The sequence below is a fragment of the Hibiscus syriacus genome, unplaced genomic scaffold (genome assembly GCF_006381635.1).
Source record: "Hibiscus syriacus cultivar Baekdansim isolate YM2019G1 unplaced genomic scaffold, ASM638163v2 tig00000340_pilon, whole genome shotgun sequence".
NCBI lineage: Eukaryota > Viridiplantae > Streptophyta > Magnoliopsida > Malvales > Malvaceae > Hibiscus > Hibiscus syriacus.
In genome coordinates, this window is record NW_024061783.1 from 13,224,375 (window position 1) to 13,368,553 (window position 144,179).

The following is a 144,179-nucleotide window of genomic DNA, read 5'->3' on the forward strand; positions in this document are numbered from 1 at the left end:
CCTGGAAAGTTTTTAAATTGAATCCGTCCTTGCTTCCCTGGTGAAGAACTCAACAATTGGACTGTAGAAGACCTCCCTGTAGTTTTTAGGGCTAATTCAAAGTAATGCTCAATGATAACTTTTGTTAATACTTAAAAGTATCAAAGAGTGACTTTTTGTAGAAATCAATGTTACCATAACTGATTAATGAAAGATGTTTTTCTTATTTTTCAAATGGAAATCATTTTTATTCTTCGTGTTTTTAAATCATGTTCTTTACACCATATTTTTTATTCCATATTCTTTTTCGTATTCCAATACATCCGGGCTAAATTTTATGCAGATGTCACAATGACACTAGTATGAGTGTTCATGAATTTAGTCACAATATAGATTTTGAGCGACCTGTGTCTAGAAGAAGTCAATGAGTACGAAGATGAGTCAGATTGTGATGTTCCTAACGAATTATTAAGACTGGTGGAAAAGGAAGAGAAACATATTCTACCCCACAAGGAAGAAACTGAGCTGGTGAATTAAGGAACATCATAAATAAAAAGAGAGATAAAAATTGGCACTACTCTGTCTACAGGAATAAGGCAAGAATTGATAAGTTTTCTTCAAGAGTTCCAAGATGTCTTTGCATGGTCGTACCATAATATACCTGGGTTAAGCACTGATATAGTAGTCGACTAGTTGCCAATTAAACCATAATGCAAGCCAATTCAGCAGAAAACACTGGATAATGAGGCCAGATATGCTATTAAAGATCAAAGAAGAAGTGACGAAACAGATTGACACATGTTTCCTTCAAGAGGAAAAGTATCTTGAATGGGTGGCCAATATCGTCCATGTACCTAAGAAAGATGGAAAGGTATGTATGTACGTGGATTATCGAGACCTCAATAGAGCTAACCCGAAAAATAATTTTCCCCTACATCATATAGATACTCTAGTGGACAACACTATGGGGCATTCATGGTTTTCCTTTATTGATGGTTTCTCGGGATATAATCAGATTAGAATGAATCATGAAGACATGGAAAAAATGACATTTATAACCATATGAGGTACTTTCTACTATAAAAAGTGTCGTTCTGGTTGAAAAATGCTGGGTGACCTATCAAAGAACCATGGTGACTCTCTTCCATGATATGATGCATAAGGAAATCAAAGTATACAAGGATAACATGATTTCCAAATCCTGAACCAAAGAAGAACATATACAGAGCCTAAAAAAACTCTTCCAAAAGATGACAAAATACCAATTAAAGCTTAATTCAACCAAATTCACATTCAGGGTAAAATCAAGGAAATTATAAGGCTTTGTGGTGAGTCAGAAAAGAATTAGATCGATCCAGATAAAGTCAAGGAGATTCAAGATGTTTCCACACCTCACCAATAGAAAGAAGTTCGAGGGTTCCTTGGAAGACTTAACTATATATCTCGGTTCATGTCCTAACTGACCGATAAATGTGATTTTGGTATTCAGATTGCTCAGAGAGAATAACCCTGAGGTTTGGAATGATGAATGCTAAGAGACTTTGGAGAATATCAAGAAATACATGTCCAATGCTCCAATCCTAGTAGGACCAGTGCCTGACAGGCTGTTAATTCTCTACTTAACAGTTTTTGAGAATTTAGTAGGATACGCTTTGGGGCAACATGATGAGTCAGGAAGAAATGAGATAGCCATTTATTATCTGAGCAAGAAATTTACTGATTGTGAGACTCATTACCCACCGATTCAAAAGTTGTGTTATGCTTTAGTTTGGGCAACCCGAAGGTTTAGGTTGTACATGTTATACCATACCATACCACGTGGTTGATATCGATGATGGATCTAATAAAATTTTTGATGGAATCTCCTACTCTTACTGGCAGAATGGCTAGGTGGAAGATTTTGTTATTTGAGTTTGATATTGTGTATGTGAGCCAAAAGGTAATAAATGGGAGTGCCATATCCGACTTTCTTGTGAGTCGTGCCTTGAAAGATTACGAGTCTTTAAACTTAAATTTCTCAGACGAGGATTTGATTTGCATCTCAACTGAAGAAGAAAGTGCCATGGACAAAAAATCTTGGAAATTATACTTTGATGGAGCCTCTAACGCTTTGGGGAAATGAATTGTAGCAGTGCTGATTTCCCCAGAAGAAATCTATTATCCTTTCACAAGTAGATTGGAATTCTTTTGCACCAACAACATGATAGAATATGAAGCATGTGTTATGGGATTAAAAGAAGCCATTGAGAGAAAAGGTAAAACACTTAAAGTATATGGAGATTCTTCATTAGTAGTGTATCAATTAAGGGGAGAATGGGAGACAAAGGACCCAAAATTAATTGAATATCAAAATTTGGTCCTCGAACTGTTGAAAGAATTTGAAGATGTTACATTCAACTATCTTCCCCAAGAGGACAATCAAATGGCTGATGTTCTGGCTACATTAGCCGCGATGGTTAAGGAAAATAGGAAAACAAACATGATTCCAATCAAGATGCAAGTGTATGAAATCCCGACACATTGCTATCTTCTAGAAGAAGAGACGAATGACCATCCATGGTACTATGATATCTTACAGTATTTGAGATACCAAACATATCCTCCATGTGCATATGAATTTGACAAGAAAACAATCAGAAGAATGACATATGGATATTTCCTTAATAAATAAATCTTATATAGAAGGGGTAGTGATCAAGTCTTGTTAAGGTGTATGGTCGCTAAATACACAAAGAGCGTTACGAAAGAGGTGCATAGTGGAACATATGGAACACATGCAAATGGTTTATCTATAGCTAGAAAAATAATGAGATATGGGTACTATTAGGCCACGATGCATACAAATTATGTCGATTATGTAAGAATATGCCATAAATGCCAGATATATACCGATAAAATTCAGTTACCGTCTTTACCTCTACATGTTATGATCTCACCTTGGTCATTTTCTATGTGGGGTATGGACGTCATTAGCGCAAACACACTAAAGGCTTTAAATGGGCATCGCTTCATCTTAGGGGCAATTGATTATTTTTCTAAATGGTTAGAGGTTGCTTCCTATTCCAGTATCACGAGATCAATAGTTTGCAAGTTCATAAAGAGAGAGAGAGAGACAATCTGTCAGTATGGGTTGCCAGAGAGGATCATCACAAATAATGCTACAAATTTCAATAACAAGATAATAGATGAACTCTATACCCAGTTCAAGATAAAGCATGTCAACTCTGTAACCTACCACCCAAAAATGAATGGGGCAGTGGAAGCGGTAAACAAAAACATCAAAAGGATCATTATGAAGACTACTGAAACCTACAGAGATTGGCATGAGAAATTACCCTTAGGTAAGGACGCATATTTTCGGTTGCTCTCGGGCAGAAACACGCATATAATCTTAAGATATCAATCTTTATTTTAGAAGTGAAAAAAACTAGGATCACGGATTAGGTAAGGACGAGGACTCGAAAAAGGTAAAAAAAACAAAGATTTACAAGACAATAGAGCTCAAAACATGAAAATCACATTATGCATGCATAATTAGGCATTTCCAAAAGTATGAGCATACACATTCATTTTTCATCAAATTTTGAATTTCTTATAGGAATTAAAAATCAAAAAATATTTCATTTCATTTTTACATGAAAAAAAGACGAGTTTCATCAAAGATTCGGTCTGCATTTTTACTTTTGAAAAAGTAAAATTCTTCAAAGAGATGATAGACCACATTTCTGAAGAAAAAGTTCATAATGAGAAGAACTTGTTCAACCTAAGCTCGATTCATCACATATGGAGTTGGATTAGTAACATCTCACTTGAGATTGATCAACATTTCTAATGAAGAAGTTCATAATGAAAAGAACTTGATCAACATTTTGCTCGATTCTATCACATAAGGAGTTAGATCAACACTGGCACTCTGTTTGATTCCATCAGATAAGAAGTTGGGTCAATGTTTCCAAGAGAATAAGTTCATAATGAGAAGAACTTTTTTAGCCGAATCTCATCCATCATAGGAAGATGTGGAACAACATTTCCAATTGAAGGGTTTGTAATGAGAAAAACTCTTCCGATGAGATAGAAAAAGTTCATAATGGGAATACCATATTCAACCTTAGCATGATTCCATCACATAAGGAGTTGGAACAAGATTGACCTTAGCTCGTCCATCATATAAAGAGTTTGATCAGCGTCACCTTTGGTAAACCATTGTAAAAGGAGTTGGGTCAACATTTTTGAAAGAAGAAGTTCCTAATGAGAAGAACTTTTTCATCTTACCCATCGTAGAAGGAGGTGGATTGACATCCCCAATGAAGAGTTCATAACGAGAAGAACTCGCAACTCGACAAGCAGCAATCACATTGAAAATGGTGCTTTGTGTCTTTACTCTATTCCAGTTCCACTGCAATGAGTAAAGAGGGGAAGTTGTAGTCATAATTTTCAACTATTATTATTATATTATTATAAAATATTATTATTATTTACATACAAAATCGGGCCCAATATTCAGACCACATTGCCACCGATTTCGGGTTTTCTTGGTGGAGAGAGATATTTTTCTTAGTTTGAATTTCAAATGGGGACAAAGGTATTTAATGGTTTCTACTTTTGAGGAGGCTACATCATCAGTCTATGTAAAAAAACACAAATCTATCTCTTTCATTGATAAGGCTCGATCTAAGGGTCCTTATTCTATGTATCCTTGTCAAACAAGAGCAAAGTGACATGGGCCCTTAATTAAAAATTAGATCCAATGGCTCCCATGATGTCACGTCATCGATCCATACAAACAAGCACAAATCCAAGTGAACCATTGGATGTAGATTTGATCTAATGGCCAAGGATTGATCCACCAAATATGACATTGGTGTTCCCTCCACCAGCGTATCATCGGTCGTTTACCAATGCATCACCGACACATGTTATATACATGCCAATCTCTTCATCGTCCTCATCGCCCGCCGCCATTTAGCCTAGTAAACCAAATCCATTAAAGATCTCAACAAAACCCGAAAAATCTGAGGCATTAGAAATAAAATCCATCATGCACAATGAATGTCAGAGAAGCCAAGTATAGATTAGGCTTTTTTTGTATATATAAAATATTGGGTATAAAACCCGGAAAAAGAAAGATGTAAAGCGATCTCCTCTCATTTTTTGGAGGAATACAACAAAAAAATAGAAAACTTCAAGGTAAAAAACATTTTCTTTTCTTATTTTTTGCAAGTTTTCGAATATAAAAAATAGAGAAAAATGAGGGATGTCGAAGAGTTTATAGGGGAGGGTAGTCAAAACCGAGGGTCAATTTGCCTTCGTGGTTTAGGGATTGTTCTTAGTGGTTAAAGGCTTGGATTTTGGCTTAGATGAATATATCGGTGGTGTTTTGGGTTTGGGTGGTGGTCATCCGACCATCGTTGAGGGTAGCTGACGGCGATGAAGGCCATGTTTAGGGGGTTGTTCGAGAGAGAGTGAAGGAGAGTTGAGAGAGTTTGAAGATTTTTTAGGGCTAAAGATAGAAATGAATAAAAAACGATACGTGTTTTATAATATAAGCTTAGGGTTATTCGTACTTAAATCCCCCTAAAGTTGTCGCAGTTTTTCATATTGGTCACCTGCAAGGACAATTTTGATTTTAGTCTTAATTTATTTGGTCTGATCCTGTAATTTTTGTATTTTTTTATTAGTGCATATTTGTCTTACAAAAATGGAAAATCATAATTTAGTCCCCCTACATTAACCATGTTTTTACAAAATAGTCACATGTTATCCTTTTTTTTGATACATTCGAATATATGTCCTTAACATGCCATTTCACATTTTATATGTTTCATTAAATATCTAGAACTAAAATTTGGGATAATATTGTTTGAGTCCTTCTACTTTTAACGCGTTTTTATATCTTAATCTTCTGATTTACTTTTATTTCATTTATTTTAGAATTAGGATATTATGTTTTGATTTTTTATTATACGTTGACACTATTATTATTATTATTATTATTTATTTTGTGCAAGCTAATACAAAACCCAAAATTGGGCCTAAATTACAATCAAACCCGAAGCCCAATAGAGCCAAACCCAGAACCCACACCCAAAGACAAGAAGCAACCCGTGCCCAGCTACAAAACAACCCAACCAACCCAATACCTAAAGACAAAACCCGAGCCTAATACTAACCCTAATTAGTTAGGGTTTCTAAACCCTAGCCACCATCGCCACTGGAGCCAAGAATCCCATCGCTGCCTCTACCGCCACTCTAGTCACCTGACAGTCGTCGTTTCAACCGCCAATGTCATCATCTCTCTTCCAAGATCCAAATAAATACACAATTAGTCAAAAAAGGATAAAAAAAACCCAGAAAACAACAAAAATGAATAATACCCCTACCACCGCCGTTTCCACTAACCATAGAAGCTTTGCTGCTCCAAGACACTACCTCCACTCCTCTGATAACATCACCAAACATGAAAAGATATCAAGAAAGCCAACTTCGAATTAGTTCTGAAAGGGAGAGGGATTCGGGTTCAAAAGGGAGAGGAAACCGAAGAGAAAAAAATAAAAGGGGAAAAATAGTAGGGGAGTATTCGGGGTTTTTGAAAAAATAGAGAGCAAGGCACCATATTCAAATAAAAAAGAAAGGAAATTGAAACTAAAAAAGGGCTTACCTTTTTTCTTCCAAACCTATACCACACCCGTTTCATCGAAGACGGAGTAACATAACCGAAGGTAAAAGAAAGCCTTTATCCTTTTTGGGGTTTGTGTTCTTAATCCTCCAGAGAGGGCCTTTGTTTTTGATCGCTGGGTTTCACGGAGGGTTTTGAACGGTGAATTCTTAGGGAGACAAGAGAGAATGAGAGGGGCAACAACCTTTCAGACTCATTTTCCCCATCACGACGACCGTGAGGTTTTCTTTTTTTAGCGACAAAAGGTGAGTGGAGGAAAAATGAGAGAAAGTTGAGGGGGTGAGAGTGATTTCGGCCGAGTGAATGAGAATGTAAGCTAGGGTTCATTTTTTTTATAATTGTATATATATCGTTGCCAAAATGTAGTATTTAGGGGTTAGGGTAACCATCCCATCGGCGCATGGGATATCTCGAGTAGGGCTACATCCACTTTTGATTTATTTTATTTTATTCCCCCAATCTGGTTGTTCTAGTTTCTACATTTGACTTTTTATTTTGAATATTATTCATATTGGTCCTATATATTAGCTTATTTTAAGTTACGTTGTTTTCGTACATTTTGATTATAATTTGGACATTGTTTTATTTTGGTCCCCATGGTTATATGTTTTCACATTTTATATATGTTTTTCAAAACTTTCATTTTAATCACAAGCTTGTTTATGGATAAATCATGATTCCAGTTGTCGAAATGATAAAAGTTTGTGTTTTAGGCTTAGTTGTGGATTGGTTTAATTTGTTGTTATAAGCTGGAATTTGCTTTTGTTTTAAATTTAGTCAACAATGCATGTTGATTTTATATGTATTTATATATTAATTTGCAATTTGATAATGATGAATATTTTGCATTAAATATTTAATTCACAATACATGTTTGGTACTTTCCTAATGCATTAATTTTGTAAATACTTATTTTTCCTTAGTTCTCTTTCATTAAGTTTATCATAATAGATTATTTAAATCATTAATATGAGATATACCCTTTTTTAAGGATATTTGTAGATACGTATATTAATTTTATTAGATTAATATAAATTATTAATGTATTGCTTAAAGTATGTTTTAAAGTATTTATTTATGTAGAATCCTTTAGTTAAATGGAATATTAAATTGCATGAAACCTCACAAGCATTACTTGACTTGAATCAGAATAATTTGACTAAGGGTAACATTCGTTCATTTTTAGATCGTCGTAAAGTAATTGTCTTAAAGTATAAGAAAGTTACTTTCGATGGTTTTAAAATGAAAGTTTGGCCCATTCAGTGAAACAAATTAAATTGATTATGTTTCTAAAATTTGGGACCAAGAAAAAGATCATGTTATTTTATTTAAATTCACCGAGAAAAGATTGTTAGATCGAATCTAAGGTCTCATGTCGGTGTATTTAAATAATTGAACATCCTTATTCTCATTAAATATTGGTAAAATAAATAAATAATTATACTTGCTTGATGTATGCTTTTAACTTGTTTTATTTTTGCATATGTTTTTCAATAGGATTTCAAAATTGTAACACTCGAATTGATATTGAGAATAGTAATATCTTCTCATTTTGGTTGGAGTAATAAGTGATTGCTTTAAGACATGAGAGGTCATTTATTATCGATTGGAAATTATTAGATATTATTGTTTTCACTCGAATCAATATTGAATTTTAAGATATAGTAGTGATATCTCTTCATTTCGATTAGAGTAATAAAAGATTGCTTTAAGGCATGAGATGTCATTTATTCTCAATTGGAAATAATTATATATTCTCATTTTCTCTCTTAAAATTATTTTTGTGTTGTTATTTTGAATTAATAATGAACTTTAGAATAAAATTTTAATATTTCTTTATTTCGATTGGAGTAAGCATCGATTAGTTTATTGCATGAGATGTTGATTCTTCTTGATAGGAAAAAATCAAATATTATTGTGCTTTGTGCTAAAATTCAAAGAATATTATTTATATGGGATCTTGAAGTAAATTATCCTCGAATACTTAAATTTCATTGCAAAGAAAACTAATCAATATACTAGGTACCAATTTAGGGTGTTGTGGGGGTTCTAATCCTTCCCCTCACGTAACCGACTCCCGAACTCAAATTTTGGTAACGCAGACTTTAAATTTGTTGTTTTAATTAAAATGAATGTTTTTTTAATGACAAATACTTTTTGGGTACCCAATCACACCCTAATAAAAAGATTGGTGGTGACTCCTCAAACCACATTTTATCGTTAATCATTCAACAAATTATTTAGAAACAAGACCTTTTTTCTTTTCAAAAACCGTTTCGACAGCTTGACGACTCCACTGGGGACTTTTTTTAGGGAGTCAAGCCTATAGTCAATTAATTAATTGTCTTTGCAAAAGAAAATTACAAGTTCGTTCTAATTTGGTTTTTGATCCCTTGTTTGGTTTTAAATATTTTTTTTGTAATTTGATTAACCACTAAATAGTTGTACTGATTTGTTTGCTAATATTTTCATATTAAATAAATGTGCAAGATTTTTTAGATTTCTGTTTCTTGTTGTTTTGTTCTTACTTTTCCTCACACACTGCAGAGCTGCATTTACATAACATGAGCTCTATATGGGATAGTGAATCGCTATATGGGCTCATTTTCTATGGTCCACGTGATGCTTTTCACCTCTGTATGGATATAAGGAGGTGTGTCTCCTCGAATTGAACTCGATCCAAAAGTATGTGATGGGTCATGATTGAGGATTCGGTAGCCCATGGGGCATCAAAAAGCATAATTTGAGGACCTCTTACTTTAGAGCCGAACCAAACATATAGTGAACTTAGAACCCAGATAGAGCCTTACCCAGATCTTAAGAATCACGTAAGGAGAGTACACAAGGAAAAGCCTTTTTCATCCTTTTAATTTTGTAGTGTAATTGTTTTTCCGAATAAGCATGTGAACTAGATGGCATAAAGTTAGGATTTTTATTCTAAACAAATCATGTGGGCAGAAATCATGTTTGGTAGGATTTATTATACCATGTATGGGTACTCAACCTGTGAAGGTAGGTTTTATTTGATGTTTGTAGTACTTACTACCTTTTTGTTTATCTTATGTGTACTAACCCGATTTTGTTCTATGTTTATTTTATTTTCTTGTATTTGCATATTCATGTCATCCAAAAGTGTTAATTCGAAAGTGATTGACTAAGTAGAAGGTCGTTCATAATAAGACAAGAAATTATTAGCCATGTAATATCCCAAAAAGCCATACTAGTGACTAAAACATAAGTTTTTAAAACTTTGTGTCTGGTTTCAAAAAATTGAAATGTTCAGGGACCTAATTGGAATTTCTTTGGGTATGACTGATTAGAAAAGAAAGAAAGAAGGGCAAAATGATCTTTTAGCACAAATGAATTAAAAATTCATATGGTTGTTTTATATATATCCACATGGATGAGGGGAGGAAAATCAGTGAATTGTAGATCATCTTCATCCTTTCTTTCTTCTCTCCCGTAAGCTCCATAGAAAAGGTAAAGATTACTCTAATGGGTTATTTCTTGCACTTTATGAATGATTTTGATTCTTGAGGTGTTATAAAAGCTTAAGGAAAGCTTAAGGTTGCTTAAAACTCAAAGATGGATGAGTTATGAGAGATTGAATATAAGAAGTCTTCAAGAGAATTTGTGAAAAAGAACGAGTAGATAGATTTTTAAGTTGGATTTTACTTGTCATCAGTTAGAATAAGAAATTTAAAGTGTTAGAAATGAATTTGGAACATGTTGATTAATTGGCATGATTATTGAATTCAAGTGTAATAATTAGATATGGGATGTTAAGATGTGTTAAAGTGTTATAAGATGGTTTGAGTGAGTATAGTTGAGTTTAAAGTAATAAGAGAAGTTCAAGGTATGGAGTTTATATAAGTTTTGGTAAATTTTTCGGGTTTACAGAGTGCATTCTGGGCAAGGGGTATCGGTACTGGATGAACAATACCGATACTTCAAGGCAAAATATGTTAACATTTGGTCTAGGTATCAATATTGGATGAACATTATTGATACCATAAGGTAAAAGTGGATTAGATCTTCAAGAAGTATCGATACAGAAGGATGTAGTATCAATACTAGGGGTATCGATACCAAGGGTCTAGTACCGATACCATTATCAAGTTAAAATTCCATAATGTCAAAATGGTATCAGTACCGAAGGGGGTATCGATACCATAAAAGAGTAGTATCGGTACTGTATTGGGAGTACCAAAACTATTGAGTCTGAAATGTTAAATTAAGAGTTTATTTCAACTTAAGTTATGTTGATTGAATATAAGCGATTTGAACTCTAATATTTATTTTCGATTGTTCTTGTGTAGAAATTGAACGAAGTCGATTTCCGGAAGAGTTAACAAGATAAGAGTTATAAGTGTTGCTTTGACTAGTGAGGCCAATGTTAGTGCATACTAGTTGGTATATGATGTTTTATGAAAATAAGACACGCGATGAGTCTAATTCCAATATTAGAATCCATAAATATAAATATGTGTTTGATATGATTATTATGTGCGATTGAATACTTGAAAATGAGTCTGTGTGTTATATGTTATGATATATGTTACATGATCTATATGAATACATGTTGAATGATAAAACATGTGAAATGATATAAATGATCTAAGCGACCATATGATAATATTACATGAACTATGAGATTATATTCCTACGTGACATAAGTTATATGATACGATATAAGTGATTATATTCACATGTGATATATTCTATGAGATATAACCCATGTGACTACATGTGAAATGATATAAGTTATGTGATGATTTATGTGACAATGTGATTATGTGACAAATATAAATGATAATGCCCATGTTATGTAATATGAGAGCTAAGGGTATAGTCGGCATGCCAAGAGTCGAGGGTTCTATGTGGTCATTCTAGACATATATGTGATCCTTTGGAATATGTATGCGGTCTTTCGGGACATATATTTGGTCCTTTGGAACATATATGTGGTTCGTAGGGACAATTTTATGTTGTCATTCGGGACATTTATGTGGTCCTTCGGGACATATATGTGGTCATTCGGGAAAATTCTACTAGGTCCTTCGAAACAATTTTATATGTCACTCAGTGCAAATTATGAGCTGTGGTGACAACATTTGTGTACAACCTCAATGTACTCACATACCTTAAGTTATCATAAGTGTACATGGGCTATTAAAAGAGATAACATAAATAAATTGTATGTGATGATATGTGTATTGCTTTGCGAAATATCTTATAAGATGTGTATGAATGATAAGTGCAAGTTATATGCTTAGAGGATTTAATGATAATAGTATGGATAATGATAATAATGTTGATGATTATATATGTGTATGTATGTATTGGTTATATGAAATATTATATGGTTTTGTATGATAATATTGAATGGAATGTTTATAAATTGTTAGGTAGTTAAGTTTCCATTATAAGTTTATATGACTCACTAAGTCAATGACTTAGCGTGTCAGTGTTTATGTTGAACTATATTTTGATATAAAAATTTAAGGCAAAATGTTTTTGGACTAGGCTTGAATTTATTCAAAGTTTTTCAAAGTTTTTCGAAGTTTTCAAAAATAATTTAAAGTCCTTAAAACTTGGAATTGAACACAAACAATTTTCTGGACAAGTAGTACCGATAATATTCTTAGAGTATCAATACCAATTGAACAAGTACTGATATTGTTCATATTGTACCGATACCAAGGTAAGGGAAGTATAGATACTTACTGGGTAGTACTGATACTACTAGCTTTGCTCAAATTCCAGAATGAAAAAATGGTACCGATACCCAAAGGGGTACCGATACTACTCTGTATAGTAGTATCGATACCATAAGTCCCCAACGGATAGTAACAACTAGTTGAATTTAAATATAAAAAAGGTAGTACCGATACTCCCTTTAGGAGTACTGATACCCCTTGGTTTGGGCAACTTTATTTTGCACAAAAATTGATCCCCAACGGCTCCAAACCACCTCCAACGGCTAGAAACAACTACAACAATATTCCAACATATAAATACAAGTTGAGGACACTTGAAGAAAAGTAAGAAACACCTATCCAAGTAATCAAACACAAGAGAAGAGTTTTTCATTCTTATTTTCATCTCTCTTGTAAATATTTGTGTTTTTAGGTAGCTTAATTCTTTGTAAACACTTACCTTTGAGAGGTTTATCTATTTACTTCTTTTATCCTTTTGTAAAGGGGTTTTGGTTTTATCTTAGCCAATTCAAAAGATAGGGAGTTGTAAAGGTTACTCTTGATCTTTGAAAAAGAAATAACAAATTAGTGGATTTGTTAGAAAATCCTTACCGAGGAGCTAAGGTAATGGATGTAGACTTAGTTGAGAAGTTGAACCAATATAAATCCTTGTATTCATTATCTTATCTTTTTCTCTTCTTACTCCCAAAACAATTTTTTTATCTTTTCACCCTCTTTGAGCATTTTTCGATTGTTTGATTTGAGCCTCTTCAATCCTAATAATTGGTATCAGAGCTTGACTCATTAGAATGTTTAACCACCTTAAGATTATCCTTGAAGGAGCTCTACATATTCTCGACTCAACCGAAAAAGAAATGGCTTCAACCTCTGGTGCCTACTATATTGAAGATTCACAACCGGTCAACAAGTCACATTTCTTCAATAGATCAAATTATGCCTATTGGAAGAATAAGATGAAGCTCTTCATTCACGCCAACGATCTAAGAGCTTGGAACTCTATCATGAAAGGCTACACTATTCCAACCGGTGAGATCGACGATTGGAATGATGGAGAGAAGAAGAGGTTCCAACTCAATGCTAAGGCTATGCATTTTTTCTTTTGTGTATTAGGCCCTGATGAATATAGAAGAGTCTCCTCTTGATCCAATCCCAATGAGATATGGGATAAGCTCAAAGTCACTCATGAAATAACCGATGAAGTGAGGGAAACCAAGATAAGTCTTCTCAACTATAGCTACGAGAATTTCAAGATGAAATTCGATGAAGACATCAAAGCTATAACAGATAGATTTTCTGTGATTGTGAATGGTCTTAAGGGATTTGGAGAAGTAATCTCCAATGATAAACTGTGAGGAAGATGATCTACCCTCTTCCAAAGTCTTGGGAATCGAATAAGGTGACGATTATCGAAGCTAGGGACCTAAAGTCTCTCACTCTCAACGAGTTTATTGGTTCTCTTCTCACTCATGAGTTGATGGTAAAGGAAGAGGAAAATGATGAAGAAAAGAAGGACAAGAAGAAGGAAGAAAAGAAGAAGAAGTAGGCAATGCCCTAAAGTCCACCAATGAAAGCGATCAAGATTCAAGTGAAGAGATGTATGAAGACAATGAAGAAGAAGAGATGTCCAAGCTCTTCAAAAAGTTCAAGAGATTCATGTCTTCCCAGGAAGTGAAGCATGAATCAACTAAGAAGAAGGGTCCCCCGGTGTGCTTCAATTGTCAAAAAAAAGGGGCATGTCAAGTATGAATGTTCTCTACTAAAGAAAAAGGGATCATCCAAGAAAAATGCATTTGTGGCAGCTTGGAGTGATGAAGATGATTCCAATAATGAAGATGAATTAGCCAACCTATGCTCATGGCCATCGAAGAAGATTCCAATGTATCTTCTAACTTAAATTATTTAAATTCATATTCTTTTAATTAGTTACAAGATGCTTATAATGAGTTGTATTTGGAATTTGAGACCATGAATTTCAAATATAAGAAATTAATTTCAAAATTTAAAGTTGCAAATGATTTGATTTTGAAAGCCAAAGTTGATTTTGAATATCAAAATGAAATTTTCAAAAATTATTTAGATCTTTCAAAAGTTTAAATCAATGATTTTGAAAAAGAAAATTTTGATTTGAAAGTTAAGCTTGATAGCTTAACAAAAGAAAAAGAATTAATTTCTCAAAACAACTCATTATGTTTAAAAATGGAAAAATGCTCACATTGTCATTTTTATGGTCATATGGAACATGCTTGTCCCATAAAGAAAAGAAAATCTTTTAAAATTAGACAAGTATGGGTTACTAAGGGAACAAGGGGCATTGAAACTAACGTTCAAGGATCCAAAGCAATTTGGATACCAAAATCTACTTAAATGTCTCTTGTAGGTGTGTAGGAGCAATGGTGATGAATATGAAGAAATTGAGATATTGTAGCCACGCTTTAAAAGGAATGGGTAACCTCTAAGCTTAATGTTTTTTATTTTGATTATTTGGTTGCTTATTTAGTTTTAAGCATGCATGAGTTTTAATCTTAAATGACTATGTTTTTTTCATCTCATGTATGTTGAAAAAGTTTTATGATGAACATTTTAAATTTTTAATAATTTTTCATAATTTTTAAGTTCATCATAATGAATTTTGGTCAAAATTAATTTTTCAATGCAAATGATATCTCTCTAACAATTGATATCAACTTTTCAAATGTTTTTTTTGTTTAGAAATTTTATATTTTTGACCTAAATTTAAATGTTTATGCATGTGTTTTAAATGTTAAAGATATATCTCTAACAATTGATATCAAATTCTTCAAATGCATAACATTTTTTGAAAGCTTTATGCACATGCACTTAATTTCAAATATTGGTATTGCATAAAGTATTTTAGACTTGTATATATTGAATTTTATGTGCTACTAACATATTTGTTGTTCTTTGATTGAAATTCAATTTTGTTTAAGTGTCAAGATTTTAAAGCCAATTTTGTTTGGAATGCACTTTTTGAGGGGGAGCTTTGATTTTTCAAATGCTTTTAATGTAAATTTTACAACTGACTCCCCAAAGTTATTTTTGAACTTTAAAGTTGAATTATTTTTTATCTAAAAAAAGGGGGAGAAGTATGGTTTGAAAAAATTAAATTTCTTAATGAAAAAGGGGGAGCTGAACATTTTCATAAATTTTCTAACAATTGGTATATTTTTCATTAAATATTTTACTAAGGTGGAGTTTTGCCAAAAATAATTTTTCAAATGTTTTGTTATATCAAAAAGGGGGAGATTATTGAATTATATTTTGATATAACAATTTAAGGCAAAATGTTTTTGGACTTAAATTGAATTTATTCAAAAAATTTCAAAGTCCTTAAAACTTGGAATTGAGCATAAAACAATTTTATGAACAAGTAGTACCGATATTATTCTTACAGTATCGATACCAATTGAACAAGTACCGATATTGTTAATATGGTACCGATACCAAGATAAGGGAAGTATCGATACACACTAGGTAGAACCGATACTACCAGCTTTGCTCAAATTGCAGAATGGAAAACTGATACCAATACCCAAAGGGGTATCGATTCTACTCTGTATAGTAGTATCGATACCATAGGCATAATATCGATACCATAAGGCCCCAACGGCTAGTAACGGCTAGTCAAATTTAAATATAACAAAGGTAGTACCGGTACTCCCTTTAGGAGTACCGATACCCCTTGGTCTGGGTAACTTTATTTTGCACAAAAATTGATTCCCAACGGCTCCAAACCACCTCCAACTGCTAGAAACGAAAACAACAACATTCCAACACATAAATACAAGTTGAGGACACTTGAAGAAAAGTAAGAAACACCTGTCCAACCAATCAAACATAAGAGAAGAGTTTTTCATTCTTATTTTCATATTTCTTGTAAATATTTGTGTTTTTAGTGAGCTTAATTCTTTGTAAACACCTTCCTTTGAGAGGTTTATTTGTTTTACTTCTTTTATCCTTTTGTAAAGGGGTTTTGGTTCTATCTTAGCCAATTCAAAAGATAGGGAGTTGTAAAGGCTACTCTTTATCCTTGAAAAAGAAATAACAAATTAGTGGATTTGTTAGAAAATCCTTAGTGAGGAGCTAAGGTAGTGAATGTAGACTTAGTTGAGAAATCGAACCACTATAAATCCTTGTGTTCGTTATCTTATTTTTCTCTCTCCTTAATCCCTAAACAAATTTTTATCTTTTCACCCCCTTTGAACTCGTAGGTTCTGAGAAGAAAGAGGAGCAAAGATAGGTGAGACATGTCAGCTTCTCCTTTCCAAAGATCAGACCAGAAAATAATGTAATTATACGTATTTTGTTATAGTAAATGTAGTTAGCATGTAATTAACTATTTGAATAAGATATGCTCTGATCGGTTTAGTAAAATAATAGGATTATAATTAATGTAAAATATTTAGTTTTCTTGAAATGTCAATTTGAATTTTCAACTATCTTATAAGAGTAAATGTTTTGAAAAGTCAATGTGATACATCAGATTCATATCCGGGTCGGGTACTTGTTGGGGGTGTTACATTTAATGGTATCAAAGCTAAGGTTTAGCTGATTATATTCTTAAACCAAAGACAAATGAGTTTTAAAATGTGTACATGCCAACGAAAAGGAAAATTTTCTGATATGATAGTGTAATGAGCGTGTTGTCTTGTTATTAGAATAAAATGGTTATGTTATATTAGAAGGATGTTCATGAGAGTTTCGAAATGAAGTGAGAGGCGATATACCTGAAGGTAATAGCAATTCACTTGCCCTGGCCAGGTAGGATGAAGAGCGAACACCTCAGGAAGTGCCTTTACAAGATTAAGGGTTGGTTCGAAGAGTTTGAAAGCGTATTAGAATAGTGTTAGAGGGTCTCTATTGCTCTGAAGTGGAGTAATTTCTTTTCTACACGAGTAAATTAGAGTATAGTGAATAAATTTTGTCATAATAATGTTAAACGATTAAGTGATGAGGTTATTGTTTTTAGAAGAATTCAAGAATGAATACATCAGTGATCAGTTTATAAGACAAAGGGAGTTAGAATGTTTGAATCCGAATCAAGGGAATTGCATTGTGTGTGAGTAAGAGTGTAGGGTGATAAGTTGAGTAACTTACACTAAGTTAATTATGACTACAAATGATGTATATGATTGGTTTGATTAGGGCTTACGCCCTAGATTGAAAAGTTGCTTCTGACTAACTGTGATAGTAAGGGTAAGAGAGTTGAAAGATGTGAAGAAAATATCAGGTTAAGCTAATCAAGTATGACGTGGATTTGGATATGGTTGTGTATCTTAATCATGTAAATGTAATGTAGTCAAGGAGGTAAGGATTTGTATATTTGAAGGAAGCTAAGGATATAGTAGAAATGTTTGAGATGATAAAAATAATATGTGTATTATAATTCGAATAAGGATTTTATAAGAATAATTTTTTATGCAAGTAGTGTTGACTGTCAAGATTATTAAGATGTGATAAAGATTGGTAATCAGAGATGAATATAAGTGATAGTAAAAGAGTATTGAAGCAAAAAGAAAAGATATGACCTATGTTATAAGAAGAAGAATTTGAGGTATGAAGGAGTATATAAATAAGTAAATTAAAGATGTAGTTTAAAAGATCAAGTATGACAAGGGTTACATGGAGGTGTAGATTTTAAGTTTGATATCGAGATAGGAAAATTTTAAATCCTTAGTGAACGAGAAAAAAGTTGTTATAAATTATGTATCAGAATTTCTTTGGAGACTAATTTGGATTTTTACGAGGAAATGGATTAAGTTAGCACCCTTTATGATAAATAGGTGAATATTCTTTGGATAAGTACGTAAGGTTATATGAAAAGATTATCTATATCGTAATTTAGATAAGGATTATATAAGAGTAAAGGTTTGGTTTATGTTTCAAAGTTAATAGAGAAGAATGAAAGAAAGAAATTGACTCATGATCTTGAGTGGTAAGGATAAAGGTTATTATCTACATGATGAGTGACATTATATGGATTTATGGAAGTTGTAAGTAGGTGAAAAATTGAAGGAGTGAAAAGACAAGTCTATTATAGGTAAACATGAAAGATTAAGTAAAGGAAATAATATGAGAACACTAGAATTTATGTGTATACAATATTCTCATCCAGTTGTGCAGTGAAAAATCGAGGAAAAATTTTCTTAAAAGGGGGGAGATTTATGACATCCCCAGAAAACCAGACTAGCGACTAAAACGTAAGTTTTTAAACTTTTTGTCTGATTTTGAAAAATTGAAAAGTTCAGGGACCTAATTGGAATTTATTTAGGTAGGGCTGATTAGAAAAGAAAGAAAGAAGGAATGGAAAAAAGGTCTTTTAGCAAGAATGAATTAAAAATTCATATGGTTGTTTTATATATATCCACATGGATGAGGGGAGGAAAAATCAATGAATTCTATATCATCTTCATCATTTATTTCTTCTCTCCCGTAGGCTCCATAGAAAATGTAAAGATTACTCTAATGGGTTATTTCTTGCACTTTATGAATGATTTTGATTCTTGAGGTGTTATAAAAGCTTAAGGAAAGATTAAGGCTGCTTAAAACTCAAAGATGGATGAATTATGAGAGATTCAATATAAGAAGTCTTCCAGAGAATTTGTGAAAAAGAATGAGTAGATGGATTTTTAAGTTGGATTTGACTTGTCATCAGTTAGAATAAGAAATTTAAAGTGTTAGAAATGAATTTGGAACAAGTTGATTAATTGGCATGATTATTGAATTCAAGTGTAATAATTAGATATGGGATGTTGAGATGTGTTAAAGTGTTATAAGATGGTTTGAGTGAGTATAGTTGAGTTTAAAGTAATAAGAGAAGTTCAAGGTATGGAGTTTATATAAGTTTTGGTAAATTTTTGGGTTTACAGAGTGCATTCTGGGCAAGGGGTATCGGTACTGGATGAACAATACCGATACTTTAAGGCAAAATATGTGAACATTTGGTCTAGGTATCGATACTGGATGAGCAGTATCGATACTGGATGAGCAGTATCGATAATGGATGAGCAGTATCGATACCATAAGGTAAAAGTGGATTAGATCTTCAAGAAGTATCGATATAGAAGGATGTAGTATCAATACTATGGGTATCAATGCCATTATCAAGTTAAAATTCCAGAATGTCAAAATGGTATCGGTACCGAATGGGGGTATCGATACCACATAAGAGTAGTATCGGTATTGTATTAGGAGTACCGATACTATTAAGCCTAAAATTTTAAATTAAGAGTTTATTTTAACTTAAGTTTTGTTGATTGGATATAAGCGATTTGAACTCTGATATTTATATTCGATTGTTCTTATGTAGACATTGAACGAAGTCGATTTTCGGATGAGTCAGCAAGATAAGAGTTATAAGTATTGCTTTGACTAGTGAGGCCAAGGTGAGTGCATACTAGTTGGTATATGATGTTTTATGGAAATAAGACTTGCGATGAGTCTAATTCCAATATTAGAATCCATGAATATAAGTATGTGTTTGATATGATTATTATGTGTACTTGATTACTTGAAAATGAGTCTATGTGTTACATGTTATGATATATGTTACATGGTCAATATGAATACATGTTGTGTGATAAACCATGTGAAATGATATAAATGATCTAAGTGACCATATGAGAATGTTACATGAACTATTAGATTATATGCCTACGTGACATAAGTTATATGATACGATATAAGTGATTATATTTACATGTCATATATGCTATGAGATATGACCCATGTGACTACATGTGAAATGATATAAGTAATGTGATGATTTGTGTGACAATGTGATTATGTGACAAACATAAATGATAATGCCCATGTTATGTGATATGAGAGCTAGGGTTATAATTGGCATGCCAAGAGTCGAGGATTCTACGTGGTCTTTTGGGACATATATGTGATCCTTTGGAACATATATGTGGCCCTTTAGGAAATATATTTGGTCATTCGGAACATATATGTGGTTCATAGGGACAATTCTATTTGGTCCTTTGGAACAATTTTATATGACACTCAGTGCAAATTATATGAGTTGTGGTGACAACATTTTTACACAACCTCAATGCACTCACATACCTTAAGTTCTCAGAAGTGTACATGGTCTATTAAAAGAGATAACATAAATAAATTATATATGATGATATGTGTATTGTTTTGTGAAATATCTTATAAGATGTGTATGAATGATAAGTATAAGATTATATGCTTAAAGGAATTAATGATAATAATATGGATAATGATAATAATGTTGATGATGATATATGTGTATATATGTATTGGTTATATGAAATGTTATATGGTTTTGTATGATAATATTGTATGGAATGTTTATAAATTGTTAGGTAGTTAAGTTTCCATTATATGTTTATATGCCTCACTAAGTCAATAACTTAGCGTGTGAGTGTTTCACATGTAGGTTCCGAGAAGAAAGAGGAGCAAAGATAGGTGAGATAGGTCATCTTCTCCTTTCCAAAGATTATGTTAGAAAAGAATTTAATTATATGTATTTTGTTATAGTAAATGTTGTTGGCATGAAATTAAAGATTTGAATAAGATATGCTCTGATCAGTTTTGTAAAATCATAAGATTGTAATTAATGTAAAATATTCAGTTTTCTTGAAATGTGAATTTGAATTTTCAACTATCTTGTAAGAGTAAACGTTTTGAAAAGTCAATGTAACACCTCGGACTCGTATCCGGGTCGGGTACGGGTTGTGGGTGTTACAAGTAGTGTAGTCAAAACTAGGAAATCCAAGATGTTTTAATGATTTGTGAAAAAAGACAACCGATAAATGAAGAAATTTGAAGATGGATGAAGACTTTCTTTAAAGGGACCAAAGCTAAGATGTTTTCTCAGGAGATGCAGTCATATCAAGGACGAGAATACCCTTCACAAAGGCATGAAGACCACATCTATTTGGAAGTAAGAATAGAGAAAACTTTTCAACAACAATCAATTTAAGGACACCAAGCGTCATCGAATGTGTTAAAGTACACCAGCAACTTTGGGTGCAATGTTGGACTCCATGAAGAGCAAGACTCAAGGAAATGAAGAAATAAAGAATCACACTTTTATTTTGACTACCTGGTGTAATGAAACGTTGTTTTCTAAATAAAGGTTGTTCTATGGTGATCACTTAGAGAATTAACACCTTTTACAATTGCATTTTGCATCTGTATTTGCATTTGCATTGTATTAATTTAAGCATTTTTACATGCATCAATCATGAAAATGTAAAAGTAACTCGTGAAGGATACTATGACAGAATTTTTGAAAGCCAATTGAAGTTACTTGAAGCATGCCTATACAAAGATCGAAAGCAATGAATGAGATATTAACACGTGTTAGTAGGATGGAGAGAATCCAATAAAAACTTGTAAAGACCTAACAAGAAATGATTGATGAAGCAAGGAAGTCCCAAGTTGAATACAGGGAACATATGTCCAAGTTGATGAGCATGATGGTTATAGTGATAAATGGGGAGAAATCATTAGAGGACCTCATTATGCAATAAAGGATTAAGATTTCGAGTAAAAATCTGAGTGTTAGTTGTGTAGCCAATGCGATGATAGTAAAAGATAAAGAACCTGTTGAAGAATGTGGTAATACAAGTCAACTCCAAAAATCGAGTATGATTCCAGAAAATGTGACAGAGATCATGCTGGGAAAAGCAAAAATTGAGGATGAAACTTATAACACGAAAGTTAAGTCTGACTCAAATAAGAGAGTCGTAAAGGAAGTTTAAATGCCAGTAAAGAAGGCTAAAAAGCATAAGAATAAAAAGAAGAGGATACATCTCGTTCCGATTCCAAGCTCATATTCAGATTTGTTACCGTTTCTCTTCGAAAGTGGCCTTGTAGCACCTATTCCTCCAAGGCCTAATACTTATTTACGTTCAGATTGCCAAGGTGTCAAAAATTCATGAAGTTATTATTCTGGATATTTTAGCCACTTTACTAAAAGTTGTGCTGTTATGAGATTAAAAGTTCAAAACCTTATCACGAAATTGTTGTTATGCTTTGAAGATGGGAAACCTAATCTCCTTGGAGTCTCAAAACTTGTCGATAAAGGGTGATATGTAAACCAATGTCTCTCGCAAGACGTTAGTTAAAAATTGAACCTTCAAAACGAACATCTCAATGACCAATCACAAGGTCTTCAATATGGTCATAATAGTGGCAAAGAGAAAGTGAGGTGCAAAAAAGCTTCTACTCGATTTTCCATTATTTTCATACATCAAATTATATCCCAAGTTGCTCAAAGCCCAACTGATTACTCCACGTCTGACTAAGCCTTAGCTACCCCCTTATCTGAGTTGGTATAATGAGAAATTTTCTTGTAAATATCACGTCGGAGCCTGAGGACACTCCATCAAGAATTGTGGCAACTTCAAGTGACAAATCCAAGATCTTTTGGCTCGTGGAGTTATAGAGGTGGATGTTAAAAATCAATCAGTTTTGGTCAGATAGTTGGGAGTCAATCCCCAAAATAGAGTTGATGAGGTCGCGTGAAGAAAAAAAAGAGCAAAATCAAGGAAAGTGAGATATGTGAGGAAAAGTTAAAGGATTCAACTCTCGAGACTTCTCTGACACTAAAAAAGGAGAAAGAAATGGGAAATGACAAGAAGGAAAAAAGAGAAGTAATTCAAGACTGGCAGCAAAAGATGTCTTGGAAAAATCGACCCTCAAGGTTTTTCAAGTGTCCATTTATGACTTTCTATCCCCTTTAATCAAGAGTCAGTAACTCACTCCAAGGCTTTTGAGAATGAGGACTAGAATATCTCTTATGGCTATGACCCAAATAGTGCTTGTGATTTTCATCTGAGGGAATTGGAGTATCACACTGATAAGTGCATACCACTGATGAAAGAGATAGAAAAGCTCATTGACAAGGGAGTCCTAACATTAGAAATGATCGAGAGATGGGGAGAAAGTGAGGGTAAAGACTCTAATCCAATTGGACATCTAACAGTCAAGGAGAAATGGGCCATTTTGGCTTAACAAGTGAATGGCGTTATCCACCATAATTGCACCTTACGTTTATAGCATCTTGTTTGAATTTATTTTTTGTACTTTCTCAACTTTTTTTGTGAGGATATTTAAATGAAGTTATGCTACATTAAATATGGTGAACATTGAATCAAATTTGCAAATATTGCAGTTTGAATATCAACTGAATTAAAAACTCTTTAAAAGATTAAATTATGGATCTTTGACCAAGTGACAAGATTGAAAACTGATAAAACAATGAGCCTTAACCTTACACTAGAACATCATACCCTTCTCTTGTAGGGACCAATATAGCCTTATCCTCTCATGAGGAAATGATCAAGAGGCTTGATATTCATATATGCGTATGAGCAAACAACATGGGGCATCTTTTGTGTATAACATTGAAAAATTGACTAGACTACACTTCTGTTGAGGACGTTCAGGGATGATCCTAATCTTCACAAATGGAATGGTAGAGTGGATGAATTTAGTATAGGTCAGTTGTCTGGGAACTGAACTCTAAATATGGGATTTTATTACCATCAAGGACACATAAACTATAACAGGTTATTCTCGATGAACTTAAGAAATTCTAAATATGAATACCCAAAATGATAATAAATTATTATTATTATAGATTATACAATAAAGTTAAGTTGTTTCGCTAAAGAAATTGGTTACAGAGAAAACTCAAAAGCTCTGGCTTTATGAATAGATTGAATTCAAACCATGAAATTGCTAGGATATAAGGCAATTCAGTGTTTTCTCTATCGCAATTTTCAAGTTAAAGACTTTGTGATGAGATGAACCCTTCAGCTTGCCCGATAAAGGCGATTATAATATATATACAATAAAATTGAAATAAACTAGCCAGAACAATGTCGAATTAAATCAAATGTAACTAATTATGAATTTTAGTAAAATGAACTAAGGGAGTTGAGGAACATCTGTTATAGTCGACCTCACACAAGCACTCAAGAATTTTATATTTAGACTGATGTCTTTGCACTACCTCTACTATGGAAGTCTATGAAGATTGAACAAATGGAAGATTTCAGAGAACCGAAATAGAAGTGTTCTAGAAAGTCTAGTAATTTAATATTCTAGTTACGTCATTTTGTCTGCATCCAATTAAAATACCAAGCCAAGAAAGGGTTGTAGACACTAATTTTTTCATTTTGATTATTTTATTATTTTATTATTATAAATATTATTATTATTACTACTATTATTATTACTATTATTAATATTACTATTATTATTTTTTTATTATTAAATTATAAATAATTACATATTACAAGCCCAACTCGGTTACATCATGCCCAACAGTGACCCAAACACGGTAGCCCAGATCCAGAAGCCCAAAGGAAACCTTAAACCATATTAGGGTTTATTTCTCATTCCAACTACCGCCGCTTCTATCAACCGTTGGATCTGATTAGATCCAACGGTCCCCAGTTGCACCAGAAATAACCCTAGGGTTATGATACCCTAGGGCCACGACGTCGCCCGCCTCTCTAACATCTCCACCAGCCACTGCCACGCTTTAACAGGATCCTCCAGAAGACTTGAAGAGGACCGTCCACGTTGAAACTTTAGGGTGAGTCACCACCCTAGTTTGGTGACTCACCGGAAAATCTCCCTATTAACCGGTCCAAGGCGAGCCTCGGTGGTGGCTATAAAGCCACCGAACCTGCGAAATGAAGAGGACAGACAGAAACAAGAAGGCAACCCAGCAACCAAATACCGCCAAATATTTGAAAAAAACGAGAGAAGCTTACCGACAAAGACCTTACAGTCATCAGAGACTCCACGCTACTCCACGCGCCACTGACATATTCGAAATACACGAAGGTATTATCGTAGATCTATTCCGATTAGGAGCTTTTTAGGGGAAACTAAATTTGGATTCGGTCTTGGAGTGTTTAGAGCTTCATTTTGGTGTAAGGTCATATTTTTCGACAACCGGCGGCGGAGTTAACGGTGGCGTATAGCTGCCGGCCGGTGACCGGATTCCCTCCGGTGAGCGAATCCTAAAGAGTGGGGAGAGAATTCTCATCTCTCTCAGTTAGAGAGAGAGTGAGAAGAGAATAAATGAGAGAGTCGGCCTTACGGCCGAGTATATTAGGGTATTTATATCATCCCTTAAACGACGTCGTTTAAGGGAGAGACCTCTTTGTAATTTATTAAATGTAAAACCCCATCTGTAGTCCCTCTGTTTTGTATATTTTTATTTTAGTCATTAAAATCAATTTATGATCATTTTAACTCGGTCTTTAAATTTTATTTCTTTATAATTTAGTCCCTACCATAAAATATATATATTTTAGGTAAAATAAACGATTTAGTCACTGCAAATTTAATAATTAATATTTTAATCCTGAAAAGCATGTTTTAATTTATTTTAATTTGATGTTCGAATTTTATATATGTTTATTTTAGTCACTAAATTAATAATATTTATATATATAAGGTAAAATAGCATGTTTAGCCCCTATAATTTTAAATAATTAGTTATGAATTAGTGCATTTAATTTTAATATGTTATAATTTAATCACTAATTTTGATACTTTCATTTATTTTTAACTACAAGTTTTATTACTTTTTATATTTTAATATTATAGTTTTAAATTTTATTTATTTTAGTTACAATTTTGTTATATTTTAATTTAATTTTATCCTTTAAATTTTAATATGTTCAATATTTTAATTATTATTTTATTTTAGTCATATTAATATATATTATTTGATTAATTTTATAAATTCTTAATATTTATTTATTTTTAAATATTAAGAAAAGATAGTCTTAAAATAACTAGATGTCATATTCTGGTATTTTAAAAATAATAAATATCATGCTTATAAAAAATATATATATCATGCTTAAAAGATAGTCTTAAGATAGTCTTAAAATAACTAGATGTCCTTTTATGATATTTCTAAGTAAATAAATATCTTATAAAAACCTTATATATATATATATATATATATATATATATATATATATATATATATATATATATATATATATATATATATATATATATATATATATATATATATATATATATTAAAATTTATATTAAAGATATAACTTTTAATATATTTTCTTAAAATTATAGTAATAAATTTGAAATAACAGAATTATGAATTAAATATATTTTTGAATTCTTAAATTTTCAATAATAGAGACAATTTATAATTAATAGGTACCAATTTTTGGGCATTATAAGGGTGCTAATCCTTCCCTAAACGTAACCGACCACAAATCCCTTTTTTACTAAATTTTTTTGGTTATACGCAGATCAGTTTATCTTTTAAATTATGTTTTCTTAAAAACTATTTTAAAAGACTGTTTTTAGGTATTTGACCTACCTAACCCAAAAAAGTCGATGGCGACTCCAATTTTTTTTTTAAAATAAAAACCATTTATTTATTCACTTTACTTTCCTGCCAAGTAAAAATTCGAACCCGGGCAAAAACTGGTTACGACAGCTTGTCTACTCCGCTGGGGACCTGGTCAAATCTAAATTAATTATAAATTGTCTCTATCAATTAGAAATTGAGGATTCAGATCTATTTAATTTATAATTATTTTCTTTCAAATTATTTATTATTTATTATTTTTTAATTCTTTTTTATATATCCTGATATACTAATATTTTTATTTTTATTTAGTTTCATATATTAATTTCATTTTTAGTTGTTTGTTAAAGGCTTGAAAATTTCTCCTCACACACAACTTGCATTGCATAAACATAAGCTCTGTACTCGAGCTCTTTTCCCTTTTAAGTGGGAGTGAAAGCGACGTTTTCATGAGAATTTATTCTCTGTGTCAGACCTAGCAAGTAGCTTTCGGGGTTCATATATCCTATGTCTTCGTGAGAATTTATTCTCCGTGTCAGGCACAGGGAAATATGTCCCATTGAATTGAACTCGATCTGCTTAAGTCTGTAATGGACCAAGATTGAGGGTTTGATAGCCCGAGGGGGCACCAAAAAGGACAATTCGAGTACCTTTACTCCTAGAACCGAAACCTTGCATATAATAAACCTTAGAAAATTCACCCAATTTAAGACAATGCAGAAACCCTGTCCGTAGGTGTACACAAAGGAGAAATAAGCTCTAGCTTTTAATTTATTTGATTTTATTTTCTTTTTTCTAAATAAATGCATGCGAACTAGTAATCATGAGTTTATGTTAATTTTTCCAAACAAAGCATGGAACTACAAATCATGAGGTTAGGATTTATACCTTGATAGATAGAATTTTTTCTTTCCATTAGTTGGTACTAATCATTTTATTTTTTTCATATTGTTATCTATTTTGTAGATATATTGTATTTTGCTCTAATTTGTTTATATTGATTTCTTTTGCTTGCATACATGATCATGGCATAATCAGAAAGGTGTTAATTCGAAAGTGGGCATCAAATTGGAAAGTTTTCATAAATGGAAAAAAAAAATTATGATCAAACAAATATGACGCAGTCAAGGAATGGCATCCTAAGGGAACTCTGAAGATAGAGGAGAGTTATATACCCAAAGAGCGTATGCCCATTGAAGAGCAAAAGGAGATACGAGAAATAAGAGAGCAAATGTCCAAGATGATGGGTAGAATATCTGTTTTGGCCAAAGGAAAAGAGACTAATGCACAAAAAGAGAGAGAGGTCAATGAATATAACCCTGCAATCTCAGATATACAAGGAACTTCGGATCTTAACCAATTTGAGAAATTACAGATAGTCATCATTCGTATTCACAAATTGTTTGGAGATACCAAAGAAATGGTGACAACTAAGAAGAAATCATGTAATCTGAAATCGTCGAAGTTTAGTCTACTCCCGACGTCTAAAACTCAGGTTAAATCCAAGAAAAAAATGCGGTTCTCATTTTGATGTTATCCCTATTTCATATAAAGAGTTGTATAAAAAGCTACTTGAAGTGCGAGAAGTGGTTCCATACTACATAAAATGTTCCAACCTCCGTATCCGAATTGGTATGACATCAACATTTATTGTGAATATCATGCCGGAGCTCAAGGACATATCATTGAGAATTGTCTTGCCTTCAAACATCGAGTCCATAGTCTTTTGGATCATGGAATCTTACAGTTTATGATAAATGATGAACCTAGTTTGGTAATTGAAGGTTCTTCTAGATTAATACCAAAAGTATTCAAAGGTAAGAGAATCAATAGGGGCATCCATAAGGAAGAAGATTTGATGAGGTTTGAGACTCAAATACGTCATTTAAAGATTGAAATGATAAATTGAGCACCAAAATGGAAACCATGCATGAAGATTTCCAGAAGGTCAGTCAAGCCTTTCAAAATGCTGGCATAGGAAATACTCCAGAAGAATGGATAACAGGGGTCGCCAAATTGAAAAAGAACTGCAACATACATGAAGGACGAGCCAATAAGTTTTCTCATGATTTACGAATTGTAAAAGAAAGGCGCAATAAAATTGTCATTGAATTGGGAAATTGTCAAGCCAAAAATCAAATGTTGAATAGTTCTATGATCAACATGGAAGAATCATATCATATCCATCAACATGAGATCGATACTGTATTAAAAGCCACTAGAGCCAAGAACAAGACATTGAAGAAATGTTTAGATGATTATGGAGATCTTGTACGATAACTTCTTGAACATAAAAATTTTCTCACAAGAAAAAATGAACAACATTGTTTAGAACTCCAAGAATTGACACAGAAGTTGAAGGAAAAACCAATATCATGAAGGAAGTTGTTGCTCAAGCAAACAATGTAGCTAGTAGATTTAGTTGACTTCACGAGAGAATTAAGACAGATTGATAACTCCACACCTGAGCATGAGTGGAAGTTAATTTGGCTTTTAAGGGAAATAGAGAAATTAGGAGTGAAAGCTATCCCCTACATGTAAAATTTTTGTTTGTTGTACCGAAACTTTTGTGTTCAATGAAATTTATTTTAAGATGATCACTCTTGATTAACATCTTTGTTTCATTTGCATTTTGCATTCGTATTTTTTCATTACATTTGCATTTTTATGTTTGCATTTGCATTTTTATATTTTCATTTTCGTTTTATATTTGCATCTTTTCATTGCACAGTTTGCATTCTTATTTTTGCATTTATGCATTTTCGCATTTACATTACATTTTTAGTTAAGTATTGTTATTACATTAATTATAAAAATATGTAAATAATTCATGAAAGGCTTCTGTAACAGTAAAACCGAGATCATTCACTCTTATTACTGTATCATTATCATGAAAACAATGGAGTAATCTTGTGAGGGATTACAAGATCAGTGGCCAGAACAATTGACAGAGTTACCTCAAGATACAAGGAAAGAAGCATCGAATTCAGTACCAGATGGATCAAATCAAATTATTCAGGGAATGTCATCTGATAAAGAAGAGATAACTGATAAAGAGCAACCATGCTATCAGATTGAAGAGTCGAGAATGATAACAAACCCTGGGGCATCCCAATCAAACCCAAAGAATAACCTCATTAATTATTCACAATATGAGGAGAGATGAAACAATCAGAAATATGAAAAGTGTTAATGCCTCCCATAAAGAATTATAAGCAAGAGAGCTCAGCTTGGTTCCAGATTTGGTTATTCCCCATGAATTCAAAATGCCTGATTTTGAGAAATACGATGGCACCAGTTGTCCCCTAATTCATCTGAAAATATTTTGTAGAAAAATGAAAGGATATTTAAATTCTGATGATTTGTTAATTCACTCTTTTCATGATAGCCTCGTTGGCCCATCAGTAGTATGGTACAATCATTTGAATCAAGAATAGATCAAGAGATGGGTTGATTTAGCTGATGCATTTTTGGGACAATATCGGTATATTAAAGGCTTAGCTCCAACACGTGTGGATCTTCAAGGAGTAAAGATGAAAGCCAATGAAGGATTTCAGAAGTATGCCTTAAGATTAGAGGAGTGACAACACAAGTTCAACCTCCCATGTTAGAAGAAGAGATATCACATATGTTTTGTGATTCCCTTCATGCTTCTTTCTTTGAGTTAATGTTGGCAAATCCGACGAAGAAATTCGAGAATCTTATGACAAATGGAGAATTAATTGAAAATGTAATCAACAAAGGAAACTTAAAAGTCACATCCAAAAGCCTGACGGATCGTAAAGCGAAAGCTGATGATGTGAATGAATGTCGCATCCAAAGTCCCCGCAATTGCAAAAGAAAAAGAGCAAGTAGTTGTTCGGATTTACCAAAGAAAATCACACGATCAAGAAAAACTTTGGAAGTGTTCCAAACTTCCATTTCAGACTTGTACTCTCATTTGGTTAAAGGCCAATATATTACACCAAGATTGGTAAAGGCGTCACCAAAACCTTATGCCCATTGCTATGAACAAAATAGCTTCTGTAATTTTCACTTGGGGGTAAAGGGGCATTCAACAGGGAGTTGTTGGCCACTATTAAAAGAAATAGAGACGCTCGTTGACAATGGAGTCTTGACACAAGAAATGATCAAGAAATGGGGGGCAAATAAAGATGAAAATCCTGGGCCAAGTACATACCCAACATTCAAGGAATGATAAAGCAAGATAAATAAACAAGTGAAGTTGTTATCTACCACTATAGTACCTTTCTATTTTCAGAATCTTGTTTGAACTTGTTTTTTGTTATTTTCCATGCCTTGTTGTGATAAATAAATTTTTGTTGCTTTTATAGTTATGAGCAAGGAATTAAATTTTAATCTTGAAATTTTTTAGTATCAAGTAGATTAAATATTCTTTTTCAAGAATTATAGATCTTTGGCAAGTGATAAAATTATATCTTCCATATCCCATCCAATGCCAATTACTTGACCCTTACCAAAACCAAATCTTAACCATACATTTATCTGAGACTCAGAAATAATGTCTTTACCTGTTTTTGAGACACCAAATCCAAATGTTTACCTTCTTGGGTAGATTTGATTTGTTTATAACACTACCTTCCACCATATACACGACTTCAAAAGTCGCACATTTTTCCTTCTAGATACAAAACCAACATACTGGTAAAACCAAAAGACCTCCAAAAAACCAAACTTTCAATTATCCGTGAATCTTCCTATAAGAAGAAATGAGATGAGGCATCATAGACCAACTTATCGAAGATAATTTCGAGTGATTAGGGCATACTCAAAGCAAGAAGGAGAAAGAAGAAAAAAGGGATTGATTTAGATAAATATATCATGCATTAATTATATTGTTTTCATGTAAATAAAGATTAATCTTGAATATTCATCCCCCTGGGGATACCTCTTTTTACAAAAACTTATGTGTATGAGATGACAAACGAAATTGTTTCATTTATCCTTTCAAATATATATATATATAAATATATCCTTTGTTGTCCCCATTTGAGTCTGAATTATTTTTTCTGATTCAACCCTAACCAAGGATCACCCTCCACATTAGGGGGCAAGATGAAAGATATCTGCTCACAGGAATAAAGATTGTCAATCTAGTTTTATTACGAAGGTAAATATTCATGAAATAAAGAGAGTTTTGAACTACAAGGTAGGTCAAATACAAAGTGCTTGAAGATCAAATCCAGACAAGATGAAAGAATTTCTAAAATACAAGAGGAAAAGGAGGTTCTCAAAGCAATTGAAGTCCTATAGTCATTCATAAGGAAAAAGAGAAAAAAAAAGAGAAAACAATTGAATCAAGATGGGTGACTCATTGAGCCTCAAGCTACAAGGTTGATCAAGTGCAATTAGTTTAAAGATTCATATTTAACAAGAAGAGCAAGAAATGATGAAGATATGAGAAAATGGAAATGAACTCAAAAAATTGATAGTCTAGAAGGATCCCAAAGAATAATGACAAATAGCAAAGCAAATACAAGTCAAGCAATGCAAGATTAAAGGCATCAGAATGAATTGATCCTTGGTTCAATTACCCTTAAACACTTGTTTGATCCTTTTTATCTATTTCTTTCATAACCATGAGCCCTGGCCTACGTTACGTACTTGAAAAGTCCATTCTAATCATACATGAATTTCTATGTGAAAGAGACTATCTTCAGATTTCATTCTGCCTCTCAGGATTGATTTTTATTTGCAAAAATTGGTTTTTTAAAATCTTTAATGCATGATATGAAAAATGATAAAAGGAGGGTTCAAGATGTAGAATTTCTAAATAGCGTCTTGAAACCAAAGGAGGATTCGAGTTGAAAACCTGAAAAGGTAGCTCGAATATTGGAATGGTACAACAATAACATAAGAGACGATCTTTAACTCTTGATGAAGCACCGCACATCCCAAAGACATTCATAAGAGTCTGGAACCAATAAATATCTTTATGAGATGAGCATAACAAACATTTCTTCAAATTAGTGGACGCTCAAAGAGACATATATGTTGGACCAACCTGAGACACCTTACCTTACCTACACCTTAAATCAGTCAATAATTTTGACACTTTCCATATGACTATGATTTTTTTATTTACAAGTATAGTTGATTTATTTGATATTCATTAAACTCATGTTTTATGATTTGATTCCATTGTGAGCCTAAGGGGCAATATTTTACAAAATTCTTTCATTCTTCAATAAAGAAAGGAGGAAAAACATTTTCAAACAGGACAGTCTCAAATGAGGAAGGTCCTTGAAGTAAGTTGTTGTCTATTCTACTTCTATTGTAGACAAAGAATAAACAAGGCCATAATGATGAAGCCTTTCACATTCTTGAAAACAAAAATCCTCGAGTCCATTCAGATGATGTTTATTTGTTCCAGTAAGGTTGTTATATGTGATGCCACCGACAACAAGGTCGAATCCTCCAAAGCTACTCATCAATTGCTCCAACCGATCATCATTCAGTTCTTGCACATCTGCTTTCAAAGGTATGCTGAGCCGGTAGAGGGCAATCTCTGCACCACCGATCCCAAAGAAAAGATGATAGAATGGATTACCAAGCGATTTATACCACTATGTCTGACTAGATCCTTCCAGATCTGAAAACTCACTTCATTCAGAAGAGGCACATATCTCAGGTATTTCCGTCAGAATGATTGATTACTTCTTAAGTTTGTGAAAACATGAGGAGAATCCTTCAAGTTACTTAACAACATTGTTGTTTGTAGGTACCTAAATGACAGTATTCAAGATAAACAGATTTGGGGCATGAATAAAGCCACAAGTATCCATAACAGTGCATTGCCAAAATTAGACCTCGTGGGGATCATGATATTCAAGTCAAACAGACATTGAGAGTGAACTAGAAGTAAAATGTTGGGGCATCTAGAAGGCCCATTTCAGATAGAAATGATTCATGTGAGGCATTTTGAAAGTTTATTTTGAGGGTTCACATCATCAAAGAACAATTTTGAATGCATTTTGAACTTTAATATCAACAAATGTTGGGGCATGCTGAAGGCCCACATTATCCTGTGTTAAGATCATTGATTTGAGCAAATATTTCCAATGAGACAGAAAGGTATGAAGAATGAAAATGGTAAAACAGTGACAGTGGAGCTGACTATACATAATTGCTTTGTTCATCAGGCAGTTGCATTAGGGTCCTATTGTTGAACAAATATTTACTCAGTAAGTATGGTTTCAAATACCCAATCTTCTTAACCATGTGTCACATGACAACATGTTCTTTATTAATCTACATCACAATTGCATGGATAAAGATGTTCACCATGCAGACCATTCGATCCAGGGTTCATTTCCTCAAGATCTCGGCTTTGAATTTGGTCTTTTGTGTGTCAGTAATGATTGGACATATTTCTTTGAGGTTTCTGGCAGTTAGTTTCAACCATACTGTTGAGGTTACAAAACTAATTTTCACATCAGCTTTCGCTTACTTAATGATATTAAAGAGAGAAGTTTAGCTTGCGTATATTACCCTTATTCCCGTTGTTACTGGGGTTATCATTCCCAAACTGAGTTTTCATCTATTTGGTCTAATCATGTGCGTTTCATCTACAGTAACAAGAATTTCATGAATCTCCTTCTGTATATGGCTCCTATAGCTTATGTGTTTCTACTTCCTATAACACTCATTATGGAAGAAAACGAGATCGGTATCACCCTTGCCCTTGCCCGAGATGATATCAAGATCAGTTGGTATCTTTTATTCAATTTGACATTAGCATATTTTGTGAAGTTTACCAACTTTTTGGTCATGAAACATACCAGCATCCCATTTGTATTCCCACTGAGTTTTGTTCTCAAGTGGTCTTGTGACATCATACAAAAGCTTTGAACACTGTGCAAAGAGATTTATTAATGAGAAACCTGGGCAAAAGCCACAGGAAAGAATGAATGTGTTGTCAAATGTTTTACAAACATCTGTGCTGAAGCCACAACTGGATGAATGTGTTGTCAAATATTTTACGAACCAGTGATTATGGTGCTAAACCTATGTTGTGATCATATGGTTTTCATTTATTGATGCAAGATAAAGTTTTTCTTCAACCCCAAGGTTAGAAGTGAGATATAATGAAGATTTTGTCCACAGAAGGAGAGCTGAAATTTTAACAATAAGAAACTAGTGGAGCCAACTAAGATTGAACAATATGATGTTGTTAAACATCTCGACATGATATGGTCTAAATGGATTTATTAGAGATCCAATTAGATGTGGAGACATAAAAAGAATTAGGACAAATCCTCCTTGTGATGTGTTTCAAGATTCGAATCAGAACAGACACTGCTCTCCTAATTAATCCCTACTAAGTTGGGCATATCTATATCTACATTCTTCAAAGATGATATATTCTCTTTAAAGATGATAGATTCTCTCTTCAAAGATGAAAGCTTTATTGGATTTCTACACAAGTCCAGACGAAGAAAGTCGATGTTATCAAAGACAAAAATGGGGGACATCAAGGTCATAATTCTAATTACGGCAAGAGTTCCATAAATGAAACATTTCTTCTGAGAATCTAATGAAACAAAGAAGACACAAAGATACAAGTTGATCAAATGGTTCTTTAGAAATGAAAGCTTGATAGCGTAAGTGGCTACACTGATATCCGAAGGTAACCTTAGAAATAAATGATCAAGCGAAGGAAGACCGAGATTACCACTTTGAATTCAAGTGAAGATTGCATCAACATTCATGCATTCATAAGAACATCATTTGCACAATAGACAATGCATTACATTGATACATTTGATTGCACTTAAATATGAAGTTTTATGGATCTTCGTATGAAAAAAGAAGATTCATGATGGAAAATACTTTACAAAGGTAAGGTAGAATTCAAAACTCAAATCCAGAAATCACTTCAGGAGAAGCAAACATCTGACAAATAGATGGTCGCAATCCACAAATGAAACATTATTTTAAAATGCGGCATGTTACCCAATTAACAAGTTATTTTAAAAAATGAGAAAACTATTTCCAAAGTTTCTCATTTAATCTTTTCTGAAAATGAAATTGTTGAATATTAAGAAAATGATTTCCAAAGTTTCTTACTTAGTAAACTATTTCCCACATCTGTAAGACCTTCAGTGCAGGATGTTTTCAAATCCTTCGGGTTATCTGTAAGCCCTTCAGTGCATGATGTTTTCAAAGCCTTCGGGTCATCTGTAAGCCCTTCAGTGCATGATGTTTTCAAAAACTTCGGGTCATCTGTAAGACCTTCAGTGCAGGATGTTTTCAAAACCTTTGGGTCATCTGTAAGACCTTCAGTGCATGATGTTTTCAAAGCCTTCGGGTCATCTGTAAGCCCTTCAGTGCATGATGTTTTCAAAACCTTTGGGTCATCTGTAAGCCCTTCAGTGCATGGTGTTTTCAAAACCTTCGGGTCATCTATAAGACCTTCAGTATAGGATGTTTTCAAAACCTTTGGGTTATCTGTAAGCCCTTCAGTTCAGGATGTTTTCAAAACCTTCGGGTCATATGTAAGCCCTTCAGTGCATGATGTTTTCAAAACCTTCGGGTCATCTGTAAGAGCTTCAGTGCATGATGTTTTTAAAACCTTCGGGTCATCTGTAAGCCCTTCAGTGCATGATGTTTTCAAAGCCTTCGGGTCATTTGTAGGCCCTTCAGTGCACGATGTTTTCAAAACCTTCGGGTCATCTGTAAGACCTTCAGTGCATGATGTTTTCAAAACCTTCGGGTCATCTGTAAGACCTTTAGTGCATGATGTTTAAAATCCTTCGGGTCATCTGTAAGACCTGCATGCCAAGATGTTAAATCCTCCAGGCCATCCATAAAACCTCCAGTGCAAGATGTTAAATCCTTCGGGCCATTCTTAAGACCTCTGGACAGAATGTTTTCATTATTTCCATCATAATCAATAGGAGTCAAATGAAAAAAATATTGTCTTTTCGTCTTTGCTCTATTTTTGTTAACACAAGAATAAGCAAAGAAGGATAGCTGTAGACACTAATTTTTTTCATTTTGATTATTATTTTTTATTATTATAAATATTATTATTATTACTATTATTATTATTATTATTATTATTATTATTATTATTATTATTATTATTATTATTATTATTTATTATTATTAAATTATAAATAATTATATATTACAAGCCCAACCCGGTTACATCATGCCCAACAATGACCCAAACATGATGGCCCAGATTCAAAAGCCTAAAGGAAACCCTAAACCAAATTAGAGTTTGTGTCTCATTCCAGCAGCCGTCGCTTCTATCAACCGTTGGGTCTAATCAGATCCAACGGTCCCTATATATATAGAAAATAACCCTAGGATTATGATACCCTAGGGCCCCTACGTTGGCTGCCTCTCTGACATCTCCACCAGCCGTTGCCACGCTTCAACAGGAGCCTCCAGACGACTTGAAGAGGACCGTCCACGTTGAAACTCTAGGGTGAGTCACCACCCTAGTTTGGTGACTCATCGAAAAATCACCCTATTAACCGATCCAAGGCGAGCCTCGGTGGTGGCTACAAAGCTACCGAACCTGCGAAATGAAGAGGACAGAGAGAAACAAGAAGGCCACCCAGCAACCAAATACCACCAAATATTTGAAAAAAAATGAGAGAAGCTTACCGACGAAGACCTTACAGTTATCAGAGACTCCACGCTCCTCCACGCGCCACCGACAGATTCGAAATACTGAAGGTATTATCGTAGATCTACTCCGATTAGGAGCCTTTTAGGGGAAACTAAAGTTGGATTCGGTCTTAAGGTGTTTAGAGCTTTATTTTGGTGTAAGGTTGTGTTTTCCGACCACCGGCGACGGTGGCCGGCGGCGGAGTTGACGACGACGTATGACTGCCGGTCGGCGACCGGATTCCCTCCGGTGAGTGAATCCTAGAGAGTGGGGAGAGAATTCTCATCTCTCTCAGTTAGAGAGAGAGTGAGAAGAGAAGAAATGAGAGAGTCGGCCTTAAGGCCGGGTATATTAGGGTATTTATACCCTCCCTTAAACGACGTCGTTTAAAGGAATAACCTCTGTGTAATTTATTAAATGTAAAACCTCGTCTGTAGTCCCTTTATTTTGTATATTTTTTATTTTAGTCATTAAAATCAATTTATGATCATTTTAATTCGGTCTTTAAATTTTATTTCTTTATAATTTAGTCCTTGTCATAAAATATATATATTTTAGGTAAAATAAACGATTTAGCCACTGCAAATTTAATAATTAATATTTTAATCCTGAAAAACATGTTTTAATTTATTTTAATTTGATGTTCGAATTTTATATATGTTTATTTTAGTCACTAAATTAATAATATTTATATATATAAGGTAAAATAGCATGTCTAGCTCCTATAATTTTAAATAATTAGTTAGGAATTAGGGCATTTAATTTTAATATGTTATAATTTAATCACTAACTTTAATACTTTCATTTATTTTTAACTGCAAGTTTTATTACTTTTTATATTTTAATACTATAGTTTTAAATTTTATTTATTTTAGTTACTATTTAGTTATATTTTAATTTAATTTTATCCTTTAAATTTCAATATGTTCAATATTTTAATTATTATTTTATTTTAGTCATATTAATATATATTATTTGATTAATTTTATAAATTCATAATATTTATTTATTTTTAAATATTAAGAAAGGGCAGTCTTAAAATAACTAGATGTCATATTCTGGTATTTTAAAAATAATAAATATCATGCTTATAAAAACTATATATATTTGCTTTAATTTTATTATTTTAATCATGTTTTTAATATTTATTTATTTTTTAATATTAAGAAAGGGGTTGTCTTAAAGCAACTAGATGTCATTTTCTGATATTTCTAAGTAAATAAATATCTTATAAAAACCTAATATATATATATATATATATATATATATATATATTAAAGATATAAATATTAATATATTTTCTTAAAATTATAGTAATAAATTTGAAATAACAGAATTCTGAATTAAATATATTTTTTAATTCTTAAATTTTCAATAATAGAGACAATTTATAATTAATAGGTACCAACTTTTGGGCATTATAGGGGTACTAATCATTCCCTAAACGTAACCGACCATAAATCCCTTTTTTACTAAACGTTTTTTGTTATACGTATATCATTTTATCTTTTAAATTATGTTTTCTTAAAAACTATTTTAAAAGATTGTTTTTAGGTATTTGACCTACCTAACCCAAAAAGGTCGATGGCGACTCCAATTTTTTTTTAAATAAAAACCATTTATTTATTCACTTTACTTTCCCGCCAAGTAAAAATTTGTACCCGGGTAAAAACCGGTTACGACAAGGGACATGTTATAATGTTCATAATGATCGAGAAAGAAATGACATCTTTGATGACTGAAACCTTGGGAAATAGGAAGTCAACCTGAAGTCAACCCATAAATTTTGACACTTGTCAAATAACTATAACATTGAAAATATTAAAAGATTTATTAATTGTTTAGATATCATGTGAACTCATGTTTATGATTTGCTTCAATTGTGAGCCTAAATTAAGGGGTAATACTTTAAAAATTCTTTCGTTCTTTTATTTCTAAAATAAAAGAAAGGAGAAAAACATTTTCAAATAGGACAATCTCAAGTGAAAAGGGTTTTGAAGCTGTTTAGGCTTATTTTGCCTTTATTGGAGAAAAAGAATTAATGATTCCAGAATAATGAAGCATTACACAATCTTAAAAGAAAATAGTCCGAGAGATCATAAGGACTGGAGGATAGAACTTGTGACATTTCCATGTGACGTTGTCAGTAACCCGTCAAGAAGCAGATGATCACCTTATTTGAAAGGGGCACATATCCCAACGCATAGAAAAAATGTAAGAGTACGACTAGTCAAGGATGAATTTAAGTAGAGCATACCATGAAAATACCCACCTTGAGGTATGACCAAAAACCCAGATCATGTTAAGTAACAAGGTTCAGACCAAGAAGACATTGAGAATGAGTCTCATAACTTGGAGTGTGAGGGTAAACCATGAATCTAAGTAGAGCATACATTGTAAAGCAAATAAGTAGAGCATCAATTAATGGTAAAGTCATGTAAAAACAACTCTGATAGTGTAATTGAGTCAAGGACATAAGGGGGAGTCAAGGTTATATTCATGACCGTAGTAAGAATTCAAGAAACATTTCTTCTGAGACTTTAATGAAGATGAGAGGAAAAGAAGATGAAAAGATATAAGATGATCAGATGGTTCTTCAAAGTTGCAAGCTTAAAATTATAAGTTTCTACACTGATATCTGAGTAAACTCTAGACAGGAGTAATCAAGTGGAAGAAGACCTAGTTCTCTACTTTGGAGTCAAAGGAAAATTGAATCAACATTTATGCATGCATAAAAACATCATTTGCATAAAAGAAAATGCATTACATTGCATTCGTATTTCACACATAAACGTATGGTTTTTACAGATCTTAGAATATTCATGATATCAAAATCCCAACAAGTGGAAGCTAGAATTGAAACCTCAAATATATAAAATCATGTTTAGGGAGGCAGAATCCCATATTCGGTGGTTGTAATAAAAATTTTCACAAGAAAAATTGATTTTCAAAGACTATCTTGAAATCCAAATCTTCAAGTACGAATTTTCAAACTTTCAAACATATACTAACAGGTGGTAATGTTTAATTTTCAGATTTGATATTCTCGAAGACAAGAGAAGCGAATCAAACTTGATTCAATCTTCCCTAAAGAATAGTGGAATTAATAAATATTTCTAGATCTAATTTTCCCTCAATAAGCATTGGAACGTATCCCTCTTTTTCCAGATTTGATCTTTCTTGAGAAACAGTGGAACTAGTCTTCCTCCATTCAATCTTTCCTGAAGAACAGTGGAATTAATCAACATTTCCAGATATGATTTCCCTTAAGAAGCAGCGGAACATATCCCTCTTTTTCCATATTTGATATTTTCTGAGGAACAGTGGAATAAGTCTGCCTCGATTCAATCTTCCCTGAAGAATAGTGGAATGAATCAAAATTTTCCTATCTGATTTTTCCATAAGAAGTAGCAGAACATATCCCTCTTTTTTCCAGATTTGATCTTCCCTGAGGAACAGTGGAACAAGTCTGCCTCGATTCAATCTTCCCTGAAGAATAGTGGAATGAATCAACATTTCTAGATCTCTTTTCAGACTCTATCTTAAAATCTCTTTTGAGATGCTCATTTCCAGTCTCATTTGAGACAATATCATATTGTCAAGTACATATTTGACAAGACGAAAACTCATTGTCTCTTCGTCTTTTCCCTATTCTTGTTAACACAAGAATGGACAAAGAGGGGCAGATGTCGACACTCGTTTTTGTCCTGACACTATTAGTATTATTATTATTATTATTATTATTATTATTAATTTGTGCATGCTTATAAAAAAAACCTGAAATTGGGCCTAAATTACAATCAAACTTGAAGCCCAACAGAGCCAAACCCATAACCTATTACACCCAAGGCCCAGAAGAAACCCGGGCCCAACTACCAAGCAACCCAATCAGCCCTGTACCTGAAGCCTGGCACTCGATCCCAATATTAACCCTAATTAGTTAGGGTTTCGAAACTCTAGCCGCTACCGCCAATAGAGCCAAGAACCTCCACTGTTGTCGTCTCTATCGCTGCTTAGGCTACCTGACAATTATCGTTTCAACTACCAATGTCATCATCACTCTACCAAGATCCAAATCAACATACAATTAGGACAAAATGATAAAAACAACCCACAAAACAAAAAAAAAACGAATCATGCCCTTGCCACTACCGTTTCCACTAACCACAGAAGCTCTGCTGGTCCAACACGCTACCTCCACTCCTCTGATAACATCACCAAACACGTAAAGCTGTCAGAAAATCCAGTTTCAAACCATATATAAAAGAGGAGAGGGATTCGGGTTTGAAAGGGAGAGGAAACCGAAGAGAAAAAAAATAAATTGGGGAAAAATAGTGTGGGAGCATTCAAAATTTTTGAAAAAAAAGATAGCAAGGCACCATATTCAAATAAAAAACAAAAATAAAGAAAACCAAAACTAAAAAATTGCTCACCTTTTTTCCTCTAAACTGAGACCAGGCTTGTTTCATCGGAGACTAAGTAACATCATCGAAGGTCAAAGAAGGCCTTCATCCTTTTTATGGGTTTTTGGGTTTTTTGTCCTCCAGATAGGGACCTTGTTTTGGGTCATTGGGTTTTGTGGAGGGTTTCGAACGGTGAGTTCTTAGGGAGACAAGAAAGAAGGGGAGAGGGAACGACGTTTTAGAATCATTTTCCCCATCAGCATCGTCGATCTATGACAGTCGTGGGGTTTTCTTTTTCTTGCGGCGAAGGGTGAGGAGAGGAGAAAAAAGAGAAAGTTGAGGGGATGAGAGTGATTTCGGCCGAGTAAAAGGGAATGAAAGCTAAGGTTAATTTTTTTTATAATGGTATATATATATCGTTGCCAAAATGGTAACATTTAGGGGTTAGGGCAACCATCCCATCGGCGCATGGGATATCACGGGTAAGGGTACATCCACTTTTGATTTATTTTGTTTTGGTCCCCAATCTAGTTATTCTGGTTTCTACGTTTGACTCTTTATTTTGAATAATGTTTATTTTAGTCCTATGTATTAGCTTATTTTAAGTTATGTTGTTTTCGTACATTTCGCTTGTAATTTGGACATTGTTTTATTTTGGTATCCAGGTTTATATGTTTTAAGTTCTTCCCTGTTCGCACATTTGATATGTTTTTTTTGAAACTTTCATTTTAATCACAAGCTTGTTTATGGATAAATCATTATTACAGTGCTCGAAATGATGAAATTTTGTGTCTTAGGCTTAGATGTGGATTGGTTTATTTTGTTGCTATAAGTTGGAATTTGCTTTTCTTTTAAATTTGGTCACCAGTGCATGTTGATTTGATATGTATTTATATATTAATTTGTAATTTAATAATGATGAATATTTTGCATTTAATATATAATATACATGTAACACCCCCAACCCATATCCGACCCGGATACGAGTACGAGGTGTCACATTGACTTTTTAAATCATTTACTTTGAAAAAAATAAAATAATTAAATAAATATTCAGTTCGACATTTTCAATAAACCAAATAATTGATATTGTGTAAAATATATTGATTTACAAAACATATCACAGCGTATCCGACACCAATCTTTTATCTTACATGCCAATTACATTTCATAAAATGCATATAATTCAAGATTTTTTCTGATCTGAACTTCAGGAATGAGATGCTGACCTGATGAGCTCATCTTCGATCCCTTCTTCCTCTTCTCGAAACCTATGTGTGAAACATTCAAACGCTAAGTCGATGACTTAGTGAGGCATTAAATTATGAAAGAACTCTAACTATTTACACATGCATGAACATATCATCTTATAATGCCACATCAAAACCATATAACATTATATATATCATATACATATAACACATTATTTTAAATCTCTAACCTTAGTCCACTATCAATATTCTTATCATTTATATCTTATAATTATATCTTCTTATATCTATTCTTTTACTCAACATATTATTCAATTAACCAAGTAATACATACATCATCATATAAATCATATCAGATTATCTAATAAGAAATACATGCATGCATATAAATCATCATTAGTCACTTATCATTTAATCACATAGCACATATACTTAACCTTCTTAATCATATACTATACCTATACCTCATCATGTTCTTGCTATAAAATTTATCATATCACAACATATATTTGTTATTATCTTTTGATTAGCCCATGTACATATGTGAGAACTATTTGATATGTGAGTCCCTGGAGGTTGTGACTAATGCTGTCACCACAGCTCGTATAGATGCACCGAAGTGCCACGTAGAATTGCACCGAAGTGCCACGTAGAATTGCACCGAAGTGCCATATAAAATGTTCCTAAGGACCACGTAGAAAATTCCTTAAGAATCATATACATATGCAAAGGATCAAGTATGTGTCTCAAAAGACATCACACATGTTCCAAGGAATACATATATGTCCCGAAGGATCTCGTAGACCCTCGACTCTTGGCATGCCAACTATACCTCTAGCTCTCAGGACACATAACATGGGCATTAATATTTATGTTATCACCCATTCACATATTTACCTGGTCACATAGTTCTTTCATGTAGATCATTGTCATATAAATCACATATGACATATACATATAAACAAATGGTTCACTTACGCGTAGAACATTTTTATATGATTCACATTTTATACCGTATACTATGTACATATAATAACTTATCTCATATCATATAACTTATGGTTTATACTTTTATATTCACATAAATTATGTAATATATTATAACCTATAAAACATATATCACTTATGCATGTATTCATGTACACATTTTCATATAGTCTATATATGTATATAACTCCATGTTTTACATAATTACTTATCTCCCATCATTTATTTACTAATTTCATATATTTACCTAGTTCAGTTTCACATAGCTTATCACATATACAAGTCATATAATAAATTATCATCAAAAGCTCCTATAATATCTCTCTATGGATTCATAGATTTTATTACTATATATCTTATTCATTATAAATTCATTTAAGCCTATAAATCTTTCCCATATAATTTATATTACATGTTTATATAGTTATTTCCTCTTGTTATCACATAAGTCATTGGTATTTTACATAGTTCGTGATCCTATAATTTATATCTCAGGTTCATATAACTCATATAACATTTTCCTATAATACATAAATCATTGCCATATAACACATATCATATAAATTCATACCACATAACATGTAATACGAACTAAGCATATTCACGTAATATCAAACATAATCATACTTCTAATCATACAATCATATATTCAACATATTGGAAACAGACTTGTCGCAAGTCCAATTTCCATATACAATACGTATATTCTAATAATACGCACTCACCTGGCCTTACTAGTCAATACTGATCTGTTATCTTTTCCTTGATCGATCTTACTTGCCAAGTTCTGGAACTTTTATATAGGCTTTGTATCTACATAGTAATATATTGATACTTATCAGTATACTAATTAATATATTCTAAACTATCATTTCTTAGGCTAAAAGAAAAACTATTTTAATCTCTTAATAAACGTATGCATCGATGCACTACACCGTGTTTCGATGCATCCCTTTACGGGTTCATCGATGCACTATCTATGCATCGGTACATAAATCCCATTCGATGTTTGTATTTTAAGGGGGTGCATCGATGCACTACTTGTGCATCGATACACTGATGGCATTCGATGTTTCTTCTTTAAAGAGTGCATTGGTACACATTGAATGTGTATCGATACACTTTGCCCAGAATTCATATTTTACGCCCGAAAATATCAACTTTTCATTCAATTCTTCTATTTAATCCCCTATCATGTTATTAAACTCAACTACCATTACTTAAACCAACTTGTATTCATATAAATCATCTCTATCTTCCATATTTCATCATGATTCTTAATTTTAAGAATCGTACTAAACTTTCAACTTTGTTATTAATCCTTTCTAACTTCATAAATCTCAAGTCAAATTCCTTCTCAAATTTCACTTATTAACTCTTTTCCAGAAATTCATCTAAAAATTCAATTTCTTTAATCTCTTCTATATCTTTCATTTTGTTGTTTAAGAATAATTTAAGCTTTCCTTAAGCTTAATTATGATCTAATGATCATAACCCAACCTTAAGATCAACAATTAATCAACACGCAAAGAAACCCACCTTTGAGCTTGGAGATACGGGAGGAGGAAGAAGAAGAAAGAAAACTCTGGAGAATTCTCTCATTTCCCACGTGGTTCCCTTATTTTGTAAAAGGAATATAAAAATTTTCCTTGTCAAATGACCATTTTGCCCTTTAATTCCTTTATTAATTACTAACAACTTCTAGGAAATATTTCCATATAAATCATTGAACTATTCAATTATTCTACTTTAATCACCAAATTCTAAAATATTTCAATTTGGTCACTAACCCGATATTGAGGATGTTACAACTCTCCCCTCCTTTAAAGAAAATTCGTCCTCGAATTTTCACTACACATCTTGATAAGAACACATCTTCTAATATTCTCATGTTGTTTTCTCAACTTTATTCCTTCGTAATTTATGATCAGTGAGTTAACTTCAATTCCTAAAAGAACTCCATTCATTTCTGTCTTTTCTTCTGCATATTTTATTTGTCCTTTTAAAAAATCTATACAATGTCACTTATCATGTTGGCAATAACATCCATTTTCATCACCCAACACATCATAAATCCATCTCTAATTACTTCATAACAATAATCAAACTCTTATACTATCATCATTTAACCAAGAACACAACCTTAAATCTTCTTCAAATGTGATTAAACATATACTTTACAAAATCAAACAATCTTTTCACATCACCTTGCACACTTTTCTTACTTCTATATTGAACATATCATCTACACTTCCATATAGTCTTTATCATATCTGATCCTTTAAACTTTATCCTTTCATTTCCTTATTCCATTATTCCTTTATTCATTCAAAATCAAAATCTCCTTATGCACAAATCATATATTTTCTTTCATACTCACATACTCTTTTCCTATCACTTATGCTCATCTCTGATTACTGATCTTTATCACCTCTTTATAACTTTGAAAATCAACACTCCTTGCACAAATCTTATTCTTTGTAAAATTCTTGTTCGAATCACAATACACATATCCTTTACTTCCTTCAAACATATAAATCCTTATCTCTTTCACTACCTCACATTTACATAATCAAATATATAACCATTTACAAATTTACGCCATACTCTGTTAGCTTAACCTGACATCAACTTTAATCTTTAAACTACGTTCTTCATCACTTAACCTTGTTAATTAGCAACAGTTCTTCCAATCATATACATCCTTTCCGGTAGAAACTAACTCAGTATTAATTTATTTGACTCATTCAACTCACATTCTTACTCATTCACAATGCAAATTTCTTGGGTTCAAACTCAAGCATCACAACTTCATCTTATAAATCAATCATCAATGTACCCATTCTTAAACCCTTGCAAAACAGTACGTATATCACTTGATTCTTTTAAAATAATTTTTCTTTACATAATTTCTAGCAAAACTTTTAATCCAATCCATTACTTTCCTTTCTAAACTTAATTTCATATTCATTCTTAACTTCTTATTTAATCTTTCAATACCAGAATCTACTATTCAAGTGTATCCGTCTTTCATCAAATTTTTAATCCTTTGATATGGAATACAACTAATTCCAACCAAGGTTATATTTGAAACCCAACATATCAGTTCTCTTAATCCTTATGAACCTTTTCCTTAGAACTTTAACACTATAACACTCCTTCCATATGGGCACAATCCATTCACAAACCACTTGCATACCTCATATTAACTTAATTTAGCATAACAACAATTCATTCAGTTTATCAAACTGTACTCTTATCCACACACGTTACAATTCCCTTGTTTCAAATTCATAAACTCTATCTCCATACCACTTCATTTGATCTTTTTAACGTTCTTATAGTGACACTTATTCACCATATTCTATCTTTATCCACGTACTAACAAAACTAATCTGTATCGTTTTTCTGATTCAAAACAATGAAGATCTCCTATCATTATTCTAATATAATTTCAGCTTTCTGAAATCAACCTTTGATCTTACGAGGCACTTCCTGATCTGTTCGCTCTTCATCCTGCCTGGCCAGGACAAGTGAATTGTTATCACCATCAGGTTCACCTCTCTTTCCTTCAAAATTTTCATGATCCGATTTCTACTATATTAAACTAATCTTATTCTATTAACAAGACAGCATACTCCTTATACTATCAGATCAAAAAAATTTCACTATGTGTTGGCATGTACACATTTTCAAACTCTTTTTACCTTCGGTTTTAGCTTAGAATCGGCTAAACCTTAGCTCTGATACCATTAAATGTAACACCCCAACCCATATCTGACCCGGATACGAGTCTGAGGTGTCACATTGACTTTTTAAATCATTTACTTTGACAAAAATAAAATAATTAAATAAAAATTCAGTTCGACATTTTCAATAAACCAAATAATTGCTATTGTGTAAAATATATTGATTTACAAAACTTATCAGAGTGTATCTGACACCAATATTTTATCTTACATGCCAACTACATTTCATAAAATGCATATAATTCAAGATTTTTCTGATCTGAACTTCAGGAAGGAGATGCTGACCTGATGAGCTCATCTTTGATCCCTTTTTCCTCTTCTCGAAACCTACGTGTGAAACATTCACATGCTAAGTCGATGACTTAGTGAGGCATTAAATTATGAAAGAACTCTAACTATTTACACATGCATGAACATATCATCTTATAATGCCACATCAAAACCATATAACATTATATATCATATACATATAACACATTATTTTAAATCTCTAACCTTAGTCCACTATCAATATTCTTATCATTTATATCTTATAATTATATCCTCTTATATCTATTCTTTTACTCAACATATTATTCAATTAACGAAGCAATATAGACATCATCATATAAATCATATCAGATTATCTAATAAGAAATACATGCATGCATATAAATCATCATTAGTCACTTATCATTTAATCACATAGCATATATACTTAACCTTCTTAATCATATACTATACCTATACCTCATCATGTCCTTGCTATAAAATTTATCATATCACAACATATATTTGTTATTATCTTTTGATTAGCCCATGTACATATGTGAGAACTATTGATATGTGAGTCTCTAGAGGTTGTGCACTAATGCTGTCACCACAGCTCGTATAAATGCACCGAAGTGCCACGTAGAATTGCACCGAAATGCCGCGTAGAATTGCACTGAAGTGCCATATAAAATGTCCCTAAGGACTACGTAGAAAATTCCTTAAGAATCATATACATATGCAAAGGATCAAGTATGTGTCTCAAAAGACATCACACATGTTCCAAGGAATACATATATGTCCCGAAGGACCGCGTAGACCTTCGACTCTTGGCATGCCAACTATACCTCTAGCTCTCAGGACACATAACATGGGCGTTAATATTTATGTTATCACACATTCACATATTTACCTGGTCACGTAGTTCTTTCACATAGATCATTGTCATATAAATCACATATCACATATACATATAAACACATGGTTCACTTACGCGTAGAACATTTTCATATGATTCACATTTTATAACGCATACTATGTACATATAATAACTTATCTCATATCATATAACTTATGGTTTATACTTTTATATTCACATAAATTCTGTAACATATTATAACCTATAAACATATATCACTTATGCATGTATTCATGTACACATTTTCATATAGTGTATATATATATATAACTCCATGTTTTACATAATTACTTATCTCCCATCATTTATTTACTAATTTCATATATTTACCTAGTTCAGTTTCACATAGCTTATCACATATACAAGTTTTCTAATAAATTATCATCAAAAGCTCCTATAATATCTCTCTATGGCTTCATAGATTTTTTTACTATATATCTTATTCATTATAAATTCATTTAAGCCTATAAATCTTTCCCATATAATTTATCTTACATGTTTATATAGTCACTTCCTCTTGTTATCACATAAGTCATTGGTATTTTACATAGTTCGTGATCCTAAAATTTATATCTCAGGTTCATATAACTCATATAACATTTTACTATAATACATAAATCATTGCCATATAACACATATCATATAAATTCATACCTCATAATATGTAATACGAACTAAGCATATTCACGTAATATCAAACATAATCATACAATCATATATTCAACATATTGGAAACATACTTGTCGCAAGTCCAATTTCCATATACAATACGTATATTCTAATAATACGCACTCACCTGGCCTCACTTGTCAATACTGATCTGTTATATTTTCCTTGATCGATCTTACTTGCCAAGTTCCAGAACTTGTTTAGGCTCTGTATCTACATAGTAATATATTGATACTTATCAGTATACTAATTAATATATTCTAAACTATCATTTCTTAGGCTAAAAGAAAATCTATTTTCATCTCTTTATAAACGTATGCATCGATGCATTACACCGTGTATCGATGCCTCCCTTGACGGGTGCATCGATGCACTATCTATGTATCGGTACATAAATCTCATTCGATGTTTGTATTTTAAGAGGGTGCATCAATGCACTACTTGTGCATCGATACACTGATGGCATTCGATGTTTCTTCTTTAAAGAGTGCATTGGTACACATTGAATGTGCATCGATACAGTTTGCCCAGAATTTGTATTTTACGCCCGAAAATATCAACTCTTCATTCAATTCTTCTATTTAAGCCCCTCTCATGTCATTAAACTCAACTACCATTACTTAAACCAACTTGTATTCATATAAATAGTAACACTCGAATTGAACTTTTCATTTCGATTGGAGTAATAAATGACTACTTTAAGGCATGTCATGTCATTTATTCTCAATTGGAAATAATTATATATTATCGTTTTCTCTCTTAAAATTATTTTTGTGTTGTTATTTTGAATTAAAAATGAACTTTAGAACGGAATTTTAATATTTCTTTATTTCGATTGGAGTAAGCATCGATTGCTTTAAGGTATGAGAGGTCGATTCTTCTCGATAGGAAATAATCAAATATTATTGTGCTTCGTCCTAAAATTCAAAGAATATTATTTGTATGGGATCTTGATTTAAGCTAGCCTTAAATTCTTAAATTTCATTGCAAAGACAACTAATTAATCGACTAGGTACCGACTTAGGGCATTGTGGGGGTGTTAATCATTCCCCACACGTAACCGACTCCGGAACTCAAATTTTGGTAATGCATACCGCAAATTTGTTGTTTTAATTAAAATGAATGTTTTTCTAAAATGAAAAATAATTTTTGGGTTCCCAATCACACCCTAATTAAAGATTGGTGGTGACTCCTCGAACCACGTTTTATCGTTAACCGATCATCAAATTATTTCGAAATGATACCCCCTTTCTTTTCAAAAACAATTCCGACATTTTAGTCACCTATAATGTTTAAGGTTATATTACAATTTAAATATTTGTTTGTTTATCATCTTTGTGTACAAATTCTTGTTCATTAAGGAGTACTTTAATTTATTTTATTTTTAATTTAGTCCTAATTCAAGTTATAATTAGAATACTTAAATTTTAGTCTTTAGTCCCTAAATTTAGGTTTCTTTTGATTTACTCCTTAAATTAATTTTTTGTTAGATTAACCCTAATACTAATTTCATGTTAAATTTATTTGGTAATTTGTAAATATGCAGTTAGTTTTTAAAAATCAACTTCGTACAGTTTTAGTTTTTTTTAATACGTGTTTGTTTTATGTTTTTAGGGATTAATATTTTAGTTCTAGTTCTTGAATTTATTTAGTAATTATAGCCTTAGATTTTAGACTTAAACCTTAGATTTAGATTTCTCACACCTAGACTCTAATTTAGAGAATAATTCGATTTTAGCTCTCCTATTTTGATGTTCGATGGCTCATTTCGATTATTCGAAATTTGGCACTTTAGGTTAGGGGAAGTCTTAATTAATTACCTAGTATAATTAGGTTGACATAATTGATTATTTGATTGCATTTTGATTTCACGACTAAGGCAATGTTGATTTACCAAGGAATCAATGGTATATCTCCCACAAGTATGCTCAGAGGGTGACTACTAGTGATTCCTACAGTAGGTCGACATCCTTTTCAAGACTGCGTCATGATTTCTTAAAATTAAGTCAATGTCCAGTTATTGAGCATAATAGTTGATCTCCCGCATTCATGCTATGGGGTGAACATTATTGGCTTAAATAAACGAACATCATTTTCAAATGTGCATTCATAGTGAATTTTCGATTAAGTAAAATTTGAACTCATAATTTCTAATTTTAAATATAGGGTAATCAACTAGGTACCAATTTTTGGGCGTTATGGGGTGCTAATCCTTCCCCACACGTAACTGACTCTTGAACTCATTTTATGGTTTTCTCGCATACCCAAATTTGGTATTTCTTATAAAAATAAAATGCTTTATTAAAATTACCCGATATTTGGTGTTCCAATTACACCTTAAAATAATTGGTGGTGACTCCTCACATTTCAAATTGTTTTTAAAGAAAAACCCTAAGTCATACAAGTTTTTCCCTCCCTGGCGAAAAACGGTAACGACATATGTCTTAATATAAATATAAAAAAATTAAATAATTTATATATTTTTAATTCAAAAATATAATAACAAATTGTACATATTTAGATTAAATCTAGAAAAATATATTAATTGGACTAATATAACCTTTTTAACATATTTCATACATATTTTTTATTTAGGGTAAATTAACTATTTTGCCACTCACCTATTATTTAATTTATATTTTGGTCACTCAACTATTATTTTTTTTCAAAATCATACCAAACCTTACGTTTTGGTTCAATTTTGATCACCTACCGTTAAAAAATATCAATATGTTAATACAACATTTTTTATTATTTTTCAATCCTAACATGGCATTATATTATGATGACATCAACATCACCGCTAATTTTTTAAAGACGACCAAAACATAACTAAATAAGTAATTTAATCATTCTTTTTGCATGTGGGTCATGCCCTTGATAGGCCTAGGCCTAAATACGCCCCTGTTTAGATACTATAATATATATTTTTTTGAATAGTCTAAGATGATTATAAGATAATATTTATTCATAACTTTCTTAGTCAATTGATAACATACGCATTCTACAAATACAGTTGCTCGAACCCAGATTAATTATTTTTTATGTTACAATAAATTATACAACAAAAATTATTCCTTTCCATAAGATGTACTTTGAAGATTTTGATCTAATTTTCCGAAAGATAAAATATCTAATTACAAGATATTATCTATTTTTGTTCCACTAATGTTTTTGACAGATAACAATAAGAATAATCTAAAATAAGGTGTGGTCAAATCCCGCCGAAAGTTAAAAAAAAAACTAATTTAAGGTTAGTAAATGGCGACAATAGGGTGCGACTAGAAATGTAATAAAAATTATTATTTTAGGTTTGATATAATTTAAAATATGATATTTTTTAAATATTTTCGATTGAGAACAAAAATATTATATTTTTTATAACATTTTATATTACAACTGAAAATATTATGAAAAGTCATATTTTAAATTACGCTCAACTTAAAAATATTATTATTTTTATCATATTTTTGGATGCGTCTCATTTTTAACATTTTTTAACCTTAAATTTTAGGTTGTATCACATAATTGTCCCAAATCCTGATTTTTTAAAAAGAAAAAGAAAAAAAACTTGTTTGAGACAAAATCAACATGTAGCCATTTCTTTTCCATTTTAATTTCCACCCAACTAACGCTCCACTAATAATTTGATTTAAAAAAGGGGCTCTATTATAAAATCTTCGTACTAGAACACTTTGTGAGATAAATATTTCATAATATTATTTTTTAATTAATAATATCAACTAATTTCATTAAATAAAAAGAAATATAATAAATTTACACAAAGTATAAAATTAGAGTAGATTAAACTACATTAATCAGACATTCTTTCCAAACTATCGAACTACACCAATTAGTCATTAAATATTAAAATAAAACCATAAATAAAAATTTAACTATATAATTTAGAAAATGATAGATATAAATAAAATTATTATCAATTGTAAAAGATAAACATCATCAACACTGACATATAAATGTAAATAACAATGGTGACACATTGACAAATTGTTTTTTTTCATAATTAATCGTGATCTATTATTAATAATTACAAATATATATCAATAAAAGATAATATTAGGATTCAAAGTTAAAATATCTTACCAACGGGATTGGTTAAAATACTAAGCAACTTGATATCATTTAAGTAGGTCTCGAGTTCGATGCCTTGTGTATGTAGAAAATCTCTGTTAGGAGACTCAACTATCAAATACAGGAGTGTAATGCGAGTTGGTCCGGATTAGTCAGGACGAAACCTTGGAATCGAGAGAACAACTAAAAAAGAAAAAGAAAAAGAAAGCCCAATTCATCTTAATAAAATAATCAAATAAATGTCAAATGAAGAGACGATGTTAAATCCAATTATAAAAAAGACATGTTACAAGATAAGACAAAATACATACTATAAAAGAAAATAAAACTATTAACTATTTTTATAAAAAAAATATATATACAAAACAAAATAAATTATATATATATATATATATATATATATATATATAATACAATAAAAAATAACTCAGATGTATAAAAACAGAAATTTAATAAAATTAAGAATTATTTTTCATTCATGTTTGATGATACACTTTCCTAAATGAAATGACACTGAAGTCCAAGATTCCCATAACTATCTTGACAAAAGGAATATATATATTGATATGGCAAAAAGCAAAAGTTATAAGAAATTGTTGGCAAAAACTAAATCGTAATTAATCAAACACATTAGATTAGTCAATAAGTAAATGGATATCAATGTAAAAAGAATCACAGTTTTTGAGATGTCAGAGGGATGAGAAGTGAAAGAGTAAAAAAGCTCAGTTTATTTTAAGGATAAAAAACAATAAAAATAGTCCGTAACTGAAAATATTATAAAAATATTTTAAATTAAATATAATTTAAAATATTATATTTTTTATAATATATTTTGTTGGTAATTAAAAATATTATATTCTTCATAATATTTTAAGAAAATATATTTTATTTAAATTTAATTATCCAATTTCATTTTTCTACCTTGATATTTTTATCCAAATTTGTTAGATAAGTGTTTTATGTGTAACCTACTCAAGGATATATATAATTATTCAATGCTAGACTTTAAGAGCAAGGAAAAGAATAATCCAATAAAATTAGTAATTCAATGTATTTGATCTAATCATTTATAATTTTCGTTATTGACTATATAATAAAAGTTATCCATTGGTTAGAATCAAGAACTTAAGAGCCACGCCATGAAAATTAATTTTTTTTTCTCTAGCGGACAATTATGAATGTCACTCAACGTGGAAAAATAATTAAATAAAAGGGTAAATTTCGCATTTAGTATCTAAACTATTAGTTTTGGTCTGTTTTAACATTTAAACTTTTATTTTTTTTTTCAAAATTATACCTAATGTTTAGTTTTTGTTTCATTTTTAGTACCATGTCATTAAAAACTTAACGGACGAGCTCGTCGATCATCGCGTCTATAGTCATCAGCCGTCGCATCCGTCGGTTGATGAGGTCCAAACTTTCCAGCTCACACCTTTTCGACCACTGAACGTGTTTTCGGGCCTCCGTTTCATCAGAAAACATCTTAATCTCTCGAAATTAATGATGGATTCTTCAATTTCTTCATCCTCCAATCTCCATGGTCCGTCGTTCGATGGGCTTGAAACTTGACTATGTTGGTGGACTCATCATTCTCTCGTGGTTCACCTTTTGAATTGGTCATTCATCCATCAAAGCTATGTCAACTCAGCTCATTCGTTAAATTTTTAACTGCGGAATTCTAAAATGATACAAAAGCTAAATGTTAGGCATGATATTGAATAAACAATGAAAGTTTATATACTAAAATAAATCAAAACTGATAGTTTAAATACTAAACGTGTAATTTACCCTAAACAAAATGATAAAATTCCAAGTTACCCATAAATTCACAGACATTTTGGTAACCAAACTTTCTCCTTTTTGACAAAAAAAATAAAGCAATTTTTATGACGGTTGACAATTGAAATAGACACAAATTGAAAAGAAAAACAAACCCCAATGCTTTTAACTGGTCTTGAATATATCCCGAAGAGCTTATGGGGTTAACAAGTCAAGAGTAAATTAAAAATGGGTAAAGTTCACAAATGATTCTCCAATTATAAGATATTGCTTTGTTGAGTTTATCGACTATTAAAAATTTTAAAATGGTCCGGATTATAGGGCATTACTTTATTGAGTCCCTCGACTATTAAAAGTTATAAAATGGTCACCCGACTATGTTCCAAACTTGTCTTTTTTTCGTTAAAAAAATTGACGACAATCTAAGCTGAACGTTAATCTATTGACTGAGATATGATAAAATCCGATCGCATAATCTAAAATGACTATCATATCTTAGTCAGTGTTTTATCGTCCAACTTAGACGACTACAAATTTTTTAACGAAAAAGGACGAGTTTGGAACATAATGAATAGTCAGGTGACCATTTTGTAACTTTTAATAGTCGAGGGACTCAACAAAGTAACGCCATATAATTGAAGATTATTTTATAACTTTTAATAGTTAAGAGACTCAACAAAACAATATCTTATAGCCGAGAGATATTTGTGTATTTTACCCATTAAAATATTATAATAATTTAAGTAATTAATTCATATGTATTTTTATTTACTTTTAATATTTATTTCAGATAAAAAATAACTTGCAAAAAATAGAATAAAACGTATTCTAAATATTATCTACTTTTTTAGTATTTTTTATTAAAAAAAGAAGAAGATTTACAAACGAAATAAAAATTTATGAGATAAATAAGTAGAATAATAAAAAAAAAAGACGCACACCGTGAGTTGGGCGACATGGAGAGGGTTGACAGCGATTAGATGGCGCTTATGTGTTTAATATTGTTGATATTTTTTACTTTAGATATTTGTATTATATTTGGATACTCATTATATGTTTGTGGATAGATTTTACGTTGCTCGAATTTGATTTGTGGTTTTTCAGTAATCTTTTAATAGCTTGATCCTCTTTTGTAGTTCAGTTACCGATGCGATCAGATCTGTATGTATCTATATTTGTTTGAGTTTTTTTTGTTATATTTTAATCTTTCCTTGTATGGTCCTAATGTGATCATAAATTGCTAGTTGTGTTTCAATGATTACAAGAATTTGTCTTAATTATGTGTTTAATTTACGATTATAATTATAAATTTTTATTGTAATTTAGGATATTTCTTATTTTGAATAAAATTAGTGATTTCTATAAATAAATAAAAAAACTAAGCATAAAAGAAGGCTTAATACAAAAAATTGCTCAAACTATAAATTTTTTTCTTAAAGTGGTGCCTAAACATTTTTCGGTCAATCCATGTGCCTAATATTATAAACTTTAACACTTTAGGTGCTCCGACGGTAACGATCATTAATAACTCTATTAAGTGCACCTGTCACGTGTAATGTTCTAATAATTTTGGAAATTTTATTTTTTATAAAAAAGTAAAAATATTATTATATTAAAAAAACTCAATTTTTTCTAAAATTAGAAGGAAAAAATTCTAAATTCATAAAAATTCCTAAAATCAATCCTAAAATCCTTAACCCAACTCATCTCCCTTGTAATCCTCTAGACCCGGCCTATGCGTTTCGACTAAGTCTAGTGGATCACATTATGATTCTTAAAGATATTTTTTTGAAACCGTTATTCAATCAATGTAAAATCACATTATAAATGTCATGAAATAAATTATACCATCAAAACCCAACTTGTAAATATAATACCAATAAGTAATAAATTAATTTAAAACAGGTCTTCAAAATCAAAATCACAATAAACCAAACAGTAATAGCAAAAGTGTCATCATCCTAAAATACGATACTTTAAAATAAGATCCATGTCACCAAAATAAAGTCAACTAGCAAGATAAAACATTACAATCAGATATACTTCAAGAGATATGTTGATTCTCCAAGTGCTCGAACCGATGTATCTAACCAACAGTATCTGAAAGGGGGAAAAACATTTTCGAAAGGTGAGCTAGGCTCAGTGTGTCCCAATATTACCTTAAAATCACAATAGGTACATTAAACAAATCATAGTCTAGTAAATCTCATAAATTCATAAAAGAGTTTAACTTTTGAAAATCATAGTTTAAACTCTTTTCTTGTACACCATTAGTAATTTCCAAAACTATTTTCCATATAGCTTACTCTAAGCACACAGCAAAAAGAAAGCCAACCTAAGGATAAGCTTTAGAGCTTGTATCCTTAAGCCCGTAAGTCCAAGTCCATATAGCTTACCCTAAGCACACAGCAAGGGAAGCCAACCTAATGTATCTTGGGGCCCCAAGAGTCACATAAGGCCCATTCTGTTTATTAGCTTGATCAGAGCTATACTATTGTAATTCAATCCAAAAGTTCAATTGCACCGTGACACAAATTCCATAAATCATCACATTAAATTGGTGCATCAATAAAACAGTAACCAAAGAACTCAGTGTACCTCATATTAAAACCAATAAAATAGTTCAGTAATAATTAGGGAACACACCTCGATAATAGGTTCAAATAGTAGATCTACTGATTGCTGGTTTCACCACGCTCTGCTACAATTTTCGAACCTATTTTATAATAACACTATATTACTTATGGGTAACATAAATAAATCTCTAAAATCATAAAATATACGAATCTTACGGGTGAATACTGGCACACGTGGTTTAATTGATCTAGAAGAGCTAGGTCGAGCTGTCGAACGATCCGGAGAGTCTCTTGTACCTTCAAACAATAATAATTTATCAGCCTCAAATCTTACTTAATTGTTCAAAGCTAAATTCTTAAGTATATAAGCATTTTTAGGGTTTGAATATCAATTTGGAGGATTTCGGGTTTGAATTTGACCAAACGGATTGCGGAATCAGAATCAGGATGTCGAAAAACATAAAGTATGTCTTTTCGAAAATTTAAATTCTTGGTCAAAGTCAAAGTCAACCACTTTGACCATCGATTTGGAGGCCTTCGGGTTCGAATTTGGTGAAACGGACATCGGAAACGGATTCGGGACGTCGAAAACTATCAAAATATGTATACTCGTAAAATATTTATGGTCGTTTAAGGGTCGGTCAAAGTCATTTAAGGTTCTGGTCAAAGAAAGTCAACGGTCAACGGTCAACGGTCGGGTCGGGTCAACGGTCGGGTCGGGTCAGACTGGTTCAGACCGGTCAAATCGGTCAAAACTGGTCAAACCGGTTTTCCAGCTGCTCACTCTCCCTGCGGCGGCGCGTGTGGCGCGTGAGACGTCCTCCGGGGCTCTAAAAATCACTGAAAATTTTCTACAAATTATTTTGAGCGATTTCGAGATACTTACAACGATCGGTTCCAATTTTTGAACGGCGGAGAGCTCGATTTTAAATTGGCCGAAACTTTGACTGCTCCACCTCCTCATGCGCCTCCGTCGACGGAGACCAAGGTTGACACCGGCGGACTCGAAACGGCACAAGGAACACGATGGTGCAGGAGGTGTCGTAAACGGAGCAACGATCGACGATGAATTTGAGATTTTCCCGGCGATCGAGCTAAATAAAACGTCGAGACTTTGACTGGAAATTCTCGACGTTTGGCAGCGTTTCGCTTCAATTAATTTGAAGGGTTTGTTCCTCGCTCGATGATGAACACAACGGTGGTTTCAAAACGACGATCGGAATTCGGACGGCGTCGGAATCGAGGTTGGAAACTGGTGTAGGGGAAAGGGAATTTCTGAATTGGTTTTCTGTGTTTTCACGCAGAAACCAATTCATTTCCTTTAAAAGAAAAACCTGTCGACACTCAAAGGTATAACTCAGGGCTTGGTCATTGAATTTTCTTCAACTTCTAAAATGGACTTCAAATTTTCAAAACTTTCAATTTAGTCCTCATAATTTACCAATTTTCACAATTAACCTACAATTTCAATTTAATATTATTCTAAATTTTTCCGGGTTGTTACAATTCTCCCCCTCTACCAGAAATTTCGTCCTCGAAATTTACCTTATGAAAATAGATGAGGAAATTGAGCCTCCATTGACTCCAATGTCTCCCAAGTAGCTTTTGAGGGGCCTCGATTACTCCACTGAACCTTGACCATTGGAATACGCCTATTCCGAAGAACTCGTTCATCTTTCTCTAAGATCTGAATGGGCTCCTCCTCATATGACAAATCAGGTCTCAGCTCTACATCCTCAACCTGAATGATGTGATCTGGATGATATCGCCTCAACATTGATACATGGAAGACATCATGAATACGACTGAGCTCAGAAGGCAACTCAAGCTGATATGCTACAGGTCCTACCCTCTTCAAGATACTAAATGGTCCAATAAATCTTGGACTCAATTTACCCTTATGCCTGAATCTCAATACTTTCTTCCAGGGTGAAACTTTTAAAAAGACCTGATCACCAACCTCAAATTATATATTTTTCCTTCTCTGATCTGCATAAGACTTCTGCCTATCAAATGCCTCTTTGAGACGGTCACGGATCAATCTGACTGTGTCCTCCATCTCACGCACTAACTCAGGTCCCAACGTCTTCCTATCACGCAACTCAGTCCAACAGATCGGAGTGCGACATTTACGCCCATAGAGTGCTTCGTAAGGTGCCATACGAATGTTGGTCTGATAACTGTTATTGTAAGCAAATTCAGCCAAAGGCAAAAAGTTCTCCCAGCTACCATGAAAATCGATTACACAACCCCGCAATATATCCTCCAGTATCTGAATCACTCTCTCAGATTGACCATCAGTTTGTGGATGAAATGATGTACTATAATCCAATCTTGTTCCCAAAGCCGTATGTAGCGCCTTCCAAAATCTCGAAGTAAATCTCAGATCTCGATCAGAAATAATAGACACTGGAACACCATGTAGTCGGATAATCTCTGAAATATACAATCTCGCCAGCTTGTCCAAAGTATAATTTACCCGCACAGGAATGAAGTGAGCTGACTTTGTAAGTCTGTCAACAATCACCAAAACTGAATCTTTTTTCGAATGAGTCATAGGTAAACCAGTAACAAAATCCATAGTAATACGCTCCTATTTCCATTCCGGAATCTTGATAGGTTGTAACAAACCTGATGGATGTTGATGTTCTGCCTTAACTTGCTGACAAGTCAAACACCTAGCCACAAAATTCGAGATGTCATTCTTCATGCCGACCCAATGATACCTCTCTCTCAAATTCCGATACATCTTATCTTCATCAGGGTGCATAGCATATGGACTACTATGAGCCTCAATAAGGATAGTCTGCCTCAACTCAGCATCATCCGGCACACAATACTGACCTTTAAAGCATAAAACTTCATCCCGATCAATTACGTAATATGAATTTGTCCCCTGCTCAACTTGTTCAAAGATGGGAAACAAGGAGCTATCAAGGGGCTGCTTAGCCTTGATCTCATCAACAAAGGTCGGCTTAACTTGCAATTTTGCTAACAGAGTGACATCGTCATATAAATTCATCCTGGCCATTAAAGATCTCAACTCTGTTACCGCCTTTCGACTCAAAGCATCCGCTACAATGTTAGCTTTACCAGGGTGATAATCAATCACGCAATCATAATCCTTTAAAAGCTCTAACCAGCGTCGCTGTCGCAAATTAATCTCATTCTGGGCCAGAAGATACTTTAAGCTCTTATGATCCGTGAAAATGTAACACTTCTCTCCATAAAGATAATGTCTCCAAATCTTCAAGGCAAAAATTACTGCTGCCAACTCCAAATTGTAAGTAGGATAATTACACTCATGCGGTCGCAGCTGACGGGATGTATAAGCCACCACCTTACTTTCTTGCATTAGAACACAGCCAAGTCCTGAGTGTGATGCATCACTATACACTGTAAAATCCTTCTCGGACTCTGGTTGAATCAATACTGGTGCTTGAGTCAATACTGTCTTTAATTTCTCAAAGCTCTCCTGTTGTGACTCACCCCAGTCAAACGGCACATTCTTCCTTAACAACTATGTCAAAGGAGAAGCAATGATCGAAAAGCCCTCAACAAAACGTCGATAATAACCAGCCAAGCCCAAGAAACTGCGAATCTTAGAGATATTCTTGGGTCGTTTTCAATTCACAATAGCTTCAATCTTGCTTGGATCAATCTGAATACCTCGCCCTGAAATAATATGCCCAAGAAACGACACTTCTTGAAGCCAAAACTCACACTTGCTTAGTTTGGCATAAAGACGATGCTCTCTCAAAGTTCGCAGAACGATCTTCAAATGCTCATCATGCTCTGCCTCAGTACGAGAATAGATCATAATATCATCAATGAAGACCACCACAAATTGATCCAAATATGGTCGGAACACCTGATTCATCAAATCCATGAAAGCTGCAGGAGCGTTCGTCAAACCAAAAGGCATCACTAAGAATTCATAATGACCATATCTAGTGCGAATGACCCTCTTTGCAACATCAGATCCTTTAACTTTCAATTGATAATACCTCGAATGAAGATCAATCTTAGAGAATACAGTAGCTCCTCGCAATTGATCAAATAAGTCATCAATCCTGGGTAGTGGATATTTATTCTTGACCGTCATCTTATTCAATTTCCGATAGTCAATACATAATCTTAGCGACCCATCCTTCTTTTTCACGAACAGAACTGGAGCTCCCCAGGGTGAGGTACTATGTCGGATAAATCCTCGATCGAATAATTCTTGCAATTGGACCTTCAACTCCTTAAGTTCTTTTGGAGCCATGCGATAAGGTGCCATAGAAATAGGTGCAGATCCCGGATAAGTCTTAATCTCGAACTATACCTCTCTATCAGGAGGTAACCCAGGCAACTTCTCTGGAAAAACATCAGGAAACTCGCTAACTATATGAATCTCCTCGATCGTGGACAATGCACCTTTGGTGTTCAAAATACAAGCAATGAAAGTCTCATATCCCTTCCGCATCATACGATCAATTTCCATCGCTGAAACTATATTGGAGAGATAGCCACGACGTTCACCAATTAACACAACAGTCCGACCATCAGAAGTTTTCAGAGTAGCTCTCTTGTACTCGCAATCCAGATTTACCTTGTATTTAGTCAACCAATCCATCCCAAGAATTATATCAAACTCCTCTAAAGGAAGCTCCATAAGATCAGCGAGAAAAATTTCTCCCTTAACCTCCAGAGGACAACGCCGAAATAATTTATTCACTAATATCGCCTGTCCTACTGGACTCGTAACCGTAACATTATTTTCAGTGTTCTCGATCGAAATCTGAAGGTTTCGAGATACCGAGCTCGATACATAGGAGTGAGTGGAGCCATTGTCCAGTAATGCAAAGTATGGAATGGAATATATAGTAAATGTACCTGTAATAACCTCAAGCTCATCTCTGTCATCCTAACATCTAGTGGCATAAACCAAAGCTGGTTTTCTAGCCTCAGAAACTATTGGCCTCTATTTTGCTGAGGTCGGGCTCTACTGTCTGTCCTGGATGTTGATCCTCGAGTCTTTACTTGACTACGATCTCTAATTGGGGTATGTACTATAGTCTGAGAACGCACAGGAGTCTGGGTAGCGGTCTGCTCAAACGAAGCTAGCTGAGGACAATCCCTCTGAAAATGACCACTAGATCCACACTGATAGCAAAGACTCATCTTCTTACGACACTCTCCTGTGTGTTGTTACCACAAAACTCACAGAGGAACCCATGATAATATGACGAGGAACCGCCTCGACTGCTAACTAACGGTGAGGATGCTGCAGGCCTGAAACATGTATTGTTTCTCTGAGGGACTGAAGTACGAGTCCTTTTCCCGAACTGTGCTGATGACTCCATCGGGCTTGAAAATTTCTTAGATCGTTCCTGTTCAACACACTCTCTACCAGAAGCTAAAACCTCCACCTCTTCAGAATCTTTGGCTCTGCCCACCAGCACATCAAATATCTCATCCTGATGGGTTACAACTTGCCTACGCAGCTCGTATCTGAGTCCAAGGGCAAATTTACGCATCGATCTCTCTCAGTAGGTACCATACTGAATCCATACTTTAGCAACTTCAAGAACTCGATCTCATACTCAGAAACAGTCATGTCTCCCTGAACCAGGTCTTGAAACTGCTGACGTCTCTGAGCTAAGTAGCGCTCTCCCAGAAAACGACTCCGAAAGCGATCCTTAAAGAAATTCTAGGTCAAACGATCGGTAGGAACACTACTGGTCACTGACTCCCACCAAGTGTAGGCATTACCATCTAACATCGCCACAACACCCTGATATCTCTTAGTTGAGTCTAAACCCAACTGATCCATGCGTCTCTCTGTATCCTGGAGCCAATCCTTAGCTTCAGTAGGAGCTCCACCAATCTGTCCCCCAAAATTTCTAACTCCATTGGCAATCAAAGTCTGCGAAATAGGAACCTCTGATACAACACCAGTAGCTCTGACTGCTCCCTATATCAACTGCAGAAATTGTCTACCAAAATTCTCATCCAAAGCAACTCCGGTAGACTCTGACTCAATATCGGTCGCTCCTATGATCGGTGTAGTCATGCCAATACCAGCGGTAGGAGGCAGATTCGTTGGGGTCGTATGAGCAGGATCACCTATCGGAGGTGGGGGATCTACTCGTATCTCATCGATCGGGTCTGCAAATCTAGCCACTCGACCTCGTCCACGGCTAGTTCGACGACCACGTCTAGCACTCATTTTTTGGTGGATCTCGAGTTTACTACAGGAGATAAAACTTAGGGTTAGACAAGCACTTGGAGTCTCGAACACAGTTAAAATCTTAATAACTTGTGACATGGCCTTAGTAACTTGTTTTGTAAAATATTTCAAAAACCGTATTTTCAATGTGGACTCATACACAGTCTGCGGTTTAAAAACCAAAAGCTCTAATACCAATGTATGTAACCCCCTAGACCCGGCCTATGCGTTTCGACTAAGTCTAGTGGATCACATTATGATTCTTAAAGACATTTTCTGAAACCATTATTCAATCAATGTAAAATCACATTATAAATGTCATAAAATAAATTATACCATCAAAACCCAACTTGTAAATATAATACCAATAAGTAATAAATTAATTTAAAACAGGTCTTCAAAATCAAAATCACAATAAACCAAACAGTAATAGCAAAAGTGTCATCATCCTAAAATACGATACTTTAAAATAAGGTCCATGTCACCAAAATAAAGTCAACTAGCAAGATAAAACATTACAATCAGATATACTTCAAGAGATATGTTGATCCTCCAAGTGCTCGAACCGATGTATCTAACCAACAGTATCTGAAAGGGGGAAAAACATTTTCGAAAGGTGAGCTAGGCTCAGTGTGTCCCAATATTACCTTAAAATAACAATAGGTACATTAAACAAATCATAGTCCAGTAAATCTCATAAATTCATAAAAGAGTTTAACTTTTGAAAATCATAGTTTAAACTCTTTTCTTGTACACCATCAGTAATTTCCAAAACTACTTTCCATTTAGCTTACTCTAAGCACACAACAAAAAGAAAGCCAACCTAAGGATAAGCTTTAGAGCTTGTATCCTTAAGCCCGTAAGTCCAAGTCCATATAGCTTACCCTAAGCACACAGCAAGGGAAGACAATCTAATGTATCTTGGGGCCCTAAGAGTCACATTAGGCCCATTCTGTTTATTAGCGTGATCATAGCTATACTATTGTAATTCAATCCAAAAGTTCAATTGCACCGTGACACAAGTTCCATAAATCATCACATTAAATTGGTGCATCAATAAAACAGTAACCAAAGAACTCAGTGTACCTCATATTAAAACCAATAAAATAGTTCAGTAATAATTAGGGAACACACATCGATAATAGGTTCAAATAGTAGATCTACTGATTGCTGGTTTCACCACGCTCTGCTACAGTTTTCGAACCTATTTTATAATAACACTATATTACTTATGGGTAACATAAATAAATCTCTAAAATCATAAAATTTACGGGTCTTACGGGTGAATACTGGCACACGTGGTTTAATTGATCTAGAAGAGCTGGGTTGAGCTGTCGAACGATCCGGAGAGTCTCTTGTACCTTCAAACAATAATAATTTATCAGCCTCAAATCTTACTTAATTGTTCAAAGCTAAATTCTTAAGTATATAAGCATTTTCAGGGTTTGACTATCAATTTGGAGGATTTCGGGTTTGAATTTGGCCAAACGGATTGCGGAATTGGAATCAGGACGTCGAAAAACATAAAGTATGTCTTTTCAAAAATTTAAATTATTGGTCAAAATCAAAGTCAACCAATTTGACCGTCGATTTGGAGGCCTTCGGGTTCGAATTTGGTGAAACGGACTTCGGAAACGGATTCGGGACGTCGAAAACTATCAGTATAGGTATACTCGGAAAATATTTACGGTCGTTTAAGGGTCGGTCAAAGCCATTTAAGGTTCTGGTCAAAGAAAGTAAACGGTCAACGGTCAACGGTCTGGTCGGGTCAACGGTCGGGTCGGGTCAGACCGGTCAAAACTGGTTCAAAACCGGTCAAACCGGTTTTCCAGTTGCTCACTCTCCCTACGGCGGCGTATGTGGCGCGTGAGACGTCCTCCGGGGCTCTAAAAATCACAGAAAAATTTCTACAAATTATTTTGAGCGATTTCGAGATACTTACAACGATCAGTTCTAATTTTTGAACGGCGGAGAGCTCGATTTTAAATTGGCCGAAACTTTGACTGCTCTACCTCCTCACGCGCCGCCGTCGACGTAGACCAAGGTTGACACCGGCGGACTCGAAACGGCACAAGGAACACGATGCTGCAGGATGTGTCGTAAACGGAGCAACGATCGGCGATGAATTTGAGATTTTCCCGGCGATCAAGCTAAATAAAACGTCGAGACTTTGACTGGAAATTCCTGACGTTTGGCAGCGTTTCGCTTCAATTAATTTGAATGGTTTGTTCCTCGCTCGATGATGAACACAACGGTGGTTTCAAAACGACGATCAGAATTCGGACGGCGTCGGAATCAAGGTTGGAAACTGGTGTAGGGGAAAGGGAATTTCTGAATTGGTTTTATGTGTTTTCACGCAGATACCAATTCATTTCCTTTAAAAGAAAAACCTGCCGACACTCAAAGGTATAACTCAGGGCTTGGTCATTGAATTTTCTTCAACTTCTAAAATGGACTTCAAATTTTCAAAGCTTTCAATTTAGTCCTCATAATTTACCAATTTTCACAATTAACCTCCAATTTCAATTTAATATTATTCTAAATTTTTCCGGGTTGTTACATCCCTTTTCGACCACGACTATCATCGGTGCCGATGCCATTGTCTTCTCCCTTTCGGCCGTCAACTTCCGTATTGTCTCTTGCGCTGACGGGTCTTGTGGAGTTGTGAATTATCGCGATTTTTCTTGTCACGTTTGTGGATTTAAATCGCGATTGGGGTTATCCAGTGACTGTTAGTCGGGTGGTTGGTCGTCATGAGGCGCAATCAAAGGTAGGTTTGGTCGACGACAACGTCGGCAAAAATGGGTGGCAGTCAGCGTGGTTATATGGATTGAAGTTAGAATATTCAAAGTTTTGAGATTTTTTTAAGATTTGATTTTTTTTGGATTTTTTAATATAATAATATTTTAATTTTTTTAAAAAATTCCCAAAATTATAATAACGTGACATGTGTCACTAAACGGAATTTTTTAAAGGCCATTATGATAGCTCACCGAAAGTGATAACGTTTGTAACATTAAGTACCTAGATTGATTGAAAAACAAATTTAAGTACAATTTTAAGAAAAACGATATAATTTGAATATATATTTTTTTAATATTAAACCTTAAAAAACATAGCTAGAATCAAAGCAACAGTTTGTTTATATACGGACTTATACAAACATATTACCATAATGGTATCATATCCATACGATTAAATTTGTTTACGCAAAGAACATAACCTATTGATCAGATCATAGTATCATACATGTATTAACATTAGAACTAGGTAATGTCCTCGTCCAATTAAATTTATACGTAATCGAACGTACTCAATTATTTTAACTAATTAATTCATCCATCACTCAAATTAAAGCTCGAATTTAACACAAAAATTATCATAGAGGAAATAGTACTAGAAAAGTAATATAATAAACGTGATTAAACTAGTTTGAAACTTTAGCTACGAACACAACCACTTATGGGCGGAACACAAACTGGACTAGAGGAAATTATGGTCTCTTAAAAAAATTAAAAAGTTTATTTTTGACTCTTAATTTAAAAAAATAATAATTTCTCTCAAAATTTTTAGAAATCAAATTAAATTTTAAATTTTTTAATGTTCTTAACTAAATCCCTACCATAATTTTTTAAAAATTCTCATTAAGCATCTCAAAATTTTAAAAATTGTAAATAGACCCTAAGTTTTAAAAAAATATATAAAAATATTAATTTAAACCTCTATTTAAAAAAAATAATAATAAGTTAGCCTTCTAAATTATTTCACCAAGTTTCACCACCGTCACCGCCGTACTTTTGTTCAAGAATTGATGTGAAAACACTTTACCAAGTCGTTACCGAGTGTGTTGATGTTTTCAAACAAATACGCGTTCTAATCTTTATGCTTTTTCAGAATTATAATCATCAATATTTTAATTTCTATCTTTTGAGAACGTCAGAGTAAATTTTGCATGCAGATTTGAAGAGTCTACGTGTTAGGTAACCTGCCAACAGCGCCAGCTTTGAATGAAGATGGAGAGAATTTTGTGTATATAAAGCAATGGGGTTTGGCACAGTTTGTTCCCAAGCCAAAACCCATCACAAAATTCCAATTCTTACTACTAAAATGGCTTATGCTTGTTGCTATTCCAAGCTGTGTTTGATATTGCTTCTCCTTGTGGTTGTATTGGGAAGCAGCAATGCTCAACTTTCAACCAATTTTTACTCAAAATCATGCCCAAACTTGCTTTCCACTGTCAAATCCACAGTCAGCTCTGCTGTTAACAAAGAGGCTCGTATGGGTGCTTCTCTTGTTCGATTGTTCTTCCATGATTGCTTTGTCAATGTAATTCTTCTTCTTCTTCTTCTTCCAATCCCTCTATTTTAACCTAATGGATTTTACTTGGTTGTCATTTTCATACGGATGCACTGGTAGGTGACTATTAGATATATACCTTGATTTATCGTGATTTTAATTTTACTCTCATGATAGGGATGTGACGGATCAGTGCTACTTGACGACACATCGTCTTTCACCGGAGAGAAAAACGCTAACGCGAATCGTAACTCGGCTCGTGGATTTGACGTCGTCGACAGCATCAAGTCAGCAGTTGAGAATGTTTGCCCTGGTGTAGTTTCTTGTGCGGATATCTTGGCTATAGCTGCTAGAGACTCTGTTGAAATTGTAAGTCCTCAACATACGCACATTTAAGCATCTTACTTAAAGCTTCAAATAAGCAAGTAATTGGGAAGAATACCCTGTTTGTGATTTGTAGTTGGGAGGACCAACCTGGAATGTGAAACTTGGAAGAAGAGATGCTCGAACTGCTAGCCAGTCCGCGGCTAATAACGGCATTCCTCCGCCGACATCGAATTTGAACCAGCTCATTTCCAGGTTCAATGCTCTCAGACTTTCCACAAGGGACTTGGTTGCTTTATCCGGTTTGTCCTCTCTCCTACAACTACACTTTATGTTTGAACTGTTAGCATAAATCGAGCATAAATGCAGTGGAAACGACCGGTCGTAAATACCTTCCACAGATTTCCTTATGGCATAATCAATATCCTAATGGTGTCAAGTGTGCAGGGTCACACACAATTGGACAAGCAAGGTGCACTTCATTCAGGGCTCGTATATACAACGAGCGCAACATTGACGCTTCCTTTGCTCAGACAAGGCAAAGAAACTGCCCGAGAGCAACCGGCTCAGGGGACAACAATTTGGCACCACTTGACATCCAAACTCCAACGTCTTTCGACAACAATTACTTCAAGAATCTAGTCAATAACAGGGGGCTTCTCCACTCCGATCAACAGTTGTTCAACGGCGGATCCACGGATTCGATCGTGCGTAGTTACGGTAACAACCCAAGCTCCTTCAATTCGGATTTCGTTTCTGCAATGATCAAGATGGGAGACATTAGTCCCCTCACGGGATCAAGCGGAGAGATCAGGAAGAACTGCAGAAGGGTGAACTAATTACATGGGCGGGGTTCTTGATGTGGTTTTGCCTATGGGAACTAAAAGAAAATAAAAGAAGTGGGAGTTTTGTTTGTCAGTTAAGATTATGATATATATTTCGAGTGTTTTTGTGTTTAATTGTTTCCATAATTGTTCAATGGCTTAGGTCTTGTTGCTAAGACATTGTGATGAAAAAAAGTAATAGAAATAGAATTATTCCCATTTATCTCTCTTTCAAGTTAGTCACATCATGTATGAACTAAGTTACCTCATTAGTTAAAAGAATAATTATTATTTTTAGGACTCTCAAATTTGAGCATCAAATATTGCAAAATATTTTAACGTTAGTTGTCAAATAATTTAAAGTCTTTAGAACAGATATTACCACTTATAAGCACCATGTTTTATTTAATAAAAAAAAGTTAGTCATATCATTTTTTATAATGTAAACTACAATAAACTGACAAATACACACTACAGATATAATTATTTAAATTCAAATTATCTATAAAGAACAATATTATCTATTGAGTACATTTAATAGATTCAAATTTCGTCATATTTCTTGTTTGAATAAACTCGCACAAATTACATAAACAACATGCTTGAGCTCAAATCACTTAAATTGATATGACACCTTTTATTATTGAGAACGTTCTTTAAATTTTATTTTTTATATTTAATAAATAAAAATTGGATCAAGGCAGAATGAACCCACCATATCCACTGCATTGTTAAAGTTATATATTTATTTTATATTTAGTATATGATTTTATTTATTTATTAGGTTAAATTTCACTAGAAATTCACGTACATTTCTCTTTGTCGATTTAGTCCCTCTATAATTTCACCAATTCTATTTTCTCTATATTTCACTATAAATTCACGTACATTTTACCAAATTATTTAACATGACTTATTTTTTTCTCCAAATATGTCCACTCTCTGTGACGTGGCATGCATGAATTTGCATATTCTTCTTGCTGCGTAAAATTTTCTTTCTACAGGAACACAATTTTTCTATTTTGAGAAAATAAATGAAAAATGTAATTAAACCAACAACTAAATAGGTTAACTTATATTTTTCTTTTAGGATAAACTACACATTTAGTACCTAAACCATCAATATTTTTCATTTTAGTACCTAAATTTTCATTTGTTTTAAAATCATACCTAAATTTTACCTTTTGTTTCGTTTTGATACATCGCGGTTAAAAAATTAATCGGAACTGTTACAACTTATCATTTTTATGGGTAAATTACATCATTCATCACTCAACTATCTTCTCACTCCTATTTTGGTAACTGAAGTTTAATATTTTTAATTTAATTACATAACTTTAATATTACTCCTAATTTAATCACTCTAACTTTCAAATTTATTTTTTTTAATTTCAATTATATATTAACAAAATAATAAAAAATGTCATGTCACAAAAATTATTAATAAAATAAATTAGAGTGATTAAAATATGAGCAATTTGAAGGTTGAGTAGTTAAATTGAAAAATTTTAAACTTTAGTGACCAAAATAGGAGTGAGAAGATAGTTAAGTGATGAATAATATAATTTACCCATAAAAATACCACGTGCAATAGTTTCGTTATGTTTTTAACGGCGGGGTACTTAAAAGAAACAAAAAGTAAACGTTAGGTATGGTTCTGAAACAAATGAAAATTTAGGTACTAAAAATGAAACAAAATTGATAGTTTATGTACTAAATGTATAATTTACCCTTCCTTTTATCTACATCGGAAAATTTTTACATAAGAGAAAATTTATCTTATCTCAAACTTCTAATTGATCTCCAATAATGAGTTCATATACATTTTCGCAAATTTATTATTCTAATTTTAATAATTTAGCGTGATTAGCTCTTAAGTTCGATTTTATATTAATTATGCTTTGGTTATATTTTAATTTTATTATAACAAATTTATGTTATTTTATATTTTAGAAAATTTTAATTTCATTAATCTTGAATATTATATTGTTCAAAAATTTAAATTTGAACATCAGTTAATACGGTTGGAATCATTTCTCCTCTTTTACTCCTATCATATATCTCAAAATCAAACTATAAATTAATTTTATTTTTAGTACAATTAAAATATCTTAGATTTCTATTCTACTATTTTTACAAATTAATCTTTTAAATTTATGGTTATTTCTATTAACAATATAATTTTGAAGTTTTAAACATGAGTTATCTATGTAGAAATAAGAGTGAACATCCGATCATATTGAGTGAAGAAATTTTGAGTTAATTGAATTAGTGAGTTATACTTTATCATTCTAATTCAGTTGTTAATTTGTTTTTTAAATCGAATCAAGCAAAGTGAAAAGAAATTTGAGTCAAATCACATAAGTTTATGTTAAATTAAAAAAATCAAATTAAACAATTGTGACAATATGATTAAATTCTATGCTTAAGCAAATAAATTTAATATCAAAGGCATTTAGAAATTACTTCAAAATAAAATAAGACAAAAAATATTTTAACATGATAAATTAATTATTTTGGAAATTTTTTTACAATTTAATACTTAAAAATAAAAAAATAAAAAATGAAGTTTTCTTCTTCTTTTCGTTAAGTCTTGAAAGGGATCAATGTGTTAATAAAATATGTTCTTCAAGGATGGATGATACGAAAAATTGACATTAACAATGCTTTTCTGAATGAAAAATTGACATTAACAATGCTTTTTTGAATGACGAATTAACAGAAGATATTTACTTTACTCAACCACTAAATTTTAGTAATATGATCTCACAATGGTGTGAAGCTCGTTTATTGTCTAAAAAGGCGATTTATAGCCTTAGACAAGCCCTGAGAGCCTGGTACAATACCTTAAAAGGCATTTCTCCTGTCCAAGTTAAGATTTATTGGGTCTAAGGTTGATTCCTATATGTTCATTAGAAATAATGATAATTCTAGTTTTTTGTTAATGATGTATGTGGACGACATTATCATTCCAGGCAACAACACTGATGAAGTTATTCGCCAAATAAACACTGAACTTTTACTAAAAGATATAGGGTAAGCTGAATTTTTCCTTGGCATGAAAATCCAGCAGCACTCCAATGGGTTGATGCTTACTCAGAAAAAATACAATGATTATGTCGAAACGATTTTTTCCTTTAAAAAAAAGCAGATTTAATTTTTTAAGTTTTTAATTAAAGAAATGTGATTTTAAAAAAAATCTCGTCTCGAATAATTTTGTAATTCCCTTTCTAAAAGAAATAAAATATGGTTCGAGGAATCACCGCCAATATTTGATTAGGGTGTGATTATGCACACAAAACCATATTTGCCATTTTAATAAAAAATATTAATTTTAATTAAAACAACAAATTTACAGTATGCGTTTAACCAGAAACTCATTTTGAAAAGGGTTCGGGAGTCGATTATGCGTGGGGAAGGATGAGCACTCCCACAACACCCAAAATCAGTACCTAAGTGATTATACGTCATCTGAATATTAAAATTCGTAAATTTGAATATACATTTAAATTATAATCCTATTAGAAAAAAGTTCGGAAATGATATTACTTCGTACGAACCATCTTCAAAAACACACTCCTTGCCAGTTAAGGCATGTTTTTATGGATTCTCCATATCAAAGATCATTGCCATATATTTAATACTTACTCAAGTAAGAACACACCATTTTATATGAACAATTTCACTCAGACACGCTTCTTACTAGTTAAGGTGCATCTCCATAAATTATTCACACAAAAATGAATTTGCCTTGTATTTTAGAAAAATAATATATATATATATATATATATATAATATGAAAAATGATAGATATGGAGCATATGATATATAGATATACTTATTATAAGTAAAGGCATGAAATATGAATGTATATACATACTTATATAAAGTAATATATACACACGTAATATATTATATATACATTACGCTATGGAAATAATATAATATCAGAGCTATAATGAATATACACAGTAAGGAAACACAAACAATCTAATGTTCAATCTACACATATCTACAAAAAGGAACATGCTCAAAAATACTAAATGACATTGGTGAAATCAACGAATGATGAGCCATAAAACAAAACATGTATTCGGGACTAAAATGGAAATTATGAAAATAACATATCGAATGTAAAATTAACATAAAATCAAAATAAATAAGTACCAGGGACTAAAATATAATGCAGGAAAAATAGATAGCCAAAATTAGAATAATCACATAACTATATTAATAGTATGATGTGGGGACCGAAATGTAAGGAGGGCAAAATAAAGTGCTCGAAGTAGAAGAAAAACCAACTTCATTTAGTGACTAAATCGAAATGGTTACAAAACCTGGAGGGCAACGGAAATGATTTTCCCATGCGTTGAAAACGCACAACTCCCATCCCAAAACGACGTCGTCCAGGAGTGGGTATATATACCTAAGCCCAAAGCCAAAAATGGCCTAAGCCATTCATTTTCTCTCATTTCTATTTTTTTACTAAAGACAGAAAACTCTCTTTCTCTTTGCCTTCTCTCTTCTCCCTTCCCACCGGGGGAGGTCAAAAGCCTTCGGCCACCGCTCACCAGAGCGCTCTGTCTCCGCACACGACGGTCGAGGCTTATAAAAACTAGCCCAAAACAACCCTCTCTATTCTCTAAACCCAAATCCAAACACCCCTTACCCTAAATCCTCTTCCCTCGTCCTATATATAGGAGATTCAAAGAGGTTACCTTCGAAAAACGACACCATATTCCGACGACGTTTAGGTTTTTTGACGAAACTAGAGATGGTAAACTTCTTCTTCTCTTTTTCCTCTTTCTTTTTTTTTTCTCATTTTTCCTTTCGAAAGGTGCTTCGAGTTCTCCCAAAAAATCCTCTGGATTTTCGAATATCCCCTTTTTTTATTTGATCTTTTTCTTTATATGCCGAGAGCCTTCTCTCATCCGATTTTTTTTTGCATGTAATGGGAAACGACCTCTGATGGTTTTATTGTCTTCTTTCTATTTTCAATTTCGGGAACACTGACTGAGGAAGGAACAACACCGGAGGACATGCGAAAATGTTGCGGTGACGTGGACATAAAGACGGGGTAAAATATTTTACCCTGAAGCTTGTTTGTTTGCTTTCATGGTGACTGGCGGATTTCTATGCGGTGGCGGCAACGTCAGCTTGGCATGGGGAACTGGAAAGGAACATCGGGGACCATTGTATCATATTTGATCCAACAGTGGCGGTGTGAGTGGCTGATCACTAGGGTTTAGAAAACCTTAATAGGGGGTTTGTGTATACCATTTTTTGCCCAAGCAGGGTAAAATCGATACCAACTCGGGGTGTATCTTTGAAATGAATCTTCGAAATGTGAAGAGTCGCCACCAATCATTTAAGGTGCGATTAAGACACCATAAAAATCGGGTGATTTTAATAAAACATTTTATTTTTATCAAAATACTAATTTTAAGGTCTGCGAAAATCCAGAAATCAGGTTCAGAAGTCAGTTACGCGTGAGGAAGGATTAGCACCCCCACAAGCGCCCAAAAATTGGTACCTAGTTGATTACCCTATATTTAAAATCGAAAATTTTAAGTTTGAACATTATTTAATTTGAAAATCATTACGGATGCAAAGTTGAAAAGGGTATTCGTTTATTGAGACCGATAGCATTCTCTCCCAAATCATAGATGCGGGAGATTAGCTATTGTGCCTAATAACTGAATATTGTCTCGTTTTTAGAAAATCATGATACAGTCTTTGAAAAGGATGTCGACCTATTTCGAAAATCACCAGTATTTACCCCCTAAGCATACTTGCGGGAGATATACTACTAATTCCCTAATAAGTGAATATTGCCTTTGATTTATAAATAAAATGCAATCAAACAAAATTTTATTTAATCATAGTTAACTAAAAGTAATTTAAGGATCTCTCTATCCTAAAGTGTCGAATTATGAAATTAAAGGAACCTAGAAGCTCAAATCTAAAAATATAAGCTCTAATATCAATCTTATTTGATTTTAATCAATTATCGAATCGAATAATCGAGATGGTCCCTCGAGCATTTACGCGAGGCCGACTCGAATTATCCCCTAAATTAAAAGACTAGTTTGAAATCTAATATAAAATGGAGTCTCTATTTAACCTATTTAATTATGTCAAAATTAAACACTAATCGAAGTTTGAGGACTAAAAAGTCAAATGACTAAAATATCGACTTCTAAAAGATCTAAAATCTTAAGGACCTTATTTTATAATTTCTAAAGGTGAGGACTAATTAAAAACCTAATTATTATCTAAATTATTAAACTTAAAGTTTTTTAGAAAATATTAATTATTAATAAATTTTAAAAGTTGAACAATCGATTTGAGTAATCGAGCATCCTATGTGAAAACTCGACTCGAATTACTCTCTAATTAAAACTAATGTGAAATCCTAATTTCTAAGCTTGATTCGAATATTAATCAAATTTAAAACTAAATCTAGAATTTAAACTATGAAATAAAATAATTAATAATAAACTTAATTTAAAAAATAACAAATAATAAAATAAAAGCAGTAACAACAGCATAAAATAATAACAAATAAAAATAAAATAAGTACAAGGACCTAATTGCATAAATCTAATTACAAGCTCAAAAAACAAATAAATGAAACATATAATAAGGGACTAAATTAAAATAATTCAAAATGTAAGGGTTAAATAAAAAATAAAAAAAAATTATGGATTAAAATGTAAAAACACAAGAAAGTTATAGGGACTAAAGAATAATTTTACCAAAAAATATATATCATGCGTAAAAATAGGTAAATCACAAAATCAGTCCCTTTAGTGAGCAAAATGACAAAAAACACACTAAAATTAGGGGATTAAAACAATGAAAAAACCAAAATTATAAAGCATGCATAACAGAAAGGTAAAATAGCAATTTTGGTTCCTACAGAGATCAAAATGTAAAAACACAGCAAAGTTACAGGGGTTTAAAGCGCAATTAGACCATTATTGTTTTCTATATATACCAATCTTCCCCCTTTTTTCATTTCTACATGTTTTAGAAAAAAATAGAAGAGAGAAATATTTCTCTCTCTCTCGCCTGGTTTTGGCCGGTCACCGCTCTGCCTCTTACTGCAGTTCGGCGTCATGTATCCCAAAACCCTCCCAAAAAATTTAAAATAACTTAGATCTACCCCTTAGAACCCCTTTTAGCACTAAAACCACTGAAAAATGTTATAAAACCCCTAAATCGCTAATAAATCGTTCGACTTCCCCAACTCCAGCAACCCAACAACGACCCCTTTTCGAATCGAAGGTAACCGATCTAACCCAATTTTTTTATTTTGTTTTAAACATGCATTGAGATTGAAATAAATAAACAAAAATACTACTTTGGTTGGTATCGTTATTCAAAATAAAAAAAACCTTATTTTTTATTGATGTTTTTATAATATATTTTTTTCACTGTGTAAAATGGGGGCAGTTATTGCCGAAACATTAATACTCCTATGCTGGAAAAACGAAACTAAAAAAACTAAATAAAAATTTAACGAAACTTTAAATTAGTAAAATCGAGGAAAAAATAAAATAAAAACAGTAAATAATATCTGAAAAAAGTATATGATAACTTTGATAAACTCTTTATTGATTGTGAAAAAAAAGCATATTACAATATTTTTTAACTGTCTAGTGCATTTACAATGTTTATTGGTACGAGTTTTATACCCTTTTTTTTACAGAGAATGAATCATTGAAATTTTTATTTGCTTGCTCTATGTCTTCTGTAGGTTGGGGTAGCGTGGAGTGTGCGGGTGATTTTCCCCTGGTTGGTGTAGTGGGTGGTGCCAACTGAGTGGGGGAAGAGATGACAGAATCTGAATAGGGTTTAGGTCTGGTTCAATTTAAACCATGTTAGATTTATTTTGGGGTTTAATTTTAGGGTTTAGGGTAATATGACTTGAGGCCCGTTGGTTGTGTCTGGGTCTAGTAAAAATGGTGCTCACAACTTTCTTACTTTCTCATGGCTGTGAAACGGGAATGAAGCAAAGATAAAATAGCATCATTTTTTACTCAATCTCTGCTCTTTCAGCTGCGGGTTCTTCTCATCATGATCTTTCTACTGGAAATGTTGATCCCTCGAGTGAGGCATTGCTAATTCGAAATGTCGTGAATTGAGAAAAGGTTGAACGAGCTCTGCATTATGAATTATCTACTGAAAATGTTAGTCCATTGAGTGAGGCATTGCTGATTCGAAATGTTGTGAATCGAGCCAAGGTTGAGTAAATTCTTCTCATGAATTCTTTATTGGAATGTTGGTCCCTCGAGTGAGGCGCCGCTGATTCGAAATGCCATGAATCTAGTAAAGGAAATGTTAATCCCTCAAGTGAAGCGTAGTTTGTTTTAAGAAAAATAATTTCAAGCGAGATAAAAATCCGTTGTTTCGAGTGAAACTATCTCAAGAGAGATGTTGATCCCTTAAGTGAAGCGTCGCTGATTAGAAATGTCGTGAATCAAGCAAAGGAAATGTTGAAAACATCCTGCTCGAAGGACTTATGGATGGCACGAAAGACTTATAATCTTGCTCGAAAGACTTATAGATTGCCCGAAGGATTTAAGCATCATGCTCGAAAGACTTACTGATGGCCCGAATGACATACTCATCGAGAAACCCTTGAAAATCAAGCTTAGTTTATTTAAATCTTTTGTTTTGAGTGAAACTATCTCAAGTGAGATAAATCTTCTGTTTCGAGTGAAACTATCTTAAGTGAGATAAATATTCTGTTTCGAGTGAAACTATCTCAAGCGAGAAAAAATCTTCTGTTTCGAGGGAAACTATCTCAAGCAAGATAAAACTATTGTTTCGAGTGAAACTATCTCAAGCGAGATAAAATATTCTGTTTCGAGGGAAACTATCTCAAATGAGATAAAATATTCTGTTTCAAGGGAAACTATCTCAAGAGAGACAAAATCTTCTATTTCGAGGGAAACTATCTCAAGCGAGATAAAATCTTCTGTTTCGAGGGAAATTATCTCAAGCGAGAAAAAATCTTATGTTTGGAGGGAAACTATCTCAAGCAAGATAAAATCTTCTATTTCGAGGGAAACTATCTCAAACGAGATAAAATCTTATGTTTCGAGGGAAACTATCTCAAGCGAGATAAAATCTTTTGTTTCGAGTGAAACTATCTCAAGCGAGGCAAAATCCTGTTTTAAGAAAAACAGTCTGTAATGAAATGAAATGTTTTGTTTTAAGTAAAAACTATCTCAAGCGAGACAAAGTATGTTTTAAGAAAAACAATCTTGAGTGAAATGAAATATATTCTTTCGAGTAAAAATTGTCTCAAGTGAGACAAAGTTTGTTTTAAGAAAAACAATATGTAATGAAATGTCTTGTTTCGAGTAAAAATTGTCTCAAACGAGACAAAGTTTGTTTTAAGAAAAACAATCTTGAGTGAAATGAAATGTCTTCTTTCGAGTAAAATTGTCTCAAGCGAGACAAAGTCTGTTTTAAGAAAAAACAATCTCAAGTAAAGTAAATCCTCTGTATTAACTAAGACTATCTCAAGCGAGACAAAATTTGTTTGGAAATGTTGAATCTGAAGATGATTGATCCCTCTTCTTGAGGACGTCTTGTTATCTTTTAATCTCATTTTTCTTGAAATATATGTAAAATGTATCGGATGTAACTATCCTGAATGTCATAATGAGAAGAGAAAACGTATTTGAAAAAGACAGGATTCCCAGAGAAATTTTAATGGTACCCTCGTGAGAGGAGAAAAATTAAAGTTTTCATTGCATAAGATGATGAATGTTTGATGCAAACATGCAAATTCATTATGTGTAATGCATGATTTTCTTTATTAATAGCAGTGACAAGGTGCTCATGCAATCTTGGTTCTCTTCTTGATCTGCTCGTTTTTTATTCCTCCCGCACCATGGTGTGCCTTTGTATTTCTTTGCAAAAATATACTTTTCTCTCTCCCTAACATTCCAATTCTTTGCCCCTGTTTCTGATTCTGAGCTTCTAGGTCTGAGGGACCTTTGTCAATTTCCAGGCTAGAACTCTCTAGAGAGATTGTCCTGTTTGAAAATGTTCTCTTCATTTTATTTTAGAGATGTGAAAAAATTTTGATGAATAAATTTCAAAAATGCTGCCATTTTCTTCAAGCTCACAATCAAAAATATTTGTAACGCAAGAGTTCATTGAATATCAAATAAATCAAATTTTCTTTTAATCATTTAAAAATTATATACATTTGAAAAGTGTAAAGATTAATAATGACATAATGCTTAGGCTGACTTGGGATGGAAATGTGTTTCAAGTTAATTTGGGGAGGTAATGTATTTCAGGTTGGCTTATTGTGTCCTCGATGATGATGTTCATTGATCTGATGAAGCAACAGTCGTGCTTCTCATCTAGAAGTGTTTACTGGTACTCAACCCTCGTGAGAGCTTTTGGATTGTACAATGCTTTATCAAGAGATGTATAAGATCGTCTTCTGTGCAGTGGTTGGAAATCTTTGTATTCGAGCTGCCTTTTCAGGTTTTCAACTCGGATTCTCCTTTGGTTTCAAGACATCATCTAAAATTTTGCGCCTTGAACCCTCCTTTTATTATTTTTTCCTATCATGCATTAAAGATTTTAGAAACCATTTTTGCAAATAAAATTAACCCTGAGGGGCGAAATAAATCTGAAGATAGTCTCTCCACTTAGAAATCCATGTATGATTAGAAGGGACTTTTTAGGTACATAATATAGGCTAGGGCTCATGGTTATGAAAATATTGTATAAATAAGCCCAAATAAGTGTTTAAGGGTTAATGAACCAAGGATCAATTCGTCCTGCTGTCTTCAATATTGTCTTGCTTGACTTGAATCCTATCGTGTGTCTTTTGTTCTCTTTTTATTTTGTTTCGGTTTTCTCTGATCTTCTTGTGAATTGATTCTTGATCTTTGAATTACTCGTCTTGAAGTGTTGAATCTGTCTATTTTGTTCTTTATTCTTTCTTCTCTTTTTTTTTTCTTTTTTTTTTTCTTTTTTTATGTTTTTTCTTTTTTCCTTTTTTTTCCTTTATCCTTTATCCTTCTTTATTTTTTGTGTTTTCTCTTTCTTTTCTATCTTTCTTTCTTTTTCTTTTTCTTTTCTTCTTATGTATGTTTTTTTCTATATCTCTTCGTTTTCTCTCTATGTTGTCAACTCGATTTGATCTTCGAGCGCTTCGTATTTGGTCCACCTTGTGATATCTTGTTATTTTTTCCCATGACTCACCTCTGTAGTGAAATCCAATCACTCATGTGAGCAGATGTCCTTCATCTTTGCCCCCTAGAGTGGAGGGTGATCCTTGGTTAATGTTGAATCAGAAAAAAAACTATAGGCTCAAAAGGGGACAATAAAGGATATATATATATATATTTATATATTTGAAAGGATAAAGAAACAAAGTCGTTCATCATCTCATACATGTGATCACTTGTAAATGTATATGCTAAGGCAAGCAAATCTGTGCAAGTATACACAATCGATGCAAGTAATATAGTAGTGAGTGAGTATCGTCTCCACAGGGATTGGATTAGAAATCTGTGCAAGTATACACAATCGATGCAAGTAATATAGTAGTGAAATTAAAATGGATGATTTTGTTGAAGAAAAAGACATAAGGGTTTAGAGATTTGAGAAAAGTTTTTTATGAACCGCATGTAGAATCCTGCATGTCCAAGGAAACTGTGTACACCTCGCACATTTGTAGGTGGAGGACAGATTTGCAATTGCATCCACCTTGGCTTTGTAAACTTTGATGCCATGGCATGGAATTTTGTGACCCAACACTATTCCTTCGGTTACCATAAAATGGCATTTTCCCCAATTTAGTACTAGGTTAGCTTCTTCACATAGTTTTAACACCTTGGATAAATTACCGAGACATCGATCAAAGTCCTCACCCGAAACGGAGAAGTCGTCCATAAATATTTCCATGGACACTTCCACCATATCTGAAAAGATTGCCATCATGCATCTTTGGAATGTAGCTGGAGCATTACACAGTCCAAACGGCATTCGTCGAAATAGGTACCATACGGGCATGTGAAAGTTGTATTTTCTTGGTCCTCAAGTGTTTTGACAATTTGGTTATATCTCAAGTATTCATCGACGAAGCAATAAAATGATTTTCCCGCTAATATATCCAATATTTGATCGATAAAAGGGAGGGGGAAATGATCCTTCTTTGTGGCTTTATTGAGCTTCCTGTAGTTAATGCTTATGGGCCAGTCCATGATTGTTCTCGTGGTGAGTAACTCATTATGCTCGCTTTTGATCACGGTCACACCACCTTTCTTTGGTACGCATTGTACTGGGCTAACCCATGAACTATCGGATATAGGATAAATTATTCCCGCATCCAACCATTCTATTATTTCCTTCATGACTACCTTCTTCATAATCGGGTTGAGCTGTCTTTAGGGTTCTACTGAGGTATTGTGGCTATCATCGAGATTGATTTTGTGCATGCATATTGTCGGACTGATTACCTTCAAATCTACCATCGTCCAATCTATAGCTTTCATGTTCTGTGACAAAACATTTAACAAACTATTCTCCTGTTCAAAGGTTAGGTTGGTTGTAATAATCACTGGTAGGGTTTCATCAACTCCTAAATAAGCATATTTCAAATGTGATGGCAAAGTTTTAATTTCCAATTTCAGTGCATGTTGTGAAGATGACTCTTGAGACTTAACTTCATCATAATCTAAAGGTTCAAATTTCATACCCGACCTATGAAGAAATCTCGATTGGTCCTTTGTCTTTCCTTCGTGTGTTGCCTTGGTATCGCTTTCAGGGTGTTCATTGCTCAGATTTTTATGATCGGGCCATAATTTTCAGAATCATCTTTTGAAAATAATTCGTCTCGACCAAAGTTTTCTACTTCATGCATCTCAATTGTAGGTTCATGGTACAAAGTACTGTATTCATCGAGCCTTAGGGATTCACCTCGTCCAATGGTTGCCTTTTTTTCAATCTTATTAATACATTGGCATTCCTCTAGATTGTCCGCGTATTTCATAGAGTTGAATACATTGATCGTGACTCTTTGCTCTCCAATTCTTATGGTGAATTCTCCATTTTCACAATCTATTAAAATTATGTCGGTGGCTAAGAATGGGCGTCCCAAAATGATTGGTGCGTTTTCATCGGCTTCGCAATCCAGGATAAGAAAATCAACTGGAAATACAAATTTATCCACCTTTACTACAACGTCTTCAATTCAGCCCTTGGGTCACACATAAGACCGATCAGCCAGTTGTAGGATGACTGATGTTGGATGGGCGTGATATCCGTCTAGTTTCATGAATATGGACTTTGGTATCAAGTTTACACTTGATCCCAAATCAATAAGAGCTCGTCCTATGAAGTCATTACCAATGGAACATGGTATCACAAAGTTGTCAGGGTCTTTTTGCTTTGGTGGGAGTTTGCTCACTGTTGAGCAGATTTCTATTGTCGTGGCGACACGTTCTACCTTCCTTTTCTTTGTAACAATTTCTTTTAGAAACTTGGCATAGGAAGGCATTTGCTCAATGGCTTCAAGTAGGGCACATTGATATACAACTGATCCAGAACATCAACGAATTTCTTGAACTGGATGTCATCATCATTCTTCTTCAACCGTTGAGGGAACGATGGTGGAGGTCTCACATCTACTGCTGATGGTGCTGAGGAATCGCTGGCTGTGACCATGAATTTCTTTTTATCTGGTTGATGCTTTTCCGAGCCTTCACTTCTTTTCTTCTCTTCAGGCACTTGCTCTCGTTCAGTATTCTCAGATTGATCAGGTTGTGTTACGCCTTGGCAAAACTTTTTCAGGTGATCTCCCCCAAACTTGTCATCTTGGTCAAATTGTTTTCCACTCCTTAGTGTTAGTACATTGCATTGCTCCTTCCCATGATGGTTAGTGACTTCAGTATCACTAGGGATATTTCCGTGTGGGTGAGAATGTAATGCCGTGGCAATTTATCCCATTTGATTCTCCAGCGCTTTGAGAGATGAACTATGGCTTTGTAACAGTGTTGCTTGGCTTTGTAACAAATTTCCTTGATTTTTAATTTTTACAGAATGTTCGTGCATCAAGGTCTTTTTAGAAGCTATGAAATCTTTTGTCGAGGCCATGAATTCCTGCAAGGATGATTCCAATGAGTCGGTATTGGAATGAGTGTTAGAGGAAGAAGCTATACCTTTATTGTTCTACTAGGGCTGATGATGATGATGATTTTGAAAATGTTGATGGTCGGAATTATTTTACTGTGGCGTGTAAGTCGCGGCTTGATTGTTGCTTCCTTGATTATTTCATGAGAAATTTGGGTTATGTCTCCAACCAGAATTGTACGTGTTCGAATAGGGATTATTGTTGTTCCGATTGTAGTTGCCCACAAAATTGGATGACTCATGGTTTTCAGGACATTCGCTCTCATGATGGTTGCCATGACAGAACAAACACACATTATTGGTTGCTTTGACTTCTCTTACATCATTAGGACGTTGCAAAATTTTCAACATGTTGGTTATGGCAGAAAGTTGAGCTGCTACCGAATCTTTGCTCTCTAATTCATATGCTCTAGGGGTTTTTTGTCGGTTCCCAATCTTGCACTTGGAAATTGATAGTCATTATTTGCTATTCTATTGAGAATGTCAAAAGCTTCCTCGGGTGATTTGTCTAGTAAGGTGCCATTCGCTGAGGCATCTAGCATCATTTGAGTTGGTGCGTTAACTCCATTGTAAAACATCACCACTTGCATCTAATCGTGAAATCCATGGTTAACACATTTGCAAAGTAAACTTTTATACCTATCCCAACATTCGTACATTGATTCATCATCTTCTTGGTGAAAACTCACGATGTCGTTCCGAAGCTGTGTATTCATATTGGGCAGATTATATCAGAGTAGGAAACTCTTGCATAAATCTGCCCATGACTCCATTGATCCGGAAGGAACTCCACTGAACCAAGCTCTTGCTCTATCGCGTAAGGAGTAAGGATAAAGCTTCAGTTTGAGCACATCTTCATGTACTCATTGTTGTTGAAATGAATCGCATAATTCAAGGAAAACACGTACATGTTGTCTAGCATCTTCATTGGGTGTACCACCAAATTGGCTGATAGAGTTCAGCATATTAAACATCACTAGTTTAAGTTCGAAATGAGTGACTTGTATCTCAGGTGCCACTATGCCAGAATTGAGGTCATCGAGAATAGGGTTCAAATGATCTAGTATCGCTCTTGGTCTTGCCACTTGGAGATTAATCGTTATATCTGGGTCTCCTAGATCTCCCATGTCGTTTTGCATTTGATTCAAATGTTCTCTGGTTCTTTGGGCACGCAACATGTGTCTTAATGTTTGCTCAACTTTGGGGTCCAATGGTTCCAAAGGTTTACCAGAAGATCTCAATGTCATGCACCTATAAAAGAAAATAAAAACTACGTTAGACTAAATAAATATAAAGTGATAAAAAGAACTTGTTATGGTTAAAAATTTCGTCAGTTGCCAATCCCCGGCAACGGCGCCAAAAACTTGATCGCTTGTAAATGTATATGCTAAGGCAAGCAAATCTGTGCAAGTATACACAATCGATGCAAGTAATATAGTAGTGAGTGAGTATCATCTCTATAGGGATTGGATTAGAAATATATTTTCACCACAACTAGAACTAATGTCACAAACAAAATCCTACTAAGTATTTGAACTAAGAACTAATACGAAGAAACTAAGAAGAATAATTCAATGATTTCAGAATAATGTAGTCGAGACAAAGGAAATATGCAGGCAGATAAAACAAAACAAGTATTGCTTTAAATATAATACAAACAACCTCTCATATTCAGACGTGTCACATAGCACTGAAGCTAAACTATTATCTTGACAACAATTATTCTAAGTTATGAATGAATTATTATGCCTTACTAAGCTGCCCGACATGATTACTAGGTATTATTGGACAGTTGCTATGGTAATACCTCTCGGCGTTAACTATAGACGTTGTCTTAAATTATCCCTTTTAGTCGCTTGAAACTCACTCCTTATCTCTAAGGTAGACAAGTTAGAACTTCACCATCCCGGATTCATTCCTTTGTTCACGTTGATCTATCTTAATTCTCTCAAATCTAAGAATCACTATCTAGACAAAAGGTTATCTCTCGATGTTCTTACAATGCCAAGACATGTTTTACCGAAACCCCAGGCGATCTCTCGATGCTCTTATAGTGTTAAGGAAAAATATTTAAACTATGAGCAAAACAGTCATAAGAAAACATAATTCATCATTCATAAACATAAAAATATTGTTTATGCAAAACAAAGTTTAACACCAAGTAAAGCATTCATGGTGTTATCAAAGATCATCCAAGATTTAACCGTTTAATATAACCTCAAATAAAATAAGAATTAAGAACAAAGGAAGAACGACTCCCAAAACTGGGTGCTCTGTCGCGATAATCATGGTCAGCACCATGCCTGCCTTGGTGATCACCCTCTCTCGAGGCCTGGTCACCTCTCTGCTATCGTCTGGCTATGGAGGACACCAAGGAAGATTGGTGGGTAGACGGTGGGAAAGCACTGCAGTTGCATTCTCATGCCTTAGATAAAGCTCTTCTCTCTTCTTCTTCCTTGCCTCTTTCTCTTTGCGGCTACGGCTGAATATTTATAAGGAAATATCTCCTAGGGCTTTGCATGCTTTTGGAGTTTCCTTAATTAGCCGTTATTAATTTCCCAAGCTTAAAAAGGAAAGGCGGCTGGCGGCTGTAAGAACAATCAAGGCTTGTTAAGTAGGTCATCCAGCTGGCATGTGACATAGGCGGTTTCGCCACACCTGCTTCAGACTTCTTCAGATAAATCTTGCCTCGACGAGATAAATATGCTCTTCACGTTCTCTTCTGTTCCGTTGACCTTTGTAACTTTTCATTATCACGACTGAAATATTCTTCATCTGTAGAATTCTTGCACAAACAACCCTTTCTCCTTAGCAGCATCAATCACGCCAAATAAATCTTGCCTAAGCAAAACTTATCCACCACAGGCTAATATAACCTATATGTAACAAAATGCAACTAAAAATGCAGTGTATACTTTGTTTAGACGAGCAATAACTTAAGTGAAAAGACTAGAAATTGAGTCTTTTTACGGAGTTATCAACATGTCAGTCTTTATAAAAGAGGTATCCCTAGGGGGACGAGTATTCAAGATTAATCTTATTTACATGAAAAAAATGTAATTAATGCATGATAAAATTATTTCAACGATTCTCTTTATTTCTTCTTATTCCACTCGCTCCTAGTATGCCTCAATTATTCGAATTCTCTTGCAAAAACTTAATCCATAACACTCCATATTGTCTTTCTTGCAGGAAAGGTTCTCGTCATGCTCCCATGATTTATTGAGGTTGGGAAATGAATATTGGTTCCGTGTCTAGGAAGGGAAATGTGTGACTTTAAAGTCGTTATTCTGAAAAAGGTAATGTCACAGAAAGATTATTTCTGTTTGGGAAGGTAAAAAATACAGGTTTTGGTGCCTCGGGAAGGATATGGGCATGACTTTATTGTTTTGAAGAAAGGTGATGTCAAAGTTTGGTCGTGTGTCATTTCGCGTAAGGAATCAAGCAATGGTTATTTTTGGCTTTGGATGGGGTATGAAAGGTCTAATCTTGCCCCTTGTCAAAAATCTATAATTAATAAAGTGGTAAAAGAACCTTTAATTCATTCGATATTCAAAGAATTACAAGATTAAAACTTGATTTATTGCTCATAACCTTGGAAAATAACATAAGTTCAATAAATGAAATATTTGTTGAGAAAACAAAGAAAGAACAAAAACACGTTCAAACAGGACAAAGCCAGTGCCAAAAAGACTTCATGATGGGTGGAAAAACTTCTTTTTAATTGGCCCCAGAATGTCTTATTATGAGTTAAAGATCAATACCCTGGTTAAAACAAAATCAGGGCCTTGCTTCTCAGTGCCACACGGATCTCGAAGACATGTTTTAAACTTCAGACGGTGCTAATTATCACGTCTATAGCTCTCAATACACTTCTAGGAATGAGTGGGGTGACTTCGTCTTATTTCAAAACATTTATCACAAGATTCCCCGCAAGTTACTCCCAGGATCAGTTATTAATGCATGTTGAGATTGAATGTATACCATGTAATGTACAATGTATATATGGTAATGCAAAGATGCACATGCAAATGCAAAATGGGTGTACAAAATGCGAGATGCAAATGCAACAAGGGATTGATCCAAAAAATAATTGTTCCTTGAACAATTCTTGAAAAATTAACAATGTCTCGGTACACCGGGGAAGTGAAGATTTGGTCCATCTATAAGTCTTCTAGCTCATGCGGGCATTTGGGTGTTGCATCGTCTTCAAAACTTCTACTTTATCTCCTACTTTTAGAAATCTTTCGAGTTGGTTCATGATCTGCAAATGTTAGCTTCAGCGTCGAACCTTCTTGAATCCAACTTGTTACCTCATCAGGTATATGTTCGACTTCTCAGTATGTAGACTCTCTCTTGATGCTACTCGATCTACTAGTTCCAGAAATCTTTCTAGTTGGTTCGTGATCTTCAAATGTTGGCTTCAACATCGAATAGTCTCAAGTCCAACTTGTTACATCAGTAAGTAGATGTCTGGCTCATCTCCTTGGTAGGTAGACTCCCTTTTAGCGCTACTCGATCTATGTAGAGCACCTCCGAAATTCTTCTGATCCCAACGAAAGGCATTGTTGTGGGCATTGTTTTTCAAGAACCTTCTAAACGATTAGTTATTTAAGGGATCAATACCTTTTAATGATATGTCATGTTCATGAAAAAATGCAACAAGACCAGACAAAAGAAAATCAATGTTATTAGAAACAAGACAAAAAGAATCAGGCCAGTTGAAATGATTAGTCAAAGAAATGTAATATTAGGAAAAATAATTAAATTCGACTCAAAGTTGAGACGGAAAGATAAATCATATAAAAGAAATTAATAGTCCTAACCACATGCATTCTAGTTCTCCTAGGTTATCCACATGGCTCTAGTAGAGTAGACTTAATAAATTCTCTATATGAGGCTGGTTCTAGCAAAGGGTTCCCAAGCCATCTTTACAACATGCTAAGGTTTCCCTCGATTCTAGCCCATTACAAACTTGCAGATCATATTCTACTTAGGGGATCAGATTATGCTTAGAGGATCACAACGCTAAAAGCGTATCTCATAATTGATATCCGATAGGCAACTTAGGATGCTTTCTAGAGATACTTTATCAGAACCACACAAGGAAGCTCAATGCTCCTCATGAGGTGTAACGTTTTTCTATATTTAGGTAAATCAGATTTGAGATCGGGTTTAGAGTTATGATATGCAACATTCCTAAATAAATTCACAGAAGTGTAAGCATTAACCAGAGAGAAAATCTATTTTTCTTTTGAAATAACATAATGAACCGTAAATTAAATAAGATCAAACTCATAATTTCCAAAATCATAAATACAGGGTAACCAACTCATGGCTCATCTCTTAATTTGTTTTAAAAGAAAAATTCCACGGTGGAGTCGCCAAGCTGTCGACACCGTTTTTCACCCGGGCGGGGTAAAACCGATACCGACTTGGGGCTTTTCTCTTTGAAATAAATCTTTGAAATGTGAGGAGTCACCACCAATCATTTAAGGCATGCTTGGGACACCATAAAAACCAGGTGATTTTAATAAAACGTTTTATTTTTATCAAAATACTAAGTTTAAGGTCTACGAAAATCCAGAAATTAGGTTCGGGAGTCAATTACGCGTGGGGAAGAATTAGCACCCCCACAAGCGCCCAAAAATTAGTACCTAGTTGATTACCCTATATTTAAAATCGGAAATTTTGAGTTCAATCTTTATTTAATTTGAAAATTATTACGGATGCAAAGCTGAAAAGGGTATTCGTTTATTGAGACTGATAGCATTCACTCCCAAAGCATAAATGTAGAAGATCAGCTATTGTGCTTAATAACCGAATATTGCCTCATTTTTAGAAAATCATGATGCGGTCTTTGAAAAATATGTCGATTTATTTCGAAAATCTCCAGTATTCACCCCCTGAGCATACTTGCGGGAGATATACCATTAATTCTCTAATAAGTGAACATTGCCTTTGATTTATAAAAAAAATGCAATCAAACAAAATTTTATTTACTCTTAATTAACTAAAAGTAATTTAAGGCTCTCTCTATCCTAAAATGTCGAATTATGAAATTAAAGGAACATAGAAGCTCAAATCTAAAAATGTAAGCTCTAATATTAATCCTATTTGATTTTAATCAATTATCGAATCGAATAATCGAGATGGTCCCTCGAGTATTTAAGCGAGGGCCGACTCGAATTATCCCCTAAATTAAAAGACTAGTTTGAAATCTAATATAAAATGGAGGCTCTATTTAACCTATTTAATTATGTCAAAATTAAAATACTAATCAAAGTTTGGGGACTAAAAAGTCAAAGGACTAAAATATCGACTTCTAAAAGATCTAAAAGCTTAAGGACCTTATTTGATAATTTCTAAAGTTGAGGACTAATTAAAAACCTAATTATTATCTAAATTATTAAACTTAAAGTTTTTTAGAAAATATTAATTATTAATAAATTTTAAAAGTCGAACAATCGATTCGAGTAATCAGACATCTTATGCGAAAACTCGACTCGAATTGCTCTCTAATTAAAACTAATGTGAAATCCTAATTTCTATGCTTGTTTCGAATATTAATCTAATTTAAAACTAAATGTATAATTTAAACTATAAAATAAAATAATTAAATAATAAACTTAATTTAAAAAATAATAAATAATAAAATAAAAACAGTAACAACAACATAAAATAATAACAAATAAAAATAAAATAAGTTCAACGACCTAATTGCATAAAATCTAATTACAAGCTCAAAAACAAGTAAATGAAACATATAATAATGAACTAAATTAAAACAATTCAAAATGTAAGGGCTAAATTGAAATAAAATAAAAAATAGATTTAGGGATTAAAATGTAAAACCACGGGAAAGTTATAGGGATTAAAAAAATAATTTTACCAAAAAATATATATCATGCGTAAAAATGAGTAAATCATAAAATCAGTCCCTTTAGTGATCAAAATGAAAAAACACGCTAAAATTAGGGGGATTAAAACAGTGAATAAACCAAACATATAAAGCATGCATAGCAGAAAGGTAAAATAGTAATTTTGGTCCCTATAGGGACCAAAATGCAAAAACAAGGCAAAGTTAAAGGTGTTTAAAGCGCAATTAGACCATTATTTTTTTTATATACCAATCTTCCTTTTTTTCATTTCTACGTGTTTTAGAAAAAAAAAAGGAGAGAGAAATCTCTCTCTCTCGCCTGGCTTTGGCCGGCCACTGCTCTGCCTCTGGCCGTAGTCCGACCGCCGTACACGGCAACCGAAAAATTCAAACCCCCCAAATTTCAAAAAACATATATCTACCCTTTAGAACCCTTTTTAGCACTAAAACCACCTAAAACGTTATAAAACCCCCTAAATCGCCAATAAATTGTTTGACTTCCCCAACTCCGACGACCCAACGACAACTCCTTTTTGACTTGAAGGTAATCGATCAAACCCTCTTTTCTTTTTTTATTTTGTTATAAACATGCATTGGGATCGAAATAAATAAATAAATAAACTACTTTGGTTAGTATCGTTATTCGAAATAAAAAAGCCTTATTTTTTATTGATGTTATTCGAATATATATTTTGTTTTTTTCACTGCGTAAAATGGGGAATGTTATGACTGAAACATTAATACTCCTCTACTGGAAAAATGAAACTAAAAAAACTACATCGAAAATTAAACGAAACTTTAGATTAGTTAAGTCGAGGAAAAAATAAAATAAAAATAGTAAATAAGATACCTGAAAAAAATAGATGATAACCTTGACAAACTCTGTTATTGATTGTGAAAATGAGTAGATTACAATATTTTTTAACTGCCCAGAGCGTTTACAGTGCTTGTTGGTTCGGGTTTTATACCCTTTTCTACAGAGAATGAATCATTGAAATTTTCATTTGCTTACTTTGTGTCTTCTGCAGGTTGGGGGTAGCGTGGAGTGTGCGGGTGGTTTTCCCCTGGTTGGAGCAGTGGGTGGTGTCAGCTGAATGGGGGAAGAGATGGCAGAATCTAAATGGGGGTTGGGTGGCTCGGTTTGGGCCTGGTTTGGTTTAAACCACGTTAGATTGATTTTGGGGTTTTATTTTGGGGTTTAAGGTAGTTGGGCTTGAGGCCTGTTGGTTGTGTCTGGGTCTAGTAAAAATGATGCTCACAGGGTTAATCTTGACCATTGATCAAATTTGATCCAACGGCTGAGATGCAACTACTGTAGTTCCAAAAGGGTGAAAAAACCCTAGCTTTGTATCAGCTTCATATAATAATAATAATATGTATCCCTATATAATATGCAAATCACACCTACACAATTTACATAATTAACCTAATATTCAAACTAATTAATAATATATATACATATAAACGCAAGCAAAAATCGAATGAAACCCCCGGATAAAATGAGCATCTACAGACTCTTTCAAATCCAACCCCCAGTCTATGGTGGTTGCCCCTAAGTTAAAAGCAAATGAGGGACATGTCTTTACAGATATTCACCTTTATCGCAATATTGTTGGATGTTATGATATAAATCTAACTACTATAGGAGAAACAGAAGAAGAAATTATGCATTTCATTTCAATGAATCATGCTTACATGATTAGAGGCATAGCCATTCATTTATATCAGTTGATTGACTATAACAACTGATTAACAACTTCCTTAAACTAACTAGTAACTGCATTAAACCAATTCCTAATAGCTTTTGGTTACAACTAACTTGACTAACACTTATACACTAATATTCCCCATGCAGTTTGTACTTTCAGCTTTGCTTTCTGATGAACATTCTTCATGCTGATCACATATACTAACATTCCCCACGCAATTCATACCTTCAATTTCATCACTACTCACATGTTGAAACACACTGGTTAGCAAAGCACAACCATCCTTATGAACTCGAGTAACCAACAACTTCTGCCGATGACGGATAAATATCAGGGCAGATAGTGGCTTGGTGAGGGCATCAACAACCTACTCATAAGTCGGAAATTCTTGCACATGCAATCGACCATCTGCTACTAATTCTCGAACAAAGAACAAATCCAACTCAACATGTTTAAACTTCGAATGAAGGACAAGATTGGAACACACAACAACCGTGCTTGTATTGTCACACCAAAGAGTCGGTTTACTATGAAAGGAACACTGCAATTCCTTGAACAGGGATACAAGCCAAACGATTTTTGAAGTAGCTGAGGCAACACTGCGATATTCAGCTTCAACAGTGGACCGAGCAACCACCTGTTGTTTGCGAGAACTCCATGACACTAGATTACCACCAAAATAGATGCAATATCCTGAAGTGGATCACCTGTCATCCACGTCACCCCCCAATTTGCATCAGCAAAGCCCACCAATGACAATCGAGAAGAGAATGAAAACCTTAGGCCATAATTAGAAGTGCCTTGTAAATACCGCAGAATTCTCTTGAATGCCTGGAAGTGTAAGTCTCTAGGAGCTTGCATAAACTGACAGAAACGATTAACAACATAGGCAATGTTTGGCCTAGTGATCACCACATATTGGAGAGCACCTACAATGCTTCTATGGTTATCCACTTCATCAATGAGTGTTCCATTAGCAACAGAAAGCTTGCACTGTATTACCATTGGAGTTGGAAGTTCCTTAGCTATTTGTAAATCCACTTTTTTGTAACAAATCCAGCACGTATTTTTGTTGGTTCAATACTAAACCATTCGAGTCATAGTAGACTTCGATGCCAGGAAATACTTAAGAAGCCCAAGGTCTTTCAATGCAAACTTTGCATGAAGCTTGTTTATAACACTTTGAACTTTACTTGAGGAACTGCCTGTGAGAATAATATCATCTACATAGATCAGTAGATAGGTCAGACCAGCATCGGTTCTGCAAATGAACAATGAGGCATTTGATTGTGACACAATAAAACCTTCTGATATCAAATACCCTTTGAGGCTTTCAAACCATGCACGGGGTGCCAGCTTCAGGCCATAGATTGCCTTGTTTAGTTTGCACACCATATTACTATCACCTTGTTCATAACCTGGAGGCTGCAACATGTATACTTCTTCAGACATGTATCCATTTAAGAAGGCATTGTTGATGTCTACTTGCCTGAGTGACCAACCTTTGGCTAATGCAAGGGAAATTATAACTCGAACAGTAACCGGTTTTACCACAGGGCTAAATACTTCATTAAAATCAATCCCAGGTTGTTGAAGGAATCCCTTGGCCACGAGACGAGCTTTGTAACGTGCAATGGAGCCATCTGCATTTCTTTTAACTTTAAAGATCCATTTACAACTCACAGCTCTCCTGCCTTTAGGAAGAGGAACTAATGTCCAAGTGTTATTGCGAGTCAAGGCCTCAAATTCTGCATGTGCAGTAGCCTTCCAATGAGGGCGTAAGAAAGCCTCATAAATTGTTGTAGGTTCTTTGTCACTAAAAGAGACATTCAACACCTTTGGTTTTCGTATCCCACTCTTGCCACGTATAACCATGGGGTGAATATTTTGACTAGGGGCAGTCCGATCAATGCAAGTAGGTGGCATAGTATTACTCGAAGAACTCACCTCAACACCAAGACGAGGTACAAATAACAGCATCCGAAACCAATTCTTCAGCCATAGCCCCAGGCGGTGTAGGACACATAGGAACATCTGCCGAGTCTGTAGCAACCTGCTCCTAATGAGGCAACATTCCACCAGTGGATGAAGATGTTGTACCATTTCGTATCGACAAAGTCTGCAACAATCTGTTCAACAGGTAACAACAAACCATCAGTAAATGATAAATTTACAGTATGCAAGGTAGTATCCTCGGTCACTCCAATTGGTCCAGAAGCTGTTATTGTAACAACTGGAAGAAGGCTTTCAGTGACCCCTGGAGAACACGAGCTATTTGTGGGGATGTTGCACCTTTGTTGAAAGGGAGAAACATGTTCATCAAACACCACATGTCGAGAGATGATCACCCTTCCATCATCATCCAAACATCGATAGCCCTTATGAGACGGGCTATAGCCTAGAAAAACACATTGCCTTGATTTGAACTCCAATTTTTGGTGATTAGCGTACCTCATGCATGGAAAGCATGCACACCCAAAGACACGTAGGAAGTTATATGATGGTACCTTGTTATACAAGATCTCAAAAGGGGATTTTCCATCTAAAACTTGAGTGGGCAGTCTATTGATGAGATAGACTGCAGAGACAAAGGCATAGCTCTAAAACTTTAGGGTAGAGATGCTTGAGCGAGCATGGTTAACCCTATTTAAACTATGTGATTGTGTTTTCGCTTAGCTCGGCCATTTTGCTCAGAGGTGCCTGGGCATGAGATTAGATGTTCTACACTATTTTTCTGCAGCCACCCTTTAAGCGATTGATATTCACCACCACCGTCTGTTTGCAAAGCCTTAATTTTGCAGCCAAATTGAACCTCTATTAGCTTGTAAAAATTAATAAAACATGAATGTACTTCAGATTTCCTTTTAAGCAAATAAACCCAGGTGTATCTACTTGTGATATCAACAAATGACACATAAAATGAAAAACCATCCGAGGAATTACAAGGAGCAGGACCCCAAACTTCTGAAACAACTAGCTAAAATGGTTCATTATATTGCGAGGTAGAAGAACAAAAAAGGGAGTTTGTGAGCCTTCCCTTGCATACAAGTAGCACATACATGTGTCAGTTTATTCTTATTAAAGGAGACATTACAATGCTTCATAACAGATTTTACTACATTGCTGGAGGGATGACCAAGGCGTCGATGCCATAGGTCCATAGGATCAGAAATCAAAACAACGTGATTTAGCAGAGCATTCGAGCACGCCTCATCAGAAGGGAGGAGCTGATAAAGTCCTTCATCCGTGAGCCTCCCTCGAAGAAGAACCTATCATGTCTGAGCATCCTTCACAACACACTCATACGGATGAAACTCAAGAAAGACAATGTTATCTCATGTAAACTGTGAAACAGAAATTAACTTCTTCTTGATGTTAGGAACATGCAACATGTTATGCAAAACTAGAGGTTTCATAAGATATAAAGAGGTTTGTCCTACATGTGCAATTTTAATGCCATCACCATTGCCCATATGCAAGGCATTATCTCCAGTATACGTCTGAGCATCCTTCACAAACACACTCATACGGATGAAACTCAAGAAAGACAATGTTATCTCATGTAAACTGTGAAACAGAAATTAACTTCTTCTTGATGTTAGGAACATGCAACATGTTATGCAAAACTAGAGGTTTCATACTAGAATATAAAGAGGTTTGTCCTACATGTGCAATTTTAATGCCATCACCATTGCCCATATGCAAGGCATTATCTCCAGTATACACCATACCTGAGTGGAAAACAGACTGATCATCAGTCACATGATGGGTCGTACCAATGTCAGGATACCAAACAACATCATTTGTGGGCTTCAAAAAGGACTGAACACCCGAGAATGGAAGCATTAAAACAAAAGCTGCAGGTGTTGTGGATGCCAATAATGGATTCTGGCCTACTGCAGAAGTATTCGAAACATCATTGAAGGAACCAACTGAAGCTCCAGAAGATTGATAGTAGGCAAAGGTTAATGGGGAGCAAAACGAAGCACCGGGAATTATCGAACTGACTGGATATAGATAGGGGGAAGGAGCATGAACAAAGCCAGGATATGACACCGTATTCACTGCATGATTATATCCCCGTGCAGAGGGTTGATGCTGATCAACTCCCGAACTATTTGGTCGTTTTGAATAGTTTCCAGCTGAAGTACTAGAGTCACCAACACCAGTGTAATCATGATCGAAACGATGATAACATTTCTGTACTATATGTCCAAACTTACCACATAATTGACATTGTGGTCTGTTGGAGTTATAACTCTGACCATGACCTCGTTCTCGGTAACCACATCCCTGCTGATCACACACTTGAGAGGAATGATCATCAGTGGAATTTTTAATAGTCAAATCACCATCAGACTTCAGCTGAACAACATTGGCCGAGAGTCCTTCACCTAAGAACATCTTCTGCCGAGCTTCACAGTCAAGCAATATTTCGGTGACAGTGTCCAATGAAACTTCTTCTCGGGAAGCTATAGCAATTACATATTCAAATTCCATAGTTAGGCCTGCTAAAATGACACTAACATGTTCTTGCTCAGTTACAACACTTCCAGAGGCATTTAGCAAATCACAAACAGCTTTGACTTTTGCTAAAAAATTCATGAACAAACAAGCCAGACTTCCTTTGCGAGTGCAAAGTATGGCGAATAGATGAGATTTTTGCACTAGATCGTGCACCAAACAGACGTGTCACGGCATTCCAAATAGCAGCTGCAGATGTAAGACCAGTAAGATGAGGCAGAACCTCCATGCTCACAGTAGTTAACAACCAAGAGGCAAGCAACTTATCTTGTTGCCTAAAGATGAGAAATTCTGAATTTTCCTCAAGTTGCCCAACATCATTAGTAATAAATTCATTTGGAACAACTATATTAGGAGAAATAAACTTCAACAAACCATAACCATCAACGATTAACGATACTTGATGTTTCCACAACAAATACGTATTTTCAGTGAGTTTAACTATATTGTGTTTAGGTATATACTAAATGGAGCTTACACGAGTAGCAGTGTAGCTCATCGGGGAATTAATTTGCGAGCCATTCTCTTCACGAGTCAGATCAGCCATAAGGTTAACCATATTGAACAGAACTTAGATAGAAACACAAGTCTTAAACTTTCAAGAAAAATACGTACCCAACCAAGAAGCAAGAAACGATGAAGCAAGAAAGGTAGAAGTCGAACATCTGATCTTTCATAAATAGCAGCAAGAAGTCACACCACATCAGCACCAGGACTTTAGCAACTGATACCATGTTATGATATAAATCTAACTACTATAGGAGAAACAGAAGAAGAAAATTTGTATTTCATTTCAATGAATCATGCTTACATGATTAGAGGCATAGCCATTCATTTATATAAGTTGATTGACTATAACAGCTGATTAACAACTTCCCTCAACTAACTAGTAACTGCACTAAACCAATTCCTAACAGCTTTTGGTTACAACTAACTTGACTAACACTTATACACTAACATTCCTCATGCAGTTCGTACTTTCAGCTTTGCTTTATGATGAACATTCTTCATGCTGATCACATATACTAACATTGGAGGGTTGTAGTATGTTACTCCGACACGACCTAATATTGCTTTCGCAGTCAACAAGGTTATTCAATACATGAAAAACCCGTATGAAGTTCATTAGCGAGCAATCAAACGTATTCTTAGGTATCTGTGTGGGACAATAGAGCATGGGTTGTATTATCAACATTTTGGAGCCATTGATCCTGTGAGTGTCAATGCTGACTGGGCAGCATCCATTGAATATCAACGTTCCACTACAAGATATTGTATCTTCCTTGGTGGGAATCTTGTGTCATGGTGTTCCAAAAAGCATAGTGGTGTTTCTAGGTCTACTTCAGAAGCATAATATAAGAGCTTGGCCAACTCAGTCTCGGAATCAGTATGGCTTGAACAATGACTAAGAGAAATTGGTTTGTGCAAAGACAGAAAACCGATAATCTGGTGTGACAACTCGTCTACTATTTCCACGGTTGTAAACTCGAATCATCATACACGTGTCAAACATGTATATTTTGATAATTAGCTCACGACTGTGCTCCGGTCACCGGAGTTCTGTTTTCTGATAATTCAAACTTAAAAAATTATATAATTTAAACAACTTAATTTAATTAATTTAAATTTTATAATTTTTTAAATTGAATCGAATTTTATTCCTTTCTAATTAGGAGTACAATGTATATTTTGATTCCACTAATTCTTGTTAGCTTTTTTTTATTATTATTAATTTGATGCTATGTAAAAAGTATACAGTGAAGGCAAAGCTATATAGTAAATTAATGAATTGCACATGGCTATTTAATGCAATTAATTTCTCAATAATTTTCTTTTCCTTTTTTTTGAAAAAAGAAAATTTACTTTCATTGGAGACCTAACTACCACGTGAACAGCCATGAAAGCTAGGACAAGTATGGGAAATTGAGAAATATATATTTTTTAAATAAATTTCAAAAATATTTAAATAATTATCAAATAGATTATATGTATTCATTAAACCAATAAAAAATATGTATTTTTTAATATAATATTTAGACTATCCAATAATATAATTTTTATTGAAATGTTTTACAGATTACATAAACACCAAAACCTTTATTTTCTTTTAGTATAATCATCGGTTTTCGGTTTATTAATCGACTAATCTAGATCGGATACTATAAAGGTAAGGGCGACCCTTCCAACCTAGTTTCCTCAATTCAAAAACGTCATGATTCAAACATGTTGCCTTACTTAAGGGATAAAGTGACTCATTCCATAGACCAACTTGTTGTCGGTAACACTAAAACCTTTATTGCTTCGTACTAATATATTTTTCACAACATGCATTGGGTTTAATGAGTTTGAACAAACAGTTCAATGATGAAAAATTTAATAGCCCAAACACAACAACAATCATACATCTGAAATACACCAGAGTCAAGATCAAAAGGTGAAGAAAAATAGGAGGAAAAATCCACAAATTAAATTAAGGTGTTTGACGAAATTAATTACTAGTACCTTGACCTGAACCATGGTTAACCATTGCGAGCAACGCGTTCTTTACGTTCATCATCGACTGACATCCTTTAAATCCATTCAGATTCCTGGGTTTAACCCCAAAACACAATGTCGAAGTCGGTGATCCAAGCCCTTCACCTTCATCATCATCATCCACCATGCAGTTATGAACCGGCGACCTCGAAAATGAAAAATAGCTAATTTTCCTATGAATCGATCTTCGGTTCGTTGAAGAGTTAGGCAAGGGTGAAGAACCAGGATCATGCAGCGATGACCATGACGATGAAGATGATGTAGAGGAGCGTGAAGAAGAATGGGAAACCTTTGTTTTCATGTGAAAGATAGAGCTGAAAAGAGCGGTTTTGAAGCCTTTTTTGTGGTTAGATTTCGAGTTGAAAGAGGAATAATAGGAAGGTGGTGGAGTGAGAGGAGGAAGGGCGGTGTGGGATGAAGGGTGTTTGGGGGTTCCGGGGTGAGACTCCCACGTGAAGGGAACAGCACCTGAAGCTCCGCCGTAGTAGACCCTGCAAGAAGAGTTGGCCATTGAAGTTTCTTTGGACATGAGCCTGCTGAAAAACTTGTCTTCTTGCTTGATTTGCAGACCTTGCTGATGATGCTCGTTGCTCAACATTTCTTTGATTTCGGCAACTGATGTGGGTGTCTTCAGTTGTCAGCTAAGCTGCGTAGATCTCTAATTTCTAAACAAGGTTCAAGATCCCAAGTTGAAGCCTGATAAAAGAGCAGAATAGAATATATCAAGTCCAAATGACTTCTTTGAGTCTACTCTAGTGCTATATAATTAAGGCTCAACTTTTTTTTTTGGTATCTTTCATGCTATCCCTCTCAACATTATTTCTAACCTAGGTTCTATTCTTAAAAAAAAAGCCAATTATATAATAGGCTTAATTAAGGGTGAGTATTTGTCTGATCGAATCGAGTCAAAATTTTCGATTTATTCAAATTTACGAGGCGTTTTTATTGCTCAAGCTCAAAATGAAGTTTTTTCGAATCGAGTCGAGTCGAGTTGTTTGAGTTTCTATACAAATTTAATTTAATTATTTATAGTATTATTGTAGGCATTGGTTCTATTTTTCGACTTTCTCTAACCATATAAAATATTTCATATATTTTTTCACATTATAATGTTATTTAATATATCAAATATAATATAAATTATAAAATATATTTATATCAAAGAATGCATTTTGAGGGTGAAGTATTGATGAGAGTATAAAGGAGTCAAAGAATTGATGATAAGAAAGAATTTGCAAACAATTGTAGTCAAAAGACCAAATTGAAAAATGCAAAGTTAAGAAAATAAATTAAAAAAGATTACATTTCTATAAATAAAAAAATTAATTGAAGTCACATAAGTATTCTATAGTGGTATGGGAGCATGTGGTTCAAATTTGGTAAAAAGAGACTTAAAGTGAAGGATGAATTGAATAAATAAGAAAATCATGTAAACTTGAGAGACTAAATTGAAAAATAGAAAACTTATTATAAAAAAGATGAATTAAAGTACATTGGTATCCTACGATGGTTTAGGAGTTTATAGTTCAAATTTGGTAAAAGATAAACATAAAATGGAAGAACTGAAGGAATAAGAAAATCAAGTACTAAATAATAAAACTATCAAAATACTCAGCAAATTTTTTTATATAGTTCAAGTGACTCAAAATTTGTCAATTTAAACTCGATTTGAATTCAAAAAACGACTTGAATAATTCGAAATTGAGAAAAAAAAAGTTGATTTTCTCAACCGAGTCGAGTTTTATTCCTCTAACCTTAATATCACTTTAATTTGAATAATCTTTTCTTTGAGTGGAATTTATATTTTTTAGTGATTTAATATATTAAAAAGAGTTACTTTTTCTTATACATGCTCTTAATGAAAACAAATTATAAATATATATTATTAGAGAAGGTAGAGATAAAATCCAGTTATACAATGTAAAATTAAAAAAAAATTAAATTGATTTAGGATCGTTGAATGAGTGGAAATATACGGTGTTTATCAAAAGTAAAATATAAGAAGATATTCACTTAACAAACAAATAAAGAGATAATCTCATCTGTTTATTTCTAGTCATCTAATGATCCTAGATCAGCATAATTTTTTTTACATTATGTAGGTGGATTGTAATCCCAAATCAAAACATTAACTTATTATCATTAAAGAGGAATCTTACCAAAGATTATAATGTAGATTTATTTCAATAATTAATATAATTGAGACTGTTATTATTTATTTGTTTTAAGTATTTTTGTTTACTAAATATTCAAGTATATTACATATGCATATAAGATGTGGTTTTTAATTATTATTATTTTGAATTAAGCTAAAGTGATTATAAAGTAATATATGTTCTAAATACTCTTGATTATTTGATCGATTTGAAAATGAACATTCAATCACTCTTGCAGACATTGGTGCTCAAACACGTAACTTTTAAGAATAACAATGATTTCTTAAACCACTTGTTGCAAAGTAATATTTGTTTTAAAATATTTTAAATAAATAGAACATTGAATAATTAAATACGATTCTCATTTAACGTATGTTTATACTGAACTTGGCCCGAGTTCAAGTAAAATAAATAAACCTATTGAGAGGAACAGGTATGGTGGACAGAGAGGGTGGGGAAATTTAATTGGGTAGCTATAACTTACTAATAATGTTTTTTTTTTTTTTGAAGAATCTAGATCATTGATGAGGCACATTGTGTGGGTTAATGTGGACCGCCAATTGTAATGTGAATGAGGAAAAACAGTTGAACAGTGAGAATATTTTGGTCACGGGGTAGCAAAGCCCTATTGAATGAATGTGGTCCATTCTCTAATCAATCGCTGCTTTTTTTTTAGACAAATATAGATTGCTTTAGAAAATGGTTAAACCTTCCAAATTAATAACCTTTTTTAAATACAATATATTATAATCCCCTTATAAAAGGAGATCAAATATTGATATTCATTAATTGATTGAGTGTTTAATTATATTCATATTATCTTTTGAATGGATTCAAATTTTGATATTTACCTTAAAAATATAATATTTTTTTACTTAATATAGAAGTTTAAAAAGCTATTGATTAAATGGTAAAGTTTTGTTAGATATTAAATTCTCTTGTAAGATGCATGAACCAAGTGACATCAATAGTTAAAGGGATAGTTGCTATTTCTAGAGGTCTCGAGTTCAAGCACCAGCAAATATCAATGTGTTTTAGCATTCATTATCAAATGGTTGAGAGTCTTTAGAACAAATACTTCTACTTTTAATTACTTTAGATTCATTAAAAAAAGTCTTCTTGTAAGATGCACGAACCTAGTGACCTCGGTGGTTAAAGAAATAATTGTTATTTCTAGAGGTCTCAGGTTCGAGCACCAACAAATGTCAGGGTATTTGAGCATTCATTGTCAAATGATTGAGAGTCTTTAGAACAAATACTTCTACTTGTGATTACCCTATATTCAAAAAAAAAATTCTCTTCTAAGATAGTAGGATTCATTAATCCATGTCAAACCCTCCCTCTCACCTTTGAATGTATTAAACAGCTGTTTGAAATGTAATACAACATATTTTAATGTGATTAACATAACTACAATTTGCCCACCAGAATTTAGACCGAGTAATAAAAAGATACAACAATTTGTATTCATATTTTGTGTTTATATTTTACATATTTTTGTCGTATATAAGGTATTATATGATTGAATAGAAATTATAATTAGGGATAAATGCATAATTTTATGTTTGGGGTAAATTTATAAAATTTTAAGGGAAAACGAACATATAAAATTTTAAGAGAAAAAATAGATTTTCAATAAAAAAATCTAAAATATATAGAAAAATATAATTTTTAAGGGGAACGATTTCCCTCCGCTGCTTTTGTCAATCAATTCCGTCTCTGCATATAATAATTCATGGTTTTATATTATATATTAGGATGAAGCTACCACGTACGACGAGCACCGTTAATGATGAACACCATTAAATTAATTTATAAAATATTAAATTATAAATTACTAAACGTATAATTATAAATTAGTTAAAAATATAAACGTAATTTAATTAAAGTACAATAATTATAAAACATTAGTTTTCAGGGTAAACTACCATTGACCACCTAACTATTTACCTCTTTTACTTTAACCATCGATTTTTTAATTTTGTCAATCGAGTCACCTAACTATTTAAATCTTATCAATCAAGTCACCTACCGTTAAATATTAACGGAGGAGATGACATGACAATTAATAAAATTTGTATAATTACACATTTAGTCCTAATTACTTACACATTCTATTAATTTGGTCCTAACTTTTATTTCATTCAATAAATTTAATCCTCAATCCTATAGTGACATGTGTCACTGTGTGATTGGTTGTTCTTTTTAATATTTTTTATTTAATAAATTTTCTATCCAATCAAATGGTGTCACCAATTGAATGAATGAAAAATAAATTAAATCAATAACCACTGTTAGTGGGGTTTGAACTTAGGATGCAAGCCAAAAAATTAAGCACCCTAACCACTTGGCTAGACCACTAAATTTGTCTAGTATACAGAACATAATCTATATAATTTATAATATAGTTAATGGTAATAAATCATTTATTATTCAATTATAATATTTGTTTATATATATTTTATATTTTCATACTATTCCCTGAAGAGTTGTCTGGATTGTCATCGGATATACTTCAATCTCAAACTCAAATTCTCTATCCGATGGCTATCCATACATCTCTTCAGGGAATACATCAAGAAACTCCAAAACAATTTGAATTCTTCAATGCCATATCGGGAAATCATATTATCCAGAATATAAGCGCGAAACACCTAAAAACCCTTCCTGATTATCGTCTCAGTTACCAAAGCATACACAACATTCGCCAGGAATTCTCGACGTTCCCCAATCATCACAATCTTCCAGTTATCAAGACTCTTCATAACAACTCTCTTGGTCTCACAATCGAGATTAACTCGATGCTTGTTCAACCAGTCCATACCAAGAATCAAATCAAACACCTCTAAAGGTAACTCCATCAGGTCAGCAAAAAATATCTCCCCATGAATCTCTATAGAACACCCTCAATAAATACGATCCAACTCTATGGAATGACTTACGAGACTCTAAACTGTCACCGAGCTCTCGGTATTCTCAACCGAAATATTAAGACCCCCAGATATGGAACGCGACACATATGAATGTATAGAACCATTATCAAATAATGCAAAGTATAGAACTAAATGAATAGTAACAGTACCTGCAACCACATCAGGCTCATCGTAATCCTGACAACGTCTAGCAGCCTAAACCAACCCAAGTTGTAAGGTCTCAGATCTGGCTGAACCTCTACTCTAAGAAGGTCGGCCTCTACTAGCTGATCCAGATGCTTTCTCTTAACTACAACCTCCACACTGGAGTATAAACTATACTCTGAGTATGAGTTGGTGTACGAGCTGGAGTCTGAACTGTAGGAGATGACACTGGACAATCCCTCAAGAGACGGTCATCAGAACGACATCTAAAACATGTACCCAACTTATTCCTGCACTCACCAAAATGATGTATCCTATAGTGCTCACATGATGGCAAAGGCTGCAATCCAAAAGAACCACCCTGACTAGAAAGTGGAATAGCTGAAAAACCTAACACCACATGCCTGTCACTTGCATTGCCTTTCTGAAAAGACTCACCTCTGCCTCTCTTACTGGGGCATGAAGAATTGTCAATAAAATCAGAAAGCCTCCTAAATCGATCTCGGTCTTGATCTCTATCTCTCATGTGCTCCACACCCACTCAATCTATCTCCGCAGCGGTCTTGGCTATCTCAAGCAAGGCATTAAAGTTCCTCTCCTAGTGGGTAGCAACTCGACTCATGATCTTCCATTCTCAAATATCAAGCACCCATCTAACTCAGTGTCTACAGGTCCAACAGTATAGCGACTCAATCTGATGAACTCTACCTCATAATCCATAATACCACCAAGTTAGAAAGAATATGAACCTAAGTTAGACTGGCATCGGGAATCTCAAATATATTTAAAATTCATACAATAAGGTGACACAATTTTTGAAAATAACGAAAATGTCTTGAAAATCCAGATTTAGGACTTATCCACAGTTCAAGTGTTTAAAACCAAAAGCTCTAATACAACCAAGTGTAACCCCATAGACCCAACCTAGACGTTATGACCAAATCTAGTCGGTCACATATTGTACTCAGAAGTTCTTTTAATATTTAAAACAACATTAAAATTCATGTAACAATATAATATGAAACTAACCATCAGTATGATTAATACGATATATATATAGAAAAAATCATATAAAACATATACATAACAAAATATTGGTAATACAAATATATCAAAACAATAGCAAACACATGTGTCACCTAAGTATAACAAAAAAAGCATATAGAGATATACAATGATATAAAATTGAGGAATGATCGGTCCTCCTAATGCCAAGTCTGCTACTCTACTATCTACTTCTATCTAAAAATGTTAAAATTTACATAATGAGCTAAAAAGCTCTGTGTGCTCCTTGAGGTGTATAAAAATATGCAGATAAAATATTTCAGTAAAAATCAGTTCATCAAACATGTTTAAAAAAATATGAACACTACATTCATCCGATTGCCATAATGTGTAAGTTTCCCTGAACCATGCACTCACTTATCTTCTGTTGGAAAATTTTTGTTAGGGTGGAAGGAGGAAACGTCGAACTTCTTCCACAACTATACTAGCTGCCTCATTCGCAGGTGGAGCTATAGAAATGTGTCTTTGGGAGAATGAGAATGTGTTGATGGAAGTAGTAGGTCGGCTCACGATTCTCTCTCTTCATCATCTTTAGAAGAAAGAGAGTAGTTTTGCGAACTTAGAGAGTAGAACGAAGAGATTGAGAAACCTTAACTCAACATTGCCTCCACGTTTTTTAGAAGGGATTTTTATTTTACTGACTCTTTTAATTTTTTTTCTTTTCTTACGGGACTTTAATTTCAAACGCCACACATTTACCACTCCAAAATCCCACTCCAATTTCCAGATTCACGAAGGTCACTTTATAACCCTCACTTTATTGTGGGACAAGTGAGGCAGAACTAGAAATTTATTATAGTGGTGCTTAAAGTGTTTTTTATCTTTAATAAATACAAGTTTTTGTTTTTGCATTAAGGGGGTTGATAATTTTTTTCTTCTTTCAAATATATATTTTAATATTAATTAATATTTTAAAAATAATTGGTGGGGTCAAGGTTCCCCTTAGACCCCACGATGTTCCACCCTTGGCGTTACTAGTGGCGGACGTAGGGCTTGTTCATGGTGGGCACGTGCTCACCATGGAATCCAAATTTCTCTATATTAGTTATTCATTTTACTATTGGTGTTCATGCTTAAATTTTATTTGTGCCTACCTTATACGAAAAAATTCTATTATTAATATATATGTACCTACCTTAAAAAATATTTAATCCATTGTTGAGTGTTACTGCCAGCGAACACCTAGCTCCACGAACCTCCAAGTATGCAAACATACGACTTGTGTGAACCTCCAAGTATGCGAACATAAGACTTATACAAACCTCTAGACAGGCAGAGCATATTCCTCGAACAACCTGCATCAACCACGTGTCGATCATTTTCTACCCTCGTGAACACATTCCATATATGATCACCATCAATCACATATTGATACATGTAGTCTCTTTTGATAACAAACTAGTCTAATACATCACTTTCTAAGACATCCAATCAGTATCAATACTATGACTAACTCTCTATTAATATATATTCAAGATATTATAAATAACTATGCAATAGAGAGTGAGAGGAGGTACTGTCTACCTCAACATATTTATTTGTAAATTTTCTGTCTCTGTGTCCCTTGTACTAATTAAATTCGCATAATGATGGAAATATTTCTTTATGAGATATCTTTGTCTATTAAATTAATTTGTCGTGTAAAACACGATATTTATAATGTATAACCAAACAATAATTGCTTGGCATATCAAGTTAAAAAAACAAAAATTAAAAATTAAAACTATAGCATCTTACTATTATTCATTGGAATTTAGGGTTCTTTTTATCTGAATCAAGATTGGTAGTTACTACTTATCTATCATTAAACTATAGATATGTAGCACTAAAGAGAATGATTAACGTATAAGAAACGACAAGTCAATAATTAGCTTCTATAATCCTATTTGTCCGTTGTTATTTTTACTATAAAGAGAACAGTTTTAAGTTGTTTTCCTTTACGGAAGTTCTCATATATAACGCTGCACAAATTTGTATAATTTGTTCATATATCTCGTCCTAAAATTAAGTCATGGATCTAAAAATTAAAAAAAAAATTAAAATTTAGATATCCTATTCTAAAAACGGTTTTGATGTGCAAATCTATTTATTTTTTTCATTCCCATAATCCCATTAATAAATTAAACTAAATTTAATATTTTTTTCAAAATAATGGGTGTGCAATTGTTTCCTTAACGAGCCACATGCATATACTCGTACTTAGGTTGATGACTTTCGTCTTATTAGTATTGCTGATAGGAAAAGTGAAACTATGATGGATGTAGATAATTTTATTCTTTTAATTCAGGTGAAGAGTCGTAATAGATAACTTAATGTGATGAAGGGATAATAAATTGTAGCTAAGATATGCTCAAGAGAAAGATCAAAAGAGAGACAGAGTTCAAAATTAAAGTTCAGGTCTATCTTCTTCAATTATCTGTTGGATTTTATACTGACCTTGACTATTTGGTGTCAAATCTAAAATTATGATGTGTTAAACTATATTTTGACATAACAATTTAAGGTAAATGGATTTTTGGACTTGAATTGAATTTATTCAAAGTTTTCAAAAATAATTCAAGGTCCTTAAAAGTGGATTTGAGCACAAAATGATTTTTCTGGACTAGGAGTACCGATATTGTTCTTACAGTATCGATACCTCATTAACATTACCGATACTGTTCATATGGTACCTATACAAAAGGTAAGGGAAGTATCGATACTCACTGGGTAGTATCGATATTATCAGTATTGCTCAAATTCCAGAATGAAAAAATGGTATCGAAACCCAAAGGGTTACCGATACTAATTTGCATAGTAGTATCGATACCATAGGCATAATATCGATACCATCGGGCCTCAACGGCTAGTAATGGCTAGTTGATTTAAATATAAACAAAGGTAGAACCGATACTCCCTTTAGGAGTATCGATACCCTCTATTCTGAGCAGTTTTATTTTGCACGAAAATTGATCCCCAACGGCTTCAAAATGCTTCTAACGGCTAGAAACGACCATAACAACATTCCAACATATAAATACAAGTTCAAGACACTTGAAGAATGGTTAGAACACCTATCCAAGCATTCAAACACAAGAGAAGAATTTTCCAATCTTATTTTCATCTCTCTTGTAAATATTTGTGTTTTAAGTGAGCTAAATTTGTATGCACCATACCTTTGAGAGGTTTTATTGTTTATTTCTTTTTACCTTTTGAAAAAAAAGGTTTGGTTCTATCTTAGACAAGTTAAAAAATAGGGAGTGTAAAGGTTATCTCTTTATCCTTGAAAAAGAAAGAACAAATTAGTGAATTTGTTAGAAAATCCTAAGTGAGGAGCTGAGGTAGTGGAGGTAGACTTGGTTAATAAGTCAAACCACTATAAATCATTGTGCCAAAGTGTCTCTATCTTTTGCTCTCCTTACTCCCTAATGTCGAGACGTTTCTCTGCCCTGGCGACGAAGAGTGCAAATAGTACACCCCAAACGGTGCAACTAGTCTCAAAAAAGTAAGTATTTATTCTCCATGAATCAAATGAAACACCAAATTGTATAGTCGCCACCAATATTTTAATTCGGTGAGATTGGTCACCAAAATCTCATATTATTTTAATAAAAATTATTGAAAACATTTAGAAGTTTCGATATAATAAATTAAGTGTTATTAAATTTCAAGATTTTATAAATCATTTTAGAGTATATTCGATTCAATTTTTCGAATATCAAAATATTACTCCAAGTTTTTCAAAGATCAATTTCAATCCTTACTAAAGTGTAAAATTGTGTTTTAAACTAAAATTATTTTTGAAACAATTTTTACAAAGTATTTCGAACCTTAATCAAGCCAAAAATTAATTTTCCAAAGGGATGTACCGATGTACTCCATGATGCATCGATGCACACCCTATTTCGAATGCATGTTGTGTACCGATGCACAACCATGCATCGATGCACTCTTGAATTTATTGAAACATCGAATGCATTTTGTATACCGATGCATAAACCATGAATCGATGCACTCATGGCTCTTTTGAAACAACGAATGTAATTAGTGTAGCAATGCACCTCAGTGTACCGATGCACTAAGACTTATAACGGTCGAAATATTTGAATTTTACACACAGTGTACCGATGCACCTTGAGTATGCATCGGTGCACACTCGCTCCCAACAGTTTTATTTAATTGTTTTCACATAATAACGACTCTATTGACTTCACCAATGACCCCCAACATTCAGAAGTGATTCAAGGTGTATTTAAACAAGCTTAGGAGCCATTGATCAACAACAATTAAGGAGAGAAGCTAGAGAATCAAAGAGAAAGCATCAAACCTCAAGTTTGAGCATTTCAAGCCAAATTTTCATCCAATATTCATTTTGCTTTCAAGAACACTTATTGTGCTCAATTGTATTCATTTTTAAGTGTTTTTCTTTGTTCTAGAATTGTGAAAACATCTTACCTTGTGAAGTTTTTCTGTAAGTTTGCAAATTTGTGTATTTCTCTTTGGGAGAGAGTGTTCTCAAGAATTTGGGGTATAATTCTTGAGAGAATTGTAAGGTTACTCTTTTTCCTCAAAAGAAAGAACAAATTAGTGAATTTTTTAGAAAATCCTTAGTGTGGATAACTAAGGTGGTGGACGTAGACTTTGGTTGAGAAAGTCGAACCATTCTAAATCATTGTGCAATTATTTTCTATTTTCTGCAAAAGCTTCCACCAAAATTTTAATTACCAATTCACCCCCTCTTTGCTATTTCGTCGATCGATTAACTCAACAATTGGTATCAGAGCCTTACTCATTTGAAGGTTTAATCACCTCTTGAGTCGATTCAGGAAGAGTTATATCGATATTCAAGTCATCAATGGCCTCCACTTTAAACACCGACTTCGGTCTTGATTTTATGCCCGTCAATAAGCCTCCTTTCTTCAATGGAGCTATTATGATTATTGTAAGAATAGAATGAGGTATTTCATTCAAGCAAGTGATATGGAGCATGGAATATCATAGAAGATGGATACTTCATTCCTTCCACTCATTCAAGATTGTAGAGTGAAGTAGAGATAAGAATGTTCCAACTCAACTAAAAGGTTATCCATATTATTTTTGTGCTCTTGGACCAGATAAATACGGAAGAGTTTCATCTTGTACAACCGCCAATGAGATATGGGATAAACTACTAGTCGCTCATGAAGGCAAAAACAAGGTAAAGGAATCTAAAATTAGTCTTCTAACTCATAGCTATGAAAATTTCAGGATGAAACAGGATGAAGACATCAAAGCTATGATGGATAGATTTTCCACGATTGTCAATGGTCTCAAATCATATGGAGAGATCATTCCAAACGAGAAGCTTGTGAGGAAGTTAGTCTACTCCCTTCCAAAATCTTGGCAATCAAAGAAGACGGCGATCATCGAGGCTAAAAACTTAAAATTCTTGACCCTCAATCTTATTTGTTCTCTCCACACGCATGAAATTATGCTTCAAGATGAGGTAGACCTCGAGAAAAGATATGAGCCAAAGAAGGAGACGGAGAAGAAGAAAAATTCTGGAATTACTCTCAAACCCACGAAAGATGAGAGTGATTCATATGAAGATGACGATGACGAGGAAATGGCATTATTTGCCAAATGGTTCAGAAAATTGATGAAGCCCAACCGAGAAATAAAATTCAAATGAAATGAAGGCTTCAAAAACGAATCGAAGGAGAAAGGCCTATTATTTGCTACGAGTGTAAAAAGTCAGGTCATGTCAAATACGATTACCCACAATTAAGGAAGAATGGTCAATCGAAGAAAAAGAACAAGGCTCACGTGGCTACATGGAGCGATGATGAAGGTTCCAATGAAGAGGAACAAGAAGTAGCAAACTTGTGCTTGATGACCATCGGGGAAAACTCTCATGTAACCTCTAGCTCATTTAATTTTGAAGAATATTCTTTTGATGAGCTGTTAGTGGAATATACTGGGTTGACTTTGGATTATGAGAAATTATTTTTTAAATACAAAAATGATATTTCAAAATTGAAAAACGAAAATAATCTCATATCCAAGACCAACATTGATCTTGAAAGTAAGGTCAAAGAATTGCAAATCAAATTAGATGAATTTGAAAAGAAAAATACTGATTTGCATAACCTACTTTCAAGAGTGAATGATGATCATCAAAAGAAAATTGATGATCTTAAAGATGCTTTTGATAAAGTTGGAACAAAACGTTTTGAAAATGGAGAAAGTTCAAAATCCAACTTTGTTAGAAAAAGTTTTAAAAACTACAATCATAGAGGTTCCCAAAGAACCTCTAATGGAAAAATCGTTAGAAGTATATGAGTTCCTAAAGAACTCATTACTATTAAAGATAAGGATATCCTACACAAATGGATACCTAAAGGGAATAGAATTTTGGAGACTAATGAATATGGACCCAAAAGAAATTGGGTATCAAAAATCAAAAATTAATCTATGTTTGTAGGGAAATGAGCATTGCTACAAGGCATGAGAAACAAGTTCATGCTTATGGTACCTTGATAGTAGATGCTCAAGACATATGACCGGAGACAAGAGCCGGTTCATCGAGCTTAACGACAAAAATGGAGGAGAGGTGACTTTTGGTGATAATTCAAAAGGTCACATTAAAGGTATAGGTACTATAGGTAATACCTCTTCCATACAAATTAAAGATGTTTTATATGTGAATGGATTAAAGCATAATCTATTGAGTATTAGTTAATTTTGTGATAAAGGATACATTATTTGAAACAAATGGTTGTAAAGTCATTGACATTGCATCAAATCGGATTATGCTTGTTGGTCATAGAATAGGAAACATTTACATGGTGCATTTAAATTCCATAAATATGACTAATTTATTCCTAGTTGCTAAGGATAAGCATGATAGTTGGTTATGGCATAGGAGACTAGGACATACTAGCATGAGTGTTTTTCAAAGACTAATTCAAGGAGATTTAGTAAGAGGGTTACCAAAGCTAAAATTTGATAAAGATAAAATCTGTGATGCTTGTGCTAAAGGAAAACATCAAAGAGCTTCCTTTAAGTCCATTAATGATGTATCAACTAGTAGAGTATTACAATTGAGATCTTTTTGGGTCAATTAAAACTATTAGCTTGGGTGGAAAACAATATTGCTTTGTATTGGTAGATGACTATTCTAGATATACTTAAGTTCTATTTTTAAGTACTAAAGATGAAGCGTTAGAAAAATTCATCACGTTTTCAAAAGTAATCCAAAAATAAAAAAGTTACTCTATAACTAGTGTTAGGAGTGATCATGGTACTGAATTTGAAAATCTTAGATTTACTGATTTTTGTAATTTTAATAGTGTTAGCCATAATTTTTCAGCACCAAGAACCCCTCAATAAAATGGAGTTGTTGAGAGGAAAAGTTAAACTTTAGAAAAAATGGTTAGAACCATGCTTTGTGAAAACAATTTGCCAAAATATTTTTGGGCGGAAGCCACAAATACCGCTTGTTATGTTATAAACCGTGTAATGATTAGGCCAATTTTGAAGAAAACTCCATATGAACTATTCAAAAATAAAAAGCCTAACATTAGCTATTTTCATCCTTTTGGATGTAAATATTTTGTTTTAAACAACGGTAAAGAAAATCTTGGCAAATTTGATTTTAAAAGTGATGAAGGCATTTTTCTGGGTTATTCCTTAAATTCTAAAGTTTATCGGGTATTTAATAAAAGAACTTTAGTTGTAGAAGAGTCTATACATGTTGTTTTCGATGATAATTCCCTTCCGAGGAATGATTCTTGTGTGAATGAGGATGTAGGTATTGTAAACACAAATGACGTTAGACATGACTTTGGAGAACCATCATCAAAGGAAGAAACGAAAGATGAGGAAACTCATGATGTTCTCGAGAATCCAACCATTGAAGAAAGGGAAGTCTCTTACCCCAAGAGAATACAACTATGTCAAGGATGGTGAAATAATAGGTGATCCATCCAAAGGGGTAACAACTCGATCTTCTCTTAGAAATATATGTAATTATGTTGCATTTATCTCATGCATAGAGCCTAAGAATATTAAAGAAGCATTAAATGATGAAAATTGGATTATGGTTATGCAAGAAGAGTTAAATCAATTTGAGAGAAGTAAAGTATGGACATTAGTTGAAAGGCCTAATAATAAATCTATTGTAGGTACTAGATGGGTATTTAGGAATAAGCTTGATGAAAGTGGTAATATAGTGAGAAACAAGGTTAGACTTGTTGTTCAAGGCTATACTTAAGAAGAGGGCATAGACTATGATGAAACATACGCTCTCGTGGCTATGATAGAAGCAACAAGAATGTTATTAGCATTTGCATGTTTTAATGAATTTAAATTATATCAAATGGATGTGAAAAGTGCATTTTTAAATGGTTTTATAAAAGAAGAAGTGTATGTGGAACAACCTCCTGGTTTTGAAGATTCAAAATTTCTAGATCATGTTTTTAAATTGACAAAGCATTTTATGGTTTAAAACAAGCTCCTAGAGCTTGGTATGAAAGATTGTCAAACTTTTTAATTGAAAATGGTTTTTCAAAAGGGAAGGTTGACACTACATTGTTTTCAAAGCATAAAGGTAAAGATTTATTAGTAGTTCAAATTTATATTGATTATCTAATATTTGGTTCTACTAATGATGTTCTTTGCCAAGAATTTTTTAAGCTAATACAGAGTGAATTCGATATGAGCATGATGAGGGAGCTCTCATATTTCTTGGGACTCCAAATCAAGCAAAGAAAATATGACATCTTCATCAATCAAGCAAAATACGTCAAGGATATGCTCAAGAAATTTGTATTGAAAAATGGGAAACCTCATGCCACTCCAATGAGCTCATCAACAAAGCTTGACAAAGATGAATGAGGTAAATGTGTGGATGTTAAATTATATAGGTCAATGATTGGCTCTTTGCTTTATCTAACCGTAAGTAGACCAGACATTTATGTTTAGTGTTTGCTTATGTGCTAGGTTTCAATCATGCCCTAAGAAATCACATTTACTAGTCGTTAAGAGAATCTTTAAATACCTTAAGGACACTCATAGTTTAGGACTTTGGTAGAGACTCTAGCTTTAGCTTGCATGCCTTCTCTGATGCAGATTATGGAGGATGCAAAATAAATAGGAAAAACACCTCCAGTACTTGTCAATTCCTAGGAAATATGATGATTTCATGGTTTTCAAAGAAACAAAATTATGTTGAATTATCTACCACTGAATCGAAATACATTTCAGCTGGTAGCTGTTGTGCACAAGTTTTATGGATAAAACAACAACTTTTATATTATGGAATTGAAGTAGGTACGTACCATACCTATCAAGTGTGACAATACTAGTGTTATTTTTCTCTCTAAAAATCCCATCCAACACTCTAGAACTAAGCATATTGAATTTAGACATCATTTCATTAGAGATCATGTCGCTAAAGAAGATGTAGTTCTAGAATTTGTTGACACTTTGCATCAATTAGCGGATATTTTTACTAAACCTTTAGACAAAGAAAGATTTTGGACTCTTAGGAGATAATTAGGTTTAACTTGCCTATCTTCACTTAGTGTTTAAAATAATTTTAGCACTTTTTAGAAATGAAAAATACGTATAAAAATAACACTTTTGATTGCATTCTTTGCTAATAGTTAGGGGGAGTTTATGATCTTTAGTGAAAATTAATTATATTACCGATGCATCACTTGAATGTACATCGATACACCATGAAGGTACACCGATGCATTCCTTGAATGTGCATCGATGCACCAGGTTATGCATCGATACACCCATTGGGTTTTAGGCTTAAATCCCTAAAAATCTCTTATTTTCTCAAAACCCAAAATATAACACTCTTGTTGTCGTTCTATTCTCTCTCAACCCCAAATCTCCATTTGCTCAAAACGTTCAATTTTTAGTCGGAATTCAATAGGTCTTCAACTTCTAAACCTGTTGGAATCATCAAACTCGTGCAAAAATCATCACATTCTCACAAAATCTGATTTTTTCAAGGTAATATTTCAAAAACCCTTGTGTTATTGATTTTTGAACTTATGACCAATTTTGATTAGTTCAGGTTGAACTAAGTATCGATCATTAATTGTTTAATGTTTAGAAACTAGTTTTTACAATCAATTTCATAAAAAAAACACAATTTTTTCAAAAAGCTTTTGAATTTTTGAAATAAAAAAATCGAAAATCATTGATTTAATTTTAAAATTTGATGTTTTTGATTTAATTATGTTATTTTGAAAATTACAAATTATTATTGAAACATTGTTTTTCAAAAATAATTTTCAAACAATTACCCATTAGGATTCAGTTTAGAGAAACTTGAATATTGTAGACTCAGTTGAGTTTTGGGATTGATTATATTGCATACATGTGTTTCAAATTTGCAGGTTATCTATTCTACTTCGATTTCTTGAACCATGTCTAATCCTAAACGCCCTAGGTCGTCATCGAGTCGTTCAAGTCAAAACCGACCTTCTATTCCACCTCCACCTCAAAATCCAAACCCAAACGAACCCGAAATAACCATTCTTAATTCTTGCTTCAACCAACCTGGTAGTCGTCGAGAAGAACTCTATCATAGTTTTGTTAATTCTTTCCAATCATACAAAATCCGGGAAGAACATATTCCCTCTATTCAAGCAATGGTTAATATAAACTTCAAATATCTTCTAATCCTTCGTTCCTGGAAGTTTGATAAAATGTGTCAAATTCACTCCATTATTTATCACCAATTAGTCTGCATTTTATACTCCAATGCGGTCTGTGTCCAAAGCGAACGTCAAACTGAAACTGTAGGAATTCGATCCTATCTCTTAGGTGAATTCATCTATATCGACTCAGACACAATTGCTAATGCCTTTGGTTAGACAATGACAGTCTAGATAATGAAAGAGATATTGTGGCTACACCCTATAAATTTAAGGATAGTGTAAGTACCTTAAGAACTCATCACGAGCGATTCCTTCATTTGATGATCTCTTAGTGGTTTAGACCATCCGGAGGTAGGTACTCCTCTCTTAGGATCATAGATTTATGGTGGATACATTATATCCAACATAACAAGAAAATAAATTTGCCACAGATTATTTTTGGTGAGCTAGTAGATACCATAAACGTTGTCCCATCCAAAAATGTAGAAACTTTAGTTTACGACTGTCTCCTCAGTAATCTGTTTATCAAACTCGAGCTTAAGGTTTCGGTTGATATTCCCATCCCTATCCAGAACCAAATAAATCTCACATCCTTAAAGAAATCAGGATGGAAAAAGGAATGTGACCAATGGGTTTAAACCTCTGAGAAAACACCGGGATCTAGCTCTTCTCAAGCTCCTCCGGTACCGATAGCAGACGATGATCCAAAGCTTCAACAACTTATGCAATAGATCGACGATATTGATGATGAAGCACCCGAGGACGAGCCGACATAGCAAGATAGTTCCATGCCTCCATACTTTAGCTCATTCATGGAGACATTGGATATAAGGTTTGCATCATTAGAGTCCCACTTGACTGCTATGGGGACTCAACATTTGGAGAATCAACAAGAGATTCGAGCTACCCGCGAAGCAATGAATAATCAATTCAATGCTGTGGATGATAGACTCGATGCGCTTACACGAGATGTGGCTAATATATGGGCACATCTATCTCCCACCGATCCTCCTACGGGTTCTTGAATATTGCTTGCTTTGTTTTCTTGGATCGAACTTAAGACTCATTGTTAAAACATTTTGAATGTTTTTGGATTGATATGTTTGGATATTTCAATTTGCTTTGGATGTTGGATGTTTAAACCTGAATACTTATATACTTGGTTTGGTTGAATTTTTAATTTGAACTTATTGTTTATTAATTTTTGCATCATTTACATCATTTAGAATATGACCAATTTACCATTACACATTGTCATGAATATTGAATTATGAAACTAATGGCTAACCTTTCTCTTAACTTGTGATCTTAGCAGCCTAAGCTTTAAATTTCTAAATATCAATTGGCTAAGTTTTCAAAAACCTTGTTTAAAAATGTTTTAGAGTCTTTTTGATTTAACAAAAAGGGGGAGAAATATAGTAAGGGGGAGTAATTTCGAGAAATTTCAAAATTGATTTCAAAAATGATTTTCGAAGAAAATCTTAAAAATACTCAAATGTTTTGTTATATCAAAAAGGGGGAGATTGTTGAAAACATTTTGAAGCTTCAATATAACAAATTAAGTGTTATTAAATTTTAAGATTTTATAAATCATTTTTAGAGTATATTCGATTCAAATATCAAAATATTACTCCAAGTTTTTCAAATATCAATTTCAATCCTTACTAAAGTGTAAAATTGTGTTTTAAAATTAAATTATTTTTTAAACAGGTTTTACAAAGTTTTTGGAACCTTAATCGAGCCAAAAATTAATTTTCCAAAAGGATGTACTGATGCATTCCATGATGCATCGATCCACACCCTATTTCGAATGCATGTTGTGTACCGATGCACATCCATGCATCGATGCACTCTTGAATTTATTGAAACATCGGATGCATTTTATGTACCGATGCACAGACCATGCATCGATGCACTCATGGCTCTTTTGAAACATCGAATGTAATTAGTGTACAGATGCACCCCTAGTGTACCGATGCACTAAAACTTATAACGATCGAAATATTTGAATTTTATACACATTGTACTGATTCACCTTGAGTAAAAATCGATGCACACAAGCTCCCAACTATTTTATTTAATTGTTTTCACACAATAACGACTTTATTGACTTCACCAATGATCCCAACGTTCAGAAATGATTCAAGGTGTATTTAAACAAGCTTCCACCAAAATTTTAATTGCCAATTCACCCCCTCTTGGCCATTTCGTCGATCGATTAACTTAACAAAAATTCCTAAGAATAATATTAAAATAATACAACTCGAGTCTGCTTACCAGAGAAATGAGTTCGGGAGTCGGTTATATATGGGAAATAATTAGTATTCCCACAACGCACAAAATTGGTACCGATATTTATTAATTTAATGTCTTTGCAAGAAATGATAAATTTGTTTTACAAATAAATAAATAAATATAAATACTAAATAATATTATTAATTAATAATATTAATAATAATATAATCACAGACATAAAATTATGTAAAATATTAATAATTCTAAGGTATAAATACTAATAATAATTAATTATATAATAATAATAAATATATAAAAATATTAAAATTAATTAATCCTAATTCAAAATAATACTAAAGTTATATACTTAATTATGTAACTTACCCTAAGATATATATATATATATATACATAAATGGGCTAAAATATAAATATATAAAATACAAAAACCCAAATTTAAATATATAAAAACCTGTTTTGGGGACCAAATCGTAAGGCTTACAGAACCAGAGGGACCACGCGTGGTATTTGACCCTTTCCTAATTACCCAAAAGCCTCTCCCCAAAACGACATAGTTTTGAGGAGGGTATAAATATACCCCAACCGGTCCTTTAAGGGAAAACTCTCTCATTTCTCTCCTTTCTTCTCTCTCTCTAGATGAGAGATACTCTGGAATCTCTATAAAAACCCACACCGGAGGGTAGTCAGTCACCGACCGACCGTCGAGTATCACCGTCAACCACCACGGTGGCCGGAAAACACCAAACCTACCCTAAACATAGATCGAGACCACCTCAACTCAAATCCGACTTCCTTTTTCTCAAAAAACCTTCGGATCGTCCTAGATCTAAAAAATAACGAAGGATTTACCTTCGATTTCACGGTGGTTCTGACGATGTTGAAGCTTCGACGATGGTAAGTGCTCTTGCTCTCTTCGTTTTTACTTACTTTTCCACTCTGTTGTTGTGTATGTTGTTGTGGGTACTTGTTGTCTTCTCTCTGTCTTTGTAGGGCTAGGGTTTATATAGCCCCTGAAGATCGGTGTAATGATGATGAGATCTGGTGAGTCACCAGACCTACAATGGTGACTCACCCTAGCTTGATGTGTTGTACGGTCCTCGTTCACCTTCTGGAACCTTCAAGATGGCTCTGGAGAGGCGGCGACCATCGTGGCAGTCTTCGATTGGAGCATCAGAGGCGGTGGATGGCTTCTGGACCCTTGGATCTCCATCTAATCGTGCGGTGGAGAGCTATATGACGCTGGAGACAAGTTGTGGAAACCCTAGCTATTGGTGGAGATTTTCATGTGGGCTTGGATATGATTCGGGCTCGGGCTTAGTTGTAAATGGGCATACAATTTTGCATTGTAACTGGGCATGTTCCTTGCTTTGTAACCGGGCCTTTGGACTACATAAATAATAATATTTATAATATAATATTATTATATATATATATATATAATAACTTATATAATAAACGTCACTCGGATGAAAACGACCGTCGACAGGTTCCCCTCTTTGCTTATTTTTGTGTAAATAAGAAAAGATAATAAGACACGTTTTCGTCGAGTGAACTTCTTGCTTTGCTGAGAAATTCGTTCCACTTCTCTTTCGTGGAGATCAAATTTTGATCTTGATCGTGTTCCTACTTCTGCTTCACTACTCTTCTGTGAAGGTAGAGGATTGACTTTGCAAATGATTTGCTTCACTTCTCTTCCGTGAAGGCTTCATACTTTATTTAAAAATCCATTCCACTACTCTTCTGTGGAGATTGATTTGGAATGACTTTGAACAGAATCTGTTTCACTACTCTTCTGTGAAGTTCAGACTCAAACTTGGATTTGCTTCCACTACTCTTTCGTGGAGGTTTCATATTTTGTTGAAAAATCCGTTCCACTACTCTTCCGTGGAGTTTAGATTTATGATTGAATTTGCTTCCGCTTCACTACTCTTCCGTGAAGTTTGAAAATGATTGACTAGACAATAATCAAATTTCACTACTCTTCCGTGAATATCAGATTAAAAGTTGGATTTTCTTCCACTACTCTTCCGTGGAGTTTGATACTTTGCTGAAAAATCCATTCCACTACGCTTTCGTGGAGCTCAGATTTTGGTCTTGTTCTTTCTTTTTGCTTCACTACTCTTCTGTGAAGTTTGATTTGACTTGAAAGAATCATTTTGCATGAGATATTTTTAAAATTTTCATTTTCTTGAAAATTGAATGAGGGACTTTGAAATTTGTCTTCTCATTTTTCGAACAACTTGTTGGTTGGGCATGCCCTAATACTTCTGATGTATGGATTGCGTTCATCTATTCTTCAGATGTTTGCCTCTCCAAACATGACTCATGTGATTTGGATTCTACCTTATACTTGTAAGGTATTTTGTTCCTGTATCTTCTTACAAAATGTAGTTATGCAAATGCAATCAAATGTATCAATAAAATGCATGATGAATGCATGAATGTATTAATCTTCATTTGATTCCAAAGTTTGATCTCCTTCCATTTGATCATTCCTTTGCATTTCTGAATAACCATCTGGTCAACTTATATCTTTGTGTCCTCTTTTATCTTCAGAAGAACTATTTCATTTATGAGACTTTTGCCATACTTAGGATTATGACCTGGTTGCCCCACTTCTCTTAATAACAGCAGTTGTCTCTATCTGAACTTGTATAGAAATTTGGTAAAGCTTTGGTCTTTGAAAAGATAATCTATCATCTTTGAAAAGTGAATATATCCTCTTTGCAGAATATAGATATAACTATGCCAAACTCAACAGAGATTAATCATGATATTAGCCACGTTTGTTCTGATTTGACTCTTGAAACACCTCACAAGAAGGATTTATCCTAATTCCTTTCATGTCTTCATATCTCTCATAAAAAGGATTATCCTAATTCCTTTCATGTCTCCACATCTAATCAGATTCTCGAACAAGTTTCTTCAAATCATAACCCATTGTTCAATCTTAGTTGGCTCCACTAGTTTATTGTTGTTAAAGTTCCAACGTTCTTTTCGTGAAAATAAATCTTCATCATTTCTAAATCTTGGAGTTTAAAGACAAACTTCATCTTGTATCAATAGATAGAATGCCCCATGATCACAACATTGGTTCAACACAATAATTGTTGGTTCGTAAAACATTTGACAACACATTCATCCTTTTCTGTGGCTATTGCGGGGATGATGTAATCACAAGGTGGACAAAACAGTGATGTATAGTCAACTTGATGGTCATCGTTTCACCATTTTCATTCTTCATACCTTTTTGTTTCAGGATAATGATTTTAATTTAGAATGATAAGGGTCCAACATGCCCTAGCATTTGCTTCTTATTGGTGTGAGCCTTCAAAAATGCTCTAACATTGATGTGATCGTTTAAGATATCCTACTTGGATCATTTTTATCTGAAATGGGCCTTCAGCATGCCCCAACATTCTAAGTTGTAAGGTTCACTCTTAATGTCCATTCATGCTTCTCATTCCAATGTTACTAAACAACAATGTTGTTAAGCAACTTAAGGGATTCTCTTCATGTTATTATAGCTTAAGGGATGATCAATCCTTTTGACTGAGATATGTGCATCTTCTGAATGAAGTAATCATCTTCTTCTTGACTGTTTGTTTCAAAAGGAATGTTATAAGTCCAACTTTCCCCAAAATTTTTATTTCTCGGGCCACTTGCTTTCAGGAATATGAAATGTTTCATCATTCTGGCCTTGTTGATTCTCCTTCTTAATAAGGGTAGAATAGGCATCAACTTTTTTCAAGATCTTTTCTCATATGAAACTATCTTGTTAAACATGTTCTTTCTCCTTTCTTATCAAATAATGAAAAAAATTTGTAAAATATTACCCCTTATAGGTTCACAATAGAATCAAATTATAATCATGATTTCAAAGAATATCAAAAGAATCAACAACTTTCACTATTTCAGAGTCATAGTTCTTTGACAAGTATCAAGATTGAGAGGTTAGTTTTAGGTTGGCTTCCCTATTCTCTATGGTTAAATCTTAATGAAGATGTCACCCCTCTCTCGCTTTTTTGTGAACATTGTCACCTGTCTCACTTTCTTAACTTGGAATATTTAATCGGATGTGTACAAAATGACACAATCTAGCATAACAGTTACTAGACATTCTAAAGTACCTCCATTTCAATTCTCTGAAATCTTTGATTCTACCCAAAGCTGTGTGAAAATATCGGTCTAGTAATGAGATTCTTATGTGCACTTATGTGAAATAGACTATAACAGATATTTATTTTACTTCTTTTAACAACTTCTTCTTTTTTCCATTTAGGCTAGTTGAATTCAACTTTATTGGAATTAGCCATCATTGGGCTAATTGACATTTATCCATAAAGCTAGGGTTATCAACCAATTGCTTTAGAGGGACAACTTTTTCTACTTATGTCTCTTACTTTTTTAAAAAAAAAACTTGTTATAGTCTATGTGTCAGGTGAAATTCAGAAAATCTCATTACCAAATTTCAATTTACCAGCAACTGACTTTAGACTAGATTTGTCTAACTTTCATCGTCGAATCTCATTAATAGAAAAGTAATCTAATAAGCTTCGCCATGTTACAAAAGATGCCCCATATTGTATGCTTCTAAATATCAATACCAAGCTTTTTGTCTAATTCCTTACATTGGAGAAGGCTCTCATATTTGTGAAAAGGGTAGAATTTGGGATGCATTTCTTCTGAGGTAAGGTCAGGATCCCTTTTTTTTTCTTGGTGTTCAATCTTGATACTTTTGTCAAAGATATATAACTCTAATTGTAAAGATATTTTAATCTAATGATACTCAAGGAATTTCAAGATTGCAAAATTAATTCAATGTTCATAACCTTAAAAGAAACACATTTTTATTACGAAAGTAGAGAAAGGAACAAAAACATGTTCAAACAAGATGCTACAAAATGAACAAAAACATGTCCGCTCGGTATGAGTACTATAAATGAGTGAGGATATATGTGCAAGTATACACAATCAAACAAGTAATACAGTGGTAAGTTGAGTATCGTCTCCACAAGGAATTGGGGAAATCAAATAGGTTTGTCAAGGCACTTTACTTTGTCACCTATGTAAAGTTAGTGATGGTATGTATAAATGAAAATGTTGTGGCAAAATGGAATGAATGTTGTGGAAGTGGAATGATGGAAGTATGGTAGCAAATGGATATGTCTTGGAATATTGGATTGTGTTTAGTGCAAACAAATGGAAATCTCAAGGCAAAATAAATTGTAAATATACGATTTGATTAATAGGACATTGTCTTTCTCACACGACAAACTGCTATGGGAATGAAATCCTAGCCTTATCTCTAAGGTGGATTTGTCCTAGTTACTATCTAGAACTCCTTGCTTATGTGGTTCCTCCCTAGTTTCTCTCGAGCACTAAGAATATTTTACCTAGGTATTCTCTCAAAACCCTAAGAATCTCCTAAGGAAAGGCTACTCTCGTAGCTCCTACAACCTTAAGGCATTAAGTCTCATAAACAAAACAAATTATAACATAGAAAAGAAACCATTCATTGAAATAAAACTTAAACATCCAAGTGAACTCCCACAAAATAGGATTAGTTCATGGTGGGGTTCGAAATAAACAAGCACAAAGCAAATTTCATCCGTTCCTTACAACCTAAATAACAAAATATGAAAGCAAAGAACTAAGGGAAGGAGAAAAAGCCTTCGACGTGCACTGCTGGAGCTTTCCTCGGCCAACACGAACTGCCCCCAACAAACTAGCTCCTCTCGGATGCCTAGAATGCCACTCTCTCAGGCTTGTCATTGAGAAATGCCACGGCAAGTAGGATTGACGGAGAAAAATGAGACATTCTCTCTCTAAATTTTTAAGCTCAAATCAGGGTGGAACCAACGTCTTCTTCAATGTGGCTTCATCCTCTATTTATTGGGGGAAATTAATCCTAGGACTTGGTGTTGATTTTCCTAGGAAACCCCAAAGCCATGGTTACATTACTTGGGAGTCGGGTAGAACAGGCTATGATACAGCCTGGGTAGCTGGCTGAATGACCGGCATAATCCTGTTACAGGCGCCCAAAGATAGACAAGATCTGCAGGGGCATGCGACATCATCAGCAGGACCGGCGATTGCAGTGTTGATCCCTCTAGGCAGATCTTCGAGGTATATTTTTCGGGCAGAGCTTCTTGGAGAGTAGGGTACAACTGGCTTAAAAATATCTTCTCGCACTTTGCTCATTTTCGAAATGCCAGCTGAACTTGGCATTTTCATTCTGCTCAGCAATCTCCTGATGTCTCGACATTTCCTTTCCTCTTTTGCTTTGTTCACAATTCCTGCACATCATCAGACAAGCACCTTTCCCATAAGGCAGGACCGCTTTAAAAATAAAATGTCGCGGCAAACTGAATTCCACCACATGCAACTAAATGCTTTTAAATGCATCTATATGGTCCTAAATGAGCACTAAAACATTCAATAACTTAAGTGAAAAGGTCCCAAAATATGACCTTTTACAGAGTTATCACACCCCCAAACTTAAGCTATTAAATGTCCTCAAGCAATATATAGCAATAAGCAAAACAGAAATACCATGACAAGTTTAGAAACAGAATAATTTATGGGATAAAATTTTAGCCCTCAGCACATATGGCTTCAACATGCTAGACTAGGTTTGAGAATTCAAGTACTGCCCCCTAGAACAAGATTCTTTGTATAGGTGTGTGCGTGTTTATATCCAACTCATGCTTAATAAACTTAAAAATTTTCTAAGCAAGCTTTTTTAATTTGCCATAACATGTACAAATTTACTCCCACTTTGGTTTCTTTTCTTTTATTAACTCTGCTACGAGGGGAGTCAACCTATCACTCTACCATCCCACACTCTAGGTGAAAGGGAGCATACCTTCCACCCCGAGCTAGTCAGGTAGAGTCATCCCGTGACATCTTTCATTCACTCATATGCCATGGCATAGCAGAGTGTCCCTCTACAGATGTGCCGAGGCATTTATTCATAACTTTATTGATTTCATTTTTTCATTTTTTTCATCATTTTTAGTGGGTTTTTCATCATTCAAAAATTTTATGCCACGACATTTTAAGAATTCTCTTATAAAAAAATTTCTAAGTTTCTCAAGCATGAAAAACATACAATCGTGTATTCAAGGATTTCAATGAAGCAAGTCCTAGAGTTGGTTCTATCATCCTCAACTAGTCATGTACATTCTATCCTAGCCATCAAGATTCATCATCATCAGGAATCCTTAACTAAATCCAGAAAACTATTCAAACATTTACTAATGTCATGGCATATTTATTTTACTGATACTATCATGCAATGATGCGAGAACCCTACTTCCCCTAAACTTGAGAGAAGCATTATCTCCAATGCTTAATAAAACAAAAGAAAATGAAACTACATGCTATGAATTCAATGCAATGCAAGGTACCTTGGATCTAGGCGAGTGGTGGTGTGGCGGTCGCGCGCCTAGTGCGCTTTCTCAGTTTGGCGGGGCTGGAGTGTTCAGAGTCAGAAGCGAGTGCAGCCGGAGGAGTACTGGGACCTTTTGGGACAGTTGAGAGCTGGGGTTTCTCACGCTTAGATGTCTTCTTTAGGCGGCGTCAGCTCCTACGCAAAGGAGCTTGCCGTGGCATCTCGGATTGTGACTCCTCCATGGACTCAGTGGGCTGTGGTACTTCGGGGTGCTCTTCTACCATTGGCGCGGCAGGTTGCGGCATATCAGGATGTTCTGCCACCAGAGGTTCAACACATTGTGGGGATTCCGGGCGATGAGCGAGTTGGAGGTTGGCTTCTTGATCTACATCAGGCGACACTGTATGGACTGGATCAGGGTCAGCAGGATCTTCTGCTTCAGTGGGCTGGTGACTTTCTGCACTGGGTGATTGATGAGCGTCGACAGTGGCAGGATGAGGTACTTCTGTAGATGCCTCGACATCCTCATTTGGTGTCACTAGTGTTTCATGGAAGTCAGGGATGGTGAAGTTCGTATGTAGGAGAAATTCTAAGAAGACGTTGGTAAAAAAACTCATCACGGCGCTTAGCGTAGGTAAAATATGTCATCAGTTTGTCGACAACTGCCCGACTTGCTCTTGCGTACTCTGGCATGTGGAGATGGTGAAACACGAGATGTGGTCGCCTCTTTTTGTTTTTCTTTTGCTTTCTTTAGACCCAACAATATAGGGATTTTTCCTTGGTAATTCCCGCAATACCCGGTAAAATCTCATCAAATTATTCTTCAGGAACCTTCTTTTTACGACATAAGGCAGTGATGAGATTCGGAAATACCAATGCACTTGCAGGTTGCTTCAAGCATAAATGGGCTTGCTCTACAACGATTTTCCCTACGTCAATGGGGCACTCGAATATGATTGAGTGCAGTAAAAGCATCTGCTGGAAAGACACGGTGGTGTTGTGGGAAGTGGGCAGAAGATTGTGCTTCATAAAATGGTTTCACAACCTCATTTGCGGTAGTAGTTTATCCCGATCCACGGTCCTATGACTTAATTGCTGGTCGTTCCATTGAGTGTCGGGAAGACAGAGGTCTTTCAGAATACCTTGGTATGTTTCGTTGTCTGCGTCTTGCGCGAAGGTGGTATGGCGGTCTTTCAGAACCTGCAATTTAAAGTAACGATTAATAGCAGTAGGAGTAAATCGAATAGAAATACCGCGAACTACGATGACATGTTGGTTTGACTCAGCGATGTTTGAGTAAAACTCCTTCACTATCGATGCGTTGACAGTGGCGGGATGCTTGGCAAATTTTTGCCACTTATGCTTGTTAACTACGTCGAGCACCTCACTTCCTAAGGCAGCATCCTCCTCTTTAGAGAAGACAAACCCCAACTCAAAAAAGATCCATCAATTTTTATGGTTTGGAATCGATCTCGGGCGGTATCATCCATAAAATGTACTGGTACAGAAGAAGATGGTCGGGATCGTACCATGATGAAAACACAAAGTAAGGAAAGTGGAGAAAAGCGTGGAGCTTGGTTGGCTATGGAGGTTCGGTCAAAACGGATGGAAGAAGGAGATGAAAGAAGGTAAAAGTGAAAAGGTAAAGTAAAAGTGAAAAGAATATAAGAACAAAAGAAAGATTTTTGGGGGAAATATTAAATAGGAAGGTGGGATCTAGGCGGGAAGAAAACAAAAAGAAAGAGTATAAATATTTAATCCTAAGTAAGAGTGAAAAGTGAAAAAGTTTCCCTCCTTTTACTATTCAAGTTTGCCACCCAAATTTTCACAAGCTTCCACCATACACCGCACGTGCTAGCCATGTGGAATATCTCTTGCAACAAAAATAAAATAAAAGTAATTAATTAAAAAAAACTAAAATAATGACAAAGTAAAAATTATTTATGCACAGGAGTAAATTGAAAATATCTCGGCATTCTTAAAATACTGGGCCAGTATCGACATTATGCAAGAGAAGCGCCGACTTGTCACGCAATGGTGGGACTCCCTGGTAAGCCTTCAGGCACTGGCCATTGACTTTAAAGATGGACCCATCATCCATGTTCTTGATATCAACAGCACCGTACGGGTAAACATGGTGGACTTCGAATGGTCCCGACCATCGTGACTTCAGTTTGCCTGGGAAGAGTTTGAGCCTAGAGTTAAACAACAGTATTTTCTGGCCCACATGAAAATGTCGTGGCAACCGAATTTTTTCGTGCCACTTCTTGGTTTTTTCCTTGTAGAGCTTGGCATTTTCATATGCTTGCGCTCGAAACTCTTCCATTTCGTTCAGATCGAGCAATCGTTTCTCCCCAGAGAGTTACGCGTCGAACTTTAGCTTCTTTATCGCCCAATATGCCTTGTATTCTAGCTCAATTGGTAGGTAGCAGGATTTTCCATATACCATCTTGAAGGGCAATATTCCCATAGGTGTTTTGAATGCCTCCTTGTAGGCCGAGAGTGCTTCATCGAGTTTTGGGGACCAGTCTTTCCTTTGAGGGTTCACCACCTTCTCTAAAATTTGCTTGATCTCATAGTTAGACACTTCAGATTGCTCATTAGTTTGGGGGTGATATGCCGTTGCAATTTTATGTTGCACTCCGTATTTCTGTAATGCCTTGGCAATTAGCTTGTTATCAAAGTGGGTGCCTTCGTTGCTGATAATAGCTCGTGGTACTCCAAATCGAGTGAAGATGTTCTTGTGAAGAAACTTGAGCACCGTCTTTGAGTCATTTCTCAGTGTGGCAATCGCTTCAACCCACTTAGATACATAGTCTACCACAAGCAAGATCTATAAATCTCCAAAGGAAGATGGGAACGGTCCCATGAAATCAATACCCCAAACATCAAAAAGCTCTATCTCCAAAATATTTTGCAACAGCATTTCGTGTCGTCTGAAAATGTTTCCAGTGCGCTGTCATCTGTTGCACCCTTTGCAAAATTCGTGGGCATCCTTAAACAGTGATGACCAATAGAAGCTTAATTGGAGGACTTTTACAACAGTCCTCGCACCTCCAAAATACCCTTCACAGGGTGCTGTGTGGAAATGGTGTAAGATATCTCGTTGCTCCTCTTCGGGGACACACCGTTGAATCATTTGTTAGGCACATTGCTCTGGCTGATCAATTCATAAGGAAAAACACCACTAACAAGAAAATTAACAAGGTCAGCGTACTACGGAATTATCGTGGCATGTAAAATTTTCTCGTCAGGGAATTCTTCTTTAATATAAAAAATGTCATGACATTCAGAAATGTTTTCTAGCCTAGATAAATGATCTGCAACTTGGTTCTCAATACCTTTCCTATCAATGACCTCTAAGTTGAACTCTTGCAGTAGTAATATCCACCTAATAAGTCTAGGCTTGGCATCTTTATTGTTCACTAAGTATTTTATAGCTGAGTGATCGATGTAAACTATAACTTTGGTGCATATCAAGTATGGCCTAAACTTGTTAAATGCAAATACCACGACAATTAATTCTTTCTAAGTGGTGGTATAGTTCATTTGTGCCTCATTTAAGGTATGACTAGCATAATATATAACATGAAAGATTTTACCTCTACGTTGTCCAAGCACAACCCCCACGACAAAATAACTTGCATCACACATTAGTTCGAACGGTGTCGTCCAGTCTAGGGGAACCACGATCGGTACAGAGATAAGTCTTTGCTTCAGCTCTTTGAATGCACCATGGAATTTATGATCGAACACAAACTGTTGGTTCTGTTGCAGCGGGCTTGGATATTATGGAGAAATCCTTGATGAATCGTCTATAAAATCCAGCATGTCCAAGGAAACTCTGAATGCCCTTGACAGAAGTTGGTGGGGGTAGCTTCTTGATCACCTCGATCTTGGCCTTGTCTACGTCAATTCCCTTTGCAGAAATTTTATGGCCTAGAACAATGCCTTCAGTCACCATGAAGTGGTATTTTTCCCAGTTCAGCACGAGATCGGCTTTCTCGCATCGATTCAGTACCTTCACCAAATTGTTGAGGCATTTTTTAAAGTCATCTCAGAAACAGAAAAATCATCCATGAAAATTTCCAGAAAATCCTCAACCATGTCAGAAAATATGGCTTGCATGCAGAGCTGAAAAGTTACTGGGGCATTACAGAGTCCAAAAGGCATTCTTCGAAAAGCATAAGTGCCATAGGGACACATGAATATTGTCTTCTCTTGGTCGTCTGGTGCAATGGTAATTTGATTATACCCCGAGTATCCATCCAAGAAACAATAAAATGCCTTGCCAGCAAGTCGATCCAGTATTTGATCGATGAACGACAAAGAAAAATGATCCTTCTTGGTAGCCTTGTTAAGCTTTCGATAGTCCATGCAAATTCGCCACCCGGTAATTGTGCGTGTAGGTAACAACTTGTTGTCTTCACTCACCACCATGGTCATACCTCCCTTCTTTGGCACGCATTGGTTGAGACTTACCAAGAACTATCCGAAATAGGGAAAATGACTTCAACGTCAAGCCATTTGAGAATCTCTTTCATCAAAACTTTCTTCATTATTGGGTTCAAACTTCGTTGTGGCTCTATAGATTTGCCATGGCATTCTTCCAATAGGATCTTGTACATATAGATAGTTGGACTTATTCCCTTAAGATCTTCTATCGTCCATCCTAACGCTCTCTTATGTTGTGACAAAACACTTAACAAACTAGATTCTTGATTAGGGGTAAGGGAAGAGGAAATAATCACAGGCAAAGTTTCATTACTACCCAGATAAGCATATTTAAGATGTTGTGGCAAATTCTTAAGTTCAAGGGTAGGAGCATGCTGTAATGAGGGCTTCGGGCTAGCTTTGAGGAAGTTAGCCTATTGTTCCTCGGTAGAAAAATCATTAGGCTCTGTAGTCTTAAAACAACCCCTCATCAGGTCCCAGTTGAATGAAATTGTCTTGGCAAAATTGATATGCTTCTTTCGTGATTATTGTATCCACTTCTAAAATGCTCTGGCATTCTTCAGGACTATCCATGTACTTGAGAGATTGTAATACATTCACAGTGACATGTTGATTGGCCACTCGCATGGTCAGCTCGCCCCTCTCACAGTCGATGAGAATACAACCGGTAGCTAGGAAGGGTATCCCCAAGATTATGGGTGTTGTGGCGTCAACCTCACAGTCCAGAATCAGAAAATCAACAGGAAAAATGAATTTATCAACCCGTACGATGACATCTTCAATTCGACCTTTAGGACGCATATGTGAACGATCGACTAATTGCAAGATAACAGATTTGGGTCTCGCATTTCCTATCCCAAGCTTCACGAAAATTGACTTAGGCATTAAGTTCACACTTGAGCCAAGGTCACATAGTGCCTTCCCAACAAATTTTTCTCTTATCGAACATGGGATGATAAAACTGCCTGTATCGTGTCTCTTCGGTGGCAATTTGCTTAAGGAGGAGCAAAAATCTTTTGGCGTGGCAATTGTCTCGTACTGCTCCACTTTTCTCTTCTTGGTAACAATTTCCTTGAGGAATTTAACATATGTAGGCATTTGCTCCATAACCTCCAGAAAACGAACATTGATTTGAAGTTGACTTAGAATGTCAACAAATTTTCTGAATTGAATATCCTAGTTATGTTTTTTCAGTCTCTACGGAAAAGGAGGTGGGGGTCTGACTTCCTGTACTGACGGGGAGTGAATAGAAGTTACCTTGGCATTTTTGTTTGCCCCCTTAGTTTCTTTACTTTATGAACCCTCATCCTTATCCTCTTCTACTGGTTCTTCTTCCCGTACTTCTTGCTCAGCTTGTAATGTCTCAGGGGGTGAATCATCCTTTGATCTTCTCCCAAACTTATCTTCAACATTAATTTGTGTACCACTTCGGAGAGTTAGCACACTGCATTGCTCTTTGCCATGAGTTTTCGTGACTTGAGTGTCACTCGAAAAATGTCCTGGTCTGTGTTCTTGTAATGCCGCGGCAATTTGACCAACCTGACTCTCCAATGTCCTAAACGACGAACTATGGCTCTAAAGCAGGGCCCCTTGATTTTTTATGGAGGTCGCATGGTCTTGCAGTATTGTCTTCGTTGTTGCTATGAACTCTTACATTATGGCCTCCAAAGAACCGGTGTTTGATGAAGATGGTCTTCCTTGTTAGAATTATGCCATGGCATATTCGCTTGAAATCCCTGAGAGTCATTGAAATTATGTTGTCGAGCTGGTTGGTGTGTATTGCTGGTTCCTTGATTTCCCCAAGAAAAGTTTGGATGTTGATGCCATCTATGATTATATGTGTTGGAATAGGGGTTGTTGTTACCTTGATTGAAGTTGTCTACAAAGTTTATGGATTCTTGATTTGTTGGGCAGTCACTCTCATTATGATTGTCATGGCATAATAAACATGTTGAATTGGCTGCCTTCACTTCTCTCACTTCGCTTGGCCTCTGCAAAACTTTCAACATATTGGTGATAGCAGCAAGTTGGGCGGACACCGAATCTTTAAAATCTAGCTCGAAAGCTCCATCTGATTTTCACCCAACTCCAAGCCTTGTGGATGGAAACTGATAATCGTTGGTGGCAATCCTATCCAGAATGTCAAATGCCTCTGCTAGTGATTTGTCAAGTAATGTCCCATTTGCCGAGGCATCTAGCATCATCCTCGTAGGCGCATTAACTCCATTGTAGAACATCACCACTTGTGTCAAATCTTGAAAACCATGATTCGAACATTTGCAGAGCAATCCCATATATCGATCCTAGCACTCATACATCGACTCATCATCAGCTTGACGAAAGAAAGCAATGTCGTTCCTCAGTTGGGTGTTCATGTTTGGAGGATTATACCGCAACAAAAAAAAATTCACAGATCCGTCCATGACTCCATTGAACCCGCTAGAACGCCACTCAACCATGCCCTTCCTCGGTCACGCAGGGAGTATGGAAATAGCTTTAACTTCAAAACATCTTCGTGCACTCCTTGTTGGCAAAGGAATCGCACACCTCCAAGAAGTTACGAATATGTTGTCTGGCATCTTCATTTTGCATGCCCCCAAATTTCCCTATGGAGTTAAGCATATTGAACATGACAGGTTTGAGCTCGAAGTGGGCTGCCTGAATCTCTGGAGCCACAATTTCAGGATTTAAATCGTCTAAAATCGAGTTTAAATGATCACGAATGGAACGAGGTTTGGGTGCATTCCCCGCAAATGGATTTTCCTCGACATTCTGATCATCACATGACCAATGCCTGAATTTCCAATTTGGTACAAATTTGCACGTTGAGCACGTCTTCTTCTCCTAAAGAGCCTCTCAATCTCAGGTTCAACTGGTTCTAATAGCTCGTCAGGGTTACTTCTAGTCATACACCACGAAAACTGGAAAAAGATAAGAAAAATAAAAGGTAAAATAATATAAAAGAAATATAAACAAGTAAAATAACAATGCTATGACAAAACAATTTAACTTCCAGTTGCCAATTCCCCGGCAACGGCGCCAAAAACTTGTCCGCTTGGTATGAGTACTATAAATGGGTGCGGATATATGTGCAAGTATACACAATCGAAAAAGTAATACAGTGGTAAGTTGAGTATCATCTCCACAGGGAATTAGGAAAATCAAATAGGTTTGTCAAGGCACTTTACTTTGTCACCTAAGTAAAGTTAGTGATAGTATGTATAAATGAAAATGTTGTGGCAAAATGGAATGAATGTTGTGGAAGTGGAATGATGGAAGTATGGTAGCAAATGGATATGTCTTGGAAAAATGGATTGTGTTTAGTGCAAACAAATGGAAATGTCAAGGAAAAATAAATTGTAAATATACGATTTGATTAATAGGACTTTGTCTTTCTCAAATGACAAGCTGCTATGGGAATGAGTGATGGGAGCCACTAAGGAAAATCTAAGTCTACTTCTCCGAATGGTCTTCCTTCTATGCCTAGTTTGTCCGACAGAGTCTACTGAGGTGCCCTATGGTATCTCTAGTAAAGGACTCGACAGATTGAAGATGCCCTGGCAAAACCAATTAGCGTAAACCCCTACAGTGATCTTATTGGTCCAGATAACAAGATATGACTTGGTAATACCTTTTTGCGGTAGCATTAACATCTAACATATCGTTTATGCACAACTCCTTTTAGTCGAATAAAATCCTAGCCTTATCTCTAAGGTGGATTAGGCCTAGTTACTATCTAGAACCCCTTGCTTATGTGGTTCATCCCTAGTTTCTCTCGAACACTAAGGATATTTTACCTAGGTATTCTCTAGAACCCTAAAAATCTCCTAAGGAAAGGCTACTCTCATAGCTCCTACAACCTTAAGGCATTAAGTCTCATAAACAAAATAGATTATAACATACAAAAGAAACCATTCATTGAAATAGAACTTAAACATCCAAGTGAACTCCCACCAAATAGGATTAGTTCATGGTGGGGTTCGAAATAAACAAGCACAAAGCAAGTTTCATCCGTTCCTTACAACCCAAATAACAAAATATGAAAGCAAAGAACTAAGGGAAGAAGAAAAAGCCTTCGACGTGCACTGTTGGAGCTTTCCTCGGCCACCACGAACTGCCCCCGGTGAACTAGCTCCTCTCGGATGCCTAGAATGCCACTCCCTCAGGCTTGTCACAGAGAAATGCCACGGCAAGTAGGATTGACGGAGAAAAGTGAGACCTTCTCTCTCTAACTTTTTAAGCTCAAATCAGGATGGAACCAAAGTCTTCTTCAATGTGGCTTCATCCTCTATTTATAGGGGAAAATTAATCTTAGGACTTGGTGTTGACTTTCCTAGGATACCCTAAAACCATGGTTAAGTTACTTAGGATTCGGGCAGAACAGGCTATGATACAACCTGGGTAGCTGGCTGAATGATCTGCATAATCCCGTTGCAGGCGCCCAAGGACAGACAGGATCTGCAGGGGTAGGCGGCATCATCAGCAGGACCGGCGGTTGCAGTGCTGATCCCTCCAGGCGGATCTTCGAGGTAGATTTCTCGGGCAGAGCTTCTTGGAGAGTAGGGTACAGCTGGCTTAAAAATATTTTCTCGCACTTTGCTCGTGTTCGAAATTCCAACCGAACTTGGCATTTTCATTCTGTTCAGCAATCTCCTGATGTCTCGGCATTTCCTTTCCTCTTTTCCTTTGCTCTCAGTTCATGCACATCATCAGACAAGCACCTTTCCCATAAGGCAGTACCGCTTTAAAAATAAAATACCGCGACAAACTGAATTCCACCACATATAACTAAATGCTTCTAAATGCATCTACATGGTCCTAAATGAGCTCTAAAACATTCAATAACGTAAGTAAAAAGGTCTCAAAATGCGACCTTTTACAGAGTTATCAGTGTTCAATCTTGATACTTTTGTCAAATATGTACAACTCTAATTGTAAAGAGGTTTTAATCTAATGATACTCAAGGAATTTCAAGATTGCAAAATTGATTCAATGCTCATAACCTTATAAGCAACACATTTTTATTACGAAAGCGGAGAAAGGAACAAAAACATGTTCAAACAAGAAGCTACAAAATGAAAGGTACAATAGTGGTAGATAACAACTTCCACTGCCCCATTATTCTTTGATTATTGGGTGTATGATCAAACTAGGATCTTTGTTTATATTTGCCCCCATTTCTTGATCATTTCTTGGGTGGCTTCTTTGGATGAGCTTTTAAGTACACAAATCTCAACTTTTTCATGAGTTATTGCTTGATTAAATCCTGTTATTATCTTTTATGACTGGCAATTGGGCTCAATTTGAATTTCAGAACAAATCTCTTTAGTGGAGATTATTGTATCCTGGTTCCGAATATTTCTTGCAGTTGTACTTGGAGTAGCATTTCTTTTCTTTTTGAATTACCCTCTGCTTCTCTTGATTTTAGAAAATCTGATATGGATGTCTCCAAAGTTGTATATACATTGCTTCTTTTTAAACCTGTAGGCCAGTCTCGAATTACTTTTCCTTTTGCCTTTTCATTTCTCATTTTTGTATCTTCTTTTAGCTTGAGAGAAGTATCGAGAATTAAATCTGCCATACATACTTCATCTTTCTTGGCTTTGTCTTGTCCTCCATTTTTTTGACACTATCAAATTCATTTCTGTAGTTGACTCCCAAATGTTTGATCAAAATGGATTGACTGTTGGCATTCACTTCTATAACTCCATGAGTCAGAAGATCATGAAATCATCGTTTAAAAATGCCACAATTTTCAATGGAGTGTCCTCGGATTCCAGCATGATTGTAACACCCCTAACCCGTATTCGACCCAGATCCGAGTCTGAGGTGTCACATTGACTTTTCAAAACTCTATTCTTTACAAATCCACCAAATCTTAAATTCATCTTTTGAGAAAATGCATACTTTACATTAATAAATACCATCAAATTATCTTACAAACCAATCAAAGCATATTCAATTCAAACCTTGTAATTACATGCCAACTAAATTCTATAAAACAAAATACATATATATATATAATATGTTTCTAATCCGATATTTGTAAGGAAAATGTTGACCTGTCTTACTCCTCTTAGCTTCTCTTCTCGCTTCTGTAACCTACGTGTGAAACAATCACACGCTAAGTCTATGACTTAGTGAGGCATTAAACTTATAAAAGAACTCTAACTATATAAACATGCATAAACATAACCTCTCATGATGCTACATCAAAACAATACCACATTATATGCAATGTAATATACACATATACATATCACACACTACTTCCATCTCTAACCTTATTTCACTATCAATATTTTTATCATTTATATATATTCTTTTAACCAACATATGATTCATTTAACCAATCAATACACACATCATCATATAAATCATATAACACCATTCATATCACAAAAGCATATATATTACATGTGATATATTTATTGTTATCTCTTTGTTAGCCCATGTACATGTGAGAACTATAAATATGTGAGTACACTGAGGTTGTGCACTATGCTGTCACCACAGCTTGTATGGGGTCCCACTAGGGGCATGTGAAATTTGTCCCGAAGGACCACTGTATATGTCCCGAAGGACCAATGTATATGTCCCGAAGGACCATTGTATATATGTTCCGAAGAACATAGGTAACCCTCGACTCTTGGAATGCCAATTATACCTTTATCTCTCTTTACACATAACATGGGCATTAGCAATATATCAATTCACATATTCATATAATCATATAGTTCACTTTCACCTGTTTATTATCTCTTGTGACCATATAATCACATAACTTTGTATCATATTCCACATATTCATATCACATAGCTCATATCACTTGCATAGTTTCACATAAACATAGATATCATATAACTTATGTAACATACAACAACATATAACTCATAACAAACACATGTTCATGTCCATGAATTTATGCATAACACTATAGGAAATAGACTTGTTGCAAGTCTTATTTCTATTTAATGTCATATAAGATCTAATATGCACTCACCTTGGCCTCACTTGCTATCAATTACTCCTATGGCTTACTTTCTCTTCTGGATCAATTCTAACCTTTCAATCATTCCGAAACTTGCTCTCGATTGGTATCTACACAATAATACATGAATCCATATCAATATTCTAATCGTTCATTTCTTAAACTAAAAGAAAGGCTACTTCCAATTTCCCTTTGAAGTGCATCTGTACACTCTGTACTACATCGGTGCATTCCTTAGTATGTGTATCGATGCACTAACTATGCATCGATACACAAATTGCATTCGATGTTTTCATTTTTAAGGAGTGCATCGATGCACTTCCTGTGCATCGATACACACTGAATAATTTCTAGAAATTTACCCTTGATGCATCGGTACATGTTGAATGTGTACCGATGCACACTAGCCCAGAATTCTAATTTATGCACGAAAATCACTTTATTCTAACTTAATTGTGCCATATTTTAACCCCATTCAAATCCTTAACTTACATACACATGCTGAGTCTCATTAATATTCATTTATCTCATCTTTAACCACAATATCTTCTCCTCTTTATGAAATTCAAGAATCGTACTCAATTTTCAACAAGTTCTAAATCCATTTCTAACACTTCATATTCCTTAATTTAACCATTGACAAGTCAAATTCAACTTCAAAATCTATTAACTCCTTTTATTTGAATAATTCACTTTAAAACTCTTCATATTTAATCCTCCCTAACTTATCCATTTTGAAGTTTCAACATACTTTAATCTATAAATAATATTTCTTAGCACCCCAAGAATTAAAACTAAGCTTAAAACTCAAGAATTAACCAACTGAAATTAAACTTACCTTTGTCATGGAGCTTACATGAAGATAAGAGGAAGGAGGTAACTCAAGCTCCAGACTTTTCTTTTCTTTTTCACCCTTTCCACGTGTTTTATAGCCTGAAAAGAAAGATAAAAATCTTTCTGTCCATTTTACCCTTTGTTTCCTTTAATAATTACCAACTAACATCCACTAAATATTCCAATTTAATCCCTGAACTTTTAAATCTTTTAAAATCAGACTTCAAAGTTTCAAAATTTCTATTTTAGTCACTAGCCCCGATTTTGGAATATCCACTCCTTTAAAAAAATTTGTCCTCGAATTTTCACTGTACACATCGATAAGTACACTAACTCTACATATCTTCTAATGCTCTTTATCCACATTCGTTCCTTTATACATTCATCTACTGTCGCTTATCGTATAAACAGTAACCAGTAACCTCAATCCATTTCTGTCCTTTCTCTCCTTCGATTATGTATTTTCCTTTGACCATTTCTAAAATTCCATATAATGTCACTCATCACGTAGACGGTAACATCCATTTTCATCACTCAATCTCATAAATCCATCTCTAATTACCTTATAACAATAATCAAACTCGTTTTCCATCATCATTTGACCAAGAACACAACCTTAAATCTTCTTTAAATATGGTTAACATACTTAAAGAATCTTTTCACATCACATTGCACACTTTTCTTACTTCTATATCGAAACTATCATCTACACTTCCGTATAACCTTTATCGTATATGATTCTTTAAACTCAATCATTTTCATTTCTTTATTCCATTATTCCTTTATTCATTCAAAATTGAAATCTCCTTATACATAAATCATATTTCATTTCATGTTCACATACTCTTTTCCTATCACTTATACTCATCTCTGATTACCGATCTTTATCACCTTTTGATAACTTTGATAATCCATTTCACTTATACAAACCTCATTCTTTACAATCTCTTATACGTGTATTTTCCTCAATCATACGAATCCTTATCTCCTTTACTACCTTACATTTTCATTCTCTGAATACACCACCATATCCAAATCCACATCATATTTGGTTAACTTATCATGACATCATATTCTAATTCTTTAACTCTAATACACTTACTATCATATAATTTTGTTAATCATTACCATCTCTTCCAATCTAAAGCATAAACCTCCATCAATCCATTCATATACATTCTTTCCATATCCTCTTCATATTTGGTTATCATAACCTGACAATATCTTATAATCTTATAATTCTGGTACATTTTATCACATACTCTGGTTAGCCAACGCTAACTCTTTCCATCTTAACTACAAACCCTTATCATATACACACTTTTACTTATACACAATATTATCCCTTCGTTTCAAACTCATAAGCTCTAACTCTATACATCTTATACGCTTGTCACTGATACACTTATTCTTGAACTATTATACCAATTCTCACTGCATCATTTGATCTTTTAACGCTCTTATGGTGACACTTGTTCATTATATTCTATCTTATCCACGAAATAACAAAACGAATCCATATTACCTTTCCGATTCAAAACAGTGAAAACTTTCTATCATTATTCAGTTATGATTTCAACTTTCTGAAATCAACCTTTAATCTTATAAGACATTTTTTGAGGTTTTCGCTCTTCATCATGTCTGGCCAGGGTAGGTGAATTGCTATCACCATTAGATTGTCAGCTATCGATTCACTTCGACAATTTCTATAATCCATTTCTACTATATCATACAAATCTTATTCGATTAGCAAGACAACATACTCCTTACAGTATCATATCAGAAATTTTCACTTTGAGTTGGCATGTACACATTTTTAAAACTCTTTTACCTTCGGTTTAAGCCTAGAATCGACTAAACCTTAGCTATGATACCATTAAATGTAACACCCCCAACCCATATCCGACCCGGATTTGAGGTGTCACATTGACTTTTCAAAACTCTATTCTTTACAAATCCACCAAAATCTTAAATTCATCCTTTGAGAAAATGCATACTTTACATTAATAAATATCATCAAATTGTCTTACAAACCAATCAGAGCATATTCAATTCAAATCTTGTAATTACATGCCAACTAAATTCTGTAAAACAAAATACATATATATATAATATGTTTCTGATCCGATATTTGTAAGGAAAATATTGACATGTCTTACTCCTCTTAGCTTCTCTTCTCGCTTATGTAACCTACGTGTGAAACAATCACACACTAAGTCTATGACTTAGTGAGGCATTAAACTTATAAAAGAACTCTAACTATATAAACATGCATGAACATATCCTCTCATGATGCTACATCAAAATAATACCACATTATATGCAATGTAATATACACATATACATATCACACATTACTTCCATGTCTAACCTTATTTCACTATCAATATTTTTATCATTTATATCTAATCTTTTAATCAACATATGATTCATTTAACCAATCAATACACATATCATCATATAAATCATATAACACTATTCATATCACAAAATCATATACATTACATGTGATATATTTATTGTTATCTCTTTGTTAGCCCATGTACATATGTGAGAACTATAGATATGTGAGTACACTGAGGTTGTGCACTATGCTGTCATCACAGCTCGTATAGAGTCCCATTAGGGGCATGTGAAATATTTCCCGAAAGACCACTGTATATGTCCCGAATGACCACTGTATATGTCCCGAAGGACCACTGTATTTATGTTCTGAATAACATAGGTAACCCTCGACTCTTGGAATGCCAACTATACCTCTAGCTCTCTTTACACATAACATGGGCATTAGCAATATATCAATTCAGATATTCATATAATCATATAGTTCACTTTCACCTATTTCTTATTTCTTGTGACTATATAATCACATAACTTTGTATCATATTCCACATATTCGTATCACATAGCTCATGTCACTTGCATGGTTTCACATAAACATATATATCATATAAATTATGTAACATACAACAACATATAACTCATAACAAACACATGTTCATGTTCATGAATTTATGCATAACACTATAGGAAATAGACTTGTCGCAAGTCTTATTTCCATTTAATATCATATATGATCTAATATGCACTCACCTTGGCCTCACTTGCTATCAATTACTCCTATGGCTTACTTTCTCTTCTGGATCAATTCTAACCTTTCAATTACTCCTATGCATAACACCATATCAATATTCTAATCGTTCATTTCTTAAACTAAAAGAAATGCTACTTCCAATTTCCCTTTGAAGTGCATCTGTACACTCTGTAGTGCATCGGTACATTCCTTAGTATGTGTATTGATGCACTAACTATGCATCGATACATAAATTGAATTTGATGTTTTCATTTTTAAGGGGTGCATCGATACACACTGAATAATTTCTGGAAATTTACCCTTGATGCATCGGTACAAGTTGAATGTGTATCGATGCACACTAGCTCAGAATTCCAATTTATGTAAGAAAATCACTTTATTCTAACTTAATTGTGCTATATTTCAACCCCATTCAAATTCTTAACTTACATACACATGTGAGCCTCATTAATATTCATTTATCTCATTTTTAACCTCAATATTTTCTCCTTTTTATGAAATTCAAGAATCATACTCAATTTTCAACATGTTCTAAATCCACTTCTAACACTTCATATTCCTTAATTTAACCATTGACAAGTTAAATTCAACTTAAAAATCTATTAACTCCTTTTATTTCAATAATTCACTTAAAAACTCTTCATATTTAATCCTCCCTAACTCATCCATTTTGAAGTTTCAACATACTTTAATCTTTAAATAATCTTTCTTAGCATCCCAAGAATCAAAACTAAGCTTAAAACTCAAGAATTAACCAACTGAAATTAAACTTACATTTGCCATGGAGCTTACGGGAAGAGAAGAGGATGGAGAAAACCCAAGCTCCAGACTTTTCTTTTCTTTCTCACCCTTTCCACGTATTTTATAGCCTCAAAAGAAAGATAAAAATCTTTCTGGTCAAATGACCATTTTACCCTTTATTTTCTTTAATAATTACTAACTAACATCCACTAAATATTCCAATTTAATCCCTGAACTTTTAAATCTTTTAAAATCAGACTTCAAAGTTTTAAAATTTCTATTTTAGTCACTAGCCCCGATTTTGGGATATTACAATGATACTCACAAATGAACTTTTTATTATACCATCTTGGGTAAGGCGGTACCAAAGGTTTAGCGAGACATAGAGCAATAAGCTGGGCTTTATGTAATTTAGCATATAACTTTCTGCATGAGATTGAAGGAAAACAGGGTAAAGATTCCCTTGATATGATCGTTTCTTTACTATTGCTTTCCTGAAAATGTTTGCTTTGAATGTCTGACTTTTGACCATCATCTTGAGAGCTAATCTGACTTGAAATTTTCTCTTTCTCAATCAGCTTTGAGTTTTTGAAGAGCTTAGGTTTCCCCTTTTCGAAACATAATAACCTTTCTGCCATAAGGTCTTGGACTTTTAATTTCAGCATTATACAACTTTCAGTAAAATGACCAAAATCTCTAGAATGATAATTGCATGGATTCTTGATATTCTTCCAATTTGGATTCAAATAAGTACTAGGAGGAATGGGTGTTACAAGACCACTTTCAAAGAGAAAGGTAACAACTATGAATATGAAATTGGAATTAGAATGAAATGTGTCATCCTTTTTTCCTTCTTGCCTTTTTTATCCATTTTCAATGGGACTTGTTCTATGTTTCTCTTTTTTGTACCAGCTTCAATATCCATGTTATCTGTCATATTTCCTGATTCATGAAAATGGGTTGGATTTCTAAATTCCACAATAGGTTCTTGGTCATTTGTCATCATATCATTGAAATCCAGACTTTTTCCTTAGGCTTTCATCTTTTCATGCTCAATAGGGTCTTTTGACATTTTCTTCCCATATAGCAGAGTAACCATCATACTCATCATCTTAGACATTTGTTCCCTGGACTCAGCTTGGAACCTTCTTGTTTCTTCAAGCATTTCTCATTGGATTTCCATAAGTTGTTCTTAGATTCTCTCAATCCTTTCAACTCGAGCTAATATTCCATTCATTGCTTTCAATCTTTTTTAAGACATGCCCCTGATTTTTAGAACTCCTGATTCCAAAATCCTTTACTGATTATTCCCATGTGATGTTATGCAAAGCATGAATACAAATGTAAATGCATGTATGAAATAGTGTAATTCAAGAGTGATTATCTTAAAACATCTTCCATTGAACACAAAAAGGTTTTTTTAGTACATCCAAAGATTATTACATATAAGGGACAGCTTTCCCTCCTAATTTCTCTATCTCCTTAAAAAGCCAAGTTAATTTCCATTTATGCTTCAGAATCATATCGTAATCCTGCTTCAGCTCCATTATAAAACCGGCTAAGTTTACTAGTTTGTGAGCTACCTTACTTACTTGAGCAGCAGCTTTCTTCAAGTCATTATCTTTTTCTTGAATCTTGCTTTTCATTTTCTGAAGTTACATACAATATTGTTTATTTTCCTTTATCAAAGAACCTTTATGTTCAAGAAGTTCTTGTACCAAATCTCCATATTCATCCACCATTTTCAGCAATGTGTGGTTCTGAGCTCTAGTATATTTTAATTCAGCATTAATCTCACATTGATGGATCAGATATGAAGTTTCCATTTTGGCTATATCCTTCTTCAATATCTGGCTTTCAGCTTGACATTTTTCTAAATTGGTAATGGTTGCATTGTATATTTCTTTGGCAATTTGAAAGTCATAGGAGAATTTCTTTGCGTGATCCTCATGTTGGTTTTTCCAGTACT

General features: G+C 34.0%; 1 protein-coding gene across 1 annotated transcript; it reads left to right on the forward strand.

The window, feature by feature from the left end:
* Positions 1 to 68,320: 68,320 nt before the first annotated feature.
* On the forward strand, positions 68,321 to 69,750 carry LOC120204606 (peroxidase P7-like). Its single transcript, XM_039204670.1, has 4 exons — positions 68,321 to 68,565; positions 68,713 to 68,904; positions 68,996 to 69,161; positions 69,307 to 69,750. The coding sequence occupies exons 1-4, from the start codon at positions 68,347 to 68,349 to the stop codon at positions 69,696 to 69,698; spliced, it is 969 nt and encodes a 322-aa protein (XP_039060601.1). The 5' UTR covers positions 68,321 to 68,346; the 3' UTR covers positions 69,699 to 69,750.
* The last annotated feature ends 74,429 nt before the right edge of the window (positions 69,751 to 144,179 follow it).

Excerpts from the sequence above, each read along its gene's own strand:
- LOC120204606 (XM_039204670.1), top strand. The coding sequence starts at position 68,347 with ATGGCTTATGCTTGTTGCTATTCCAAGCTGTGTTTGATATTGCTTCTC. Across the intron at positions 68,566-68,712 it reads TCCATGATTGCTTTGTCAAT|GGATGTGACGGATCAGTGCT; the intron begins GTAATTCTTCTT and ends CTCTCATGATAG. Across the intron at positions 68,905-68,995 it reads CTAGAGACTCTGTTGAAATT|TTGGGAGGACCAACCTGGAA; the intron begins GTAAGTCCTCAA and ends TGTGATTTGTAG.